Here is a 144,179-nt window from a genome sequence, read left to right as displayed (position 1 = left end):
TCAATGCCCTGTTTTCATATTTAAAGCAGGACTGCACAGAAAAGGGTTGGCTGTGCATATGTTTTTGTAGTGTAATGTCTTGATTATTTTCTGCCATTACATATTCTAGGAGTGTCTTCAATATCTACACAGTATATGAGCAGCATGCAGGAATTGCAGTGCAAGTCCTCCAGCAGAGGTGGCCTGTGGTAAGGATTCTCTTGGCTGTCCATTGTCACAGACGGTTTTGAGTTAGAAAGTGGAGCGGCGGTGCTGAACACTTAGAAATGGATTTTGTTCAGCAGCATTGCTCATCCCGTTTGTTGTCACAGAAACGTTCTTAACTGTAGTTGACGGCTTTTGCTTTAATAGCACGTTGCCTGCATTTATATCCATTGTCTGTGCTGTATTTTAAATATTCTGTGTCTGGGCAAGTTGCACAAGTTTTCCTCATGCAAAGTTGATCAGTTTTGAGAGATTGTCAGTGTGATAGTGTGAGTGTGTGTGTGTGTGTGTGTGTGTAAAACAAATAGTGATAATTTGATTTTTTTCTGTTGAAGCATTGAACTTATTTATTGAGTCTTGTTCATGCACCGATCTTACATAGTTGCATTTGTCAGCTAATGTTGTGATGCTTGAAATCCAGAGCCTGTCTGTCCTGAGGAAATCAACTGAGGTGATAGACAAGGAAGCACTAAGTTGGAGAGCCCCACTTACTAATGAGGCACATAGGTTCACTACAAATTCCCCAGATGTGCATAATGGAACTTGGCAGGCATTTTCAGGAATAATTTAATAGGAGGTATTTTTTTCAAAGGGAATGAAATCCTAAGTGATACCGAGATGCTAATTATGGAGAAAGTAGATAAAAAAAATCCTTGAGGAACATGATTAAGGAGATTTGGAAAAGGGAGCGGCCAGGAGATGAGCACCCTTTTCCCAACCCCTGCCATTATTAGTGGTACTGTGTTATGCTTGCACACAGGATGCTATCATAACTGTCCCTTGAGAGGCTCTACCCAGCAGCTGACTCAGACAGATGAAGAGACCCACAGCCAAACAGTGTATGGAGCTTGGGGACTCTTATAGAAGAATAGGGGAAAGGATTGTGGGCCCCAAAGAGGATAGGAACCGTACAGGAACAGAGTCAATGAACCTGGACCCCTGGGAGCTCTCAGAGACTAAGCCACCAAGGAGCACACATGGGCTGGGATGAGGCCCTGGCAATATGTAGCAGATGTGTAACTCAGTTCTCATGACTGCCTTGTCTGGTCTCAGTGGGAGAGGATGCACCTTATCTGGCAGAGACTTGATGTACCAGGGTTGGGAGGATACCCAAGGCAGGCACCCTCTCAGAGGTGAAGTGGAGAGGAGATAAGGGGTACTTTGGGAGGGGCGGGGTGGGAGACTGAGCATTGTTTGGGATATAAATAATTAAATAAAAAGCACAGGAAGAAAAGTCCCTTTCATCTCAACATTTTTGATCATTCTCAGTGCACTTTGCAGATAGGATTTATTCATGTGGAAAACTTACAGAAACTCTACACTAAGTCCAGTAACATCACATTTTCTGAGCGTTTTTTTTCTTTTTCTTTTTTTCGGAGCTGGGGAAGCGCTCTACCACTGAGCCAAATCCCCAACCCCTCTGAGTGTTTTTTTTTTAAAGATTTATTTATTATTATTTTATGTATATGCATACACCGTCGCTGTCTTCAGACACACCAGAAGAGGGCATCAGATCCCATTACAGATGGTTGTGAGCCACCATGTGGGTACTGGGAATTGAACTCAGGACCTCTGGAAGAGCAGTCAGTGCTCTTAACCACTCAGCCATCTCTCCAGCCCCTTCTGAGCGGTTTTAATGCATCTTACCAAACAAGATACAGAGCTAAGAAAATTATTAAAAGTGATCCTGCTTTCATAAGAGCCCTTAGAGTACAAAAATAACAAAAAATCAACCGTCCAAGTTTATGAATTGGTTTATTCTATAATTATGCCTTGGAAGATAAAAGTACTTCAAATTTCAGTGTCCTATATCAAGTTACTATAGATTTTTTATTTAATAATTTAATTTCAAGAACTTCATACATGAGCACCACGTCCACACGTCTCTTGTTCCTCCTCCCTTCAACCCTTCCCAGCCTCTCCTAAACTCACAGTGTCCTCTTTATTGTCATTAAATGTATAAACATGCACAGAGTCCATTTATCTTTGTCTGTATGGACACGTGTCTAGGGCTTAACAAGCTCTGTGAAGTTCTGCTATCTTTTGTCTCCAGACTGGAGCTAAAGTGTTCCAAATGTTCCTCCCTCCGAGTCTTTCCATCATTCTTCCTGGGCCGAGGAATGTTCCTGTTCTGTTTTCATGGTAAATGAGAAGACTGTGTACACTGAGGAATAATGACAATTTAGTCCACAGCATGGGTTGATACTTCTGCCCGTGTGACATTGATCGACAAAGGGTTGTGTCCCCCTGATTAAGAGAGGTGAATGAGCCAATACCTTATGCGCAGTCTGTTGGAGGGTGTCAGTTTCACGGTAGACACTAAAGAGATATTTAAACTAGGACATTTTGTTTTGACTACATGGCCGACTGTCCTTTTGTATTTTGGAAAATACAGCTCTGTCTTTTAGTAGAGAACTTGAAGACAATAGAAGCAGACACATGATGAAAGTGTACAGAGCTATGTGCCTACGCCACAGTCAATACTGAAAGGACTGAGCAGCTTGGACTTATATATTTAAGTATATCAAAAATAATGAAGGAAAAGTGGCTATGAATTTGAGCGAAAGAGGGAGTAAAGGGAGATAGATGGGAGAGGTGAGAGGGAGGGAAGGTAGGAGGAAAAGAGGTAATAATTTGATAAAATAAAATAATTCAGACAAAGGAAAATTTGAAGAAATTGGGTATTATCATACCTAACATCCAGTTTAAAAGAGATTAATTTCTTTCTGTGATTTGTATCACATTTAGTTTGTGTGCCTGTGTGTGCGTGGGTGCGCGTGTGTGTGTGTATTCACATGTGGCACATATATGGAGGCCAGAGGAATCTTTTTTCTCTTTCCAGAATGTGAGTCTTAGGGACCAAATTCAGGTTATCAGGCTTGGTAGAAAATGCAGTTAACCACTGAGCCTTGCTCCCTCCATTTTTGTCATATATATATATTCTACTCATGAAATGAATCAAATTAATCCCACTACCTTGGAAAAATTAAGCATTTTAGAGAACCATGATTTGAAAGGCTTGTCTTTAAGTCATGAGTTTACTATGCGCCCAGATGACTTTCCCTGCGTGAGTCACTGTCGTTCACTAATAGCCCACTCGTTAATGTTTTATTCACTACTTCCTGAAAAAGAGAAAACCTTTATCCAATTAATTTAATTTGTTATATTTAGTTCATATTTTTGTTAATTAGATATGCCATCTTCAAATTGTCCTGATTTCCAAGGGCAACTACGAAAGCTCTCATTTGTTTTGTCCCTCTCAGAGATGGCTGCTTCTGCCAGAGTCTCTCTACCCATGGGGGAGATCAGGGCATCCAACACCTTCACACGGCGCTGTACTTCATGTTTTTGTGCCTTCTCTGCAGATGAGACCACTTCATTCAGAAGACTAATGAAATGATCAAAGGAGATTCCATATATAATGGCACACTGAAGACTAAACCCTAAATGCATATACAGCTTCTTTTTTAAAAATTAAGTGGTTCATCCTTTGTGTGTTCCTTAGACTCTCCACTGTCTCCCTTGAAAGCAATCACTAAACAACAGCAGCCAAAGTACCAAGCACTGTGCATTATGTATTACATAGCTTAAACTTTTCCTGAGTCCATCAGCTCTCCCAGTAGTAACTCCATTTACTCATTCTCCTCTCTTTATTTTAGGAGAAAATGGAGATTATAAATGGTTTTATGCCTTTTTAGTTTTTAAAAAAATTTATTTATTTTTATATAACTACACGGTAGCTGTCTTCAGACACACCAGAAGAAGGCATCAGCTCTCATTACAGCCACCGTGTGGTTGCTAGGATTTGAACTCAGGACCTCTGGAAGAGCAGTCAGTGCTCTTAACCACTGAGCCATCTCTTTAGCCCAAATACAGCTTCTAAAGCACAGACTTGTTTAATATTATTTAGGTACAGTTAGTCTCTTGGGGTGTCTATTGCTGCGAAGAGACATCATGACTGCAGCAACTCTTACAGAGGAAAAGTGTTTAATTGGTGCTGGATTACCGTTTCCGGAGGTTCAGTCCATTCTTGTCCTGGTGGAAGCATAGTGGCCTGCATGTAGACATGGTGCCGGAGAAGGTGCTGAGAGCTCTACATCTGGATCCAAAGGCAGCCGAAGGAGACTGTGTGACACACTGAGTGTAGTTTGAGCATAGGAGACCTCAAAGCCCATCTCAGAGAGATACTTCCTCCAACAAGGCCACACCCACTCCAACAAGTCCACACCCACCCCAACAAGGCCACACCCACCCCAACAAGGCCACACGTCCTAGCAGTGCTACTTTCTGTAAGCCTATGCTGGCCTTTTTTTTTTTTTTTTAATTCCAACTACCACAGTTAGGCTAAGAGATCAAGAGACTCACTGTTGCTGAAAAGACAGCTTGTCACAGTAACAGATCTTATATTTTTGGTTGTGAGCCTAACCTTTAACGGCTGAGCCATCTCTCCAGCCCACAGTATCAGATCTAAAGAGAACATGAGTGCTCATTGTGGCTTGAGGAGGCATGCAGGAGATTATCGGGGCAGTCACAAAATGAAGTGAAAGGGTGACCTGTGAAAAATGCATTTATTGTGCTTTCCATAATAAGTAACAAATAAAGCAGATTAAATGACTTAACAGTACTTAGTTTGAGCAGCCTGGGAAACCTCCGGGTCATTGAGAATGTCACTAGCCTTTTTAATATTCGGACCAGGCATATGTAGGGCAGGTGTATAGTGTTCTGAATTGTGAAACATTATGCATGTGGTGGTTAGAACTCTGGATTGGTGGTCTGTACTCGAAAGTGCGTTCTTGGGAAAAGAACAAAAAGGATGAAGAGGTAAGGGGAAAGGCAAGATCAGATGACTCACGGATGACATTGGGTTACAAGGGACATGGCACACCTGGAATACTGCATTCGCAGTAGACTTTATAACCGTGGCTCTCAACCTTCCTAAACCTGTGACCCTTTAATACGGTTCCTCATGTTGTGGTGACCCCCCCCCCCCAACTATAAAATTATTTCATTGCTACTCTAGGACTGTAATTTTGCTACTGTTGAGGATCACGATGTACAGATCTGGTAAGCAGGATATCTGATATGTGACCCACCCCACCCCCAAAGAGGTTTCGATCTACATGTTGAGAACCATTGGTCTAGAGCATCAAGCTAGCAGAAACCAGAAATGTAGCTGATGTCAAGTTTCCGTGCTATCATTGTTGAATCTTGCTGTCAAGTGTGTCTTCTCTGGAGACCCATAAGCATCTGTACACCTCAGAGGGTGGCAGTGAAAAATCAAAGAAAGGATTCCACTGAAATCTAGTGTGGTGAAATAATTGTTTAAACTGCTTAATTGTTTACCTCTTTTCTTGAGTCTTAAAGACGTTGTGCATTTCTTGAGTTTCATACCTTTGATTAAATTCATATATATTATGAACCTTCCCCTTCTAGGAAGGAACGTTTCAACCCCAAGAAATAGTTACTGCAGGCTCTGACTTTCCACCAACTCTTACATTTTACCTGCTCTTGAACAATGTTTTTTGAGCACCGGAGGGAGTTGTTAGGGATTGGTTCTATGCTTTGTCCTAATTTGGCTCTCAAAAATCACACTGGAATCTGTGCGTCTAGACGCTGAAGGTCCCTGTCCCCAGTTGGTTTTTGATTGATCAATAAAGTTACTAACAACTAGTGGCTGGGCAGAGGCATGGAGGTGGGACCTTTAGATTTCCTGGACAACGGACAAAGGGAAAAGAGCAGAATCACCATGATCTGGAAGCAGAGAGATCAGATGTAGAGCAGCAGGAGAAAAATCATCCAGCAATGCAGGGGCAAAGGAAAATCGGCCCCATGGGAGGGCTGCGCAGAAGGAAACAGCACAGCAAAGATGTAATATAGACTTAGAACTCGCGAGCAAATACAGACCCAGAGTTCAGTTGGCACAGAAACACAAAGACATAGACAATATCTCACCTCCAAGTAGATCTCCAGAGAGGAGGGTGGTTGCTGATCCTGGGCAAGCCCCCAAATGAAAGACCCCCGGAGCGGGGAGACGCTCACTCAAGTCTTGGGATGACTCGACCCCCCAAGAACTCACGAGAGACCGATCTTGATGCAATCAACTAGAGGTTTATTGATAGGGACGACAGAAACCAGTGCACTGGGGTCGAGACTCATATCTCACGCAGGGGTAGAGGAGTTTGACCTCGAATGGTTGGAAGAAGGTGTATTTAAAGGAAAAACCATACCGAATCATAAGGAAGAACCTTCTGTTTCTCATAATTGTTAACGAATCACAAGGAAGAACCTCCTGTTTCTCATGATTGTTCTTTAAGATTTTAATCTAACTTTATGGTTAACCAGTTCCTGCTATTATGATCAGCTGCTGTTATGGTTATCTAGTTTCTGGAACAAAGTAGCTGAACCAGCTGGTGCAATTACTCTTTCTGTGATCAGCTAGTTTCTGGAACAGGCAGTTCCAGGGCCCACTTTTGGCTTCAACTTTTGTCTAGGGGGCAATTTTAAACTTTTTCCTTTCAGTCTATGTGCATAAACACCAATGCTTGGGAGGTAGGTACACCCCACTTACTTAATAAAAGCACAAGCTGTGGCCTCTCTATCCAGCCCTCTTACCTCCTAGCTATGCACTTTTGAACATTCTTACATATTCAGGTGTGAGTTCCGTTCTGTGGGGCAGCCCTGAATGCAGTAGGAAAGCATTTGGCTGCATCGCTCTCAGTCGTACTGTTTTTGCATGAACAAGTATTCATGTTGGTAGTATGGCATTCAGAGTTAATAAATGAGCAGGGATGTTAGCAAGAGTTCTTCCACAGCACACAGCACATTCCAGCACTGGGAAGTGCACCCTGTGGGGTGGGAACTCCTATCTCAGTCCTAGTTTGGTTTCTCCACATCCAACAACAAAAGCCTTCAATGTCTTCAGCAGGAAGAAATACCACACAAATACCAATAGTTGGTAGAGCTTCTCGAGCGTCACAGCTAGCTCTGTATTGGGATTTCCATGTAAATATTTTGTTTTCTAGGAAGACTTTTTGTTCTCCTATTAGGGCAGGGTGACTTCTGTGATTTAACTGATCAAGCACCATTTTAATCTTATTTTTGACTTCAGTTAACCCAGCACCTGTAAGATCCTAAGATAGGTGGAGGTACCGTTTGAGTTGGTTGCCTAGAGTCTATTTCTGAAAACCAGACAAGTGTTTGTGAAATGAGTGCCCTATTGGTGTCGATTCTCTGGGTGAACCAAACACAACACAGACAGTTAAGCAGGCCCTGGGTGGCTTTATATGTTGATTGCTTGCCTGGGAATGTTGCAGGAGGTCCGTGGCAATGTCCAAACAGGTGAAGGGATGTTTGTATCCTTCACTGTCACTGTGGGCCGTGGATCGCCTGCCTACCAATCCCATTTGGAACAGGTTGGCTTATTTACTTTCTTCATTAGAAGATCCATCTGCCAAGGCCACGGTCTGGAGAGCATTAGATTTTAGAGGATTTTCTGATAGTCTTGTCAGATATGGTAGGTTTTTTTTTTTTCCCTTCCGGAGCTGGGGACCGAACCCAGGACCTTCGCTTGCTAGGCAAACGCTCTACCACTGAGCTAAATCCCCAACCCCTTATATGGTAGGTTTCTTACGTGGCCATAATACTCCAAGAGTTTCACTACTATCCTGACCTGTCACAGGCTTCACATACTTGAACAATGATATTTGAACAATGATGTTTCACAGAAACGTCAGCAGCTTTAACTGTTTTTTCCAGGCCGGGACGACTCCCCTGTATCCAGACTGTCTGTAGTCCCAGTAAGCAGCCCCAGAGGGTGGATGGCCTGTGTTTTGGGAGCGGAATCTGCATCCCGACTTCTTTGATGATTCAACGACCATATAAATCCAAAGGCACCGTTTCCTTCCACATCTGTTGTACCGACAGCGGCTGATGTAGCCCTCTCCAGTTTTTCTTTTCCCCTGAGCTAGTCATAAAGTCAGATCTCCGAATGCAGCGCCAACTGCAAGGATCTTAGCCTGACTGGAAGTCTCCTGAAGATTCTTTTTTCTTTTCCTGTTCTCAAATAGCACCCCGTTTTAAAAGTTATCTAAAAGATAAGCAGCTCGGGGACGATTGGGCTTGAATCAGAGACCCTCAGAGCGTTTGCTACTGTTTCACATGTATAAAAGTACAGGATATCGTAGGGTTTTCTCAGTAAACTTATCAGGTATCACGTGTCTTGCTTAACTATTTCACTGCCAAGAATTTTGCAGTTGCCCCTTGCTGTTGCACGTTTTGTGGCTTATTCTTGTCTTGTTCCTTTAGGGGCACCTATGCTTTCCACATAGTTTTCTAACTCTGTTCAAGCTCTCAGTGACTTGCATGATATCGTCTACATAGTGAAACCTTTCCACAAGAGTGGGAAGAATGGCCAAGCAAGATCCAGGGCTACCTTTTATGACAAATAGTGGGACTGTGAAGATAAGCTTGAGGAAGTACCCTGACAGCCCACTGCGAATTGGCTTTGAGATTTGGCAGCTAAAAGCATACTTTAGAAACATTATATTTTGGTCAGATTGGATACACAGTTTTTTTTCAGCTTTGAATTTGTAAAGATTTGTGTCTCAGGATGTAGTCTATTTTAATGAAACTTCTATGTGTGCTGAGAAGAATGTGTATTTTTTGTTACATGGGTAAAATAGTCTGTAGATATCTGCTGAACCTTTTTGATGTCTGATGTCATTTGGTTTTAATGTTTCTCTGTTCATTTTTTGTTTAGAAAAACCTGTCTTTTGGAGAAAGCAGGGCACTGTCATTACCTGCTATTTATGATCAACATTAACCTGTGTCTTTAAATCAAGAAGAACATTTTAAAAATTAAATTGTTTGGGATATTGGTGCATCTATGCTTAGGATAACAAGGGCTTCTTAGTTAATTATTCCCCAGAATAGAATTGATTAGTTTAAGTCTGAGGCCTACGTTGCCAGATATTATGATTGTGTCTCCTGCTTAATTCCTTGTCCACTTAATTGAGCATATTTTCCCATTTTCCCCTCCCAGGCAGCACCATCTTTAAAACTAAGATACTTCTTGTAGACAAGAGATGGATGGATTTTGTTTCTTGATCCAGTCAGTCAGCTTGCATCTTTTGATTGGAGAGCTGAGGTCATTGATATTTAAAGCCATTACTGGAATGTGTGTGTTCATTGTGTCCATCTTGTTGATTTCTCATGTTGTGGTTTGTGTTCTCAGTGGTACTTTGTACTTTAGTGATCATGACTTCTTGTCTTTCTACAGTCATCTGGCTATTCTCGTTCCTCTCTTCCCTCAGAAATACTAGCTCCTGCAGTTTCTTTAGACTTGGTTTGTTGGGTATGATTTTTTAGACAGTTTTTATTATGACAAGTTTCTCTTTTAACTGTGGCGGATAGCTTTGTTTGGTATATTAGTTTGGTTGGCTTTCCTGGTATTTCACAAGTTAAAATGCATTGCTGCAGGCTCTTCTGGATTTCAAACTTCCCATTGAGAAGTCAGATGTTATTCCGATGGGTTTTCTTCATATATATTTATCTTGCAGCTTTTTAAAAAAAGTCTGAACACTTTGTTGTTCTGTATGCTTAGTGCTGTGGGAATTTACCGGTCTCATCTATTTGGTATTCTTTGTGTATTTTTGTATTTGTATAGATAAATCTTTCTTTAACTTGTAGAAGATTCCTTCTATGATCTTGTTGAAGATCTGATCTATGCCACTGACTTGGGTTTCTTGGCCCTCATCTACTCTGTTACTTAGAATGTTTAGTTTTTTTTCATGCTATGCTACATTTCTGTATGTTCATTTTTTGTGTATAAAACTATTGTATTCCTGGCTCATTTGATCTAGGACCTCTACTTTATCTTCAAGACCCTATATTCTACCTTCCGCTTGATTCATTCTTCCTTTGAGTTTTGCAGTTGGGCTACTGGGTTGGGCTTTCAATTCTGTCTTCATTTCATCCTAAGACCTTTTCAGGGTTTTTCCTTAATAAATTGTGCTTTCATATACAACATTGCATTTGTCCTATTCATCAACTTATGTTTATGTTTATTTAGGCATTTGCTCTAATGTTCTTTCTCCTCAACTTGGTTGAGCTATTTCCTTTGTGGTCTTGAATTATCTGATGAAATGTATGATTATTCTTCTAAATTCTATGTCTTGTAGTTCATCTAGGTAATTATTGTTGAAAACTATTTTGTCAAGGTGTAAGTTTTGGAGGGAGGACACTGGCTTGATCTTTCATAGTGCTTGCAATTTTGTGATGAGCTATGGGCATATGGGCATCTTTCCTCAGTTCTGTGTCTGAAAGAAAGGATGGGTTGGGGAGGAAGAGAATGTCTGGGGAGGTTGGAACCAGAGGTGGGAGATGAGTTATGTGGAATAAAGTTAGCATGAAGATAGGGGACTGGGATGGTGTGCACGATGTGCATCCTAGGCCAAGCCTGGAGTGTGGTGGTAGATTTGGTTGTGTGTGCAGAGGTTGAATACGCTATAAGAGATGCCTCCAAGTTTGGGGGCAGGTAGGGTGGGTCTAGAGGTTGGTTGTGGTGCAGGCAGAGGTGGCCAGACTAAGCTAGGGAACTGGATGTGGAACCTTGGCTAGATTAGGCAGGTTGGGAAAGACACATACAGAGAATTCTGGCAGACTCATCAGCGTAGACCCTGGGAGAAGGTTGTGCAGAATATGGGTATGTGGAAGTCACTCATATTGGAGCAGAACTTAGAATCACTATTTTAATATCCAAATAGAATTCCTAGCTACATTCTAAATGTTTGTCTTTATACAATAGATAAGCATAACCCTCATCCCTCATCAAGGAAGCCTCTCTTTGTAACAGACAAAGACCATTACGGAAACCACTACCATTCAAAATGTAGAGTTGTGGTTCCCATTCTCTAAGAATATATCTGCAATAGAACTCCTGCACCCAAGGCTTAGGAAATATTCTGGTAGGGGTGGAAAGGATGTTAAGAGCTGGGGTATCAGGGAGTTTACTGTGAGACTGGGTCTCTTGGCAATGTCAGAAGCTATAGCCATAAAAATCTCACTATCAGGATTGTCTAAACATCAACTCAATAAGGACAACAACAGTAGAAATGCTAATGTGGAAAAGGGAAAGCCTACGAGGCTGCAACTCCACACAGAGAGAATTCCAGGCAGTTAAAGCTTGCTGAGAGTGGGAGAAATAGTCTTCCTTAAGTAAGAGCACACCAAGTTGCCATTGAGCACCAAATGATCAGCACTTCAAAATACAGACAAGTAACATAATACAGACTGAGCAGGCTGTATTTATGTATTTAGGAATATATTTATACACACACATACACATATAAAACAACAAGTAATAAAAAGGTTATGAATATGAAAGGAAAAGAAGGGGAAGGAAATGTAATTATATTATAATCTTAAAAAATAAAATACATGATTTTCAAAAAGCGATGGCAAAATCAAATACAGAAGAGAAAGATTCCATAACTTGTATTAGCTGGCCTTGGCTTCTTTGCACATGTGCACAGGCACCATGGTACACATATGCATACACACACACACACACACACACACACACACACACACACGAGCAGTGTCTGACACACTGGTATATATATGTATATGTATATGCATATGTATATGCATATGTATATGTGAACATTGCCTTATTTAGATCTTCGCAATCCACAATCAATCTCCAGGACCCATCTGATTTCCTTATAGGCCAAACCAAGCTGTTGAAAGTGTTATGGAGTTTAGAAAATAACCTCTACGATCTGTAATTTCATATGATTTCTATAGACTTGTTATGGCACCAAACAATTTATATTGTGTGATAATATTGGAAGAAGATGTGAGAGCTACAACCTTAATCTGTGTACACAACTTCATAGTTTCTCATTTGTCCAAATGATTACCTTTCCAGATTGTATTCCAGATCCAAGCTGAAAACCAAAATTAACCATCACAAGCTACAATCCAGAGGGCACTATGACGGAATGGTTTTAAGAAGGAGTTGCCTGAATTATTCTGATTCAACCCAGACAACACACAAAGAGTAATAAGAGAATCTAGTCAGACTTAAAAAATAGAAAAAAAAAGAAAAAAAGAGAATCTAGTCAGTTAACCTAGTTTCAATATTCTAGAAGCTTAGTAAGATAATTTCAATTCAATTTAAGATACTAATATTAACGACAAACCTTGCATAAAGGTGGCTTATGCATGGGCAATTCTTTCAGTACGGAAAACCATCAATGTAATCCACTATATAAACAAACTCAAAGATAAAAACCACATGATCATTTCATTAGATGCTGAGAAAGCATTTGACAAAACTCAACACCCCTTCATGATAAAAGTCCTGGAAAGAACGGGAATTCAAGGTCCATACTTAAACATAGTAAAAGCCATATACAGCAAACCTGTAGCTTACATTAAACTAAATGGAGAGAAACTTGAAGCAATTCCACTAAAATCAGGGACTAGACAAGGCTGCCTACTCTCTTCCTACTTATTCAATATAGTTCTTGAAGTTCTAGCCAGAGCAATCAGACAACAAAAGGAGATCAAAGGGATACAGATTGGAAAAGAAGAGGTCAAAATATAACTATTTTCAGATGATATAATAGTATATTTAAGTGATCCCAAAAGTTCCTCCAGAGAACTACTAAACCCGATAAACACCTTCAGCAAGGTGGCTGGGTATAAAATTAACTCAAATAAATCAATAGCCTTCCTCTACACAAAAGAGAAACAAACTGAGAGAGAAATTAGGGAAATGACACCCTTCATAATAGTACCAAATAATATAAAATACATCGGTGTGACTTTAATCAAGCAAGTGAAAGATCTGTATGATAAGAACTTCAAGCCTCTGAAGAAAGAAATTGAAGAAGATCTCAGAAGATGGAAAGATCTCCCATGCTCATGGGTTGGCAGGATTAATATAGTAAAAATGGCCATTTTACCAAAAGTGATCTACAGATTCAATGCAATCCCCATCAAAATTCCAACCTAATTCTTCATAGAGTTAGACAGAACAATTTGCAAATTTATCTGGAATAACAAAAAACCCAGGATAGCTAAAATTATCCTCAAGAATGAAAGGACTCCTGGGGGAACCACTATCTGAACTCAAGCAGTATTACAGAGCAATAGTGATAAAAATTGTATGGTATTGGTACAGAGACAGGCAGATAGACCAATGGAATAGAATTGAAGACCCAAAAATGAACCCACACACCTATGGGCACTTGATTTTTGACAAAGGAGCCAGAACCATCCAATGGAAAAAAGCATTTTTACCAAATGGTGCTGGTTCAATTGGAGGTCAACATGTAGAAGAATGCAAATCAATCCATTCTTATTACCCTGTACAAAGCTTGAGTCCAAGTGGATCAAGGACCTCCACATCAAACCAGACACACTCAACCTAATAGAAAAATGTGGGGAAGAGTCTTGAACACACGGGTACTGGAAAAAATTTCCTGAACAGAACACCAATGGCTTATGCTCTAAGATCAAGAATTGACAAATGGGATCTCATAAAGCTGGAAAGCTTCTGTAAGGCAAAGGACACTGTTGTTAGGACAAAATGGCAACCAACATATTGGGAAAAGATCTTTAACAACCCTACATCTGATAGAGGGCTTATATCCAAAATATACAAAGAACTCAAGAAGTTAGACTCCAGAGAGCCAAATAACCCTATGGGCTAGGGGGTTGGGGGTTTAGCTCAGTGGTAGAGCGCTTGCCTAGCAAGCACAAGGCCCTGGGTTCGGTTCCCAGCCCCGAAAAGAAAGAAAAAACAAACAAACAAACAAACAAACAAAAAAACATGGGCTACAGAGCTAAGCAAAGAATTCACAGCTGCGGAATATTAAATGGCTGAGAAACACCTAAAGAAATGTGCAACATCCTTAGTCATCAGGGAAATGCAAATCAAAACAACCATGAGATTCCACCTCACACCAGTCAGAATGACTAAGATCAAAAACTCAGGTGACCTCAGATGCTGTCAAGGATGTGGAGAAAGAGGAACACTCCTCCATTGTTGGTGGAATTGCAGACTGGTACAACCATTCTGGAAATCACTCTGGAGGTTCCTCAGAAAATTGGACATTGAACTACCTGAGGACCCAGCTATACCTCTCTTGGGCATATACCCAAAAGATGCCCCAACATATAAAAAAGACACATGCTCCACTATGTTCATAGCAGCCTTATTTATAATAGCCAGAAGCTAGAAATAACCCAGATGCCCTTCAACAGAAGAATGGATACAGAAAATGTGGTACCTCTACACAATGGAATATTACTCAGCTATCAAAAGCAATGACTTTATGAAATTCATAGGCAAATGGATGGACCTAGAAAATATCATCCTGAGTGAGGTAACCCAATCACAGAAAGACACACATGGTATGCACTCATTGATAAGTGGCTATTAGCCCAAATGCTTGAATTACCCTAGATGCATAGAACACATGAAACTCATGACGGATGATCAAAATGTGAATGCTTCACTCCTTCTTTAAAAGGGGAACAAGAATACTCTTGGCAGGGAATAGAAAGGCAAAGATTAAAACAGAGACAGAAGGAACACCCGTTCAGAGCCTGCCCCACATGTGGCCCATACATATACAGCCACCCAATTAGACAAGATGGATGAAGCAACGAAGTGCAGGCAGACAGGAGCCGGATGTAGATCTTTCCTGAGAGACACAGTCAGAATACAGCAAATACAGAGGCGAATGCCAGCAGCAAACCACTGAACTGAGAACAGGACCCCCGTTGAAGGAATCAGAGAAAGAAGTGGAAGAGCTTGAAGGGGCTTGAGACCCCATATGAACAACAGTGCCAACCAACCAGAGCTTCAAGGGACTAAGCCACTACCCAAAGACTATACATGGACTGACCATGGGCTCCAACCTCATAGGTAGCAATGAATATCCTAGTAAGAGCACCAGTGGAAGGGGAAGCCCTGGGTCCTGCTAAGACTGAACCCCCAGTGAACGTGATTGTTGGAGGGAGGTTGGCAATGGGGGGAGGATGGGGAGGGGAACACCTATAAAGAAGGGGAGTGGGAAGGGTTAGGGGGATGTTTGCCCGGAAACCGGGAAAGGGAATAACACTCGAAATGTAAATAAGAAATACTCAAGTTAATAAAAAAAAGAAAAAGAAAAAAAAACTTGTACAAAGAGGCAAACTTTTCTGTTCACTGCTTTTGCCTGAATAGCAAGATATGTACGTATGGCTTAACGAAACTTCTACACACTTTTAAAAACATTAATGGACTTTTCACAATAGCAAGAAGATATATTACAGGGTTCTCAAACTGTGGGATATCAGGATGCTTCAAGTTTTCCTGCTCAGGGACAGATAATGAGTATTTTCAGGCTTTGAGGACCAGAGACACTCTGGTCTGTTACAGACATCCAAGTTTGTGCCAGTTCTGAAAGTGTAACTCAAACGCAATAGAAGGAGTGTGTCAGCGTACAAATGTAAGGCATTAATAAAAATGTTTACAGTTATAGGCAGCAGGTAGATTAGGTCCAAACATGGAGGACCAACCATAGCCACAGAGCACTGGGGACATTGATGTTACACTCTCTGGAGTCAAGGCACTTGGCTGGAGTCAACGTATGTCCTGATGACTCAACAAATGTCTTCAAGTCTCACATTCCCCTTCTGTGAAATGGCCTTAATAATAGACTGTATCCCATTTTAGAATTAAGTGAGATAGCATGAGAAGTGCTTCCACACAGCGAAATGCTTAATAAATTATTTTGAACAAGAAAAATTTCAAAGTTGGGTTTTTTTGTTGTGTGTTTTGTTTCCCCTTTTGCTTTTGTTCTTGTTTTAACACAGGGCCTCATTTTATAGCCAAACCAGCTGACAACTTCTCATCTTTCTGCCCCTACTTCCTGAGTGCTGGAGTTATAAGCTTATATTACTACCAAGTCTAGCTAAGAATAAATTCTTAGGAGTAAGCAATTACAATTGATTTATGTAGCAAACAGTGATGCAATGAAAATAAGACCGAGGAAACAAATATGATTAAGTGCTTTGGCAGGAGAAATCGACAGTTACTGGTCTCCAAAGCATGCTAATGTTAATGGTTTCCTAACATCTTGGTATCATTAGTTTCTATTTGGAATACCTTCCCACTTCACTGCTTGTAAAAATTCTAATTATTCTCAGAGAAGAAGTTCTGATTCTATGTTTTGAGCAACGTTGCGAATTCTCAAACAGTAACACATATTAAATGCATCAGAGTCTCTTAAATATTCTGATCTTTTTCCATTTAACAATAAATTGAGTATTGGCATTGCTGGATCATATGGTATTCTGGCTAGGTTTATATCAACTTGACTCAAACTAGAGTCATTTGGGAAGAGGGCATCTCAATAGAGAAAATGACCCACCAGATTGTTGTGTGGGTAAGCTTGCAGTGAATTTTCTTAATTGATGGTTGACGTGAGAGGGATAAGCTCACTGTGGGTGGCATAAGCTTATGTGGATAAGTGGTCCTGGGTGCTAAATTCAAATGGTACTGAGCAATCCATGAAGAGACAGCCAGCAAGCAACATTTGCCCATGGCCCCTGCTTCAGTTCCTGACTCCAGGTTGCCCTGATTTCATGGACTACAGTCTGTAAGACAAAACAAACTTTTCCCTCCCTGTCTTAGTCATTGCTCTATTGCTGCGAACAATGACCAAGGCAATTTTTATAAAATAAAGCGTTTAACAGAGGGTGCTTACAGTTTCAGAGATTACAGATTAGTCCATAATCATCATGGGAGGGAGCATGGTGACTCAAAGGACACCGGAACAGTAGTTGAGCTACATTCTGATCTGCAGGCTGGGTGAGGAAGAAAAGAAAACCACTTAACCTGCTTTGTGCTCTTGAAATTTCAAAGCCAAGGATTTACTTCTTCCAACAGGGCCACAGCTACTCCAACAAGGCCACCTCTCCTAATCCTTCTAAATCCTCCTAAATAGTGCCTCTCCCTGGTGACTAAACATTTAAATGATTAATAGCCAACCATGCAACCGCATCTTCCCTCTACAGTCAATGCCCATCAAATAGTCTTTGCTCAAATAAAAATGGCATCCCTTTGCTATGAGCTGAATTTTTCTCAGAAGTATCATTAACTTTTCCATTGTATCCTTTTGCCATTATCTTCTCTTAATAGATTTTAAAATAAAACCAGGAGATGTAGTGTGCTGACTTTAGATCGAGGAAATACCATTTCATTTTGGTTCTGACACTTCTCATGCATAGCAACTTTGAGCAAAGCTCACTTACTTTATGGTGTGATTGATTCAACCATCAAAGTTACTGATGGCTGTTTAAATGTTTGTGTTCATGGGTGTTCAAAAGTATCTATTGAGTGTGAATTATGGGGTGGGTCTTGTTCTGCACAGCAGGGATAATGGATCATTCAATATCACGGAATGTGTATATGATAAGCCTTGATTGTTATAGGTACCAATGTCATTTGTGATGATCAGCTATGGGCGAAACTGGCTTGTCACCATAACCTCTTAAGCACAACACGTATATATCTCATATAGTTATAGACCAATGACTGTATGGTGGCCACCAGCAATGTGTGTCTTTTTTTTTTTTTTTTTTTGTCTTCTTATTGGCAGTGACGTGCTTTGTTGAAACCTTTACATGCTTCCTCTCTGTATGATTTCAGTTTATGACACGATTGGCCTAAGATTCCATAGAACTAATTGACTCTGAGAAAGATCCAACTTCTGACCTTGACTTCATTAGCATTCTGTGGTGACTGGTCAGAAACTGTCCACTCAGCTGATCTATTTCCAGGCACCCTGATATCTGCTTCCCAGAACCTCCCCACCTCTGGGGAGAATGATTAGGAAATCTCAGTCAGGCTTAATGCACTTCTATTTAGGGAATCTAATGTCTGGCAGGAAATATCTTTATCATTTATTTAATACACAAATGGTCCTTTTTCTTGTCCGATTCCCCCAAAGCTTGGCAAACTAAATACTGTCCATTAATCATGCCCGTGAGGTGCAGCCATCCAGTCTGTGAGAACTGCACCATGCTTACCTAGGCAAGGGGCATAACTCAATAAAAACTTGGACACAGAATCCTTTTAAGGACATTGATTGTGATTGGTCTTTATTGAGATGACGGCGGACGGAAGCAGAAAGAGACCATTTTCCAGAAGGTGAGCAACCCATGGGGATAGGAAGGGGCTTTGAAAGGGACACAGAGATGAAGAAATCCCAGGGGACAGCTGCTTGAGGTTCTTTCCTCAGTGCCAACACGTCAGATCGAAGCATTAGAATTCATTGCTACCTCATTTTTAGCACTGTTAAAACCGAATTCACTATCACTAGTAATCTGTTTTTCTCACTTTTAGTGCTCACCTACAGTGATGTTCTACAGGCCGTATACTCTGACCTACATTTCCCTACGTGAGCTGTGAGCCTACCTTTCTCTCTGCGTCCTTTTCTGTCTCCATCCTATATGTAATCAATTCAATTTGTGGTAAGGGTTATTTCTAGATGCTCCCCCCCCAACCAGTCCTTCAAGACATAACCACACATACATTTTCCTTTAAAATAATCCTAAAAGGCTCTTGTCTTACTATCAGACTTTTAGTAATAAATGCACATTTTAACACTTGTAGAATTATTTTTATTTTATTCTTGATGGTAAATACTGCGCCAGCTTTCAGACCCCACTTATTTCTCGGTATCTTTATTCTCTTTATATTTGTCTATGGTCTTCATGATAGACACTCAGGTAGAGATTTCCACGGATTTCTGTTTTCATGCTGTCATTCTTTCTTATACAGCTGTTCGGCTTGACCAGGACAATTGCTACATATCCTGTCTTTTCCTACTCAGTTATCCTGAACTGTGTAGTTGTGAGTTCTTTGTAAAAAAATTGGTGGGTGTAGAGGAATTGACTTATACTTGGTTCAAAATTAATTCCACATCTTTGACTAACATTCTTGTGCTTATGCTGCTACCACGTTTTTTTTTATATTACTTATTTTTTTATTAACTTGAGTATTTCTTATTTACATTTTGAATGTTATTCCCTTTCCCGGTTTCTGGGCCAACATCCCCCTAACACCTCCCTCTCCCCTTCTATATGGGTGTTCCCCTCCCCATCCTCCCCCCATTACCGCCCTTCAACCAACAATCATGTTCACTGGATACCATGGTTTTTATTACTATAGTTCTGTATCATAGCTTGAAATCTGAGATGGTGATATCTGTTGCAGGCTAAATATGCATGTATGTATGTATGTATGTATGTGTGTGTGTGTGTGTATGTATGTATGTATGTATGTATGTATGGGTGTATGGGTGTATGTATGTATGTATGTACAGAATCTTTTGGGCTACCCTGGCTCTTTTGTGTTTCCAACTGACATTTAAGATTATTTTTTTCCCAATTTCTGAGAAGAATTGTGTTGGAACTTTGATGGAAATTTGAGTCTGTAGACTGCTTTTGGTAGGATGGCCATTTTCATGATATTTGCACGTATTACCTCACTAATCCTCATGCACGAGTGCTCTTTTTCAATGTCTTAAAGTTTTTATTATATAAGCCCTTTAAATGCTAAGTTTTATTCCAAGATTTTTGAGGCTATTCTGAATAGGATTTCCCCCAATTTCTTTCTGGTTAATTTTGTCATCAGTGTGTAGGAAGGCTACTCATTTTTGATGTCTTAAATTTTATTGTGCTATTTCTGAACATGTTTATCAGATGTAGGAGGATTTTTTGGTAGAGTCTTTAGGGTCTATTTTGTATAGGATCATGTAATCCGTGAACAATGATACATTGACATCTCGTTTTTCTTTTTTTTTTCTTTTCCTCCGGAGCTGGGGACTGAACCCAGGGCCTTGTGCTTGCTAGGCAAGCGCTCTACTACTGAGCTAAATCCCCAACCCTGACATCTCGTTTTTCTATCTATACCCGCTTTATCACATCTTCTTTTCTTGTCTCATTGCTCTAGCTAAGACTTTAAGCACTATATTGAACAGGAATGGAAAGGGTGGCCATCATTGTCTTATTCCTGATTTTAGAGGAAATGCTTTGAATCATTTTTTTCCACTTAGCATGATATTCAATGTGGATTTGTATATTTTCCTTTTTAAGTTGAAATGTGCTCAAATGTCCATGGCTTCTCCAGGACTTTTATTATGAAAGAATGTTGAATTTTTTTCAAAGTCCTTTTCTGTGTCTAATCAGATGACCCTGCAGTTTTTGTCTTCAAGTCTGTTTATGTTGTAAAATACGTCTATTGACTTCCATACGTTGGATCATACTTGTTTCTCTTGGATGAAACAAAGTTTATTGAGGTAAATGATTTTTTGGATAGGGTTCTTGAATTCACTTTGCAACTATTTTATTGAGAAATTTTAGATTTCTATGTTCATCAGGGATATTGGCCTATAATTTTCTTTTTGTTTTGTCATTTATTTATTGGTTGTGTATGTTTGGGTACCATGTTCACACCGGGTGTCTTTGGAGGCCAGAAAATGGCACTAGATCCTCTCAGCTTGGACTTACATTCAGTTGTTATCCATCATGTAGGTACTGGAAACGAAAGCCAGATCCTCTGGAATCAGAACCCATAACACACACACACACACACACACACACACACACACACACACACACACACTGCTTGTAAGATAGAAATATAAAAAGCCCAGACAAAAGCATTGTGAGACAAACATCCGAAAATATCATCGAGTTCATTGGCCATCAATCGCTGGGCATGGGCCTGCTCTTTTTTTTTTTTTTTTGGAGCTGGGGACCGAACCCAGGGCCTTGTGCTTGCTAGGCAAGCGCTCTACCACTGAGCTAAATCCCCAACCTGGGGCCTGCCCTTAAATGTGGTTTGTATACCCAGTTAGACTCCCTTGGAGGAAACTAGGTTTTCACTTGGGAGTAGTTACCAGTTGTTGATAATTGCGTTAGGGACAGGGGCTTGTGTCTACTTTCCCTTTCAGTGCCGAGACCCCATCTGGCTTAGATCTGTGCAGTCCCTGTGCATGCAGCCCTGGTCTCTGTGAGTTCATATGTAAGTTGGCCCTGCTGCGTTTAGAAGGCTTTGTCTTCTTCAGTGTTTCACTCCCACTGACTCTAACAGTATTCCCGCCTTCTCTTCTGCAGAGTTCTCTGAGTGCTGATGGGAGGGATTTGATAGAGACGTACCATTTATGACTGAATGTTCCAATGTCTCTCCTCTGAACATTGTCAGGCTGGGTCTCTGTATTTGTTCTCTTCTACTGCAGGAGAAAGCTTCTCTGATGGTGGCTGAGCAAGGCACTGCTCTGTGAGTATAACTGAATGTCATTAGGGTATCATGTTATTGCTTTTTAAAAGCTGTGATATTTAGTTTTTACTGTAGGTCATGGTTCTATCTATTCTTAGGTTCTTGGTCATCTGAGAAGCGTCAGATATGAGGTCAGCCTTGTGGAATGGGTCTTGAGTCAAACCACGTGCTGGTTAACTACAGACTTTGCGCCTCCATTCCCACAGCATGTCTTGTAGGCAGGACATCAGTGTAGATAAAGGGTTTGTGGCTGGGGTGGTGTTTACCTTTCTTCCGGTAGTGAGCATAACACCTTCCTGTACTGTGGACACTGGTGTCATCTAAGTTCTCATCCTTGGGGAGCATTACTACGGGAGGATTAATTTTGGGAAGAGACTCTGTGTGTGTGTGTGTGTGTGTGTGTGTGTGTGTGTGTGTGTGTTGTTGTTGTCATCGTTGTTGTTGTTGCTGTTTGTTTTTCTGAGATGGGACTTAAGCATGTGGAATCAGGACATTGGTAGCGTCTTTTTGTGTGGCTGTCTGTGCCACCTTTGTTGAGTTGGACTTTGGTCTTCTTCCTCTGCTTTAAGGAACTCATGTTGCTGTCTGCATGTGTTTCTGTGGTCCTCATGGCTGGGCTTTGGTGGAGGGTGGGCAATATTACCTATAGCAGAGCTCTGAATATGTGGCCTTCGGCTGGGCAGGGTTTGGATTCCAAGTTTCATGTTTCTTAATTGCCTGAAACTATTCTCAAAAGTTGCAAACCATTATGAAGAGTCACGTTATACACTTAACCTGTAGTTCCCCAATCATTACTATTTTACCGTACTCATTGTAGCTTCCTTTTTCTGTTTTTAAAAAACATATACTTACCCTTCCTTAAGGTTTTATGATTGCATAAAAGGAAAATGTTCTTTGACATCAAATACAGAGTGTTGCATTGAGTTTGCACAGCTGCCGGAGACTGCGTCATCTCAGCATACAATATCCGAATGTGGAGCAGCAATGCGGGACATATGGGGCCATCTTTAAATTTCCCTCCCTATCTGACTATCAGGACTGGGGGCCATCTTTAAATGTTCCACCCCATCTGACTATCAGGACTGGAATTGGATTAGAAGTATAGCTATTCAGGACTTCAAAGACTTACCTGGGTTGACTTTGTGCGATAATGAGTTTAATTTGAAAATGAATTGCTGATGCAAAGAAGTGCTTGCAGACAGGAGCCCATTAAGGCTGCCCTGTGAGAGGCTTTGCCAGCACCTGACTAATACAGAGGCCAATGATCACAGCCAACCATAGGACTGAGCTCAGGGACCCCAAAGGGGGAATTAGGGGAAGGACTAAAGGAGCTAAAGGGGATTGCAACCCTACAGGAAGAACAACAATATCAACTAGCTGGCCCCTCAGAGCTCCCAGGCACTAAACTACCAACCAAAGAGTACATATGGTGGTGGTGGTGAACCCATGGCTCCAGCTGGATAAGCGGCAGAGGATTGCCTGATTTGGCATTAATGGGAGGGGAGGCCCTTGGTCCTGTGGAGGCTTGATGCCTCAGTGTAGGGGATGCTAGAGCAGTGAGACAAGAGTGGATGGGTGGGAGAGCGCCCTCTTAGAAGCAAAGGGTAGAGGGGATGGACTGGGGGATTTGCAGAGGGGAGTCCAGGAAAGGTACTAACAGCTGATATGTAAATAAATAAAACTGTAAAATAAAAAAGAAGAAAGAAGTGAAAAAAAAAGAAAGGGAAGGTGTGATAGCCTTCCTAAATCTGAGCTATTCTACCCTTTAATTAAACCTGACCCCCATACTCACTTTGGAGAGCAGAATATATAGAGAGGACTTACATTGAATGAAAATGAATTCTAAGAGTCTAACAAGGCAGGCAAGTAAACAAAACTTAAATTAAAAAAATCAACTTACCATGAAATTCTATGCACATAATAGCCAGTTTTATGGTTCGGAACTACCACTTCACAAGCAGGAGAGCCATAGGTCATGTGTTTGCTGGAGGGATTTCTCCTTACTCTGCTCTCTTGGAATAATTACTATATGATTCTCTGTTTCATGTTTTTCCTTTTTGAAAAAGATGCTAAGTCATAACTTACTGGTAGTGAATACAGTTTTAGTTTTTAATCTGTTTTTAAATGCTATTGCATATTTGTTTAACACAAAAATGTCTTTGATTGACAGGCAGTTTTATGTCATCCTATCCAGTGGAGTTTCCCATTACATTAAATAAAGTAAATTAGATTGTGATTGGGACATTGAGTCATAGCTGTTCCGAGTGGTAGAATGATGTGTTCAATAGAATTCTGCCAAGTGCGTATGGTGTCCTCAATGGATGGGAGATTGAGTTACTCAGAATTTGGGAAGTCTATTATAGCACTTGAAGCTTTAGAAAAGCAGAAATATAGGGATATAATCAAGATGTATTATATGAGAAAAACTACTTTCAATAAAATGAAAAAGTAGTCTATGTATAACATGAATAAGTGCATATATGACAAGAAAGCAAATGAATACTTACTTGATTTTTAAAATATTGGGTCTTTAACATCTGTTTTCAAAGCACCTGTATAAAAGTTCATTGTTTGCTGTTGTTTAATTAGACATTTAAAAACATTGAGCTCTGAATTGTTTTGCTTGTATGTACACACATGTAATATTAGTCTATTGATTTGCCTTTGAATACTGGCATTGACAAAGCAACCATATGCTAGTGATCTCTGATGTGCTACACACACACACACACACACACACACACACACACACACACACACAACCAGAAAAACAACAACCAAAACAAACAAACGAAAATCCCCTGACAACATCAAAAAGAAAGAGCAGAACCTAGAGAACACAAGAAATGTCTTCGCTTCTTGTACTTCAGACAAGTTAATATTTAGACTGTATAGAGAACTTTAAAATTGAACGCTGAACAAAAAAGCTGTCAGTCAATAAACGGGCCACTTACCTGAACACACAACTCTCAAAAGAAGAAACCTGAGTGACTTATAAATATTTTTTAAAAAGCCTTTGATATCTTTAACCATTATGGATATGCAGTTTCCAATTACTTTGAGACTTCTTCTCACCCCAGTGAATATCATGAAGAACAGACAGCAACAGAAGCTGGCGAGGATGTGGGGAGAGAGAAACCTTTATCCACTGCTGGCGGCAGAGTCAAGTAGTACAGCCATTATGGAAATCAGTGTGGAGGGTTCTCAAAAACTAAAAATAAAACTGTCATATGAGCCAACCATATCTTTCCTGGGCATACACCCAAAGGACTTCTGCATGCTACTCCAGAGATGACTGCCATTCACATTCAGTACCACTGTAGCCACACTAGGAAGGGAATGGAATCAACCCAGATATTCATTAATAGATAAATGGATGAGAATATAGTCCACACACACAATGGGATTTTACTCAGTCATAAAAAAGAAATTACAAAAAAATTTCAGGAAAAGAGAAATAGAAAGCATTATATTTATATGTGGTTTATGTCACTGCTGGGGGACTGTGTGTCGCATGACTTAGAAAATAGTGACAGGACAGCCATCTGGAGTTTGTTCTCTTCCATCAACCCTATGTGTGTTTTGGGATTGAACTCAGGCCATTGAGCCTGTGCAGCAAAAGCCTTTACCTGTGGAGCCAACTCATGGCCTCGAAACCATTATACAAAGGGAGGTAACATGGGCTCAGAAAGACAAATACCATAGGTTCTGTTTCATATTTAACTCTTAAATATGTATGTTCAGGTGGTAGTAAATACAGGTACAGGCCAGGAAAATAGGAAGATGTACATGTGACTGGAAAAAAATAAGAAGGTCTCAGGCTTAGGGGAGAGGAAGACACTGAGGTGGAAGGGGGAAACGCTAGGGAGAGAAAATGCAGCAGGGAAGAAGTTACCAAGAGATGAGGGGGAGCAGGAATGGGGAGAATTAGCCAACATGAAATATGTATGAAAACCCCATATGGAAACTCACGACTTTAAAATCTCATTTAAAAAAATTGGACAGAAAAATCCCAAAGGAAAACTCAGAATAGTTACATATTAAAAGTAGTTTGACTTTGTTGAGATGAGTCTGTGGTGTTTCACACAGGATGGCAGAAAACTTAGCAATGGGCCTCATCTAATGTCTCTTGGAACACCCTCTACATCATATCCGTTGCAAAGTATTTTATTCAGAATTTTGTCTTCTCTCACGTTTTACCTTCTTGGTCTTCTGGCAATTCTACTAGTAAAGGAATATCACTCTGTTTGTTTTCCAAGCACTAAGAGAATCTTGCTCTCATGATAGATCCCCAACAAATATGAATTTACTAGTAGATGGGCTCAATGATATTAAAATCACTAGGGTTGGAAATTTGGCTTTTATAGAAGTTAATTTTTAATTTCTTGGCATGTGTTAGGACACATGTTACTAATATATACATTTCTAATCTTAATGGGTCAATCACATGACTGACTCAAGAGCATGGCCTCGTGAAATCTTTGCCAATTGAAAAGATATCTGGAAGATTGACAGCTGTCTAACAACTTGAAGTACAGAAACTTGTTTCATCTCTGCCCACAATGTTCTCTGATCCTTTATGGTTTAGCTGTCACTAATATTTTTGGTGTGACATTTGTGAATATTCAATTCTCATGAGTCAATTACTTAGTAGTTTTCCTTATGCCCCGCTTCCCCCCAAATTTCCACTGTTCATAAATGGCCTCTAAGGATTTGGGAAAACATTAGTTTAGTGTCTGAAACAAAAAGAAATAAAATCCATTTCCAAATGTAGAATAATTACAGTACAGATGGGCAGATAGAAACTCGTGGCCTAGCAGATTGCAGAGAGAAAATAATTTGTTTTCAACTCTGAAGGGGAAACACATTAAAGAAAGTGTTTATCTTTGTGGAACATAATTCCCAGGGTCACATACATTCCCTAATACTCACCAATCTTATAACTGACCCATAATTTGCCTTAAAGTATATGTAAGTAAGATTATACTGTGTTCAATGTCATGAATAGAAACTGTGCATGATATAAGGTTGATGCAGCTAGTTTGCCTACCAAAAATATTCTTTACACGAGGGCTTTACATGTTTGCCTGATATGCAAAGATCATTAAAGGAATCACAATACTAGAATCTAAAGTAAGATTTTTTTATTTGGAAATAAAATTGTGTCACAAGTGTTTTGCAGTAACAAGATCATGGGTATAATTTAGCTTTACTGCACACGTAGCTGATTTCTGTATAGTAATACAGAAGAGGAATGAGTAAGAAGATGGTTTAAAGGCAAACGACTTAAGTGTGGAAGCAGGGCTAATTTTTGATAAAGCCAAAACAAAATTTGAAGGTGACCAAAATGTGAAAACAAGAACATGATTAGGGTCATTAACAGTTATTGTGAAAAGATCCGTATGTGAATTTTTTCATGTGGCATTAAAACTAAATGGAAAAACTAAATAAGGGAATCTATTAATGTGCCTTAAAGAACCATAAAGGGTACTGTTATTACATCAAAAGCAACACGATTTGCCTATATAAAGGCACTCATGCCAAGGGAATACGAGAGGATAATGCAATGGACAGTGTCAACACCACCAGTTCATATCTTCATCTTTTTTTGCTATTGAATCAAGTCCGTTCAGTCTTTTGTAAATAATTCTTCATAAAAATTTCCCTGGCTAAGGATTTAGGATGTGATATCAAAATTATAAAAGTATCTGTGCTGAAAATCTATTTTAAGGAATGTTTTTATTTTATGATTTTTAGCTGTTATTACTAGATACAAATTTAATTGTCACTATTGTCATTGACAATTACTAAAGCCATTTTCTTCCACTTGGCCTCAAATGTTAAATATGATTTAATTCCTTCACTAAATTTATTACTTAATAAACATTTCAAAATATACACAAAACGAGAAGTCATCATCAAAGACACTGAGGTAGAGATTTTGAAATGACAGTTACAGTTGTCTGAGACTTGTGAATAAAGGCATGTTTACTCTATTAAAGTGAGGCAGTTTCAGTTTTCATGACTGGCACACAAATGTTTGTGCTTTTTAATCTTTAAAAACTCTAGAAGATGCTCTACCCTAGGAGTTGATATTTGGATATCATTCAAATATACTTATTTTTGTTTTGATCATTTTTTCTTAAAATAATCTTTATTTTTAAGAATTATCATACATGTACTCAATAAAATATTATCACATTCTGGCTCCCATCTCCCTGTACCAATTCCTCCCACAACCCTTCAGGATGTTACCTCTCAATATCTTCTTCTCATCCTCCTCTTCCTCCTCCTCCTTCCTCTTCTCTTTTATTTTTTGATTACACACTAGGTTCAGTTAGTGATGCCCATACAGAACGGGTGTGGTTCCATCCATTGGAGCTGGAGAAACCTACACATGGGAGCGCCCTCAAGAAGAGAATGATTCTCCTTCTTTCGCAAGCTGTCAGTTGCCTGGTTATCTTGGGCATTGGCAAAGCTAGAACTTCACTTCTTGTATTTCACAGCATTCTTCCATCTTCCTCTAGTGACTGCTGAGCCTGGTGAGGGCAAGTTTGATAAAAACATCCCATTTAGGGCTGAGTACACAGGCCTTTCTCACCGTCTTGAACATTTAATTGTTCTGCATTGACTGTTCTCCAGGCCATAAAGACACTTCTTTGACCAATGTTGAGAACAGCCCATGTCTATAAGAATAAAAATAAATATTTAAAAACAATTTGTTAGCATGAACAGTCAGCAAACAACAATAGTAGGTATTACATGAGGGTCTACCGTACCCCGCAACCACGGGGATGATTACATGACCAGGCATGGCATTCTTTCCATGGAGTAGGACTCATATCCAATCAGAGAGCAATTTAAATTCCCTATAACAACAATGCTGCTATTGCACTGGGCACATCTTTCTTTCTTTTTTTCCAGATTAGCACTGCACTATGCATGGTCAAGTGCCAGATAAACCCATTGCTAATTTTTCACATTCAATGGTCTTCATAGCACGTTCAAGTGGTATGAATGGTACCTAATTGGGAGGGAAATTTCTGGTAGGTTTGATATTGATTTCTTTGTGTCAGTGATGTCAACCTTCCTAGTGCTGCAGTCCTTTAATACAGTCCCTCAAGTTGTGGTGACCTCTAATTATAAAATGGTGGCTAACTCATATAGAAAAGGTCATTACCCCACTCCTCCAGGAGTCATGAGGTTGCAAATTGCAGGTTGAGAACCACTGCTCTATGTCCTGCACCCAAAGTGTATGATATCTTTAGCAATAGGGTCCCACCATGTAGTTATGTAGGGTAAACAAGGACAATGGCAATAGGTAGTGCTTTTCTTTTTTGGAGACCTCAGGAACCACCTTGGTCAACAATTCATAGGGAGGTATCCCATGCTCTAAAATGTAGTTTTCATTTAATAATCCATATCTTCTAGGAGTGACAACATTCACCCATGCAGGGTAATGGCCTTTGACCTTTTTTCCCTTTTAGTAAAGGGTATATTCTCAAATTGTCTTATTGACTTATGGGTTTCCATAAGACTTTTCCAAACTACATTCTACTGACAAAAAATGGAAATTACTTGGGGAAGTTGAATTTGTACTAAACCCAGACACAGAATTTTAATCATAGCTAACTAATAATTTGCAACAATGATTCACCTAGCATTTCCATTACGTTGGGTACAGAGAGTGGCCTCCAACCGAACTGACTTTACAGAAGGTGCACACCGTGATGTGCTAGTGCAGCCCCATTTCATATACAAGACTTTACAGTTTGTATGGTTTGTTAATGAGGGGACTCCTAGAGCCAACCACCCACAATAGAGTTATGTGTCAAAGCTCGTGACTTAGTATCGAGAATGATTGTTGAACCAGACTTTGGAGGGTTCTGATAATCTATCGTTAGGTACAAGTAGCCCAGAGTTGAATGTGAACCATCAATGGTCGATGACCCTCCACATTTTTGTAAAAGTATGTATTTTTTTCACCCGAAAGTAGAGATACCATAGTTAATACCCAATAACTCAGCAGCGAGAATACACATTAAACATTTTTCTATAATTTATACAGTTAATTGAATCTCAGTGAAAATTTTGGCATACCATGTTAACTCCTAATCCGCTGGTCTATTTGATAGGCAGGACACATCTCCCCTCTGATAGCATGTCATATTTGCTAGTCTGAAATTAATTATTTTATTTGGCTTTATTGATCGAGATTGTATCTTTTAATGTTAAAACTAAACTTCTAGTTTTGTAGATAAATGCATATTTATTGTATTCTCAGCACAGGAAATGACATTCTTATAAGCTCAAGCGAATCAAACCATCTGATAAGTAAGGAAAATCATGAAGTTGAGCATAGTAACATCTCACTGTGTACACACCTACATGTAAAGACTTGTATTAACCTATACAAGTTGTCTATGATACCGAGGAGTATTTGAGGGCTTCTCAGTGTACCTGGCTTGATTGTTCAGGAATGATAAATGCCACAGCACTGTGAAGAAGGGACTGTAGAAACCATCTGAGGTCTGTGGTTTCTAGAAGAGCAAAGGGCATATATTGGAGTTATATCTCGACTAGCATTAAATGTACATCAGTGCTTTTCTTGGCACTGCATTATGATACAGAAGAAAGGCTACTACCTATTTTGTGTGGTTTTTCATATAACTACATGGAACACTGTGTTATGGTGTTAGAACATGGTGAAATTATCACAAGGATTAATTTAGAATGAAAGCTTTGAATTGTTTTCTTAATCTTTTCTTAACTTGGGAAATTATACTTTCATCATAATATTTCTTTCTTCCTGATCTCTTTCAATTTCTCATATTTCTTCTTTCTCTACTTTCCTTCAAACTCAATGACTTTAAATCTTTTATCTGCTCATGGTATATTATTAAAACTTCATCAAAATAAAACTGTAGAGAAAATGATTCTTTGACTTTAGCCAATTGTTTTTTCCCACTGTAAAAATGGAGAACACAAACACACACACACAGATACACACACACACCACACACACACCACATACACACATACACACACACACTCTCACACTCACACACACACACACACTCTCACACTCACACACATTTTGAGCTAGAATTATCAACACCCAGTGATACTTCACACAATACAATGTTGAAAACACCAATTGAAGGTCTTTAGTAGTTGAGGGTTGTTGACACAAGGACACCAGGAGTTATTAGTGCCAGCCTGTTCACACTGTTGACTATTCTGTGCATCAACTTTCCATCTGAAAGAATCATTATGAAACTCATACTAATAGCTGTTCTTTCTCACCTCCTCGGTCTTTCTTTGCTATACAAAGAAAGAAAGTAAACCCTCCAGTATATTACTGTGTGGAAGAAAATTAATGTTTTCTCTTCTTTGTAATTCTCAGGTTCTTACAAAACACATCTATTATTATACAAATATTGCTACTCATGTTCTATTCTTTTTAATTTTTTTAGGTGCCCTTGCTTGGCAATAAATATTTTAATTTTTTTGCTTTATTTTTATTCTTAAGCAAAATATCTATTCCCTTAATATTTATTTCTATTTACTTCTTTGTTTTTTATTATATTACACTATTTATTAACATTCCAAGTGCTGCCCCCTTCTCCATCCCCCCTCCTAGAATTCTTTACTCTGTACCCCCTCTCCTTTGCCTCTGAGAGGGTGCTCCCCACCCCACCCTACCCCTTTGCATCCCCACCTTACCTGCCCCTCTGTATCCTCTTTCCCTGGCACATCAAGACTCTACAGGATTAACATCCTCTCCCACTGAGGGCAGCAAGGCAGTCCTCTGCTACATATATGCCAGGGTCCACCGACCGGGGTTTGGTGCATATTCGTGAGATGGATCCCATGTTAGGCTGGTCACTGGATGGTCTTTCCTTCAGTCTCTGCTTCATGTTTGCTCCTGTATTTCCTGTAGACAAACAATCTGGGTCAAAAATTTTGACATGGGTGGGTGGCCCCATCCCTCCACTGGGGGCCATGTCTATATACTGGAGGTGGTCTCTTCAGGGTCCTTCTCCCCACTGTTGGGCATTTCAGCTAAGGTCACTCCCTTTGAGCTCAGGATCCTCTCACATTCCAGATCTCTGGTGCTTTCTAGAGACTCCCCGACCCCTCCCCCCCAGTTGCTTATTTCCATTCATTCTCCTGGCCCTCTGGGCTTCTCTCCTGCCTCCCCCATACCTGATCCTCAATTGTAGTTCTTTTTAACTGTATACAGTGCAGTATTAAAAAGGAGACCAGAAAAAAAGGTTCAGCAAGTGAAGGGGCTTAGCTAGCAAGATGGCTCCTACCTCCGTATTTTACAAGAGGAGATCGGACAAATCGTCCTCTGACTTTCAAATGCATGTCATGGTGCAAGTCTATACGTCATTAAATAAATAAATAAACAAACAAACAAATAAATAGGATTATAAGATACGAAGCACTTGTTTCCTTAATGTGTCTACTATTGTTTTAAATTGAAATAGCTTCTACCTGGAGAGAGAAAAAGTATGCTTAAACATTAGTAATAAAAACAAGTGGGCAGTTGGCTGCTAAATAATAACTGTACATATACACCTTACCATAAAGCACAACAAAGCATCTATAACCCTTAACAGCCCTCCATGCTTAAATCATCACCGCTTTAGGTTGTAGAAACAAAGTGACTAGAAATGAAGTGTAGGTTGTATATTTTGTTTCATAAACATGTAGTCTTTCCTAACTATACATAATAGTCTCCCACTTTATAACCATTAACAAAAATATAATTAAGAAACTCAGCACCATCAAATATTAAGCCTTTCCCCTTTTAGGTTGATGTGTCTATTCAGATTGTGTGTTGTGCTCTATGTGTTCATGAATATGTTTATGTATGTGTAAGTGGATATATATTAATGATAAGTTCTAAAGAACAGGATTGAAGAGAAGTAGAAGTGAGAAAAGTTTAGGGAATATCACCACTGACCACCATTAGGCAAGAGAAAAGAACTGAACTCTGGATTTTGAGTTTATTATTATTATTATTATTATTATTATTATTATTAACAACAAAGGCAATTCAGGCAACCTTATATTTATAATAAAATTCATTAAAATACTTGCTTCTAAATGGAATTACTATTAACATTAAAGAATAGTTTTTCTAACAGTTAAGATATGATTCAGACAAGTAGGTACTTGGATGTTAATAATTTTATTTAGCTCATTATTTTAACGAGAAAAATCAATAAATAGCTGGCCTATTTGAAAAAAACATGTATTGATAATCAGTAAAAATGAAATGAATTTGTTAACAGAAGCAAACTAATTAATACCCTGCAGAGAAAGAAAATACAATGTTCTGTGCAATTATTTTTACATTAAAAATCAGTTATATTACTACAAGAAAATTAAATTTCATTATTGAGAACAGTAATTTTGGACTTCAGCTATGTAAAACTTAGCTTCTTAAGAATTGTCACATATTTAATTATCTTAACACTTGACACTTTCTAGCTATGAAATGATATACTTCTAACCCATGATTATTGAATGCTCTGGAAAACAGTAACGTGATGAATGTTCTTTGAAAAGATAATAAAATGACAGGTGGAAGATTAGATCTGAAATTTAAGAAAACTTGCAGAAAAACTTAAAAGATACCTGTTATCAAACTGTAAATGATGTATTAAAAGGTAAGCTTATTCTTCCGGTCTCCATATGCACCCAGAGCTAAGGCTGTCCCACAGTCCTTCGAACACAAAATCTGCCAGGAGAGAGCTGGTCTCCCAGGACTACTCTCACTCCTCAGCCCACAGCCCATAGATGAGACCCCACTTTCACTCCATTAACTGTCTGAAGAGTGACATGCCAGGAGTGCAGAGGGCACAGGAACCCCAGAGCAGTCTGGGACAGGGCCCTTCAGGTCTCCATCTGTGCCAGGACCTAAGGATGTCCAACAGTCCTCTGGACCCAAAACCTGCCTGGAGAGAGTTAGTCTCCCAGGACTGCTCTCACTTCTAAGATCACAGGCTCACAGGCCCACAGGAGGGGCAAGCTCCAGTCAGAGCCTGGAAGACCAACTAACATCAGAGATAAACAGGTAGTGAGAACCTAAGCAACAGAAACCAAGGCTACTTGGCATCATCAGAACTCAGTTCTACCACAGCAAGTACTGGATACCCCAACACACCAGAAAAGCAAGATTTGGATTTAAAATCACATCTCAGGATGATGATAGAGGACTTCAAGAAGGACATAAATAATTCCTTTAAAGAAATACAGGAAAGCACTGGTAAACTGGTAGAGCCCTTAAAGAAGAAACACAAAAGTCCCTTAAAGAGTTACAGGAAAACACAGCCAAACAGGTGAAGGAATTGAACAAAACCATCCAGGATCTAAACATGGAAATAGAAACAATAAAGAAATAACAAAGAGAGACAACCCTGGAGATAGGAAACCTAGGAAAGAGATCAGGAGTCATAGATGTAAGCATCACCAACAGCATACTAGAGATTGAAGAGAGAATCCCAGGGGCAGAAGAAGCCATAGAAAACATTGGCACAATGATCAAAGAAAATGTAAAGTGCAGAAAGCTCCTAACTCAAAACATCCAGGAAATCCAGGACACAATGAGAAGACCAAACCTAAGGATAATAGGTATAGAAGAGAGCGAAGACTCCTAACTTAAGGGACCAGTAAATATCTTCAACAAAATTATAGAAGAAAACTTCCCCAACCTAAAGAAAGAGATGCCCATAAACATACAAGAAGCCTACAGAACTCCAAATAGATTGGACCAGAAAAGAAATTCCTCCTGTCACATAATAGTCAAAACACCAAATGCACAAAACAAAGAAAGAATATTAAAAGCAATAAAGGAAAAAGGTCAAGTAATATGTAAAGGCAGACCTATCAGAATTACACCAGGCTTCTCACTAGAGACTATGAAAGCTAGAAGATCCTGGGCAGATGTCATACAGACCCTAAGAGAACAAAGATACCACCCCAGGCTACCATATTTAGCAAAACTTTCAACTAACGTAGATGGAGAAACCAAGATATTCCATGACAAAAACAAATTTACACAATATCTTTCCACAAATCCAGCCCTACAAAGGATAATAGATGGAGGGGACCTACACCCTAGAACACAAGGAGGGGACCTACACCCTAGAAAAAGCAAGAAAGTAATTTTTCAACAAACTCATAAAAAGATGCCTACACAAACATAATTCCACCTCTAACAACAAAAATAACATGAAACAACAATTGCGGTTCCTTAATATCTCTTATTTAAGCTTTTTGGTTGATATCCACTTATCAATGAGTGCATACCATGTGTGTTCCTTTGTGACTGTGTTACCTCATTCAGGATGATATTTTCTAGTTCCATCCATTTGCCTGTGAATTTTATAAAGTCATTGTTTTTGATAGCTGAGTAATATTCCATTGAGTAGATGTACCACATTTTCTGTATCCATTCCTCTGTTGAGGGACATCTGGGTTCTTTTCAGCTTCTGGCTATTATAAATAAGGCTGCTATTAACATAGTGGAGCATGTGTCTTTGTTATATGTTGGGGCATCTTTTGGGTATATGCCCAGGAGTAGAATAGCTGGGTCCTCAGGTAGTGCAATGTCCAATTTTCTGAGGAACCTCCAGAGTGATTTCCAGAATGGTTGTACCAGTCTTCAATCCCACCAACAATGGAGGAGTGTTCCTCTTTCTCCACATCCTTGCCAGTATCTACTGTCACCTGAGATTTTGATCTTAGCCCTTCTGACTGGTGTGAGGTGGAATCTCATGGTTGTTTTGATTTTCATTTTCCTGATGACTAAGAATGTTGAACATTTCCTTAGCCATTCCATATTTCTCAGCTGAGAATTCTTTGTTAAGTTCTGTATCCCTATTTTAAATAGAATTATTTGTTTCTCTGGAGCCTAACTTCTTGAGTTCTTTGTATATATTAGATATTAACCCTCTAGCAGATATAGGAAAGGTAAAGATCTCTTCCCAATTTTTTTTTCTAGGGTGTAGTTTCCCTCCTTGCATTGGAGTTTTCCATCTATTATCCTTTGTAGGGCTGGATTTGTGTGAAGATATTGTGTAAATTTGTTTTCTTCATGGAATATTTTGGTTTCGCCATCTATGGTAATGGAAAGTTTTGCTGGATATAGTAGCCCGGGCTGGCATTTGTGTTCTCTTAGGGTCTGTATGACATCTGCCCAGGATCTAGCTTTTACAGTCTCTGTTGGGAAGTCTGGTGTAATTCTGTTAAGTCTGCTTTTACATGTTACTTGACCTTTCCCCCTTATTGCTTTTAATATTCTTTCTTTGTTTTGTGCATTTGGTGTTTTGACTAATATGTGATAGGAGAAATTTCTTTTCTGGTCCAATCTATTTGGAGTTCTGTAGGCTTCTTGTATGTTTATGTGCATATCTTTCTTTAGGTTAGGGAAGTTTTCTTCTATGATTTTGTTGAAGATATTTACTGGCCCTTTAAGTTAGGAGTCTTTGCTCTCTTCTATACCTATTATCCTTAGGTTTGGTCTTCTCATTGTGTCCTGGATTTCCTGGATATTTTGGGTTAGGATCTTTTTGTGTTTTGCATTTTCTTTGACTGTTGTATCAATGTTTTCTATGGTATCTTCTGCCCCTGAGATTCTCTCTTCAATCTCTTGTATTCTGTTGGTGATGCTTATATCTATGTCTCCTGATCTCTTTCCTAGGTTTTCTATCTCCAGGGTTGTCTCCCTTTGTGATTTCTTTATTGTTTCTCTTTCCATGTTTAGATCCTGGATGGTTTTGTTCAGTACCTTCACTCGTTTCATTTTGTTTTCCTGTAATTCTTCAAGGGGTTTCGGTGTTCCCTCTTGACGGGCTTCTGTCTGTTTATTCATGTTGTCGAATATTTCTTTAAGGGAATTATTTATGTCCTTCTTAACGTCCCCTAACATCATCATGAAATGTGATTTTAAATCCAAATCTTGCTTTTCCAGTGTGTTGTTATATCCAGGACTTGCTTTGGTGGTAGAAGTGGGTTCTGGAGGTGCCAAGTATCCTTGGTTTTTGTTGTTTGGTTTCTTGCACTTGCCTCTTTCCATCTGGTTATCTCTGGTATTAGTTGTTCTTGCTGTCTCTGACAGTGGCTTGACCCTCCTTTAAATCTGTGTGTCAGCACTCCTGTGAGAGAGACCAGCTTTCCGCCAGTTGGATCAGGGCATAGAGATCTGTTGCGCTGTTGACCACAGTGTCAGCTCTGGGTGCAGACGGAAACTGGAAGTATCCTGTCACAGAGTGCTCCAAGGCTCCTGTGTCTTAAGGGCTCCTGGTAGGTCCCTTGGAGCAGAATTGGTATTCCTACCTGTGCTGTCATGAGTGTTAGCATTCCTGGAGAGCCATCTCTTTCCTGGTGGGATCTGGGCATAGAGGACTGTGGTACCAGGTCAGCTGTGGGTGCAGACCGAGGACAGTTTTTTTTTTTTTTTATTGTGTCCTCCTGATTCTCTGGATTTCCTCAGTGTCTGTTGTGGTGTTCCTCTTTTTTTTTTTTTTTTTTTTTTTGGTTCTTTTTTTCGGAGCTGGGGACCGAACCCAGGGCCTTGTGCTTCCTAGGCAAGCGCTCTACTACTGAGCTAAATCCCCAACCCTGTGATGTTCCTCTTTTAATCTCTAATTTTATTTATTTGGATCTTCTTTCTTGGATCTTGGTTTATCAGTCTTAATTGTTTTTCTCAAAGAACCAACTCTTTGTTCCATTGAGCTTTTGTTTTTTGTTTGTTTCTATTTCATTGGCTTCAGCAATATGTTTCATTTTTTTCCTGCCTAATACTTTTTTATTGGGTATCGTGTCTTCCTTTTGTTGTTTAGCTTTTAGGAGTGAGGTTACATTGATAGTATAAAAGTTCTCCTGTATTATTTCTTCCTTCTCCTCCTCCTCTTCCTATTATTTAATCTTTATTATTATTATTTTTTTACAATTCAGTCATTTTTCCCCTTCTTGTTGTGCCCTCTGACTGTTCCTAATCCTATTCCTCCTCCCCTGTCTCCAAGAGGATGTCCCCACTCCCACCCAACCAGACCTCCCCATTCCCTGGGGCCTTAAGTCTGAATCTTCTCTTACTGAGGCCACACCAGGCAGTCCTCTGCTGTGATATGTGTCCGGGGCCTCATCTCAGCTGGTGTATGCTGCCTGGCTGATTGCTTTGTCTCTGAGAGGTCTCGTGGGTCCAGGTTAGTTGAGGCTGCTGTTCTTCCTATGGGGTTGCCCTTCTCTTCAGTTTCTTTCAGCCTTTCCCTAATTCAATCACAGGTGTCCCTGGGTTCTGCTCATTGGTTGTGTGTCAGTATCTGCATCTGACTTTCAGCTGATTAATGGGCCTCTAGGATGGCAGCCATGCTAGGCTCCTGGCTCAGCCACTAAGGACTAGGCTCAATAGGTATCCATTCTTCTGAACCAAATATTATATTATTATTATTATTATTATTATTATTATTATTATTATTTATGTAGGCATTTGGAGTTATGATCTTGCCTTTTAGGCAATGCCATTTTCATTATTTCCTGTAGGTTAGAGTATGTTTTAATTACATTTTCATTCAATTCTAGAAAGTCTTTATATCCCTTCTCTCTTTTTTTTTTGTTATCTTTATTAACTTGAGTATTTCTTATATACATTTCGAGTGTTATTCCCTTTTCTGGTTTCCGGGCCAACATCCCCCTAAGCCCTCCCCCTCCCTTTCTATATTGGTGTTCCCCTCCCCATCCTCCCCCCATTACCGCCCTACCCCCAACAATCACGTTCACTGGGGGCTCATTCTTGGCAGGACCAAGGGCTTCCCCTTCCACTGGTGCTCTTACTAGGATATTCATTGCTACCTGTGAGGTCAGAGTCCAGGGTCAGTCCATGTATAGTCTTTGGGTAGTGACTTAGTCCCTGGAAGCTCTGGTTGCTTGGCATTGTTGTACATATGGGGTCTCAAGCCCCTTCAAGATCTTCCCGTTCTTTCTCTGATTCCTTCAGCGGGGGTCCCATTCTCAGTTCAGTGGTTTGCTTCTAGAATTCGCCTCTGTATTTAAATCCCTTCTTAATTTCTGTCTTGACCTACTGTTCATGAGTTTGTATGGTTTCTATTGTTATATCCAGCATTAATCATGATGATCAAGTAGAATGCAAGGTGTTATTTCTGTTTTCTTATATTGGTTGCAATTTTCTTTGTATTGTAGTATGTGGTCAGTTTTGGAGAAAATTTCATGAGCTTGCGTTTAAGAAAGTGTGGTGGCTCTGGACTTTCTGGGAGGTAATCTTTCTGCATGTCACTGGGAATAGAGGAGGGCTAGGAGAAAATGCTGAGGACGGCTTCAGGAAATGGCCAAAGAAGATCCTATCTACATCAGGAAGTAGAGTCCCCCAGGGATTTGGAGATGTGTGGTGAGAGAATCCTGCAAGTGGGCTGCAAAAATAGTTAAGAATAACCTGGAGAGAAAGAGGAGGTATCCATTCTTCTTCTTTTATTTATTTTTTTTTGGTTCTTTTTTTTTCGGAGCTGGGGACTGAACCCAGGGCCTTGCGCTTCCTAGGTAAGTGCTCTACCACTGAGCTAAATCCCCAGCCCGGTATCCATTCTTCTGAACCAACAGTCAGATTCTCCATTTAATGGGGTTGTGGCTGGAGGAGAGGCAATTGCAAGCACATTGTTATTGGGACATAGGTTGAGAATAGCAAGACTGTAATGGAGGACAGGAAGGAAGTGTGAAGGAATTACCCGAGTCCCTGTCAGATGTAGCAACTGGGTGTGCAGGCTTATAGATTAAAATTTGTTTCTAGATATTGGGGTTTGACACAAAAGAATGGGAGTAGGCTTGGAGAGTTCACAGGGAGGGAGAAACCTGGATCTGGTACAAGGTTCAACAGCGTCTCTGGGGAATGGGGGTAGTGTGAGAAGACAGATACCTGCAAAGCAGTCTATATTACAGGGCTGGTAATAAAACACATTTTTTTACTTCTCTTTGCCCTACTTGGTCTTTTCACCAGCTATTTGCCCAAGGATGATTACTAACAACCATGCAACAGAACCAATTTTGGACTGTCTTGAAAGCTCTGGAAAGAAAATTAATCCAATGCTTTTCAATTTAGATCCAGTCAGATTTTTAGGAAAATGGCAGAAGCAGCCACATTCTTTGTCAAAATATTACATGAATGGTGAATATTGTAGTTGATGCTGTTGTTCCTTTCTGAAAGCTCTTGAGCTTGCCTTCATATTCTATGCTGCTCTCATCAGTATTGTCTTCCAAAGCTCCTAGAAGGATTTCCAATTAAGCCCTACTTTCCTAGTTAAACATACGTCCTCCAACAAGGTCATACCTTTTTTTTTTTTACATGCTATGAAATTTATTGGAGTGTGAACACTTGATTCTCAAATTACTTAAGAGGAATGATTTGAGGTTAACATTTGAACTTTCCTATCATAAGTAGGTACGTATTTTTCTCCCTTAAAAATTTAGTATATTATTGATGATGCAAGGTCAGATCTACAGGTGAAATCCTACACATGAACAGATTTTGTGTCCACTCAGAAGTGAGGGCTTCAAAATGTATATCTCAAGGAAATGTTTTAAAGAGGGCATATTACCACGAACCTGTTATACTTTTCAGTCACATATAGTTCTGTTCCCACTTACGTCATTCTAATTGAAACCAAACACCACATATAATAAGAAAACACTACAGCTTGGAAAAGCTAAACAGAACCCAATTTAATACAATATACCAATGGAGGAAAATGGATAGGAAATATCGTTACATTCTACATTAATCTAATAGACTATCTTGTAAACAAAATAGTAAGGTAACACCTCAAAAACAGAATTTATCCACCAAGAGTGTACAGTAAGCCTACAGTACACTGTGGATTTTCAGTTAGCATAAATCGTTACTGAAAAAAGTCACAACATTTTATGGTTATATTCAATGTGGCAATTTCTATCAGTGGGAAAATTAATGTAACATGGATCTGGTAATTCATATACATGACAAAGATGTATGGTTGTATTCTGTACCCTAATTCATGTACAATTAATCCAATAAGGTAACACAGAGTGGTTAGTTTTCTATTTGCTTCAACATCTCCACAGATTTTTTAAAACTTGAACTTGTCAACAGGTGTTTGCGCTTTAATATATTGACTGCTCCATGCTTATTGTTGTGTTGGACATACGAGAACATATGTAGAAAGGCCACATGGAGTTTCTTGTTGAGAGATTCTGATACTCTGTAACTCTGCTGCTCAGTATTTCAACTGATTGCCTGTAGTTGCTGGAACGTAGGGAACGTCGCTGGCAGGTGGTGTTGTTGCAGACATGGTGGAAGGCGTAGCACCGTGCATCATGGGTACTGTCGGGATAAAAGCCGGCTGCGGAATCTGCATGTTAGCCAGAGCCTGTTGGCAGTGGAAAACACTGGGGTTATAGACTGGAGTGGCACCATTGACCTCGTCAAGCTGACCTCTTTGGTATCAGCCGAAGTGCACCAGGCGGCAGGGCCATTGTATTGGCAGCCGAATGGTTCATCTGGTGATAAGCTGCCCTGAGTTTGGCCTGCAAGTGGGGTGGGTGAAAGTACTTGCATTTCTCCCGGGAGCATTGGCCTTTAATGTAATCCATACAGATTGTCACAGTATTATCAGTGACTTCAATCATGGAAACATCCGTGGGGTGAGCACAGCGGCACTCGCTCTCCCCATGGGTACAGTTTCCATGCTGAAATTCACGGCAAACCTCCAGTCTATCCGTACGAGGTGGTTTTGGACCAGGAACTCCTGACAGTGCAAGAGGTGGGTTTCCAGAAATCAGTACCGGACCATTTGGAAAAAGATCAGCAGGAACCAGGCCCATCCCAGGATGAGGTATGTAGGTTGGAAAGCCATGGTAGGATTAGCTGCAAGTGATGGATTCATAGGAAAAGATACAAGAGATGACATCTGAGCATTCTGAAGCAAAAGCTGCATCTGCTGGGCGAACATGGCTGCGGCAGTCTTCTGTTGAATCAGATTGTTTCTCCCATTAATTTCTAGCTGCGACTTTAAGTGGGGTGGAGGGTGGAGGTACTGGCAGTTCTCACGAGTGCACCGACCCTGACCGGCTGCAAGAAGGGACTGACAAGGTCATACCTTTTAATCCTTCCCCCAAAGTTCTACCACCTGGGGTCAATGGCTCAAATATATGATCCTATGGGGGACATTCTCCCTCAAACCACCACAGGGTAGTGAATAGTTTCTTACTATCTATTTCTTGTGGGACACCAAGAGCAATGACAGTAGTTTATCTAGTTTTGGGTGTTCTGGGTGGTAGGGCTAAAATATTTTTTGTATGTGCATGTAAGGGAGTATATTTCTATCATATTTCCTTCATTTTGGTTGATTCCTCCTCATATACCTTTATCCTGCTAATCCCTGCCCCTTCTTGCTTAACTATTCTCTTGCACAGTATTCCCTGTCTTTATTTTTATTATGCTTACATTCTACTGTCCCCTTTCCCTTAAAGCATCCCCCATCAATGGCTCTTTCTAATTTCCTGGATTCCAAACTTGCTCCAATTAAAACACACAAAAGTGAACATTTGAGGCTATAATGTGCACATCTGAGAGAATGTGTAGCTTGTTTTTCTGGGCGTGGGTTACCTCAGGAAGAATAATTTTATACCTGTAAAATTTATAATTTAATTCTTCTTTGTAGCTGAATTCTATTGTGTGTATGTAGCACAATTCATTGTCTGTTCATCATTTGATATGTATCTAGACAGGTTCCATTTTCTAGCCATTGCCAGTAGAACAGTACCGAACACAGATATGTATCTATCTTTGTAGTAGGATATAGTCCTTCGGGTATATGCCCAGGAGTGGTGTAGTTGAGACATATGGTAGTTTAATTTCTGTTTTTTTTTTTTTTTTTGGTGAAACTTTCCAAAGTGGAAGTTTCCCCTTCCACCGACAGTGTATAAGCATCCCTCCTTCCCACACCCATGCCAGGATTTGTGGTCATTTGTATTCTTGGTGTTAATCATTCTGATTGGGGTAAGATGAAATCTGAAAGTATTTTCATCATATTTCCTTGATGACTAAAGATGAAGACACCACTTAAACTTTTCTCTATCCATTCATAATTCTTCATTTAAGACTCTGTTCAGTTCTGTTCTACTGGGTTGCCCTTCCTTCCTTCCTTCCTTCCTTCCTTCCTTCCTTCCTTCCTTCCTTCCTTCCTTCCTCCCTCCCTCCCTCCCTCCCTCCCTCCCTTCCCCCCTTCTCTCTTTCTTTTGGTGTTTAGTTTAGTCTCCATTTTCCTTAGCTTTCTGTATATTCTAGACATTAGTCCTCTGTCAGATATATACTTGGCAAAGATTTTCTCCCATTCTGTGGGCTGCCTTTTCTCTTGATCAACAGTTTCCTTGTTGGCATTCCACTCTTGGTTGTTGGATCTGTTGTTGGACTCACTGTTGGCACTAGAATCCTATTTAGAAATCTGTACCTGCACCTGTACGTTTACGTGCACACTCTTATTTTTCTTCAGCAGTTCCACAGTTTTAGGTCTTACGCTGACATCTTTGATCTGTCTAACTCAAGTTAATCAATAGCAGACACTTATGGATCAGTTTAATGATCTTATGTCAACTATTAGTACATTTCTTAGAGCACATTTGGTTTTATTCTTCAAATCTATCTGTAACTAAACTTCAGATTTTGGAATGTCTTAAGCCTACCTTTCCATGAAATAAATGATAGGAAACTACATTAAGTGCTTAGTATAACCAAAAAGCTGAATGTTGATAGAAAAAAGGATACACTTTTTTGTTTATTAATAATAAAATGGCAAATTTGATGTGTGGAAAAGTTAGTTATAAATGACAACTTTATCTGATATGGATACAATGAGGTCATCAGAAGTAAAATAAAATGTTCATTTTTGAGTTTTACCTTAATGCCAATTATTGGATCTATTTTCTTAACTTGTCATTATTTCTTTCAGTTACATAAAAGGAAGTTTTAACTAATAATTGACATTAATTGTATTAGCTTCTAACTTAGTAATCTTCAAAAACCTTATACCACAATTAACTTTAGAGTATTTAAAGATGCTCTCTTCAGTTTTCCTGTGGGAATGCATGAAGGCAAAGGATGAAAATAAATTTACTTGGAAGAGCATTTCTATATTTAGTGATTTATTTGTAGATGCAGTTAGCTCTTCATATAACGGTCCATATGCTAACATTTCACGTGAAAATGTAATCCTAAAGCAATGAGATTGGCACAAGCCTGTAGTCTCAGCACTTGGCTGGTGGCACTCAGAGAATCACAACTTTGAGGTGAGTTTGGGCTACACAGCGAGACCTCATCTCAAAAGGCAAAACAATAACATTAAAACCCAATGAAATATCTTTATTGATCCCAATACATTTCTTTCAGGAAAAGACTGAAAAGAGGTGATATTTTCATGAACACAATGAATAGGCTAAGGATGAAATAGTCTTGCTTTGTTCATAGAATTTCAGGTAAATATTTTAGTTTTTTTACAATTGTTCCTCCTCTAATACCACACACACACACACACACACACACACACACACACACACACACACACACACATGCACACTGAATTTAAATGATTTAACCCTGGCTTATAAATTGTGAGAACATCTGGCCAACTTTCCTTATTCATTTGCTTCCAAATTAGCAGATTAACAGGAGAAATAGAGCATTATTTTCATCTCAGGAGAAGTGTGTGCACTTCCAAGCATATTTGGATCTGAGTTGCTGTACTTACAGTGATCACTTCCAGCCTCATTCATTTTCATACACACATTCTAAACAGCTGATAATTTTTCATTGGCAAATATCCTATATTTTATCATCTATTTATCATCTGATAGGGATGTAGGCTGTTTCCACTCACTGAGTATTTTGAATAGAACACCAACAAACACGGAAGATCAGATATCCTCCACACGAGGATATGGAGTCTTTTGGGTGTATATCCAAGATTTTTAGAGCTGGACTATGTGGCAGATGTATTTTATCTTTTTGAGGATTCTCCACACTGATTTCTAGATTGTAGTTACCAGTTTATAGTCCACTAGCAGAGAAAAGGGGGCAGAATAACTGTAAGAACCAGAGGTGGTAGATGAATACAAGGAAAGAGAGTTTTTCTGTCACAACAGGACAATTGCACATATGGATTTACAGTGGTCGTGACAGCTCACACAGCTCAATCCAGACCAAAACCTCAGTATGAACAGGGCATGTGCTTGAGGTCTTATCTAGCGGTGGAACTGCTGTTAATGGTTAGTTGGCAGGAGCAAGAGAGCTTGCTTTCTTTAGAAGTGTGACTCGTGCTAGAACCTACATGTTCTAGTCACAAAGCTATGAGTAAATAGACAGCACTTAGGGGAATTGATGAAATGAAAAAATGAAGGCATAAAACTTGGGCCAGTGTGGAATAAGTGATGGATCTGGGAAGAGGAAGAGGAGGGATGAACATAATCAAGCAGTAACATTTTAGCAGGGTTTTCAAATCTTGTGTAGACAAGTTGATAATGGGGCGTTGGGGGAAAAGGAAATCATCCATGACTTTGAAAATCTCTACATGGGAAATGCTACTCTTGCCATTTCTAGGAATGGCGGGAGCCTCTTGAATTCCATCTCCTCAGATAATATACAAGAAAAAAATCTGACAAAGGCTTCTGTAGATAATAATACATTACTTTAATTCTTTTATTAAAACATATATAAAAGCAATATAGACATTTCTTATATGCATGTATTCATATTTAATTTATTTTAGATAATTTCATACTTTACACTGTATTTACATCATTTCTACCTCTGCCACTCCCCACTTGAAACTTTCTTGTGTCTTTCCAATCCTTCTTAAGTTCTTCTATAATTGTTATTGTTAATTATATAAACATACATATATGTATATATGTAAATATATACACATATATACACACATTATCTATATCTATATCTATATCTATATCTATCTATCTATCTATCTATCTATCTATCTATCTATTTATCTATCTATCTATCTATCTATCTATCTATCTATCTATCTATCTATCTATCTATCTATCTATCTATCTATCTATAATCTAGAGTCCAGTTAGTGTTGCCCATATATACAGGTGTTTAGGGATGATTAATTATAATTTGAAAAGCTATTAAGGGGCTTGCCCCTGAAAGAAAGTGTTTCCCTTGCTCAGCTGCCATTGAATGACTGCAGCTTTTCATTTAGGGGTGGATTCTTGTGAAAATTTCTCAAGCATGTTGGCATGACAACTGGTATGGCCCTTGTACAGGTCTTATAAAAGCAACTATACTGATGCTATTTCATGGGTGAAGAATCCCCGTCATGTCTAGAAGATAATGTGTGTCAGCACTTACACTTGTCCTCTGGCTTACAATCTTCATACCCCCTCTTCCGTGATGTCCCGTGAGACTTAGGTGCAGTGGTTATGTTGTCGATGTTCCAACTGAGGTTGGGCACCTCATGGTGACTTGTTCTTTGCATCTTGACTAATTCTAGATCCATGTAGAAGCCTCCGTTTTCAGCAAAAAAGTTTATTTGATAGGGATGAGGGCTACATTCTACTATGGGTATAGGATAACTATTTAGAAAATAATTTGAAGGTATACTGGTTTAGAAAAAAAATGGCAATGGTAGATTTTCTTCTAGAGTCTGATGTCCAGCCACAATTGCCTACTATAGAGTGGGCTTGAAGTCCAATTATGTATGCTGATTGCCTCTAAGATATAAATACTATTATTGCACAATATCTTACCAGGGCGGTCATTGTTATGTGAAGCCGGCAGGACCTTTGCATCATCATTTAACAGTTTGAATAGTATCTTCTGATAGTATGAAAGCTGCTTCTTGGGGAGGAAGATTATAGATCAAACCATCATTTTTATTTATTTTTTTTCAGTTTTCATTCACTTTATTTATTGAAGATATTTTGATTCCTTTTAGTTTTGGGTAATTGTATGTTAATCGTCTATGAATACTCATGCATATAAGTAATTTTAACTCAATCATTTAAAGAGATTTTGTAGAGATATAAGTTATGTATCTATGATCTCGCCCTTATAGATGTATATTTCAATGTTAAGCACATTTATAATATTGTGGTCTTAGCTTCTCACTGAATTGCTCTGTGTGACCTCAAACTAACTCTAGCATCTGTTCTAATTTTCTGGCTCCTTCTTATTCTCTGGCTTGTTCTGTCTTAACCTGTGTCTAGATTGTTCTCTTTGCAACCTGTCTCTGTAAAACCGTCCTGTTAAAACTGCCTTTGAACTTCGTGAATTGAACTGCCATCCACTGAACGGCTGTGAATCCCAACAAACTGAACTGCCATCCACTGAACGGCTGTGAACCCCAACAAACTGAACTGCCTTAAGTAGCCCCTCTTTCCTGTCTGTTCTCAGAAGAGTTGGGTGTATCCTGTTTAAACTCATTCTGTCAAATCTTTCTCTGATTTGTCACTTTGTTTGCTCCTCAAACAAATCCTTTCTTCTTGGTGCCTTGAGAATTACTAAAGACATGTGTTAGTTCCTGTCATCTTGTTCATTTTGTGTTATTTTTATAAACCTCTTTTGATTTACTCTCCTGGAATTATTTATTTCCTGTCACATCTTTGGTGTATTTAGCCTTCTCTTCAGCATAAAGTCTTGCTTTCAGTGTCTTCTGTACAGCAAGTTCAGTAGTGGTAAGTTCCTTTATTTTGTCATGAAAAGTCTTTATTACTCCTTCAAGTTTTAACAGTTTTGCTGGGTATGATAGTCTGGGTTGAAATGTGTTCATTGTGAACATGGAATTTATCTTTCCAGCTCTCTCTGGCTTTAAATATTTCTATAAAAAAGTTTTATTCTGATAGACTTGGCTTTTTAAGTGACTTCATCCTTCTCTTTTGAGGTTTTCACCAGCTTTCCCCTTTAAATCATTGGCTGTTAGTAGTTTATAACATGTTATGGGGAGTTTCTTTATCTTGCATATTTGCTGTTATGATGCTTCATGTTCCCGACTGAGCATTTCTTTCTCCTGGTTTAAAAAAATTAATTTTATTTATTGAAAGTATTTTCTAAGTTTTAATAGGGGCACTATTTTACTTCTTCTATGACAGTAATGTGAAGGTTTGGTCCAAGAGCTCCCCGCACCCCTGTTCCATTTTTGCATATTTATTATTGGTCTTTGCCATGTGATCAAATTCCTCCATCTTGTCTTCTAGCCCTAACACTTTGTTTTCCTCACAATCCATTCTGTTAGCGAGGATTTCCCTTGTGCTTTCCATGCGGTTTATTGAACTTTTAATTTCCAGCTTCAGTTTTTTTCTTCAGCAATTTCCTGTATTGAATTAGTTTTTTTGTAACTTAGTTTGAGTATTTTATATAACTCGGTTCTTTTTGTTTTGCTAATGTGCACTCACTAATTGTTTGTTTTTAAAGACACAGAATCATTATTTAAATTCTTAGGCCAAAAGTTCTTTTAGTTTATTCTTATTGGGGGCAATTACTATTAGATTTGTAATTTTTGGAGAAGACATAACATCTTGGTTTTTCGTATTTTTACTTCTGCTTAGACTTGTGCATCTGGACTTGATTTGTTGGTAGACTTTTCCCCTTCTCTTTGATATATTTGATTTAAAATTAAACTTTCCTTTTAGTGGAGGCATTTCCAATAACCAGGAGATATTTAAATCTTGGTGGACTGGTATTAAGGGGCAGAGGCTTCATCTCTAGTCTTTCTCCAAGGGTCAGGTATTATCTTGGGTCATCTGGAGTCATTTCTGTGTCTGCAATATTCCCTGCAGCTGTGGAACTCTTGGCTTAAGTGGGAGCTTTATCTTGGTTTAGATTCAAGATCCACTCATTACTTCTACTGGGAGCATGAAAGCACTGGGGAATTTGGGATTCTCCATGCAGCTGTAAGTCTTTCCATTGGTTCAGGTCTGTTCCCCCACCTGGGTCCACAGCTACCTCAGAGCTGCTGTAAGAGCTACAATTCACCGTGAGCCTGCAGATCTAACTCTTGCCCTATTTTAATGATATTTGCTGTCTACTGATTTGGGTTTGGATTTTTAAAAAAAATTTTCCCAGGGCTCTAAGTCGTACCATTGAGTTATTTACCTGAAAATTCTCTGATTTCTTATGTTTATATGCTGTGATCATCCATCTTAAGACTACAGCAGGTTTTGGTGTGTTGCATTTTCATTTAATTATAGTGAATGAGAGAAATTTCCTTCTTGATTTCTTTGAAGACCCATTGGTTATTCAATAATGTGTTGTTTAATCTCTACAACGTTGTCTGTGCTCTAGCATTTCTCTTGTTATTAATATGCATTATTATTACACTGTGATAGGATATATAGGATTATTTCTTTTTTTTTTTTTTGTACTTGCTTTGTGTCTTACAAGGTGACCTATTTGTGAGAAAGTTTTATGGTTTGCTAAGAAGAACAGCATTTGGATAAAATACTGTGTTGGGGTGTGTAAGTCCATTTGATGAATTATGCCATTTTCTGTTTAATTTTGTTGGAAAGTCTGGTAAATTCATGAGATTATGTTATTAAAGATAACTGCTACTATTGTGCTAGTTATATGATTTTACAATGATTAATTTGTCTTATGAAACTTAGAGCACTTGTGTTTGAACATGTACTTAAAATCATAATGACTCTTAACACACTGTTCCCTTTACTGTCATGAAACAGCTCTTTTTATTTTCTCACTGCTTCTGATTTTTTAATCTATTGTGTCAGATATTAAAAGACTGACAACTGCCCACTTCCTAGGTCCATTTTTAAGGGCCTCTTTTGTTTTTTAAATAAAGGGTAATAAAATGGTTCTAATTTCATTCTTCTACATGTAGACATAGAGTTTTCTTGGCACTCTATGCTGGAGATGCTGTCTTTTCTCCAGTGTGTGTGTTCATCTTCTTTGTCAAATGATAGATGTTTGCAGTTGTGTATACTTATGTTTGGGCCTTCAGTTTTGTTCCATTATTGCACAAGTTTATTTTTATGCCAGAACCATGTTGTTTTTATTACTATGGCTCTATAATATATTCTAAGATTTGGATTGATAATTTCTCCAGTACTACTCTTTTTGCTTAGGATTGTTTTGGCTAACCCAGGGTCTTTAGTGTTTCCATATGAATTTTAGAATAGTTTTTTTTATATCTTTGTGAACAGTAAGATATTGGTTTTGGTTGAAATTGCAATGAATATGGATTTTGGTAGAATGGTCATTTTCACAATCCTTTTATGTTCTTTTATTATTAATTAATTTGTTGATTCACTTTACATCCAAATTGCTGCCTTCTCCCAGTTCCCTCTTTGATAATCCCTCTCCATCCTTCTCTACTTCTCCTATGAACAGGTAGAGACCTGGCTTGGATGTCCTCCACCCTTGCATAGCAAGTCTCTGCCAGGCTAGGCCCTTCCTCTCCCACTGAGGCCTAACAAGGCAATCCAGCCAGGGGAACACATTCCACAAACAGGAAACAGCTTTAGGGATAACCTCCATTCCAGGTGTTCAGGACCCACGGGAAGACTGAGCTGCACATCTGCTATGTATATATGTGGGGCCTTCAGTCCAGCCTGTGTTTGCTCTCATTTTCTGAGAGCTCTCAGGTGTCCAGGTTTTCTGTCTCTGTTGGGCTTCCTGTGGGGTTCCTATCTCCTTTGGGGCTTTTAATCCTACTGCCAGCTCTTCCATAAGAATGCCCAAGCTCGATCCAATGTTTGGCTGTGGGTCTCTGCGTTCAACCTAGTCAGCTGCTGGGTGGAACCTCTCAGAGGACAGTTATGCTGGGGTCCTGTCTGCAAGCATAACAGAGTTATTAAAATTGCACATGGGATGGGTCTCATGTTGGGTCGGTTTTTGCTCAGCCATTCCCTCAGTCTCTGCTCCATTTCCTGTCCCTCCATTTCTTGTAGACTGGATAAATTTTGGGTCAAAAGTTTTGGGGATGGGTTGGTGTCCTTATTACTCCACTGGGGTACTTGTCTGGCTACAAAATGTGGCCTCTTCAGGTTCTAAACACCCACTCTACTGTGACTCTCAACTAAGCTTACCTCCATTGATTCTTGGGAGTTTCCTCTATCCCAGGTCTCTAGGACACCCTAGAGGTTCTCCCCTCTCCCCCAGGGCAGGTACAGATTTTCATTCATTCTTCTGGCCATCTAGCTACCTCTCCTGTCTTTCTCCACACCTGATCCTGAAACTCTCCCCATTCCCCTCCCAATCCTCCATCTCCTCTCTCACCCATTTCTCTCCCTCCATCTACCTCCTACAACTACTTTATTTCCCCTTCTGAGAGAGATTCAAGCATCCTCCCTTGTGCTTTCTTTCTTGTTTAGCTTCTTTGGATCTGTGGAGTGTAGCATGGGTTTTATGGCTAATATCCACCTATAAGCGAGTACATAGACTACATGGGTTTTTGAGTCTGGGTTACCTCACTCAGGATATTTTCTAGTTCCATATATTTGCCTACCAAACTTATAATGTCTTTATTATTTCTTTATTATTTCTTTATTCATTTTATTCATTTCTTCGAAGGGACAGCTAGGCTGCTTCCAGCTTCTGGCTATTACAAATAAAGCTGCTAAGAATGTAGTTGAAGGAGTGCCCCATTGGTACAGCAGGGCTGTTTTTGGGTATTTGCTTGCTAGTGATATAGATAGGTCTTGATGTAGAACTATTACTGGTTTCCTGAGAAACTGCTAAATTGATTTCCAAAGTGGTTGTAGTAGTTTGCTCTCCCACCATCAGTGAAGGAGTGTTCCCTGTGCTCCACATCCTTACCAGCATGCGCTATCACTTGAGTTTTTGATCTTAGCCATTCTGATGGGTGTAAGATAGAATATGAGTTGTTTTGGTTTGCATTAACCTGGTTGAGCATTTAAGTGCTTCTTGGGGATTTGAGATTACTCTGTTGAGAATTCTATGTTTAGCCCTGTACCCCATTTTTAAATTGGGTTGCTGGAGTCTAACTTCTTAAGTACTTTGTGAAATTAGGATATTAGAAACCCGCGGATCCCGGCCCGCAGCAGCTCTCTGCTCCCAGACCCGGTGAGAGAGAGACCCAACCGCCTGGTCAGGTGGGCACTCCTGAGGCTGCAGAGCGGAAGAGACCACCAACACTGCTCACCCCTGCCCACATCCCTGGCCCAAGAGGAAACTGTATAAGGCCTCTGGGCTCCCGTGGGGGAGGGCCCAGGAGCGGCAGGACTTCTGCGCCTGAGACACCGCCGGAACCTGAAGGAAACAGACCGGATAAACAGTTCTCTGCACCCAAATCCCGTGGGAGGGAGAGCTAAACCTTCAGAGAGGCAGACAAGCCTGGGAAACCAGAAGAGACTGCTCCCTGCACACACATCTCGGACGCCAGAGGAAAAAGCCAAAGACCATCTGGAACCCTGGTGCACTGAAGCTCCCGGAAGGGGCGGCACAGGTCTTCCTGGTTGCTGCCGCTGCAGAGAGCCCCTGGGCAGCACCCCACGAGCGAACCTGAGCCTCGGGACCACAGGTAAGACCAAATTTTCTGCTGCAAGAAAGCTGCCTGGTGAACTCAAGACACAGGCCCACAAGAACAGCTGAAGACCTGTAGAGAGGAAAAACTACACGCCGGAAAGCAGAACACACTGTCCCCATAACTGACTGAAAGAGAGGAAAACAGGTCTACAGCACTCCTGACACACAGGCTTATAGGTCAGTCTAGCCACTGTCAGAAATAGCAGAACAAAGTAACACTAGAGATAATCTGATGGCGAGAGGCAAGCGCAGGAACCCAAGCAACAGAAACCAAGACTGCATGCCATCATCGGAGCCCAATTCTCCCGCCAAAACAAACATGGAATATCCAAACACACCAGAAAAGCAAGATCTAGTTTCAAAATCATATTTGATCATGATGCTGGAGGACTTCAAGAAAGACATGAACACACTTAGGGAAACACAGGAAATCATTAATAAACAAGTAGAGGCCTACAGAGAGGAATGGCAAAAATCCCTGAAAGAATTCCAGGAAAACACAATCAAACAGATGAAGGAATTAAAAATGGAAATAGAAGCCATCAAGAAAGAACACATGGAAAAAACCCTGGATATAGAAAACCAAAAGAAGAGACAAGGAGCTGTAGATACAAGCTTCACCAACAGAATACAAGAGATGGAAGAGAGAATCTCAGGAGCAGAAGATTCCATAGAAATCATTGACTCAACTGTCAAAGATAATGTAAAGCGGAAAAAGCTACTGGTCCAAAACATACAGGAAATCCAGGACTCAATGAGAAGATCAAACCTAAGGATAATAGGTATAGAAGAGAGTGAAGACTCCCAGCTCAAAGGACCAGTAAATATCTTCAACAAAATCATAGAAGAAAACTTCCCTAACCTAAAAAAAGAGATACCCATAGGCATACAAGAAGCCTACAGAACTCCAAATAGATTGGACCAGAAAAGAAACACCTCCCGTCACATAATTGTCAAAACACCAAACGCACAAAATAAAGAAAGAATATTAAAAGCAGTAAGGGAAAAAGGTCAAGTAACATATAAAGGGAGACCTATCAGAATCACACCAGACTTCTCGCCAGAAACTATGAAGGCCAGAAGATCCTGGACTGATGTCATACAGACCCTAAGAGAACACAAATGCCAGCCCAGGTTACTGTATCCAGCAAAACTCTCAATTAACATTGATGGAGAAACCAAGATATTCCATGACAAAACCAAATTTACACAATATCTTTCTACAAATCCAGCACTACAAAGGATAATAAATGGTAAAGCCCAACATAAGGAGGCAAGCTATACCCTAGAAGAAGCAAGAAACTAATCGTCTTGGCAACAAAACAAAGAGAATGAAAGCACACAAACATAACCTCACATCCAAATATGAATATAAAGGGAAACAATAATCACTATTCCTTAATATCTCTCAATATCAATGGCCTCAACTCCCCAATAAAAAGACATAGATTAACAAACTGGATACGCAACGAGGACCCTGCATTCTGCTGCCTACAGGAAACACACCTCACAGACAAAGACAGACACTACCTCAGAGTGAAAGGCTGGAAAACAACTTTCCAAGCAAATGGTCAGAAGAAGCAAGCTGGAGTAGCCATTCTAATATCAAATAAAATCAATTTCCAACTAAAAGTCATCAAAAAAGATAAGGAAGGACACTTCATATTCATCAAAGGAAAAATCCACCAAGATGAACTCTCAATCCTAAATATCTATGCCCCAAATACAAGGGCACCTACATACGTAAAAGAAACCTTACTAAAGCTCAAAACACACATTGCACCTCACACAATAATAGTGGGAGATTTCAACACCCCACTCTCATCAATGGACAGATCATGGAAACAGAAATTAAACAGTGATGTCGACAGACTAAGAGAAGTCATGAGCCAAATGGACTTAACGGATATTTATAGAACATTCTATCCTAAAGCAAAAGGATATACCTTCTTCTCAGCTCCTCATGGTACTTTCTCCAAAATTGACCATATAATTGGTCAAAAAACGGGCCTCAACAGGTACAGAAAGATAGAAATAATCCCATGCGTGCTATCGGACCACCACGGCCTAAAACTGGTCTTCAATAACAATAAGGGAAGAATGCCCACATATACGTGGAAATTGAACAATGCTCTACTCAATGATAACCTGGTCAAGGAAGAAATAAAGAAAGAAATTAAAAACTTTTTAGAATTTAATGAAAATGAAGATACAACATACTCAAACTTATGGGACACAATGAAAGCTGTGCTAAGAGGAAAACTCATAGCGCTGAGTGCCTGCAGAAAGAAACAGGAAAGAGCATATGTCAGCAGCTTGACAGCACACCTAAAAGCTCTAGAACAAAAAGAAGCAAATACACCCAGGAGGAGTAGAAGGCAGGAAATAATCAAACTCAGAGCTGAAATCAACCAAGTAGAAACAAAAAGGACCATAGAAAGAATCAACAGGACCAAAAGTTGGTTCTTTGAGAAAATCAACAAGATAGATAAACCCTTAGCCAGACTAACGAGAGGACACAGAGAGTGCGTCCAAATTAACAAAATCAGAAATGAAAAGGGAGACATAACTACAGATTCGGAGGAAATTCAAAAAATCATCAGATCTTACTATAAAAACCTATATTCAACAAAATTTGAAAATCTTCAGGAAATGGACTATTTCCTAGACAGATACCAGGTATCAAAGTTAAATCAGGAACAGATAAACCAGTTAAACAACCCCATAACTCCTAAGGAAATAGAAGCAGTCATTAAAGGTCTCCCAACCAAAAAGAGCCCAGGTCCAGATGGGTTTAGTGCAGAATTCTATCAAACCTTCATAGAAGACCTCATACCAATATTATCCAAACTATTCCACAAAATTGAAACAGATGGAGCCCTACCGAATTCCTTCTACGAATCTACAATTACTCTTATACCTAAACCACACAAAGACACAACAAAGAAAGAGAACTTCAGACCAATTTCCCTTATGAATATCGACGCAAAAATACTCAATAAAATTCTGGCAAACCGAATTCAAGAGCACATCAAAACAATCATCCACCATGATCAAGTAGGCTTCATCCCAGGCATGCAGGGATGGTTTAATATACGGAAAACCATCAACGTGATCCATTATATAAACAAACTGAAAGAACAGAACCACATGATCATTTCATTAGATGCTGAGAAAGCATTTGACAAAATTCAACACCCCTTCATGATAAAAGTCCTGGAAAGAATAGGAATTCAAGGCCCATACCTAAACATAGTAAAAGCCATATACAGCAAACCAGTTGCTAACATTAAACTAAATGGAGAGAAACTTGAAGCAATCCCACTAAAATCAGGGACTAGACAAGGCTGCCCACTCTCTCCCTACTTATTCAATATAGTTCTTGAAGTTCTAGCCAGAGCAATCAGACAACAAAAGGAGATCAAAGGGATACAGATCAGAAAAGAAGAGGTCAAAATATCACTATTTGCAGATGATATGATAGTATATTTAAGTGATCCCAAAAGTTCCACCAGAGAACTACTAAAGCTGATAAACAACTTCAGCAAAGTGGCTGGGTTTAAAATTAACTCAAATAAATCAGTTGCCTTCCTCTATACAAAAGAGAAACAAGCCGAGAAAGAAATTAGGGAAACGACACCCTTCATAATAGACCCAAATAATATAAAGTACCTCGGTGTGACTTTAACCAAGCAAGTAAAAGATCTGTACAATAAGAACTTCAAGACACTGAAGAAAGAAATTGAAGAAGACCTCAGAAGATGGAAAGATCTCCCATGCTCATGGATTGGCAGGATTAATATAGTAAAAATGGCCATTTTACCAAAAGCAATCTACAGATTCAATGCAATCCCCATCAAAATACCAATCCAATTCTTCAAAGAGTTAGACAGAACAATTTGCAAATTCATCTGGAATAACAAAAAACCCAGGATAGCTAAAGCTATCCTCAACAATAAAAGGACTTCAGGGGGAATCACTATCCCTGAACTCAAGCAGTATTACAGAGCAATAGTGATAAAAACTGCATGGTATTGGTACAGAGACAGACAGATAGACCAATGGAATAGAATTGAAGACCCAGAAATGAACCCACACACCTATGGACACTTGATTTTTGACAAAGGAGCCAAAACCATCCAATGGAAAAAAGATAGCATTTTCAGCAAATGGTGCTGGTTCAACTGGAGGGCAACATGTAGAAGAATGCAGATCGATCCATGCTTATCACCCTGTACAAAGCTTAAGTCGAAGTGGATCAAGGACCTCCACATCAAACCAGACACACTCAAACTAATAGAAGAAAAACTAGGGAAGCATCTGGAACACATGGGCACTGGAAAAAATTTCCTGAACAAAACACCAATGGCTTATGCTCTAAGATCAAGAATTGACAAATGGGATCTCATAAAACTGCAAAGCTTCTGTAAGGCAAAGGACACTGTGGTTAGGACAAAACGGCAACCAACAGATTGGGAAAAGATCTTTACCAACCCTACAACAGATAGAGGCCTTATATCCAAAATATACAAAGAACTCAAGAAGTTAGACCGCAGGGAAACAAATAACCCTATTAAAAAATGTGGTTCAGAGCTAAACAAAGAATTCACAGCTGAGGAATGCCGAATGGCTGAGAAACACCTAAAGAAATGTTCAACATCTTTAGTCATAAGGGAAATGCAAATCAAAACAACCCTGAGATTTCACCTCACACCAGTGCGATTGGCTAAGATCAAAAACTCAGGTGACAGCAGATGCTGGCGAGGTTGTGGAGAAAGAGGAACACTCCTCCATTGTTGGTGGGATTGCAGACTGGTAAAACCATTCTGGAAATCAGTCTGGAGGTTCCTCAGAAAATTGGACATTGAACTGCCTGAGGATCCAGCTATACCTCTCTTGGGCATATACCCAAAAGATGCCTCAACATATAAAAGAGACACGTGCTCCACTATGTTCATCGCAGCCTTATTTATAATAGCCAGAAAATGGAAAGAACCCAGATGCCCTTCAACAGAGGAATGGATACAGAAAATGTGGTACATCTACACAATGGAATACTACTCAGCTATCAAAAACAACGAGTTTATGAAATTCGTAGGCAAATGGTTGGAACTGGAAAATATCATCCTGAGTGAACTAACCCAATCACAGAAAGACATACATGGTATGCACTCATTGATAAGTGGCTATTAGCCCAAATGCTTGAATTACCCTAGATCCCTAGAACAAACGAAACTCAAGACGGATGATCAAAATGTGAATGCTTCACTCCTTCTTTAAATGAGGAAAAAGAATACCCTTGGCAGGGAAGGGAGAGGCAAAGATTAAAACAGAGACTGAAGGAACACCCATTCAGAGCCTGTCCCACATTTGGCCCATACATATACAGCCACCCAATTGGACTAGATGGATGAAGCAAAGAAGTGCAGACCGACAGGAGCCGGATGTAGATCGCTCCTGAGAGACACAGCCAGAATACAGCAAATACAGAGGCGAATGCCAGCAGCAAACCACTGAACTGAGAATAGGTCCCCTATTGAAGGAATCAGAGAAAGAACTGGAAGAGCTTGAAGGGGCTCGAGACCCCAAAAGTACAACAATGCCAAGCAACCAGAGCTTCCAGGGACTAAGCCACTACCTAAAGACTATACATGGACTGACCCTGGACTCTGACCCCATAGGTAGCAATGAATATCCTAGTAAGAGCACCAGTGGAAGGGGAAGCCCTGGGTCCTGCTAAGACTGAACCCCCAGTGAACTAGTCTATGGGGGGAGGGCGGCAATGGTGGGAGGGTTGGGAGGGGAACACCCATAAGGAAGGGGAGGGGGGAGGGGGATGTTTGCCCGGAAACCGGGAAAGGGAATAACACTCGAAATGTATATAAGAAATACTCAAGTTAATAAAAAAAAAAAAAAGAAATTAGGATATTAGTCCTCTATCAGATGTAGGGTTGGTGAAGACCTTTTCCCAATCTGTTGATTGCCGTTTTGTCCTAATGACAGAGTCTTTTGTCTTACAGAAACTTTTCAGTTTCTTGAGGTCCCATTTATCAATCACTGATCGTAGAGCCAGAAGCCATTGAGTTGTCTCCTGTACCAATGAGTTCTAGAATACTCTCCACTTAGTGTTCTATTAGATTTAGTGTATCCAGTTTTATGATTAGTCCACTTGGACTCAAGTTTTGTGTGATAGATATAGACCAATTTGCATTTTCCTATATGCAGACATCCAGTTAACTATCACCATTTGTTGAACATGCTTTCTGAATCCTATTATATGGTTTTGCCTTCTTTGTCAAAAATCAAGTGAGGGTTTATTTCAGGGTCTTTCATTTGATTCCATTGATCAACTTGTTTGTTTCTATCACTATTACCACGCAGTTTCTATCACTATTGCTCTATATTACTACTGTAGTATAGCTTGAGGTCAGGATGGTGATACCTCTAGAATTCTTCTATTGTTCAGGGTTGTTTTAGCTATCATGGGTTTTTTGTTTTTCCCCATGAAGTTGAGAATTGCTCTTTTAAGATCTACAAATAATTGTGTTGGAATTTTAATGGGGATTGCATTGAGTCTGTAAATTGCTTTTGGTAAGATGGCCAGTTTTATCATGTTAATTCTACCTATGAGCATGGGAGAGATTTCCATCTTCCGATATCTTCCTCCATTTCTTTCTTTAGAAACTTGAAGTTTTTGTCATATAGGTCTCTTGCTTGTTAGAGTTATACTTTATATTATTCATGGCTATCATAAAGGGTGCTGTTTCCCTGATTTCTTTCTCTGCCTGTTTATCATTTGTATAAAAGAGGGCTATTGATTTCTTTGAGTTAATTTTATATCCAGTCACTCTGCTGAAGGAGTTTACCAGCTGTGGGAATTCTCTGGTAGAATTTTTGGGGTCACTTATGTATACTATCATACCATCTGGGAATAGTGACACTTTGACTCTTCCTTTTCCAAATTATATCCCCTTGATAGCCTTATTGCTCTAGCTATAACTTCAAGTATTATATTGAATAGATAGGGAGAGAGTGGGCAGCCTTGTTTTGTCCCTGATTTTAGAGGAATTGCTTTAAGTTTCTTCTGTTGAGGTCTCCCCACACCCTCAGCACATCTGTAGCCATTCTGTTCCATGATGGCCAGCTATTTCATATTGTTGCTGTAATAGGCCTACCAGTCATTGACACAGAGAAATAACTTGACTGAGAGCAAGGTCATGCTGACCATATCCCCTGTTATATGTTTTGTATGGAGTTGGTTGATTTTTAAGAAATTCCACAGAGCCCTTATTTAGGACCCATCAGGTTAAAGTTCAATATGAACAGCAGCTCATATGTCTAAGATGACTTGAGTCGGGACTGACTACTGAGCAGTACTTCCTGCTATGAGGTTCCTGGGTTTTTTATTTTTATCTTCTTTCTTAGCCTGACAAAGGAAGATGTTTGTTGCCATAGCTTCAGCTCCCAAAGTCTGAACTATGTCCCTGATCTGATCAGCATCCGATCATTCTCTTTTCTGACTGAGATCGGTGTTCACGTATTTTCTGGAACAACTCTCAGACCCCAGCATTCTCCATTACTTTGATGTTTGTTATTGGTATAATGCTTTTAATATGTCTAGGTATGTGCTGTGTGTCCTGATCTCTCTAAGACCTTTTAAACATGAAATGATGTTGGATTTTGTCAAAGCGTTTTCAGCGTCTCATGAGATGATCATGTGATTTTCGTTTTTCAGCTTTTCTATATGGGTTTTAGTTTGCTGGATTTTAGTATATCGATCGATCCCTGCATTCCTGGGGAGAAAACTACTTGATCACAGTGTATGATGTTTTTGATGTGCTCCTGGATTTCGTTTGTATTTTACTGAGTATTTTTGCATCGATGTTCAGAAGAGAAATTGGTCTGAAATTCTCTTTGTTGAGTCATTTTGTGGTTTAGCTATCAGGGTGACTGTGGCCTCATAGAATGATTTTGTCAGTGTTCTTTCTGATTCTGTTTTTTGGAACAGTTTGAGGAATATTGTCATTGGGTCTTCTTTGAAAGTCTGGTGGAATTCTGCACTAAAACCATCTGCCCTGGCCTTATTTTGGTTGGGACGTTTAATGACTCCTTTTATTTCTTAGGGGTTACAAGACTTAGGGTTTACTGTGTATTGATTTAACTTTAGTAAGTGGTATCTGTCTAGAAAAATCATCTATTTCATTAATTTTTTTTCCAATTTTTGGAGTACAGGCTTTTGAAGTAAGATCTAGTGATTCTTTGAATTTCCTCATCATCTGTTGTTCTCTCTCCCTTTTCATTTCTGATTTTATTTATTTGGATATTATCTCTCTGCCTTTTGGTTAGTTTGGCTAAGGGTTTGTCTACCTTGTTGATTTTCTCAAAGAACCAGCTTTTGGTTTCATTATTTCTTTATATTATTTTCTTTGTTTCTAATTGATTGATGTCAGACCTGATTTTGATTATTTCCTACCTTCTACTCCTCTCTGGTGTGTTTGCTTCTTTTATTTTTTCTAGAACTTTTCAGGTGTCCTTTTAAATTGCTGGTATGAGAACTTTCAAATTTCTTTATGGAGGCACTTCTTTTTATTTTATTTTATTTTATTTTTTTGGTTCTTTTTTTCAGAGCTGGGGACTGAACCCGGGGCCTTGCGCTTCCTAGGCAAGCGCTCTACCACTGAGCTAAGTCCCCAACCCCTTTATTTTATTTTTTAATTAAAAATTTTCATCTTTTTTTTAATATCCAAATTTTATTCCTCTCCCGGTCCACCCTCTGACTGTTCCACATCCCATACCTCCTCTCTGCACCCCTGTCTTCATGAGAATGTCCCTACCACCCCTCTTATTGTATCTTGTTATGCTGTGTTTGGTTGATATCTCTGGAAGACTGATCTTTTCTGATGGGAAATAGAGGAACAGTGGATCTGGGGTAGTAGGGAGGTGGAGAGGGTGTGGGAGGAGGGGAAGGAAGGAAAGGCTGTGGTCAGGATGTATTGTATGAGAGAAGAATACATTTTAAAAAACAAGTAAAATGAAAAAAAAGTTGGCTTAGATTTTTATTATATTTTGCCATCTGGTTTGAGTTCTTGTTTTCCCAATTTTTAAAAATTACAGTATTAAGTCATTTATTTGTACTCTTTCTGATTTTTAAATAATAGGACCTTAAAGCTGTAAACTTACCTCATTGGACTGCTTTTAACGTGTCCTAGAGATTCTGTTTTGCTCTTATTTTTATTTAGTTCTAGAATTCTTTTTCTTTTTCATTTTCTCTTGACTCGTCAATCATTCAGCAATGATTGTTACATCTCCATGAATTTGTGTACTTGCTATAGATTAGTTTGTCCATTATGTGGTGTTTTATTGAATTATTGTTAGATAGGATATGTGAAATTATTTCAATCTTTCTGAATTTGTTAGGTGTTTTTTCCAAGATGTGGTCTTTTTTTTTTTTTTTTTTTTTTTTTTTTTTTTTTTTTTTTTTTTTTTTTTAGAGAAAAAGACCTTTGTGTACTCTTTAGTGTTTTGGTGAACTATTCTGTAGCTGTCATCTAAGTCCATTTAATGTATTATACCATTTAATTCTGATGTTTTTCTGGTACCATTGTGTCCAAATGACTCAGATACTGGAGAAAATGGGATATTTATTTACCTCTAACTAATGGGTTGATATCAATTTGTGTTTTTAAATCAATAGTATACTTTTATGATATTGGTGTGGTGGATTTTGGTGCCCAAACATTTAGAATAGTAATATTTTTTTGGTTAATTATTTTCTTGAGAAGAATAAAGCATCGTTCTTTGCCTTTTCCAGTTAAGTTTTATTTTTAAAGTCCATTTTGTCAGCTATTAAGAGAGTAATACCTTCTTACCACATGGTCTTGTTTGATTGGAGTCTTTTGTCCATCCTTGCACTCTAAGGTGACTTTCTTGTAAGCAACAGATAGATGGATTTTATTTTGCAATCTATTCAGCCAACCTGTGTCTTTTAGTTGAATAATTGGGGCTATTAATATTTAAACTTATAAAAAGTTATGTGTTGATTGAAGTTATTGTGTTGTTAACTTTTGGTGTTGCTTATGTTCTCAATTGTAGTTTGTGTTTCAGTAATTATAACTGCCTTAGTTTTCTTTCTACAGATTCTTGGCTATATTTATTCCTCTCTTCATCCTGAAATATTGCTTCCTTATCTATCATCTACCTATCTGTCCATCTGTCTATCTGTCTGTCGGTCTGTCTGTCTGTTTCAATAAATTGTTTTCTGTTGGAAAATTAAATTCTGTTGGAAAAATAAATATTTTCTTTTAAAAATATTGATTTATTCAATTTATATCCAAATATTAGCCCCATCTCTTCCCACTACCCCCTCACATATACTATCATCCCATTTCCCCCTTCCCTTCTCTGAGAAGGGGAATTCCAGCCATTCCCCTGACATCTCCCCTGGCATATCAAGTCACTGTCAGTACTAGGTATATCCTCTCCCACGAGCTAATTTAGATTTCAGTCATGGAATATCTTGTTTTCTCTATCTATGGTGATTGAAAATTTTGCTGGGTAGAATAGTCTGGGCTAGACATCTGTAGTCTCATAGAGTTTGCAAAACATCTGCCCAAGCCCTTCTAGATTTTAAAATGTCTGTTGAGAATTCAGGTGTAATTCTGGTAGGTCTGCCTTTATATGTTACTTGCAGCTTTTTAATATTTTTCTTTGCTTTGTATATTTATTGTTCTGACTATTATGTGGTTAGAGGATCATCTTTTCTGGTCCAATCTATTTGGTGTTCTGTAAGCTTCTAGTATGTTTCTAGGCATCTCTTACTTTAGGTCAGGGCATTTTTCTTCTATGATTTTGTTGAAGATGTTTTTTAGGCCTTTGAGCTGGCAATCTTCTCCTTCTTTAGGCTTGGTCTTTTCATAGTATATCCCCAATTCTCTGGATGTTTTGTGTCGTGAACTTTTTAGATTTAGCATATTTTTTTTGGCTGACATATTGATTTCTTCCAGCATACCTTGTATGACTGAAAGTCTCTTTTCCATTTTTTTTTGTGTTCTGTTGGTAATGCTTGTGTCTGCATAGTTCCTGTTTTCCTCCCTAGGTTTTCCAACCCCAGGATTGCCTCAGTTTGTTTTCTTTATTGCTTCCATTTCCATTTTCAATTCTTGGACAACTCTATTTACATCCTCACCCGTTTGACTGTTATTTTCCTATTTACATTTATTTATATTTATTTGATTCCTCCTTAAAGGTCTCTACATGTTTGAATGTAGTGTCCTGTATATCTTTAAGGGATTTATTCCTTTCCTCTTTAAAGGCCTCTATCATCTTTATAAGATTTGATTCAAGATCATCTTCGTGTGCTTCTGTTCTGTTAAAATATTCAGGGCTTGTCATTGGACAGCTGGATTTTGGTAGTGCCATATGGCCTTGGCTCTTGATGATTGTGTTCTCATGCTGTCCTTTAGCCAGCAGCATGATGGTCCTGATAAGAGCAAAACTCCTTGGGAAGGCAGAGGATGGGAGTCTGCTGGCTGTGCCTCAGGCAGACCCTACTGGCAAGGTATTGATGGGACTGAAGTCCAAGCTGGTTCTTCTTAGGGCCCCATCAGGCCTCCATGGGGAAGCAGGATGCTCTTGGTTTCTGCAAGGCTCCTGGGGAAGGCAGGTAAAACCAGGAGCCAGAAAATGGAGGTCATGGACCTGTGCACAACTCCAGATATTAATTCTTGTTAGGCTGTTTATTACATGAATAAAAATTTTTCTCCTTCAAATCTGGCAGAGCATTCTATTGTGTACATTAATCTATGTTGGCCTTCATGGTCTTTTATTACTTGAAGTACATTACTCTCCAGATCGTCTGGGTTTTATCGTTTCCATTGAGAAATCAGCTGCTATTCTGACAGGTTTTCTTTTTGTACGTGACTCTTAGTTTTTCTCTTGAAGCTTCCAATACTCTTACTTTGCTTTGGACACTCAGTTTTGTTTTGTTTTGTTTTGTTTTGTTTTGTTTTTGTACATATGGGCTTCTTGCTGATGAGAATACTTGAACGTAGCTAGAATTTGTAGTTGAGCTCTTTTTTTAAAATTTTATTTTTCTTAGATATTTTATGTATTTACATTTCAAGTGTTATCCCCTTCCCCCCCTCTCCCATACCCTTCCCCTCTCCCCTGTTTCTATGAGGATGCTCCCACTCCCACCCACCTACTCCCACCTCAATGCCCTGGCATTCCCCTTAACTATGTTATGCTATGGGAAGTTTCTCTTCTGGTCTTGTCAGTATGGTTCTCTGTAGACTTCTTTTTTTTCTTTTTCTTTCCTTTTCTTTTTCTTTTTTCCGGGGCTGGGGACCGAACCCAGGACCTTCCTAGGTAAGCGCTCTACCACTGAGCCAAATCCCCAGCCCCCCTCTGTAGACTTCTTATATCTATATGGGTATGTTTTTCCTTAGTATGGGAAGGTTTTTTTTTTATGATCTTGTTGAAGAGCTAGTCTATGCCATTGTTCTGGGGTTGTTCTCTCTTTTTTTTTTCTTTTCTTTTTTTCAGAGCTGGGGACTGAACCCAGGGCCTTGCACTTTGGGGTTGTTCTCTTAATCATATACTTACAATTAAAGATTTTGTCTTTTCACAGTGTCTTATGTTTTCTGCACATTCTTTCCCCTTGTTTTTTACTTTATTTTATGTTTTTCTTTTATTTAATCCAGACACTGTATCTTGGAGTCCTGATAGTATATCTTCAGTTTGAGTCACTGTATATGTAAGGCTTTCCCTTGAGTTTATCAGCTGAGATACTAAGTTTTAAATTCCTTCTTAATTTCATTTTGAATTCTCTTTGATACTTCTATCTCTTTATTAAATAGCCTTTAAGACACAACATTGTCTTTATTTCTATCAGCTTTATGTTTGTGTTTTCTTGGGCATCACTCAGACACTTATTTTTCTAAAGTTATTTATGTTTATCGAACTGTTTCTTTGCATCTTTTTAATATTATTGAGTTTTTTTGATGAAATTTATGATTCTTTTTTTTAATTTCTGTCTCATGTGGTTCATATAGGTAATTATTTGGTGATAATTTCTATAGGATCAGTGGACTTGTGAGGCAATGATATTGGATCAATGTTTCATATTGTTTGCATTTTTGTGATGAGATCTGGGCACATGGAATTCTTTTGTCAGTTCTGTGTCTGATGTGGAAAGAGCAAGGGGCAGAATACAGGATACGTGGGTTGAGTTGGGCCTAAACCCTGGATATGGCTTAGGTGGACTGAAGTCAGGTGGACGCAGAGTGCTAGATTTATATGCAGGTTGCATATCTTGGTTAATGCTTCAAGTGTGTGTGTGTGTGTGTGTGTGTGTGTGTGTGTGTGTGTGTGTGTGTGTAGTTTGAACACAGGTACCCTTCATGGGTGGATATTGCTTTTCTTAGAAAACATAGGTTATGAAATAAAAATCCCAGTGCTAGGACACCTCCCTGTAAGTTGGTTAGGGAGGCTCCAGAGATCCCCCCAAACAACATAGGTTCTTGCTATTGGCCTTAGTTGTTCACTAGAACTAAATGGTAAAACACAGTTGCTAAAGACACAACATACCATGGTTGCAAGGCATAGAAAAAATAAACTAGATCTGACCTACAAACTTCCTCTTTGCTGATTATGTTGAACATGCCGTTGAGGGAATAAAGTCATCCATGCTATCGCCTGGCTGTGACCCCTGAACACTTCTCAGACTAATGTACTCATTGATGCAGCAGTGGCATGAAGGTTATAGAGAAACCAACTGCATTCTAGTTGGATGTGAGGCCTGCACTGCAAGATGAAACCCATGCCCAATGTTGTAAATCTGGTCATGGCTCTGGGTATCTTAGGCCCTAGGGACTGAGTCTGTTACTGTTGTTTTACTAAATGGATATGTTGTCAATCTGTAGTCTAAACACTTAATATTTATATCTATAGATTAGTGCTACTCTCACCTTGGGCTAGGGAAGCTTATTGTGCAGTGGGAAACAGCTAATACAATGACTCATAATAGCCAAAGTGTTGAGCTAAAGTGTCTGAGTTTCTAGTCCTAAATGGGACCTGAGCTCAGCTCAAGGAGCATTGCAAAAGGCCAGAAAGAGTGTGAGATGGTGCTTTTGGCTTTCAACTTGATTACATATGTTTTCAATGAAACCCCAATCATCGAATATGCTTATGAAGAATTTTCTTGCCTGGGTCATTTAAGATGAGAAGACTCACTTTAATCCTGGTCCACACCTTATGGTGGGTAGCTTACAGAAGAGGACATGAAAGAAGGAAGTTTATGCTTTTGCCTGGTTGGCCTCACTTTTTATGGCAAACTCATCTATTATGTTCCTGAGACAGGCCATTGCTGGTGTTAGAACTTGCTCCTTTGGGATTGCAATTTAGACCAAAGGCTAGCAACTTTCTAGAACTTCCTTGGGACACCAGAAATGGCTCCCAAAGGCTCATATATTTGAAAACTTTATCCCCAGTTGGTGGAATTGTTTGGGAAGGATTAGGGGATATGGTCTTGCTGGAGGAGCTGTGTGACTAGGGGTTTGCTGTCAGTTTCAAAAGACTTGAGCTATTTATTCCCATTTTCACTCTCTCTCCACCTTATGATCCTGTGTCAAGATATGAGCTCTAAGCTATTTCTTCAGAGCTATGCCTGTCCACCTGCTGCCAAGCTACAATTTCCCCAAACTGTAAGGCCCCAATAAACTCTTACATAAGTTGCACTGGTCACAGTATCTTATCAGAGTATCTGGAGGAGTTGGAGGACAGAAGTTTGGAGTGGATAGGATTAAGATTGTCAAAGAAAAAATAAAGTATACTGAAAAAATTATAAGGAAAATGTTTCATTTTACATTCAAATCAACAATATATGAATGTTTCTGTCAACACTGAATTCATCTTTAAAAAGTCATCCTAAAGGGCATGCTTCATTCATATTTGTCTCTATTTTTCAACAACTTGAAAACCTCCCATAAGCATGATATGAAGTGGAAATGAATCAATGAATAAGGTATCTGCCATTCATAATAAACTTCCAATTAAATTTTTTTGTTTGAAATCATTTTATTTAAATTATTTTGCCTCTGAGTTTTGGCATTGTTATCTATCAATATCTTTCTTTCAAATACCAGAATTAAATTTAAAAACTTTTATTAATTTTTGCAGACATATTTTATTGTGCATCATGAGTTACACAGAGTTACATATATTAACTCTTAATAAGAATTATTTTAATGTGCTTTGATTTAATCTGCATATTTTTTCTAATTTCTCCCATTTGTTTCTAATTTCAGGCATAATTTTCTTCTTTCTCTCAAATCACAGGCTTTTCAAATAGACATGAAAAGCAAAATCAGACAAAAACAAGTTTTTCTTTTCTTAGAACCCAGTGAAACACATTAATGTAAGAACATTCTGGAAACTCAAGTGGTTTCCTCCATAAATTCCCCCTGCACAAATCAAAAATGTAAATTCTCTATGATGAAATATAAAGGCAGATTCTCTAATTTATGTGCCTCCTACTAAATGGAATGTGCTATTAATTAGGTATATGTTATTTCTAAGTCTTCTAATGTTTATGAAGAGAAATTTTTCATTGTGCAATGGAGTAAATTCAGGGAACTTGATTAATACTTTTAAAGTCAAACACTGAGAGCTAGAGAGATGGTCAGTCGTTAAGAGTGATCACTCTTCCAGAGCACTAGAACTTGCTTCCCAATGCTCACGGTGTGGCTCTTAACACCTTAACTCCAGCTAGAAGAAATCCAATAGCTTCTTCTGGCCTCTTCAGGCACAAACATCGTGGTGCATGCACACATGTGTGCACACACATCTGCACATTAATAAAATAACAATAAATCTATAAAGTCATCTGGAAAATAACAGAGCAATGATACAATTTCACATGCATTTGATTACAGAGACTGTGCTTTTAATTTCTTCATCTTAATATTCAGATAATGTTCAGATCACATCGCCCCTCTGCTTTCTATCAACTATACTATGAAAATATGTATAGAAATGCTTTCATTCAAAAGTATTTTACTGCAGCAAGCCCACGGCAGTCTGGCAAAGAACAATACCTGATAGTACGAGGGTTGAGAGGGACAGCCACATCTTCCCACAATGCCAAATGATTGGAAAGATCAAACGGTTCAAAGTAAAAAAAAAAAAACTGATCGAAGACTTGTAGGTGCACTTAACACTCAGTATTTATTTTATAGCCAAGGAAATTGTGCAATGGGTTTTATTGTCAGAGAATAGAGTATCAAAGAGAATAAAAACATGTTTATGTATTTTGGTAGTCCCAAAACCAACTGAGGCCAATCCAGATTAACACTTAGACAGAACAAGTACTGTGTGTGTGTGTGTGTGTGTGTGTGTGTGTGTGTGTGTGTGTGTGTGTGTGTGTTTAGTTCATGTGGTTCAAACCAGGGATCGATGTTAGATAGTTTGATCTCGGATTAAACAGATGTGACTTCAGTTTCTGCTTGTGAAAGCGGTACCTTGAACATGAAGCATTTCTACTGAGACCAGTACTCCATAGTCTATAACGGACAGAGCTGTTTAGCTGTAGAGACAGTGTAATATAAATGACCTTACTACTCGTGCATCCCCAACGTATTAGCTGACATTACAGCGAAAGTAGAACATCTGTTTATGATTCTTATCCAGAGGGTCATATTTGATTAATGTTCTTGAGTAAGGCCAGATACTTTCAGACTTTTTAGTTCGCTCTGCCAGATCTATCTAAATACAGCAACTTATCTAATTGTAGCAAGGTTTAGATGACTTGTAAAAACTTTATTATTATTTACGCAAGCCAAGGAATTTCTGTACTTGTTATGCAAAAAAAAAATCATTAAAACAATTGCATCATTTCTAGAATATTCCAAGCCAAGCCACACTGAAAATCCTTACCATATGCCCATTTTCACATGGCAAGGCTTTTAGTAAGCTTACCGAAAAAAAATCTGACAAAACCCCACATCTGTGTTTGTTTATTGTAAGTATAAATATTTGAAGAGAGGGGAAGGAGTCTCGACGATAAGTGAAATTGGCTTTCTCAGCACCCTGTTGCTTGAGATAAACTTTATGGAACTCCAGTGTGAACACGTAAGAACAACGAAGGAATGAATAATTTTTTAAGATGTTGTTTATTTTAAAAGTTAATGAGGAAGGTTCTCTTCAGGAAGAAATTATATGTGGGTTTTATTGAATAACTAATGTTCTAAGCTGTACTCCAGAAGTTGAACTCTTTGCCACCACATCTTTAATCAGAGTCTGCAGAAACAAGTTTAACAGATTTTTGAAAATTATGAAAATGCAAGAAAACAAAAGATCTGAAAGAAGAAACTTTCAGTTGATTTTTTTTACAAGGGTGATTTTATATAATTATTTGTCACTACCCCATCAGGTTTTCTTTACGTCTTTATTACATTTCTTTGCCAATCATCATTATTATTATTTTAAAAGCTGTCATTTTTTTATTTTTTAAATTTACATTTCAAATGTTATCCCCTTTCCGGTTTCCTGTCTGTAAACTTCCTATCACATCCCCCTCCCCCTTCTTGTCTGAGGGTGTTTCCCTCACCCAATCACCCACTGCTTCCCGCCTCTCTGCCCTAACATCTCCGTACACTTGGGCGTGGTGGTGGTGGTCCAGCCTTGGCAGAACCAAGGGCTTCTCCTCCCATTGGTGCCCAACAAGGCCATCCTCTGCTACATATGCAGCTGGAAACATGGGAGCCAATCACTGTTGTTTAACCATGATTAAATACCAGAAAAATATAGATGAGATTATGACAAAGTTTGCTTGAAAGCCTAATAGCTAACCTATAACGATTTTGTCTTAGCAAGTTCTCGGGTGGGAGATAAGGCAGGGGCTCAGGCTTCCTCTGTGATAAGCCCAGGTAGAGTGGTGTGTGTGTGTGTGTGTGTGTGTGTGTGTGTGTGTGTGTGTGTGTGTATTGTGTCACACAAAGGTCCACTGGAATTTCTGAAAGTGGAAATCAGACTTTGGTTTTAAATATCAGGCTCAGCTCAAATTAGAATCCTTACAAGTAAAATAGTAGAATCCAGAGTTTATTTTTTATAGTATATTTAATCTTGTTAATGAATGCCATAGGCGTTTCTATTCTGCAAAGCAAGACCAACTGTAATTAACACGGGGCAATGCTTGGTTTAGTCAGGAGTGTCTAAAATAAAGCTTACCCCCTTCATTTTTGCTGAAGACTTGGCTCCGGTGTCCCGGGCCTGTAGCATGGTCATTGTATTGCTTATGAAACTGTGTCTGGCGTTGCGTCAGGACACCTTCATAAGGTAACTGAGCCTTCTTAGTCTACTTTTGATGAACATGATGCCTAAACTTTTCAGTATTTGTGCGAAGTCATGAAGAGTGCCACTGGCTAAGCTCTGCGTCTACGCTGTGCATATGCTTCTATTTGTCTGTTCTTTTGATCATCAAGAAGATGGTTGTGATGTGAACAGATACATGGAAAACACACAGACATCTGGGATGTTAATAGATACATGGAGGAGAGTTTCTCCAAATTAATGCCGAGTCTAAGCCTGTTTGTTGCTTACACGTGTTTATTTCCATATACGAAATAATAAATTAAAACTTCCTTAAGTAGTCCCACATGGTTAGCATTAGAAGACAAACTTGAATTCCATTTCTTTCTCTCCAGAGCTTGTTGGCCTGACGTCAGCCAATTCTGCCTTCTGTGCTTCGGTTACTACTTCCATGAAGGTGGAAAGTATCTGAGAATTAATGTCTAACTTTCTCTGCGGATGAACACTTCATGATTTCTCTTTTAAGTTTGCACTTTGTAGAGTCATACTTTAGTTCACATAAAACACGTTTCAGCCAGAATCAAGGATCAGTCTCATCATAAACTGTAGTATATCCCTGACAAGATATTCAAATTTTACTGAATTCTAAATTAATAGAAGCTGGACTTTTTTTTTTTGTCAATAAAGAGCTCTAAACAAAAGTCCCAACTCTCTTCATGAAGGGTTCTTAGCTGGATTACTGCACAACCCCAGGACCATGGGATGTGTTCCCTTCAGAGTTCCAGTTAGTAGTGGGGTCCATATTTTAAAGAGTGAAACAACTATGTTAGCTGAATTTTTCTTAATTTACATTATCCAAATGGATGTTAGACTAGAAGTCTGAATGCGTAAATTGAGATCTACACTCTGATAGTAAGTAATTATTTAAACTTCGCCAAGGTGCGCATCACCCCGGTGCTCTAGAAAATCCTGTATACTAAATGAGCCTGAAACATTGAAACTTTTCGGTGGCTCATGACATCCCATTGTAGTAACCTTTCAAACTCTTTCTATGCGTAGAGAATTAAAGTATTTGCTCCCCCAACAATTTCCATAACTCCTTAAGGCAAAAACTGTACAGACAGGGACTTGACACCTCACTGCAATGACATTAAGAATGACTGTGTGTCTGTTAGTACATACATGGATTGACACCCCCCCCCAAAGTGATTATCATCAAGAGCAAATGCAAGCTAAAATGTCACAACTGAAAATTTTTGTAATAATTACAAAAAGCTGAATCCACATTGCTCCTACATTATTAAGCTAAATATAACCATCTTGGCATTTTTTAAAAAATTGAACCAAAGCTTTCATTTACAAAAATGGAAAGAGGGATCCTTTCTTTTTACAATAAGTTTGCTCTGTTATGGAACATTTATTCTTCTCTATCCACAGTTCTCACTACGACCTGAACTTGTGTGCTAATGATTTGAGCTACAGGCTCAGATTCGTTTAATTCTCCATTTTCCAAATCATTACAATTAGGTCCCTTTCCTGAAGGTTTTCTGACAAAGAGAAACCGAGTGCTCTTTAATTAAATCCAGTGGCCTGAAACACCAAAGAGATGTAAACTCAGGGGACTCCAACAGGAAGAGGCTGATAGATCAAAGGAAATGCTCACATGGCAACAAGATCAGAACATGACTCAAATAATCCCCGGAGAAAGCACATGAAGAAATGCAAGGTTCTGCGACCTTCCCTGCGAAGTGAGACTGTACCTGTTACTGTACAAAGGACGCGGGGAAAGGTGTGCCTCACCTTTCTCAGCCCAATGTTCTCACCTACCCTGTGGGATGATGCTATACAGATCTTGGGTTGTTCTTTTAGTTGTTCCTGCAATAGTGGGAAAAGGAAGAACCCAAGTGAATTTTTGGTCAGTCTCTAGTGTTCAATACCCCCTTGACTCATCTATCCGTTCATATGGATCTAAGATCCTGAACTAAACAGCACTAGATCCGTATCGTGAATAAGGAAAGTAAGATGAAGGAGGTTTAATAAATAATCATTGTGTGCTCATGATTGCACGGGCAACCAACACAAGCGAAACCACTCTTGGGATGTACTGAGTGTCTGCGATGCTCCAAGAAAGCAGAGTATTCAAGCGAACGTGTGGTGTCGGCTATAGGACTCCCAAGTGGTATCACCTGAATTTCATAAAAAAATTATCGAGACAAGCTAGAGAAAAACCTTCACAAAGCCCCAGCTTACCATCACGTGTAGGCCCAGAACTGAAGCATCAATATCAGATATCTACTTAACGATACAGTACGCGGGTGAAGGAAAAAAATAAAAATTGAGGCTAACAGTCACAACTTCATACATTGGTTTAACACCACTTCAATGGGTCCCTTTGCACATAGTCTATTGGTTTAATCTCTGTTTTTCTTGTATTTTCAAATTCTCATTTCTAAAAGCTTCATCACAGATTTGCTGTGACATTCGAGCAAGAGTATGTGAGTCAGGCTAAGAATACTTGTTATTGAATTCCCCAGTTAATTAAACTGGTAGAATTAAATTTCTTCAACTGGTGGAATCAATGCATTTATATTGTTTGACAGTTTCATACATGCATATGTGTTTTGATCATACTCACCCTCCCTACTTTCTCCAACTCCTCTCCAGCCCCCTTCCACCACTTTTCCTTTCTAACTTAATACTCAAGCTCTTGCTGTCTCTGTCTCTAAAGTATTCACCTCTTAGTGCTCCTCGCGTGTGCACGATATAGGAACGCCTACTGAAGCCCGGGTACCCAATCGTTCCCTCATTCTCAAAGAACTCTGATTTTCTGATTCCAAGCTGCCATCAGTTGCCAATAGCTTCTCATGTAGGGCTTGAACTTCAAAAATAAATGCATTTTAAAGAAAACAATGGCAGGAGAAATAAAAATGAATGTCACATTGAAAACATGATGAGGATTTCCTAAAATAAGGCAAAGACATTATTGACTGCACACAGTAATAAGACCAGAAATGATGGCGCCTCACAGACTGTCCTCTGGGAGGCTCCACTCAGCAGTCAACGGAAACATATTGAGTGACCTGCAGTCAAACATTAGATAGAGCTGGGGGAGTCTTGTGGAAGAGTTGGGTGAGGGACTAAGGGACGTGAAGAGGACAGGTACTCTGCAGGAAGACCAACAGAGTCAACTAACCTGAATCCTTGGGGGCTCCCAGAGACTGAATCACCAGCCAAAGAGTGAACATGGGCTGGGTCTAGACCCCTGCACATTTGTAGCAGATGTGCAGCTTAGTTTTCATGTGGGTCCCGCAAGAACGGAAGCAGTGGCTGGCCCCGTTGCCTGCTGTGGAACCCATTCCCCCTAGCTGAGCTGCCTTGTCTGGCCTCACTGAGAAAAGACGAGAGCCTCGACCTTCAGTGACCTGATGTGCTGGGAGTGGAGTCGGGGGATGGGAGGTGTGGAGGAGGTGGTGGTTGTGGTGGTGGTGGTGGTGGAGGGATAGTGACAATGATCAGATTGGGGGGAGTTGAGGTTGGTGGCTCCCATTTCCTAGAGGAAAAGGCAAGGGGAGAATGGGAGAATGGGAAAAGATCTGTGTGAGGGGATACTGGGAGGAGAGAGGAACTAATATTGGGATGTAAAGTGAATAAATAAATTGATTAATTAATTAAAGAGTTATTAAAAAGAATAGAAATGATCACTCTTCCAATGCCAGTCAGAGACTACTGGGAGTAAGAAATAGAGTCAACAGGGTTGGGGATTTAGCTCAGTGGTAGAGCGCTTGCCTAGGAAGCGCAAGGCCCTGGGTTCGGTCCCCAGCTCCGAAAAAAAGAAAAAAAAAAAAAAGAAATAGAGTCCACTTGGAGAAGTCAGATGGATGTAATTACTGTTTGGACAAAGTAAATATATTTCTGAAAAAGCTTCTTATAAGAGTCTAATAAACTAAAAACCCAAAGAATCTGAAGGTCAAATAACACCAAAATATTATTGCATACATCCCACGATAAAATCCATAAATAAAAGTGAACAAAATAAAAAAGATAATGTGGTGGTGAATAAGAGCAATGTATTAATATACATTATTTTATACTTGTATAAAATATAATAAATTTATCATTTCATAATGAATATGTACTAATAAGCAGAGAGACTTAATAATAGAAAAAGCATATTTTTGGAGTTTTCTGTGGGAAGTATTTAAGAAGTCTGCTGTCTAATTCATTATTATTTTTAGGCAACCTCCTACTGCTGTTCCCCAGAGTGGACACAATGCCAAGCTCCCTTCTAGACATTTATGCTTACACCTGTAGGTCAGCATTGTTTCAAGCTTTGTCGAGGAGTAGAGAGCATTTTTGCAGTAGAGAGCGTTCCCGACAATCATAACTCGTCAAAGTGCTCAGAATAAGTGACTCTTCGAGGGCTCAGTTCTCAGGGAACATTGTTGAAAGAGGCCTGGGGAAAATGCGACAAGTAGAGGATAGGAAGGAATAATGTGATGTGCTCTCAGACATCACACAGTCATTGCACACATGAACTCAAGGCATCTGTGGTTACCTGGATGAGCCCATACATGATAAAGACCCTCAGCTTTATAGTATGGTTGGAAGGGAAGCACAGGAAGTCCGACCTTTAGCTAAGGAGTTATTGGATATTAACAGGAATTGGGCGTCATTTCTTTCAGTAGCGAGGTGCATGTGATCCAGAAGATAACCATGCTCCCGTGTACATGCAAGCAGCCCATGAACTCACTGAGTTATATTTTAAAGATATGATGTAATAGTGGGAGAGCTGGCCCTGCCCTTAGGTGCAGCACTCAGGAGGGTGAGCCCCACACATCGTGGGGGTTGCAGGTGAGCCCGCCTCCAAGGATATGAGTATGAGAAACTTGGTCCTATCACTGGTCTCCTTGGCTGGCGGTGACATGGTTTAGGAAGAGACACCCTCCTCACCTCGCCCCTCACCACCTGCAGCAGGTGGGAGATGTGGTCTTGGGCCATGAGCAGGAGAAGTGGCCCTGTCCCTAATGGGCTATAGCATTTGGATAGCTGGCCGTGCCCAGCACCTGAACATCACAGTAGCGCTGGCCCTGGATGTGGGGGTTGTGGTTGAGCTGGCCCCGAAGGCTTGAGTATGAGAGAGCTGGCTCTGACTCTCGTCTGCTGGGTGGTGGTGGGTGTGAGGGAGAGACACCCTCCTCCCTTCCTTGTCCTTTGTTATTTATGGTAGACAGAAGAGCTGGCGCCAGGATCATGAGAGTGGGAGAACTGGTCATGTCCTTCAGTGGCTGCAACACTTGGGAAAGCAGGCCCAGCACCTCACCTGGGCATCAGGGCAAAGGTGAGGTGGCCCTGGTAGTAGGCGTTGTTGGTGAGCTAGCACCGAGGGCATGAGACCAGGATAGCTGGCAGGCTGGCCAGTTCAGATACCTCTCAGGCTGATCCAGGACTTTGAATTGGCCCATCCCAACATTTATTCCATTGATAAACTTCTGGAATTCATGAACTGGCTGGCCCTACAGATTCAAAACAACAGGATCTCCATGATGTAGTGAAACAACAGGATATCCAAGAGGAGTTCCAGTGAGGTTCCAATATTGATAGAGTAGCAGAAACTAGCGATCTCATAACAGGCCAATGAATCATTGCAATGATCATTTGCAAACAGAGAAATGTCGACAAAGGTGTATACTGTAGGACACACTGTAACACACTATAGCTTCCACAATGTACTGGCTGGTTTTGTGTGTCAACTCAACACAAGCTGAAGTTATCACAAAAAGGAGCTTCAGTTGAGGAAATGCCTCCATGAGACCCAGCTGTAAGGCATTTTCTCAACTAATGATCAAGGTGGGGGGAGGGCCCAGCCCATTGTGGTATTCCTGGGTTCTATAAGAGAGCAAGCTGAGCAAGCCAGGGGAAGCAAGCCAGTAAGTATCATCCCTCCATGGCCTCTGCATCAGCTCCTGCTTCCTGCCCTGCTTGAGTTCCAGTCCTGACTTCCTTTGGTGATGAACAGCAATGTGGAAGTGTAAGCTGAATAAACCCTTTCCTCCCCTACTTGCTTCTTGGTCCTGATGTTTGTGCAGTAATAGGGACCCTGACTAAGACATACAACAAGATTTTAGTTTTCTCTGTTGGCAGGGGAGGTTGCAAGGGTGGAAGGCAGGTCTGAGGGAATGGGGAGATGAATGGAATTGGTGGGCATAATGAGAGATTCACAAATAACCAATGAAAAGTTAAAGATACACTAAAAATATATGATGTAATTATATTAAAATCTCAAAAATTGGAAAAATATTTAAAAGACAGGAAAGTAGAAGGAGATTTTGTTGACAAGTTTCCAGAGGCAGCAAGAGAGGTAGCTAAAGGAAGGAAAATAGTCACAAGTAAAAAGGAAAAATTCTCACCCCTTAACAATAGATTGAATGAATATCAGTATCTTGTTCTTGCTGAAACTGAAAGTGGTTTACAAATGTCAAGTGGCTTTTTTTGGCAGTTGTATACCTAAAGGAGTTAAGAAGTAATTTCCACAATGCATGTTTTGTTTTTTAAAGTACATATCTATATAATACATACTTGTATATACGCCAAGGCATATATACATGCATAAAATTTGCATGTGGTATGTCTGTGTGTTATCTTCTCCAGATACTCTTCCTAAAATAGTGTACAAATCATCAAGAATATTGGCTTTACACAACTCATAAGTCCATCATATCACCAATATTATTATTTTAAGTCTGTTTATTACAGTCTACATCCTTAGGCATCTGTCAATTTATGCCTTCAGATGGTCTTTTTATATCCATCCATGTGATCAATCTTTATTTGCCATAATTTACTCATGATATAAGCCTGTTATTTTAGAAGACATATGCTAAAAGAAGACATTTATACTTAGAAAAAAATACAATTTGAACTGATTAAAAAGTACGTATTTTGAGCCTTACTGATACAGATGTGGCTGCTTGCACCAACCATTGGACTGAGAACGGGGTCCCCAATGGAGGAGTTAGGGAAAAGACTGAAGGAGCTGAGGGGGTTTGCAACCCCATAGGAAGAACAACAATATCAACCAACCAGAACCCCCAGAGCTCCCAGGGACTAAACCACCAACCAAAGAATACACATGGATGGACCTATGGCTCCAGCTGCATGTGTAGCAGAGAATGGCCTTGTTGGGCACCAATGGGAGCAGAGGTTCTTGGTCGGACGCCCCAGAGTATTGGAATGCCAGGGCAGGGAGGCAGGAGTGGGTGGGTGAGGGAGCACCCTCATAGAAGCAAGGGGGAAGGTGGGGTGGGGTGGGGTAAGGGTTTTCGGAGGGGAAACTGGGAAAAGGTATAACATGTTGAAATACAAATAAATAAAATAACCAATAAAAGTTATGCATTTTGGGCTGAAGAGATAGATCTCTCAGTTGTTCAAAGCACTTGTTCTTGAAGAGGGATGAGAATCTACCCCCAGAACTCACATGGTAGCCTACAACCATCCATAATCCAGATCAGAAGCATCTAATATTCTTTTTCAGTTTTTAGTTCCTTTTATTGATTCTCTGGAGTTTTGCACCATGCACTCTGATTCCAATCCTTTCTTAGTCCTTCCACACATATCTCCTCCACATTGTGACCTCCACACCAAAGAAACAGAAGAAGAAGAAGAAGAAGAAGAAGAAGAAGAAGAAGAAGAAGAAGAAGAAGAAGAAGAAGAAGAGAAGACGAAGCAGAAGCAAAAGCAGAAGAAGAAGAAGCAGAAGAAAAGAGGAAAAGAAGAAAGGAAGAAGCAGAAGAAAAGAAGCAGAAGAAGCAGAAGAAGAAGCAGCAGAAGCAGCAGCAGCAGCAGCAGCAGCAGCAGAAGAAGAAGAAGAAGAAGAAGAAGAAGAAGAAGAAGAAGAAGAAGAAGAAACAGCAGCAGCAGCAGCAGCAGCAGCAGCAGAAGAAGAAGAAGAAGAAGAAGAAGAAGAAGAAGAAGAAGAAGAAGAAGAAGAAGAAGAAGAAGAAGAAGAAACAGCAGCAGCAGCAGAAGAAGAAGAAGGAGGAGGAGGAGCAGGAGGAGGAGGAGGAGAAGGAGGAGGAGAAGGAGGAGGAGGAGAAGGAGGAGGAGAAGGAGGAGGAGAAGGAGGAGGAGGAAGAGGAGGAGAAGAAGAAGAAGAAGAAGAAGAAGAAGAAGAAGAAGAAGAAGAAGAAGAAGAAGAAGAAGAAGGAGAGGAGGAGGAGGAAGAAGAGGAGGAGGAGGAGGAGGAGGAAGAAGAAGAAGAAGAAGAAGAAGAAGAAGAAGAAGGAGAGGAGGAGGAGGAGGAAGAGGAGGAGGAGGAGGAGGAGGAGGAGGAAGAAGAAGAAGAAGAAGAAGAAGAAGAAGAAGAAGAAGAAGAAGAAGAAGAAGAAGAAGAAGAACCCCTACTGTAAAAAAAAAAAACCCCACATCTTCTTTATATACTTACTGGGGTATCATCAAACTTTCTTTGGTCTGCCCCTTAAGTAGAACTGATTCCTTCTCCTCCTGGACACCAACTAGAAGCCATCAGCTGTGGAGAGCTACTCTGAAAGCATCCTCACCATGCTTTTCAAGAGCTCTCTTCAGTGGGCTTCCTGTCTAAGCTGTTACTTTTAGAGCCGTGTTAGGGGTGTTGGGTAGGGTTTACCACAGATGCCTTCCATGTGGCCTGTGTGTCTGCAGTCACCTATATCAGAGCAAAAGTAGCTTCCTTGCTCATCACAGTCGTGGGGAGCATGGATCATGGGCCTCCACATGGTATCTGTTGACACAGTCTCCTGCTGGGGTAGGGCCCTGGACCCAGACAAGGCCCTTCAAGGCTGCCCAGGCCCTGGACACCAACATGGTCTCAGTGTGGGCCACTCACAGCCATATGGTCCCTTAAAGGCAGCATGAAGGTCAGTGGCAGGACAGACCATGGATCTCAGCATGACGTTTGGTGGTGGTAACATAGAACACAGACATCAACACAAACCCTGCCTATAGTACAGACTCAGACCCAGAGGTGGCTCTAGGTAGCAGCAAGGAGCCAGACATCACCATGGCCCCAGGTCTCAGGGCAGGCCACTGATATCAATATGGCCTCTCCTACTGCTCATACTCTCCGCCACCCTATTCTCCCTCCAACACATCTGGAAGTAGTTTTTCTGTCTACCCCTCCTCACAACTGCATCGACAACATTGTGCTTGGCGCGTTTCTTTGTCAAGAGTAGTTGGTTTTTTTTTTAATCTTTTCTCATAGTGTATGATCACTAATTCATGGGTTTCTAAAGCCTTCCTTTTCCTTTTTTTCTCTATTTAGAACAATGTACATTTCTTTTTCTTACTATGACTATCTCCTTCACTATCTCATGTGGGAGCAGCTTTAAGTTTGCCATCTTACCTGGAAATCTGGAGCATGCAGATTTTATCAGAAAACTAAATAGACTGTGTCTTACTCAGGGTTTCTATTCCTGCACAAAACATCATGACCGAGAAGCAAGTTGAGGAGGAAAGGGTTTATCCAGCTTTCACTTCCACATTGCTGTTCATCACCCAAGGAAGTCAGGACAGGAACTCAAGCAGGGCAGGAAGCAGGAGCTGATGCAGAGGCCATGGAGGGATGCTGCTTACTGGCTTGCTTCCCCTGGCTTGCTCATCTTGCTTTCTTATAGAACCCAGGACTACCAGCCCAGAGATGGCACCACCCACAATGGGCTGGGTCCACCCCCCTTGATCACTAGTTGAGAAAATGCCTTACAGCTGGGTCTCATGGAGGCCTTTCCTCAAGCGAGGCTCCTTTCTCTGTGACAACTCCAGCTTGTGTCAAGTGATCTGATGAACACCCTATTTGTAATGAAAATAGTAGATACAAGGGTAAGAAAACAATTCCAAACATTTCTAAGAAGTCTATTAGCTATCTATGTACAAAATTATTTTGGTAAAAATTCATTATAGTCAAAAATATTATCCAAAGTATTGCTGCTACTGTTAGGACATATTCTTTTGATTTTTTAATGAAAATGCTTTCATACAGTATATTTTGATCATATTTTCCCCTCTCCCAATGCCTCCTAGGTCTTCCCTTCCTCCCTACTCATCCAAGAACACACACACACACACACACACACACACACACACACACACACATATGAATAAGGATAGTTGTTTGTGTCCTTATTCAAATTTACTGAGAAGGAAACATGAATATTTTGGCCATCAGTAAAGCTTGGACCTCAGACAGTCTACATGTCAATACTGTGTACTTAACCATGCTCAGTTTCCTTGATATATAAGATACAACAAAATAAACAATATAGTCGTACCATGATCTAATCATAATAGCAAAATAAATCATTAAATATTGATAAGTAAACCTCTGAAGAAAATTATTTGCATCCTGAAAAAGTGCAGAAATAGATAGAAGAACATAGGCTATGGCAGAAGGAAAATCTTGACTGGTGTGTTGTCATTCCAGGCAAGAAAATTTCGTGAATAAAGCTCTACTAATTCAATCCAGAAACCAGTATGCAACTGAAGTCAGAATAAATATGTACATCAAAGGAACAACGGGATATTCAGAAACATAATTACACATGTGCTAAATTTTAGATAAAAATAACATTTTCTATCAAAGGGAAAGCATAATGTTTCTGGAGTAATGTGAAGATAAACATTTATACTCATAATTTCACAATTTACACATATAAATAAGCTGTAGATAGATTAGCTGGCTAAAATAAGAGTAAATGAATTAGAAGAAAACATGGAACAATTTAATCAAGTTCTACAAAGAAGTCTCTCTTGACTAAAACATGAAATCAAGAAGACGTGAAACTAAGCTGTGCTGATTAATTTTTTTGTCAGTGTCATCTGCAGTGGAAAACTTCAAATAAAAAAAAACCCTCCATTATGTTGGCCTGTAAGTAATCACAATCTGTGGGGCATTTTCTTAGGTAGGGATTGATGTGGGAGGGCTGGCCATCTGGGAAGGGTACACTTTGAAGGCAGGTGGTCCAGGTTGCTGTAAGAAAGCACGCTGAGCAAATCATGAAGAACAGTGAGAGCGCAGTAAATGGAAAAGACCTTTGTTTCGGGATAGATAATTGAAATTAGGTATTTTATGTGAAAGTATAAAAAAGTACTATGTAAAAATAGAAAACTTTCAATGAATGGTAACTGTTACTTTATAATTTAAAAATATATATTAATTTTTGTATACAGAAAATAGTCCTATTTTCTGGGAGTTGACTGGTACACTAATCAAGAGATATAAGGATCAGATATTGCAGTCAGTTTAACACCACGTCTGTTGAGCGGGGGTCATAGCAGTGGTTTCTCCCTTAGGGCTTATGACCTATGTGATAACAAGTTCTTGACCTTAAAAAACAATACAAGATAAGGGTTTCAACCCCAAGAGAGGGCCTTAAATCTAATGAGGAAGTAGTTGGTTACCCCCATGATATTCATGCCACTAATGCAGTAGATCTTGATTATTATAGTAACGCACAACACATCAAGGTACAGAAAATAAGAGATCTTAGAAAGCTCAGTCCTAAGTGACACACACACACACACACACACACACACACACACACACACACACTCTTTAGAGAGCATTACTTCCCCCAACATATTGAGGATTCTTGTAAAAGTGGAGGCAGAAAGATTTTAAGAGCCATAGGAGGTAGACAACTATAAGGAAAGAGTGTTTTCTGAAAACAACATGGGGGTTGTACATGTCTCGTCATAGGAGTTAGGGCAGCATACATGGGACTTGTGGAAGCTCAGACCAGAGAAACCTCTAACCTGAAAAGGAGAGGTAGAGACAAGAGCCACTCCTAGTTAAGGAGCTACTGGCAATTGATAGGTCCTAGAAGAGAAAGCAGGGGAGAGGGGAAGGAGGACGGAGAGGGGAGAGGAGGGGAAGGAGGATGGGGAGGAGAGAAGGAGAGTCAATTTTCTTTAAGGGTACTTTACGTGGTGGGTTAAGTACCCTCCAGGTGCGTATATGGATAGCATAGGCTGTTTGATGGACTAATGAAAACACACTCCCGCTTCCTGGTTGCTGCCGCCGCAGAGAGCTCGTGGGCAGCACCCCGCGAGCAAACTTGAGCCTCGGGACTACAGGAAAGACCAACTTTTCTGCTGCAAGTGACCTGCCTGGTGAACTCAAGACACAGGCCCACAGGAACAGCTGAAGACCTGTAGAGAGGAAAAACTACACACCCGAAAGCAGAACACTCTGTCCCCATAACTGGCTGAAAGAAAACAGGAAAACAGGTCTACAACACTCCTGACACACAGGCTTATAGGACAGTCTAGCCACTGTCAGAAATAGCAGAACAAAGTAACACTAGAGATAATCTGATGGTCAGAGGCAAGCGCAGGAACCCAAGCAACAGAAACCAAGACTACATGGCATCATCGGAGCCCAATTCTCCCATCAAAACAAACATGGAATATCCAAACACACCAGAAAAGCAAGATCTAGTTTCAAAATCATATTTGATCCTGATGCTGGAGGACTTCAAGAAAGACGTGAAGAACTCCCTTAGAGAAACACAGGAAAACATTAATAAACAAGTAGAAGCCTACAGAGAGGAATCGCAAAAATCCCTGAAAGAATTCCAGAAAAACACAAACAGTTGAAGGAATTAAAAATGGAAATAGAAGCCATCAAGAAAGAACACATGGAAAAAACCCTGGATATAGAAAACCAAAAGAAGAGACAAGGAGCTGTAGATACAAGCTTCACCAACAGAATACAAGAGATGGAAGAGAGAATCTCAGGAGCAGAAGATTCCATAGAAATCATTGACTCAACTGTCAAAGATAATGTAAAGCAGAAAAAGCTACTTGTCCAAAACATACAGGAAATCCAGGACTCAATGAGAAGATCAAACCTAAGGATAATAGGTATAAAAGAGAGTGAAGACTCCCAGCTCAAAGGACCAGTAAATATCTTCAACAAAATCATAGAAGAAAACTTCCCTAACCTAAAAAAAGAGATACCCATAGGCATACAAGAAGCCTACAGAACTCCAAATAGGTTGGTCCAGAAAAAAAACACCTCCTGTCACACAATAGTCAAAACACCAAACACACAAAATAAAGAAAGAATATTAAAAGCAGTAAGGGAAAAATGTCAAGTAACATATAAAGGCAGACCTATCAGAATCACACCAGACTTTTCGCCAGAAACTATGAAGGCCAGAAGATCCTGGACAGATGTCATACAGACCCTAAGAGAACACAAATGCCAGCCCAGGTTACTGTATCCTGCAAAACTCTCAATTAACATAGATGGAGAAACCAAGATATTCCATGACAAAACCAAATTTACACAATATCTTTCTACAAATCCAGCACTACATAGGATAATAAATGGTAAAGCCCAACATAAGGAGGCAAGCTATACCCTAGAAGAAACAAGAAACTAATCATCGTGGCAACAAAACAAAGAGAAGAAAAGCACACAAACATAACCTCACATCCAAATATGAATATAACAGGAAGCAATAATCACTATTCCTTAATATCTCTCAACATCAATGGCCTCAACTCCCCAATAAAAAGACATAGATTAACAAACTGGATACGCAACGAGGACCCTGCATTCTGCTGCCTACAGGAAACACACCTCAGAGACAAAGACAGACACTACCTCAGAGTGAAAGGCTACCCTAGGCCTTGGTGGCTTTAAAGGACTATGCCCCAAACCAAGAGTCAAATAAATTAAAAAAAAAACAAAAAAAAACAGGGGTTGGGGATTTAGCTCAGTGGTAGAGCGCTTGCCTAGGAAGCGCAAGGCTCTGGGTTCGGTCCCCAGCTCCGGAAAAAAAAGAAAAAAAAAAAAAAGAAGAAGAAAGGCTAGAAAACAACTTTCCAAGCAAATGGTCGGAAGAAGCAAGCTGGAGTAGCCATTCTAATATCAAATAAAATCAATTTCCAACTAAAATTCATCAAAAAAGATAAGGAAGGACACTTCATATTCATCAAAGGAAAAATCCACCAAGATGAACTCTCAATCCTAAATATCTATGCCCCAAATACAAGGGCACCTACATACGTAAAAGAAACCTTACTAAAGCTCAAAACACACATTGCACCTCACACAATAATAGTAGGAGACTTCAACACCCCACTCTCATCAATGGACAGATCATGGAAACAGAAATTAAACAGAGACGTAGACAGACTAAGAGAAGTCATGAGCGAAATGGACTTAACAGATATTTATAGAACATTCTACCCTAAAGCAAAAGGATATACCTTCTTCTCAGCCCCTCATGGTACTTTCTCCAAAATTGAACATATAATTGGTAAAAAAACAGGCCTCAACAGGTACAGAAAGATAGAAATAATCCCATGCGTGCTATCGGACCACCATGGCCTAAAACTGGTCTTCAATAACAATAAGGGAAGAATGCCCACATATACATGGAAATTGAACAATGCTCTACTCAATGATAACCTAGTCAAGGAAGAAATAAAGAAAGAAATTAAAGACTTTTTAGAATCTAATGAAAATGAATGTACAACATACCCAAACTTATGGGACACAATGAAAGCTGTGCTAAGAGGAAAACTCATAGCGCTGAGTGCCTGCAGAAAGAAACAGGAAAGAGCATATGTCAGCAGCTTGACAGCACACCTAAAATCTCTAGAACAAAAAGAAGCAAATACACCCAGGAGGAGTAGAAGGCAGGAAATAATCAAACTCAGAGCTGAAATCAACCAAATAGAAACAAAAAGGACCATAGAAAGAATCAACAGAACCAAAAGTTGGTTCTTTGAGAAAATCAACAAGATAGATAAACCCTCAGCCGGACTAAGGAGAGGACACAGAGAGTGTGTCCAAATTAACAAAATCATAAATGAAAAGGGAGACATAACTACAGATTCAGAGGAAATTCAAAAAATCATCAGATCTTACTATAAAAGCCTTTATTCAACAAAACTTGAAAATCTTCAGGAAATGGACAATTTCCTAGACAGATACCAGGTATCGAAGTTAAATCAGGAACAGATAAACCAGTTAAACAACCCCATAACTCCTAAGGAAATAGAAGCAGTCATTAAAGTTCTCCCAACCAAAAAGAGCCCAGGTCCAGACGGGTTTAGTGTAGAATTCTATCAGACCTTCATAGAAGACCTCATACCAATATTATCCAAACTATTCCACAAAATTGAAACAGATGGAGCCCTACCGAATTCCTTCTATGAAGCCACAATTACTCTTATACCTAAACCACACAAAGACCCAACAAAGAAAGAGAACTTCAGACCAATTTCCCTTATGAATATCGACGCAAAAATACTCAATAAAATTCTGGCAAACCGAATCCAAGAGCACATCAAAACAATCATCCACCATGATCAAGTAGGCTTCATCCCAGGCATGCAGGGATGGTTTAATATACGGAAAACCATCAACGTGATCCATTATATAAACAAACTGAAAGAACAGAACCACATGATCATTTCATTAGATGCTGAGAAAGCATTTGACAAAATTCAACACCCCTTCATGATAAAAGTCCTGGAAAGAATAGGAATTCAAGGCCCATACCTAAACATAGTAAAAGCCATATACAGCAAACCAGTTGCTAACATTAAACTAAATGGAGAGAAACTTGAAGCAATCCCACTAAAATCAGGGACTAGACAAGGCTGCCCACTCTCTCCCTACTTATTCAATATAGTTCTTGAAGTTCTAGCCAGAGCAATCAGACAACAAAAGGAGGTCAAGGGGATACAGATCGGAAAAGAAGAAGTCAAAATATCACTATTTGCAGATGATATGATAGTATATTTAAGTGATCCCAAAAGTTCCACCAGAGAACTACTAAAGCTGATAGACAACTTCAGCAAAGTGGCTGGGTATAAAATTAACTCAAATAAATCAGTAGCCTTCCTCTGTACAAAAGAGAAACAAGCCGAGAAAGAAATTAGGGAAGCGACACCCTTCATAATAGACCCAAATAATATAAAGTACCTCGGTGTGACTTTAACCAAGCAAGTAAAAGATTTGTACAATAAGAACTTCAAGACTCTGAAGAAAGAAATTGAAGAAGTCCTCAGAAGATGGAAAGATCTCCCATGCTCATGGATTGGCAGGATTAATATAGTAAAAATGGCCATTTTACCAAAAGCGATCTACAGATTCAATGCAATCCCCATCAAAATACCAATCCAATTCTTCAAAGAGTTAGACAGAACAATTTGCAAATTCATCTGGAATAACAAAAAACCCAGGATAGCTAAAACTATCCTCAACAATAAAAGGACTTCAGGGGGAATCACTATCCCTGAACTCAAGCAGTATTACAGAGCAATAGTGATAAAAACTGCATGGTATTGGTACAGAGACAGACAGATAGACCAATGGAACAGAATTGAAGACCCAGAAATGAACCCACACACCTATGGGCACTTGATTTTTGACAAAGGAGCCAAAACCATCCAATGGAAAAAAGATAGCATTTTCAGCAAATGGTGCTGGTTCAACTGGAGGTCAACATGTAGAAGAATGCAGATCAATCCATGCTTATCACCCCGTACAAAGCTTAAGTCCAAGTGGATCAAGGACCTCCACATCAAACCAGATACACTCAAACTAATAGAAGAAAAACTAGGGAAGCACCTGGAACACATGGGCACTGGAAAAAAAAATTCCTGAACAAAACACCAATGGCTTATGCTCTAAGATCAAGAATCGACAAATGGGATCTCATAAAACTGCAAAGCTTCTGTAAGGCAAAGGACACTGTGGTTAGAACAAAACAGCAACCAACAGATTGGGAAAAGACCTTTACCAATCCTACAACAGATAGAGGCCTTATATCTGAAATATACAAAGAACTCAAGAAATTAGACCGCAGGGAAACAAATAACACTATTAAAAAATGGGGTTCAGAGCTAAACAAAGAATTCACAGCTGAGGAATGCCGAATGGCTGAGAAACACCTAAGACATGTTCAACATCTTTAGTCATAAGGGAAATGCAAATCAAAACAACCCTGAGATTTCACCTCACACCAGTGAGAATGGCTAAGATCAAAAACTCAGGTGACAGCAGATGCTGGCGAGGATGCGGAGAAAGAGGAACACTCCTCCATTGTTGGTGGGATTGTAGACTGGTACAACCATTCTGGAAATCAGTGTGGAGGTTCCTCAGAAAATTGGACATTGAACTGCCTGAGGATCCAGCTATACCTCTCTTGGGCATATACCCAAATGATGCCCCAACATATAAAAAAGTCACATGCTCCACTATGTTCATCGCAGCCTTATTTATAATAGCCAGAAGCTGGAAAGAACCCAGATGCCCTTCAACAGAGGAATGGATACAGAAAATGTGGTACATCTACACAATGGAATATTACTCAGCTATCAAAAACAATGACATTATGAAATTCGTAGGCAAATGGTTGGAACTGGAAAATATCATCCTGAGTGAGGTAACCCAATCACAGAAAAACACACATGGTATGCACTCATTGATAAGTGGCTATTAGCCCAAATACTTGAATTACCCTAGATGCCTAGAACAAATGAAACTCAAGACGGATGATCAAAATGTGAATGCTTCACTCCTTCTTTAAAAGGGGAACAAGAATACCCTTGGCAGGGAATAGAGAGGCAAAGATTAAAACAGACACAGAAGGAACACCCATTCAGAGCCTGCCCCACATGTGGCCCATACATATACAGCCACCCAATTAGACAAGATGGATGAAGCAAAGAAGTGCAGACTGACAGGAGCCGGATGTAGATCGCTCCTGAGAGACACAGCCAGAATACAGCAAACACAGAGGCTAATGCCAGCAGCAAACCACTGAACTGAGAACGGGACCCCCGTTGAAGGAATCAGAGAAAGAACTGGAAGAGCTTGAAGGGGCTCGAGACCCCTTATGAACAACAATGCCAAGCAAGCAGAGCTTCCAGGGACTAAGCCACTACCTAAAGACTATACATGGACTGACCCTGGACTCTGACCTCATAGGTAGCAATGAATATCCTAGTAAGAGCACCAGTGGAAGGGGAAGCCCTGGGTCCTGCTAAGACTGAACCCCCAGTGAACTAGTCTATGGGGGGAGGGCGGCAATGGGGGGAGGGTTGGGAGGGGAACACCCATAAGGAAGGGGAGGGGGGAAGGGGGATGTTTGCCCGGAAACCGGGAAAGGGAATAACACTCGAAATATATATAAGAAATACTCAAGTTAATAAAAATAAATAAATAAATAAAAAATCCAAGTTAGTGATCAATTTCCCAGAATAAATTCTGTAGTGTTTACTCAGCATAACAAGGCAGGAAGTTAAGATGGATTTCCAGTGCGCACTTGGTATTTGAGTCCTCATTTATCCAAGACCAGCATTATCAGTAGGAAACCTGAAAAAAAAATACCAAATTAACGTAGCTTATTTGGGAAGTTTGTCATGGTGTCGATTTGAGAATATAGAATATTATTGCATGTACAAAATTTTATCTCTTTTTGCTAAGATGGTCCAAGTGAAGAACATACCAAGGAGAAGCACTCCTAAATCATGGGAATAATTAGGAAATTATGCAGCAGACAGAAGGCCGTAGACGTGAACAGGCTGCTAAGATAAACTATGCCGAGAAGTTGTCTAAGGTGCTCAGAGAATCACACTTTAGGATGACGAAATACTTCTGGGGCTATAACCCCGCGGCAGAGGCTCAGTACACTCCAGTACAGCGTTCCATCGCGGCACTAAAAAGGAAAACGATTAAAAAGCGAATGGAAAATACAGGAGCAGCTGAGTCACCATTAGAGAACTTATTTCAAATAAAGAATTTATTTTGTATTTTATTGCATTTATATTCTTATTTTTTAAATTTAATTTTAATTTTTTGAGAATTTTATACATGAATACTGTTATTACATAATTTATAGCTTTCTTCTCCTCCCAGGTCCCCATAATCCCTTTCAAATTCACGACTTCTTTAATTATTTAAATATTGTTGTACACATGCACACACACATGCACACGCACACACATGCGTGTACACACACACACACACACATGCACACACATTCTCACATATCCCTCTGAGTTTATTTAGAGTTACTTGTAGATGTTTAGAGCTGAACAGTTTGCACAGAGTAAGTTATAGAGGGCTTGTCTCTTGAGAAGACCGACTCTCCCCTTTGCATCCATTGGTTGTGTGTCGCTCTTCATCTGGGGTTAGCTTCATGAGATTTTCCCTATCCATGTTGGCACGCCTACTGGCATTGACGTTCTGCTGGTCTTGTTTTAGTGGTCGCATTGTGGAGATCACATGGGTTTTCATCCATTGTAAAAGGACCTAAGCAGACATAATGGAAGAGAGATAGGGTAGTGATTGTGCGTTGAATTGGGTATAAGTTAACTGGATTATGGGTAGTATTAAGGGATTAGTGAGTAAGAAGGGTTAAGTAGGGTTAAGGATAGGAAGGGCAGGGTAAGGAGGAAGTAAAAGATGGATAGACAACACTAAAGTTTTTTTGGAAGAATTACTACTATGGAATTTTCTTAAAATATATGGACACACAAGAAGAGTTTAAATGGAATTATCTTATAATGAGTGTATAAGACCTCTCTCAGACACCATAGGCTATCAACCAAAACTCCTGAGCCAGAAATAGATCATCTCCTTTTGGAGTTGTTGGTCAGAGGTGTCCCACTCACCCTAAGTATTACAGCTACTGCCATCACTCTTGGTTACCCTCTAGAACTTGATGGGAATACACTATTACTGAAAACACCGCATACTTAGATCACAGAAAGGGGGAGATCAAGCTGATACTGACATGGAAGCTTCATCCTCACTGACTAGCTTTCACAGTGCTGGAAGGTGCTGTGCACATGACCAGAGGAGAAAAGTAAATATTACCCAGCTACGAATCTTGGGCGCTGTAATAACAGCTGACCTAGCAGACTTGCCCTCTGACGCAATAGTGCCATAAACGTTATGGGAGCAACCAACTGTTTTCTGATTGAATTTAAGGCAAAACGAATAGAACTTAAGCATGACCCTCTTAACAGGGTCAAGAAGCTGAGGCCATATGTGCCATAGACTTAGGGGAGAACCTTCAAGAATAAATATTCTTTATTTTCAAGAATAATTGCTGAAAGTGTGGGTTATTATGTAAATAGTATTTTTACTATTAAATAGTAAAAAAAATATGCTCTGAGAAAATTGCAGTGAAAAGTCAGCCTGAGCGCTGCATAACTTAGCATTTGATGCCTCAGATGCCATAGCTCACTGGAAGTGAGGAGGGAGAAGCCTTTCCTCCACCAGTCCTATTCCCATCACATCACATTATACCATACATCACATCATAGCACATATCAAAGCACATCATGTCACATCAATCACCTTTCAATCAATTATCTGTTTATCACCTGTCATCTATCATCTATCTGTCATGTACATATCGTTGAGAAGTATGTTACATCGGAATTACTGTTATTCAAAAGTGGAGTCAACTCAATTATAAAGGAAGAGAAGTCCATAGTTGTGGGCATGCTCTGCATCTTCTAGAAAGCTGATCTGTCACCGAACTGTTACTTTATTTAAATCGTTGGATTATAAGAGAATGTTAGCAACTGACCTGGGCCAGTGCCTCCAAGTGTGTGCTATGTCTTTTCGCTCTTTCCCACTAAGCGTTGGATCAAAGAGTAGAACATTCCAAAACTCGTTCATCTGATATTGCATGGGGGAAAAGCAGAAAACACCTGCATGTAGTCTATTTCTGGAGAAGCACATGTCCATCCGGGAAGAGAAAGACAAATGGAGGAGCAGAAAGACATGAATGCAAGCTATCATCCTTTAAAGGACAACCACACTAATGAATAGAGCTTGGCCTCCTATAGACCTTATAGATTAAACACACACATTATGTATATAGATATATGGTGAGAGGGAAGGAGAGAGAACTGGCATAGATACTTCTTATGGCCTATGTGATAAGCCAATAGGGAGGTAGAAATGAAGTATACTTCTCTTGCTGCGTTGTCTTTCATAGTCCCTTTTGGTTTATTTGATTTTCTTATCGATGTGCATTCCTTTTGCACAGTGATGGGTTATGCAAACATGTTTTCATCCAAATATTATATGCTTTGTTCATATTTATCCACATATATCCTCCCCTTTCTTCATGGTTCCCCCTTTCATTAGTAACTTATCTTTCTCCAAAGAGATATAATTTATTATTTTGTATATATCCATAGATATCTATGTTTATAGATGTGTATGTATGTCTATGTGTACTTTTGTGCATTTATGTGTGCACAGATAATGGGATATTCATCCTTTTGAGATTGGTTTGATTTAGTCCAATAAAACAATGTTTTATTCATTTTCCTGCAATGACATTTTCCATCAATTTTCATGGCTAAATAAAACTGCATTGTCCATAAGCAGTATATTTCCTTTACCCGCAAATTTTAAACAGGCATTTGGGTTGGGTCTAGAATTTGACTTTCCTGGCTAGTTTTATGTTGACCGAATACAAGCTAAAGTCATCTGAGAGGAGGTAATCTCAATCGACAAAATGTCTCCGTAAGATTAAGCTGTAGGCAGAGAAGTCTGTATGATATTGTCTCAATTAGAGATTGATGGGGGAGGGCCCTGCCTGTTGTGTGTGGTCCCATCCCTGGGTTGGTGGCCCTTCGTTCTGTAATAAAGCAGGTTGAACACCTCATGTGGAGTAAACCAGTAAGCAGCACTCCTCCATGGCTTCTGCTTCAGCTTCCTGCATCCAGGCTCCTGCCTCAATCGACTGTGATTCAGGAAATGTAAGCCTTTCATCTCCAGGTTACCTTCGGTCATTGCGTTGTATCACAACAATAGAAACTCTGAGAGACGGGCTACTGTGAATAGTGTAGCAGCAGACGTGAATGTACCAGAAACTTCATAGATGTTTCACTTAGGAGCCTTTGAGTGTATTTTCGAACCAGAACAGCTCGATGACGTGATAGTTTTATTTTCCAGATTCTTTTCTGAAGCTTCATATTGATTTCTACACTGGCTAGGCTAATTTCCATTCACACCAGCGGCACATAAGGCAGGGGGTTCCTTCCCCTCCACCCCAGCACTACCTTTGGTATTTGTTTTTGAATGTTAGACACTCTGACGCGGGTAAGACGCAACATCATTGTAGTTTGATTTCCATTTCCCTTATTTCTAAGCACGTTAAACACTTTGTCATGTTTATTGGCCATTTGCTTGCCGTATTTTGAGAACTGTCAGTTTATTTCATTTTTCCATTTGGTTGGCTTGTTTGCCAGTGTTTTGAGTTCTTTATCTGGGATAGATGTAAATCATCTGTCAGATGTATAGCTAGTAAATATTTTTTTTCCCCTGTGCTGTAGGCTGTCTTTTCACATGATTCATTGTTTCTTTGCTGGGCAGAAGCTTTTTAATCCTATGAAATCCCATTTGTCAATTCTTGGAGTTTTTTTTTCTCACCCCCCCCCAAGTTAATTGAGTAATTTTTAGGAAGTCCTTGCTTCTTTATGGAACTCACGTGACCTGAAAGCTGAGGGAAGCATTTTCTGTGGTATGGGAAAGAATAGCCAAAGTGGATTGGGGAGACAGGCAATGGTAGTGGGGGTAGGTGAACAAATCGGGACAACGTTTAGTAACGCTCGTATACTTAGAGGACAAGAAAATCCATTATGCTTTATGTTAAACTAAAAGTTAATGTAAAAATAAAGACTATTAAATAGGCAATGAGGGAAACAAGTAGAAAGTCCTTACCTATCTCCATATCTTAAAATGCGTTCCCTATATAGAAAGTTCTGATTTTAAAATCACACAATTATGTTTTTAATTTACATTTTTTTTGGTACAAGATAGGGATTATCGCCCACTCTCATTCACTTAGCAGTAGATATCCAGTTTTTCCAGCATCATTTGGTAAAAGTATTGTTTTCTCCATTAGTTTCCGCACCTGTGTCAATAAATCAGGTGGCTCTAGGATTGGCTTGATTTTTGGGTCCTCTATTATATCCCATCGGTCCCTGAGACTGTTTTTGCGACAGTATCATGATGATTTTGTCACTATGGGTCTGTAGTATAATTTGATATTACATACTATTATAAGTTTCTCCTCCTCCATCATCATCGTCGTCGCCGCAGCCGCCACCACCACCTCCACCATTATCATCTCTGTATCTGTTTCAGTCAGCTGCTGGGTGGAGCCTCTCAGAGAACAGTTATGCTAGGCTCCTGTTTGCAAGGAAAACAGTATCATTAATAGTGTCAGGGGCTAGTGCTTACCCATGGGATGGGTTTCAAGTTAGGTCAGTTATTGCTTGGCCGTTCCCTCGGTCTCTGCTCTACCTTTGTCTCTGCACTTCTTGTAGGCAGGACAAATTTTTGGTGGAAGGCTTTGTGGGTGAGTGTGCTGGTGTTCTTATCGCCCTACAGGAAGTCCTGCGTGGCTACCGAGGTGACCACTTCAGGATCCATATCTGCTAAGAGCCTTAGCTGGCGTTCACCCTTACAGACTCCCTGGAGCCTCCCGCATGTCCGGTTTCTGGCGTGTCCTGGAGATGCCTGCTTCTCCCTGTAAGTTGGGTGGAGTGGTGGGGACGTCTCTAGGATGCACCAGAGAATTGGGACAAGGGCGGCTGCAGATAGTCTATGAGTGATGTGTTACTTTAATGGGGTCCTACCAATCTCATATTTTTCTGTATGTGAATTCGTTGTTACTGCAACTTTAGTGTTATCTACTGTTTTCAATTCCTGATGCATTTTTCACTGGGTCCATTCTGTTGCATAGACTTTCTACAGTAAAGTTTTAGAGAAATTTTCATTTAAAAGAAATCTCAATTTAACTATTTTTTCAAGCAGTTCTGCGTATTGGACTGGCCGTGTGCACTATATTGTCCTTACTTCATTTGCCTGGTTCTTTGTATCCATTTTCAATCCTTTGTATCCCCTTTTATTTTGTTTAGCATCTTAGAAACCATACTTTAAAATTCTTTGTGTGAGATTTCATCTACTTTACTCTAATCAGAGCTCATATCTGTGGAAATGGTAATGCTGGCACAAGTCACGATGCTTTAGTATTGTGCTTCTTTTTCTGAATTGAATTATGAGATTTCATTTGTAAGTGGAATTATACCATTGGCTTGACTTTTAAAATAATTTATTCATATTATTTCAGTTGAAGTTTTTGCTATATTCAAGCATGGCTGGGTTAAAGAGGGGTTGAGAAAGATTATCCTTACTGAAGTGGAGGTGTAATTTGTTAGCTAAACTTTTATCTCTTCTTCCCACATGCTTGATGCACTGGACAGGATTCCCAGCACCATTCCAAGTACATAATAGTAACTGTAGAAGCAAGCACAACTGATCTATCTGTCTGTCTGTCTATCTATCTATCTATCTATCTATCTATCTATCTATCTATCTATCTATCTTCTATCTACATATCTATCTATCTATCTACTATTTATCTATCTACTATCTATCTATCTATATCTATATCTATCTATCTATATATCTATATCTATATATATATCTACTCACTATGAAAATACAGTAACAATCAATTATAAACAACCAATACCTCAATCCAATTATCTTTCGGGGAGAACGGTAACAAACGTACTACTATGTACCCAGTATATTAGCTACTGAAGACAAGAATATAAAGAAACTAAGCATAGTAAGGTGAACGATTACTATTGGAATAATAGAGTAAATAAAAGAAACAATAACATGAAGAAAATGGTGAGGAGGAAGAGGAGGAAGAGGAGGAAGAGGAGGAAGAGGAGGGGAGGATGAGGAGGAGAAGAGGAGGAAGAAGAAGCAGAAGGAGAAGGAGAAGGATAAGCAGAGGCAGACACAGAAGAAAAAGAATGGCAACTCCAAATAAAAGTGGAGATGGAGTAGAGAAAGGAGGAAGAAAGCTCTCTGCAACCCGAAACAATCAGAGCCAACAAAAGCAAGGCAGGGTGACCTTCAACCCCAACTCCAACCGTAGGCAAACTACCCTAGAGTCTCCTCTCCCTCCAACCACCTCTGGTCTATTCTTTGGACAATTTATCAATTAATATCATTTGCTCTCTTCTACTCCTTTTTTTTTTGTTTCTATATTGACAGAGACCTAGAGAAACAATTTTAGGCGTAGTGCATTTAGGAAGATACGAAGACTATCAAAGTAGGAATGAATTCTAATGTATTGTTGAACTGCTTTCAGAAATGACATTAGCATAGTGTATAAATCTCTCATTTCGCCTTGAAGGGAATTCATTTTCATGGATGTGAGGACTCCACACGTATATGTGGAATGGTCTTTAGAAAAGTGAGAGCCTGGGTTTAGAGATCTTTCTTAAAGTATTATTTTTCAGTGATCCATTGCTATAGATGTGTTTTCTAGAAAAAGCTGTCTTCTAGTCATTTTAAAGCAGAACCTAAATATATTTCAGCAAAGCTATAAGGTATTGCCAAAACAACTTGTCGTGGGTGTGTTCCCCAGGAGTCTTCAAACAGACCTTTCCAAAGTGGCCTAAGGTTATGATAGAAGTGGGGGCCTTTTACATTCAGTAATGTGATTATTTTATCTTTTGTGACTGAATGAGATATTTATTGTATTCTCAATAAGATAGTCTAGTAATCAAGACCTGTGTCAAAATTATGTATTTGAGGAAGAAGCAGAAGGGTAAGAGTCCGTGTGAAGAACACCGCACAGCAGGGTGGAGATTTTCATGTATGATTTGAGTGACGATGGAGCTCTCACTCTGAAAAGCAAATTGTACTACCTATCCTTGGCAGTCCTTTCTGGTTTACTCAGATATGGAAGGTAACAACAGGCACACATAATAATCTCTATAGAAACCTGGGATGCTGAAAGGAAGCGAGACCCATCTTAAAGTTTACTCAAGAACTGTTGCCAACTTTTAAACTACATCACTTGGTCACTTGAATTCCCTGAATGGTCTGTAGACAGCTACACCGCAGAAGTGCGTCCTCTCTCCTAGCAATGGTTTATTGCTTGTAAGACCTCATATGCTCTGTGCCCCTTAACTTTCCTGAGCCTTATACATCGAATGTCTTGTAATTTTCAAACGCTTCGTGAGCTACTGCCTTCCCTCTTCAAAAAATGTAAACCATGGCAGGAGCATATACAGTAGGAGATGATGTTGACAGCAAAACAGATACAGAGGGATTAGGAGACAATTATGAATAATGTCTTCATAGTCTGCCATAACTAATGACACTAATTTTGCATCCATTCCGATGTGTGCACTGACCTTCGTGCTCTTTAGGAACCACATGTACAAGCAGTTTTATAATCAGTATAATATTGCACTGTTTTCACATTTGTAGACTTAAGCTTATTACAGACAAGTTGTTCACCTTTTCCAATATTTTGTGTTGAGAATGGCATCTATGTTATTAATAAAAACTTTTTTAAGTGGAAAATGGATTAATGATACAATTAATGAAGGAGTATAACAGTTTTTAGCAATGTTTTCTGGCCTAGATGTAGGTGAAATAGTTTTCTTAATTATTATTTCTTTTCTTTTCTTTTCTTTTCTTTTTTCTTTTCTTTTCTTTTCTTTTCTTTTCTTTCCTTTCCTTTCCTTTTCTTTTCCTTCCTTCCTTCCTTCCTTCCTTCCTTCCTTCCTCCTTCCTTCCTTCCTTCCTTTCTTTCTTTTGTTCTCTCTCTCTCTCTTTCTTTCTTTTTTTACACTCCAGATTTTATTCCCCTCCCGGTCCACCCTCCAACTGTTCCTCATCCCATACCTCCTTCTAGATGCTCCCCTCCCCCGATATTTGCACCCAATCAATGAACAGAAGCTGCTGATCCCTGTGGTGATTGAATTAGGGGAAATCTGGAGGAAGCTGAGGAGAAGAGTGACTCTGTAAGAGGACTAGCAGTCTCAATTAACCTGGACCCCCTAAGATCTCTCAGTGACTGGATCACCAACTAGGTGGCATATACCAGGTGAGATGAGGCCTCCAACACATAACAGCAGACAGATACCTGGGGTTCAGTCAGAGAAGATGCACCTAACCCTCAAGAGACTGGAGGCCCCAGGGAGTTTAGAGATCTGGTAGAATGGGAGGGGTGGGTGGGGACATCCTCATGAAATAGTGTTTTAAACAAACCTTTCATTCAAGCAAGATGGTATGCTGTCTATTTGTGACCTATATATGTTATTCTATTATTCTTTGTATTATAGTTTGTATATGTAATATATAATCTGGTTATACTATCTATCTTTTACATTGTAATTATACACATATAATAACATGGTAAAGGCACTTGTACCTTCTTCCCATGTCAAAATGTTCCAAGTTCATTCATTCTACCTATGCAACAGCTTTGGGATCTGCTTCCCTATCTCTTACCCAAACTGTTTCATTACTCCTGATTCTCATAACGTCTCCTAATTGCTTAAATTATCCCCATGTTGGTCCCTAGTTAATCACTTTATCTAAGTTATCTTTTGCAGATTTTCCACATGAAACTCTCAAAAATTTACTAAACCATTTCTTTGTTAAATATCCACAGTGAGTTTCCATAGTTCTAACAGAATTCCGAAATTATTTCACATAGAAAACACAAAGCCTGCTGTTCAACAAATCTGTCCTGTTCTCTCAACACTCTGAATATAGTTTTTAGGACTATACGAGCTCTCCTCTCAACAACTGTTGTGGATGCTGTTGCTTCTACCTAAAATTTAAAAAGTAAAATAGCTGTGTGTGGTGCTGCGTGCTTTTCATGTTTGGGAAGCAAAGAGAAGTAGATCTCTGAGTTGGAGAGCACCCTGATTCATGCAGTGAGTTCTAATCCAGTCAGGACTACGTAATGAGGGTCTATCTCTAAACTATGATTTCTCACTTTTTGTCATATGAGTTAGATAATGTGTGTGATTTAGATTCCCAGCAGACCTAGAGATCTCTGTTAGCCTCTGGGAGAGAGGGGAACAGCTTCAGATTGAGCCAGGACACCTCTGCCAGCCTCTACCAAGCCATCCTCCTTCAATGACTCAGGATTAATATATATATATATATATATATATATATATATATATATATATATATGTTAATATTAATATATTGCCTTTTGTGGTATTTGTAGGATTTCACTTAAGTGTTCTATAGACTAAAGTAAGAAAGTTTAATCTAACGGAGCTGACTTGACAGCTCCCACTCCAGACTTCTGGTTTTCTCTTTGGTCACTACATAAAGGAAATCCACGCCACTTTTTTGTTGAGAATTCCTGATTCATATGCTTTTGAACACTGACTACTCAGGAAGAAATTAGTAACTGCGTCATCCATGGAATCCTGGTTTACTGACATCATGTTTTCAGTTGTTATTGAAAACACCTCTGTAGGTAGAGAGTAGACGCCGAGCTCTGGGAGATCCGTGGAAGAGCTTCAGAGGGTCAGTTTAAGCTACTGGAATGAAGTAGAGATTTGAAAATCTGAACATTCATCTTAGATAAGAACCTACACGTTTATTAGGATCTCAAAATTCTAAGATTACTCAGATGTTTAAAATATTCAGCAGAGAAAAGTAAAACACAGATGTTAAGAGTTTTTGTTTCCTTTTAAAAATTTGTAAATTCTAAGTAAAAATGATAGTACGATGCTCCCCTTTATAAATTTTTTTCTTTTTCTTTTTTTTTGGAGCTGGGGACTGAACCCAGGGCTTTGCATTTGCTAGGCAAGCGCTCTACCACTGAGCTAAATCCCCAACCCCAAATTTTTGAATTCTAATTGATTTCACCCAATAGCATATAATTTCTCTGATCTCAGTTTACCCAGAATTGGTTTAAATAAAAAGAATTTTCTTTTTTGCTTGAAAGATTTTAACCTGTATTTATTTTATTTTTTTAAACTTATTTTTCTTAGATATTTTATGTATCTTAGATATTTTCTTAGATATTTATGTATTTCAAATGTTATGCCCTCCCCCCTCTTCATATCCCCTTTCCCTCTCCCTGCTTCTATGAAGATGTTCCCACTCCCACCCACTCCCACCCATCCACTCTCACCTCAATGCCCTGGCATTCTCCTACATTGGGGAAACAAGCCTTCATAGGACCAAGGGCTTTTACTCCTGTTGATGCTAGCAATTCCATTCTCTGCTACATATGTGGCTGGAGTCATGGGTCCCTCCCTGTGTACTCTTTGGTTGGTGGTTTAGTCCCTGGAAGCTTTGGTGGAGTCTGGTTGGTTGATATTGTTGTTTTTCCTATGGGGTTGCAAACCACTTCCGTTCCTTCAGTCTTTTCTCTAATTCCTCCATTGGCTGCATATGGGATGGATCCCCAGGTGGGGCAGTCTCTGGATGGCCTTTCCTTCAGTCCCTGCTGTACTCTTTGTTCCTGTATTTCCTCCTGTGAGCATTTTGTTCTCCCTTCTAAGAGGGAGTGAAGCCTCCACATTTTGGTCTTCCTTATTCTTGAGCTTCACTGTATTTTATATCTTCACTTCTCTGTATCCTGGGATGGTGAATCCTAGGAACCTGTGTACAAAGAAAAATACCCAGAAAAAAGGCACAGACCTCCTGGCCCTCAAATAGAATGAAGTAATGTTTATCGATAAAATACACAACATTTTGCTTGCTTGTTTTTAAGTCATGTCTAGGTTACTTATAATGGCTACTATAAAGCTCTCTGTAACAACTGTTATACTACATTATGGTGGGAACAACAACAAAAAATGTCTGTTCTTATTCAGGAGAGATGTAAATAAAAACATAATTTTGAACTGTAGCTGTTCATATCCATGGCTGTACCATCCTTGGGTGTGGGGATTTAATTCACTTGTACAAGTTACTCCGGTCGATGGCTGTGAACGTGTTGAAGAAGATGGAGTTGAGGTCTTGCTTGAACACCAACAAAATGGGCAAATGCAAACTCGCCTGTGTACTCATGAGGAGTAAGATGTGCATCTTCTCCCACCCCGAATCTCTATTTAAACCTTTAGGTTGCAGAACTGAGGACAAGCGGCAAATTAAGATGGGTATAAAGAGCCTATAATAAAAGGTGTATAATGAAATACAACGTGAAATATACTAATGGTATATTTTTTTGGGAGAGTGAATTTACCAATTAAATATTGAGAATTGCTCACTAAATTGGAATCATAGTATTTTAGAAAAATCATACTAAAAGTTGAGTAGACTATGATTGGGGAAAGCAATATTAACAAAAGCGATTGCTAATTAAGAAGACGCAAAAGAAAATGAATTAATTAGGCCACATGACTCATTATACCCAAGTTCCATGATTTTCATGCAAAATGTTATCTAATAATAAATAATATCATTTTAATTGAATTTTGGGAGGCTTTGCCATTGATTTTTTACCATTTCCAAAGGTAAAAGCTGGGGCCACAGCCAGTAAGATGGCCCTGCAGGGGAAGGCACTTGCTGTGTAAGCTGGACAAGCTGAGTTCAGCTCCTGGAATCGGTAAAGATGGATGGAGAAAAAAACCTCCACAAGGCTGTCCTCTGAACCTCACACACACATCGTATGTGCATGTGAAAACCCGCATGGGCATGAAGACGACGACGACAATGATGGTGACAATGATGATAATGATAATAATAATAAAATGATAAATGGAAAAAATGTAAATTCCTGAAGCTGGACATTCTAGTTTATCTACGCATATTTAGTTTATCAGCCTTCTGGGGATCATAAGTTATTTGTGGTTATTTTGCTCTAGTCAATCTTTCTTTTACAAGTATTTATTGATATGCATACACCAGACATTATTACCAAATGTCAGACGCTATATTGGAGAGTAGGGGCATTGTCATCGCAGCCTGCTTTAGCCAATCTAGCAAATCATTTCACGGATCCAGTCATAATTATAACAGAGATGACACTACTCACTCTTTAAAGTATTTAGCTGACTGAGACATCACTCCTTCTGTAACAGAAAGGTACAATACGAAGTCGGCACATACTGCCTTCCTTGGCATTGTAACGCCTCACGCCAGTAACAATTTCATTAGGAACCGAGCACTATATTTAGAATACCTGACTTCAAATAGAAGATTATGGAGATTGGGAATATAAGCAGTAAGTACCACAGCACCCGAGTCTTTCGCTCACTCTCAGTAGGGAGCTGAGGGCTTCCCAAATAGAGCTTAAGATGCCATGGCGGTTCGGAAGCTAACCCAATAAGAAGCTTTCCGGCGCTTCAATGCAGTAAGCTTAAGGTTAATGTGACATTCTCATCTGTCACTGTTTCCCTAAGTGTTACATAGCCCTACTCTAACTGCTGCCTGAGGCATACTAAGGAATAGACAACTCATTAGGCTAAAACCTTGCTATTGAGGTCACCACGTAAACAGCTAATGATGCAGAAACTCTCCGGGGATTCATTGACTGAACACATTTAGATGAGTTCTATAGAACTGTTCGATCGGTGGTAGGGGAGTTACATCAATGATGCTTTAAGGGGACTGGGAACTGGATGTTGAAGCCGCCTTTTACTCAGAGGTGATCGTAATGTCTAATTTTTTTGAGTTAAAATAGAGCTCACAAAACATGTAACTGTCACAGTCCTACAGAAAGAAGCGTGAACTCGTTTGGGGTTCAGGGAGCGGCCTTTATTCTTGTCATGAACGGGAGGTAAGCACTCACTGAAGTTTCATTTCTGCTGCAGTCATGAATATCTTTCCAATGAACATGTGTCACAAATATGAGTCATTAGGAATATTTACTCTATTTTTGTTATATTTATATTTAACACACCCTTACTTAGCATACTCTACAAATATTAATGCAAATTACTTAAATCTCCTTATTATATCTTTCTAAGTCTTTGCTCTCAGGATACATTTTTTTGTTTGAGTTCAGAAACTAGTAATTTTCTCCCTTATTCTATCCACTTCATAATTCTTTTTTTTACACTACCAGATGTATTGATGACCCCCTAATAAACTGAGACAGCTTTTTTAAAATTAGCTCAAATGATACTACCTTCAACTCCGATTCAACATTTTATAAGTCATTGCTTATAAAATTGTTTGACAATATCTTAGCCGTGTCTTTAAAGTCACATGAGTTTTGAAATAGTATTACATGCTCACTAGGCCACATAGATAACACGATCTCAGAGCTTTCAAAACATAGGTAACAAGATTATTAACAATGGATGATTTCTTTTATAGTTCTTCCATTTATATTATTCATTTTGTTCTTATTGTGTATTAGTTTCTTCATTAATAGTTTTATATCTTATTGTAACCATCATCTTAAGTTGATAGTATCATAGTATCCATTCGGGAGATGAGAAAATGGAGGCTGAAATGCTTAAAATGTTTGAAGTTCTTTTCCTGTATAGAAGCATATGTTTCAGTTTTAGGTTTGGCTACACTGTACTACACCACAGAATGGCCCAGAGACCCAGGAGGTGATGCCTTATGAATATAGAACATGTATTTAGTTACTTTTTGTTGCTATGACCATATATATTAAAATAAGCAATTTAGAGCTGGAGAGAAGACTCAGTGGTTAAGAGCACTGACTGCCCTTCCAGAGGTCCTGAGTTCAATTCCCAGCAACCACATGGTGGCTCACAGCCATTTGTAATGGGATCCGATGCACCTTTCTGGTATGTCTGAAGACAGCTACCGTGTACTCACTCTACAGTGTACTCACTGTAATAAAATAAAAATAAATAAAATAAAGTAAATAAAAATAAATCTTTAAAAAATTAGCAATTTAGTAGAAGTAATATGGATAAGAGTTAGAGAAGGACACTTCACCATGGTAATGAAGATTCAGTAGCAGTGAAGGAGACATAAAGACAGGGACACTCCAGAGGCAGAGAATGAACAGGAGAGGAGTCTGGGCCATAAACCTCAGGGCCAACTCCAGGGATCCAGTTCCTTCAGCAAAGTTTCAACTCCTATAGGTTCCATTGTCTTTCAGAACACACGACCAGCTAGAGGCAGAGGATTCAAACACGTAAGGGACATTTTGTCTTTAAACTACACCATTCTATTTTTGACTCATGGCTGTCTCATGATGCAAAACACTTGTTCTAAAGTCTCCATCATCTTTAATAGCCTCAGTATCGTTTTAAAGAAAGACACTGTAGCTGTTTCTATGTAAAGAAATAAGAAATAAAAAAGAGAGACTAATCAATGAATCCAAAGGATATACATGTAGAAATGCTCGAGAAAACACTTAGGAATTAAATATAGGCAAATATCAAAATGATTGTCCATCAAAATTAAGTTGGCTTTATCCTAGATATGTTGGATTCAACAAAATAAAGTCAAAAATGTAATAAATTATACAAGTGGACTTAAATCATACAATCATCTCAATAGATGTAGAAAAAGCTTTTGAAAAAAAAATACATGTCTTCATGCAAAAGTCCTAGAGAGGTTAGGAGTGTTAGGAACATATATAAGTAAAATTATGCAAGGCTAAGTGACAAGCTCACAGTCAATACTATTCTAAATGAGGAAAAGTCTAATCTTCTCTTTTTGTTTTCTGATTTTAATGGGACTGCAAAAATCACATGATCATTGCAATAAATGCAGAAAAAGCCTTTGCTAGAAAAAAAATCATGACTTTATGACACAAATTCCCTCCTGCTGTTTGTCTCTGATAAGAGTAAACAACATCTGACTGCTTCCAATGAACTTGCCTCAGTCTTTCTGTAACTCCTCTGATCCAGCCTGATTGACAGTCTCTCTAATCATAATCAGGTAATCCTGGCTCAGTAGGTAAGTGCTGGCTATTACAAACCTCCAATGCTCATGGATTAAAAGATTTAATATTGTGAAAATAATATTAAAAAAGCAAGTGACTACTTTAATATAATCCAAATTAAAATCTCACAGCACTCTCTATAGAAATATATTAAAGAAATATCAAATGTTAATATAGAACAAAAAACAACTCGATTGCCAAGGCAATTATAAACAAAATAATGCAGGAGAGATTACCACACCAGGTTTCAAGATATATTAAAGAGCTGTCACAACAAAAATAGTATGATACTGTTATAAAAGAGACATTTGGATGAACAGAAAGAACAGATCAAAACATGAATGCATCTAACTATAAGTGCTTGATATTTGGAATGATGCAAAAAACCAAACCAAACCAACAAGGAGCTAAAGGGGTTTTCAATCCCGTCAGAGGAACAATAATATCAACCAATCAGACACCCCAGAGCTCCCAGGATCTAAACCGCCAACCAGAGTACACATGGAGGGGCCCATGGCTCTAGTTGTATATGTGGCAGAGGGTGGCCTTGTCTGGCATCAGTGGGAGGGGAAGCCCTAGGTCTTGTGAAGGCTTGATGCAGTGTAGGTGAATGATGGGGTGGTAGGGTGGGAATGGGAGGATGATTAGGGGAGCACCCTCGTGGAGGCAGTGGGGAGAGGGATTGGATGAGAGATTTTGGGGGAAACTGGGAAGGGGAATAACATTTGAAATGTAAATAAACAAAATAACCATTAAATGAAACAAAAACCCCATTGGAGGAAAGATAAAATTTTTAATCAATGATGCTCAGTAAACTGAATGTCCACTTGTAAATGAACAAAATTAGACCCATATCTTCTGCCCTATTCAAAAGCAATTCTTTTTTTTTTTTCTGTTATTTTGTCTTTTTTTTTTCCCGGAGCTGAGGACTGAACCCAGGGACTTGCACTTGCTAGGTAAGCGCACTACCACTGAGCTAAATCCCCAACCCCTCAAAAGCAGTTCTAAAATAGACTGAAGACCTCATTATAAACCCGGAAGTGCTGAAACTTCTAGAGGACAACATAGGCAGTACCCTGCAAGATACAGGTATAGGAAAAGACTAGGATCTCATTCACTCAGATATTAGGCCTTAACTGACAACTGGGGTATCATAAAGCACAAAAGCTTCTATAGAGCAAAGTAAACTGTTAATAGAGTGAAGAGGAAGCCCATACTGTGCCAGCGCCAGCTACATGTCTTCCACAGGATTCATTTCCAGACTATACAAAGAACTAAAAGCACACAAAACAAAGAATCAAGAAAGAAGAAAACCAAATTAAAATTGACTATGGGTCTGAACAGAGAGTTCTCAAAATAAGAAATAACAAAGGAAATGCTTTCTTTTTTTTCCACTGTATGGTTTTGGCTTCTTTGTCAAGTGTCCATAAGTGTGTGGGTTTATTTCTGGGTCTTCATTTCTATTCCACTGATCAACCTGTCTGTCTCCATTTCAATACCGTGTGGTTTTTTTTTTTTATCACTATTGCTCTGTAGTACAGCTTGAGGTCAGGGACAGTGATTTACCCAGATGTTCCTTTATTATTAAGAATAGTTTTTACGGGTTGGGGATTTAGCTCAGTGGTAGAGTGCTTGCCTAGCAAGCACAAGGCCCTGGGTTCAGTCCTCAGCTCCGAAAAACAAACAAACAAACCCCAGAAACAACAACAACAAAAAAGAATAGTTTTTGCTATGGGTTTTTGGTTTTTCCATATGAAGTTGAGAATTGCTTTTTTCATGGCTGTGAAGAATTGAGTTGGGACTTTGATGCAGGGTTGCATTAAATCAATAGATTGCTTTTGGTGAAACGGCCATTTTTACTATGTGAATTCTACTGATCCATGAGTGTGGGAGATCTTTCCATTTTTTGGGGTCTTGTTCATTCTTCAGGGACTTGAAGTTCTTGTCATACAAATCTTTTACTAACTTGGTTAGAGTTACATTAAGATATTTAATATCATGTGTGACTGTTGTGAAGGGTGTTGTGTGCCTAATTCCTTTCTCAGCCTGTTTATCCTTTGAGTAGAGGAAGGCTACTGATTTGTTTGAATTAATTTTATACCCAGCCACTTTGGTGAAGTTGTTTATCAGCTGTCGGAGTTCTCTGGTAGAATTTTTGGAGTTGCTTATGTTTACTATCATATCATCCTCTAATAGTGATACTTTGACTTCTTTCTTTCCAATTTATATCCCTTTGACCTGGTTTTGCTGTCTAATTGCTCTGACTAGAACTTCAAGTACATATTGAATAGGGAGAATGAGTGCAGCCTTGTCTAGTCCCTGGTTTTACTGGGATTGCTTTAAGTTTCTTTCCATCTATTTTGATGTTGGCTGTTGGTTTTCTGTATATTGCTTTTATTATGTTTAGGCAGGTGCCTTGAATTCCTGATCTCTCCACAGATGGTGCTCTTCTTACTGGCAGTCTGATCCATATTTATCACCTTGTACAAAGCTCAAGTCCAAGTGGATCATGGACCTTGGCATAAAACCACATACACTGACTCTAATAGAGGACAAAGTGGGAGGTAGCCTTGAACACTTTGGCGCAGGGGAAAACTTCCTGAGCAGATCACCAACGCCTCAGGCTCTAAGATCAACAATTGACAAATGAAACTGAAAAGCTTCTGTAAGGCAAAGGGCACTGCCAATAAGACAAAATGGCAGCCTACAGATTGGGAAAAGATCTTCACTAAACCTACACTCAGTAGAGGGCTAATATCCAAAATATACAAAGAACTCAAGAAGTTAGCCTCTAGAAAACTAAATAACTCAATTAAAAATGGGGTGCAGATCTAAACAAAGAATTCTTAATAGAGGACTCTCCAATGGCTGAGAGACACTTAAAGAAATGTTCAACATTCTTAGTTATCAAGGAAACGCAAATCAAAATAACCCTGAGATTCCACCTTATACCAATCATAATGACTAAGATAAAAAAAAAAAAACTCAAGTGACACCACATGCTGACAAGGATGTGGAGAAAGAGGAACACATCCTCTTTGTGGGATTGCAAACTGTTACAACTACTCTGGAAATCAATATGGTGGTTCCTCAAAAAATTGGAAATAGTTCTGCCTCAAGAACCAGCTATACCACTCCTGGGCATATTCCAAAAAGATGCTCCAACATATAACAAGGACACGTGCTCCACTATGTTTATAGCAGTCTTATTTGTTATAGCCAGAAGCTGGAAACAGCCCAGATGTCCCTCAACCAAAGAATGGATAGAGAAAATGTGGTTCATTTACAGAATGGAATACTACTCAACTGTTAAAAACAAGGACATCATGAATTTTGCATGCAAATGGTTGGGACTAGAAGATATTAATCCTGAATGAAGTAACCCAGACCTAAAATTTCATGTATGGTATGTACTCATTGATATGTGGGTATTAGCCAAAACTTTCAGAATATTTATCATATAGTCCTTAAATTGTAGGAAGCTTAACAAATAGGAGGGTCCAAGCGTGGATAATTCAAACTCACTTAGAAGGGGACACAAAATAATCATGAGAGGCAGAGGGAGGGTTCTGGGTGGGAAATGGGAAGGGAAAAGGGGGCAGGGTCAGTTATGGGGGAGAGAGGAGAGAAACCAAGAGGGCCAGGAGAATGGATGGAAATATGCAACTGTGGGGGTTGGGGGCCGGGAAACCACTAGAAAATCCCAGATGACAGGGACGTGAGAGGCTCCCAGGGCCCAGTAGGGATGACCTTAGCCAAAATGCCCAACAGTGGGGAAATGAAACCTGAAGAGACTACCTCCAGTAGTTAGACATGGTCCCCAGTGCAGGGGTGGGGTCACCAACCCGCCTTCAAAACGTTTGACCCAGAATTGTTCCTCTCTAAAAGAGGTATAGGTACAAAAATGGAGCATTCGACCTCCTTAGTAATTCAAAAGTGCAAAACAGCTTTGAGATATCATACCCCACTCAGAATGGCTGATATCAAGAAAAGAACTGACCAAAGATTCTGGTCTGGGACACAAGCAACGGCAAACACTCGTCCACCGTTGGAATTGCAAACTGGTGGCCACTCTGGAAATCAGTGTGGAGAATTCTCAGAAAATAAAGTTAGATCTACAAGAGGGTTCAGCCATACACACCTTGGATATGCCCCAAAGACTCAACAGCCTTCTCTACATGTGCGTGTTTAGCCGTGTTCACTGTTTCTCTGTTCACAATAGTTAGGAAATGAGAAACAATCAAAATGTTCTTCAACCTATAAATGAATAATTAAACTGTGATAAACACGCGTTATGGAACAGTGTTAAGCTACAAAGAAAAGGGAAGTCATTAACTTTAAAGGTAAATGGATGGACCTAGAAAATAATGTATGAGTAGTGTAAACCAGACAGGAAAGGCAAACATAACAGGTTCTCTCTTATATGAGGATCCTAGCTCTGAATCTTAAATATGACTATAGAACCCAGAGTTACCCAGGAACCAGGATAGTATAAAGGACCATGACAGGGAAGGAACGTCACTCTGGAGAAGGGATAGTAGGAAACAGGTGCTATGAAGGGGAAAATAGGAAAATGGGTCAGGGCTTTAATTAGAGATGGGAGAGAGATTGCAATACAGTGTGGGTAGGTAGCTTCCCACAAGAGCTATAGACTATCCAAAACAAAGCCCAGTGCCATGCATGAAAAAGTATCCTTTGGGTTTTTGGTCGGTAGCATCTAAAAGACTTCCAAAATAATATAGTTTATCTGCCACTGTAATTGGTTGCCTCTCATAACTTGAAGGTAAGTGCCTATTGCCAGAGGCAACACATACCATGGACAAAGAACTTGGAGGAATCAGGCTAGAACTATCCTGGAAGCCTCCTTTCTGAGGACCTGCTCTTAGAGTACTCAATGATGCTTGGCATCTGCTAAGGGAACAAAAAGCAACCAATGGTCCCACCCAGCCATAAAGCCTAAGAACACAATGACTAGCTTGCAATGTATCCTCAATGGTGCAATAGTGACTCTTATGTCCTACGCATAAACGAACAGCTATCTAATCGAAGGCCCATTAAACCACAGAAGATAAATGACTGGAAATGCAAATTCAGCTGACTACCTGCAGCTGGTGAGGTCATGAACCCCAAAGGAAAACCTACTACTGCCACTTTCCTAAGTGAGTATAATTTCTAACTACAGTTTAAATACTCTTCATTACACTCAGTTAATAAGTATGGCTCTCTTCACAAGAAGCTCCTTTATTTCTTTCAGCTGATAGAGACAATCACAGAAGCTACAACTAGTAAGTGTGAAACAAACAACTGGTCATGGGTGTCCCAGCCCAATTGAATCCATCGGCAACGTAATACGCAAACCTGTTTAAATGAACGAAAGGAAAAGGCGGTGGGAAGATTGGAAAAGGAGGTAAGACTGAGCTAAAACCTGTATCAATTTTGTTAAAATTAAGCAGAAATTCAAAAGGTTAGATAGAGGTATGAAAATTCAGTGAGTAAATCATGCAAATATAAATAAAACGATGTATATGTGGTCATATTAAATTATTTGACATTGTAATTTTTAATGAGACTATTTTTGATTAATTTTTTCTGATTTATGTGTCATCAGAAATTCTGTAAGAATTGATGAGTAAAATAAATGAAGACTAAGGATAGGAAACAACTTAAAATGAATAGTCTGTTAATCATGCTTTTTCTTTGTTCTTCTTTTATTGAAAGTAAATTTTTTCTCATATTATACCTGATTACAGTTTTCCCTCTCTCTATTTTTCCCAGTTCTTTCCCCAACTCACTTCCAATCTGGATCTATTTGCTTTTTATCTCTCATTAGGAAACGAAGTTGCTTCTAAGTGATAATAAAATAAAATATAATAATATAAAACAAAAACTAACATTGGAATGGGACAAAACAAACAGAAGGAAAAGAGCCCGGGAGAAAAACCAAAGAAACAGAGACACACTCATTCGCACAAATAGGAATCCCATAAAAGCACTAAAATCACAATATATAGAAATCACAATATATAGATAAATAACCATATTTGTCCTTCTGGGTTTGGGGTATTTCTCTCAGGGTGATTTTTTTTTCTATTTCTATCTATTTACTTGTGAATTTTATGATAGTCCTTCTTCGAAATGGCTGAGTAACACTCCATCGTGTAGATAGATGTACCATGTTTTCTTTATCAGTTCTTCTGGTGAGGAACATCTAGGTTGTTTCTAATTTCTGGCTATTATGAAGTGGGCAGCAATGAATATGTTTGAGCAAGTGCCCTTGTGGTAGGATGAAACATCCTTTGCGTATATGCCCAAGAGTGGAATGCCTGACCCTTAAGGTAGGTTGATTCCGGTCTTCCTGAGGAATGACCATACTAGTTTACATAGCCAATGTACAAGTTTGCCCTCTCGTCAGCGATGGATGAGGGCTTCCTCTGATCCACATCCTCACCACCATGAACTTGCTTGTATTATGCTCTTTGCCCTTCTGATGAGTAAGATGACATCTCAAAGTAGTTTTGATCTGAATATCCCGATGACTAAGGATTTTGAACATGTCTTTAAGAGTTCCTCAGGCTTTGAGATCTCTCTCCTAAGAATGCTGTTTATATATTTGTACCCAAGTTTTAATGGCTTATTTGTCTTCTTGATATCTAGTTTCTTGAGTTCTGCATGTATTTTATGTGTCAGTTCCTAATACCTAAAAGAACGTTGTATACAAATGACGGAGATGGGCTGCAGGAGGATAAGAGGTCACAGGAAGGAGAAATATAAAGTTTTCTACCAGAATCTGCTTAGTCTTCTGTGAATGGAGTAGAAAATGAAGTGGCCACCAATAGGTAGTCTGTTAGAGAGCTACAGACTAAAAATATGGAGAAAAAGAGGGAGAATAAAGCTCTTTAACGTGTCTACCTGCTTCTCGGGCTGCAGGGCTCCTTAGAGAAAGAGTGCTAGAGTTGGGGTCTAAGATAACTGGATGAGTAGGCAAAGGCTGGAGGGGAAGATCTGTGATCACTGGAGATCAGGGCAGAGAGGGAGGGAGGCAGCAGCAGATGTCTGCTACAGAGATGGGGGATGAGAATGGCGAATGGGTTTGGAGGAAGAGATGAAGATCTGCAGTTAGCCTGCCTGCTTAATTAGCGAGAGGTGTATATTAATTCTCGAAAGTCTGTACTCTTGACATGTCTTTATGTGTATGACATACAAGCACACATGTGCATTCTCACATATTATGAAGACACCCAGGAAGTAGTTCAAAGGTTGAGCAACTAAGATAGCAAAGCAACTGGAACAAAAGGCAGGTGCTTAACCTTGGAAAATGTAATTTCTCCAACTTTTAAAAATCCTACTCTCTCGTAAATTAACATCAAGCACACGTGTACACACACACACACACACACACACACACTTCCTGAAATTCCATGATATTTTAATATGTTCCAGGCTATGCACTTTGTTTTTTGCCTACTGTGAAACTTCAGAGGGCCCCAAAGCCTTTCTCACTCCCTAAGGCAGCAACACTCTTTTGAAAGCATATACTTTCCTCGTAAAAGATGTGTTTATGTTTAATGTTATCATTTTCTCACATTCTGTCTAATAACCATATAATACTATATTATCATTCATTAGAAAGTTTGGCATATGTAAATTTTTGGTGCATTTGACTAAGTTCACATGCTTCATTTTTACATAAAAATAGACCCAATCCATAACAATGTATCCCACCCAATAAGTGCATTAAAAACTTCAATTTGCTGGGAGCATAGCAGTGACGTGGTAACCCATTTCTAAAACATTGTAAATTATTCTTGTTTCCCACAGGAAGTTACAGTTTGAAGGCTGAAGTGCTGATTGCCAATACCTGACTATAATTTGTATCAACTGTGAGATAAAATAAACATCAAAATAACCACAACACAATGTCAGAAACATGGAGAAAATTCAAACTGTGTCTTCTGTAAAAGGATGTGTGCAGGAACCGGTAGAATTGACCCAGGCGTGTAACAGCGTTAGAGCTGGGAATGGCATGAAAACATTCCCCTTCAATCACCTGTAATTGGTATTTGTGGAACGAAGAGAAGAAAATAAAGGGGATGGGATCTTTTGACTCACTCCCTTTGTGTGGAATTGCCCCACATCACAAGTAACTGCAGGACAAATTGACATCTTCTTGGCTCAGTTGTAACCTTTCCCTCCTCCATTCTTTCCAAAGCTTGTAAACAAACATATTTGAGTCAGGACATCCAGGAGGGGGTCTTGTATCAAGTTCCCATCCTGACAATTGAGAAGACGCACAATCTGGCTCCGGTTTCACATTTTTCAACATTGTTTTTCTTTCTTCTATCATACGTGTGTAATTCTAGAGGTATCTTTCCTGTTATGTACCATGCCCATTACTACTAGGTAATCTGAGATTTTTGGCTTTATGTCTCCTCTCCTCTCCTCTCCTCTCCTCTCCTCTCCTCTCCTCTCCTCTCCTCTCCTCTCCTCTCCTCTCCTCTCCTCTCCTCTCCTCTCCTCCCTCCATTCCTCCCTTCCCCCTCTCTCTTAATGCTCCCCCCACTTCAGCTGCCCCATATGGTATGCCAGTGATGTGTCAGAGAAACACAGAAGAAGCAATAGGTCACTGAGCTTTTACTGTGTTTTATACATTGTTTATCAGCATCAGAGATAGACTGAAGAACCAAGCAGACAAAAGCTCCCGTTAGGCAACATTTTTTACGCAGAAGGAACAAACAGTAAAAGCATATGACTTACAATGACAAAATACCTGTTGAAGAGAGGAGTCAGTGAAATTTTCTCTAAAGAATCATATAGGAAAAAGTACTAAACTTTGATTTTGTACTGTCAAGACAGCCATTAGCAGTCAATACACTGAAGTTTAAAACTTAATTTGCAGAACCTGGATCTGCACTTAATACGATTTTTCCACAAATAAAATATTCTTATTTTAAATTGGATATATATTTTAAAATCCACAAGTTCATATCGTGGACCACATAAAAAATGATTACAGTTTTAGAGATACCAAAACAAAGGAAACAGTGAAAGTTAGCATTCAAATAAACTATAAAATCAGATGTGTGCAGTTTTCTTATGATAATTTGAGAAACAGAGTGAGCCGTTATTTATACTTTATCCTAGTTGTCTTTATGTCAAGCATAATTTTCACAGATACTTTCACGAGAATTTATGAGAGTAAAAGTACCTCATGATTCTTTTTGTGAATCACACAAAACATTTTTACTTTTTATTATGTGTGTTTTGTGTGTATGAAAAGTTATTCAAAGAAACCTCCACCTATACCTGAGTAGAAAAAGAATCAGTGGCTTAATGTTCTTGAAAGTTTTTTAAGGTTGAAGCTGGAGCATGCTGAGCACCATGACCTGGAAGCACACACGTTTTGTCATATTAAGACCTCAGCATTATCTTCTCATCAGCCACTGGTGGCCCTGGGGCACAGCTTCACCAGAGTTCCCCCACACATACCAACCATACCGCCATTTCACCTCCTTGCTTTTAGATGAATAGAGAAGTTTACTCCTTTTCGACTCCAACCTGCAGACCTCCACTGAGGTCCACTTCTCCAGTTCTCTGACTAGTTTAGACATAACTTTGTGGTATTTCATAACTCATTTTCATAATTACTCCACAACTCCTCATCCTCTTTCCTAGTTGACCATCTGCTTCATAGCCACACAAGATACTTTATACTTCTGGTTTAGCAGTGATCATTTACCAGGCCCTGTATTATACTTACAATTTATCACCTAATTTTATTCTACTGACTGCTCAGGAAACAAATAGGGTGTTTTCTCTTACTGATATTGTGCCCTTCAATATACTGAGTATAGAAAGCTTTAATAACTTAACCATGTTTGTGGTTTCAGAAAACATATTCTCTTGATCAATGCTCATGATCATATCCAGTTTTCAAAGAAATATCATTTGCTAAATCCAAGTAACAATATATTGAAGGAAAATACATCACAAGTAGAGCTTATAATCTAAATATTATATTACTCTAACCTTTGAAATCCAATCAAGACAGCTCAAATACTAGTGTAATAAAAGTGGGGAGGGAAACCAATGATTATCTCATTGATATAGTAAAGGCACTTGATGAATTCTTGTGTCTGGTCCTGATGAGAATTTTCAACACTTTTGTAACAAAAAAGAACTTCTTCAACCTTGTAAGGAACCCATGAACTCCTATAGTTGATATCATATCGGTGTTGAATTCTAAATACCTTGCAATAAGATCAGAAATAAGATAGGGTTGTCTGTTCTAAAGCAGCTCCATTTCACATTATATTGGAAAATCTAGCCAGTGTAATGGATGATGCTATGTTGTGCTTGCAGACAGGTGCCTTGTGTAACAGCTTTCTGAGGCTCTACCCAGCAGCTGATTGAGACAGATGCAGATATCCAGAGACAAATATTGGATAGAGGTTAGGATTCCTTTGTGGAAGAGTTAGGGGAAGGATGAAAAGACTCTCAAGGAGATGACAACCTCACCGGAAGACCAACAGTGTCAACTCACCTAGACTTCTCATAGCTCCCAGAGCCTGATCTACCAACCAAAGAGAATACATAGGCTAGTTCGATGTCTCCAGCACATATGTAGCAGAGGGCTGCCACATCTGGCCTCAGTGGGACAGAGGATGCATCTAATTCTGCAGAGACTTGATGCACCAGGGTGGGGGAGATAGATGGGGTGAGCCTGCCCTATTCTTATAGAGCCAAAGAGGAGGAAAGATAGTGGGTTGGGGGAGGAACTCTACAAGGGGGACTGGGAGAAGGACCAACATTTGTGATGTAAATAAATAAATAAATAAATAAATAAATAAATAAAAATTTAAAAAGAAGCGAAATGCTTCCAGACTGGGAAAAAAGAAGTGAATTTATCTTTATATTTAGGTGATACATAATTTATATAGAAGTCAAATGAATTTTACATTAATAGCCACTTGGAACATTAGCTGTAAAATTTGGCATTTATAATTACATACTCAATCAAGAGAAAAGATGTGATATGTATAACAAGTATTCACACATATATGTGAAATACTGGTCCAAGTACTCATAGCACACCAATTTGTCATAGTCCCAAACAGAAACAGCCCAACAATCTAAATACTCATCAAAAGAATGAACAAATAAATTGCAACAATTTTTTAATAGAATACTGTTCAACAGTGAAAAACGGAATTATTTCTACTCACAATAACATGGATCTATCTTGAGATGCTAAGTGGAATATAAAAATTTATACTATCATAAATAAATTTTTAGAAGAGTCTAGAAAACACCATTCTCAAGTGCCATTTGGAGAGATGACTTGACATGGAGAGAAGAAAAGATTTACCAAGGGTTACAGAGACCTTGAGAACAGATTGTGGCCATGGTATGGTTTTTAACCTGGTGGGATGAGGATTTAACAGGTCTGGGCACACATAGAAATTAATTACACACTCCTAATATGTAAAGTCTAGGAGACTACCACTTATACACCTCAGTACAATTGTTTAATGTGTCTTCAGGGGTGGGGTGATGGTTCAGAGTGCTAAGTGCCTGACAGGCAAGCATGAGGACCTGAGTTTGGATTCTCAGAACCCATGTAAAAAGCAGACATGGTTACACATGCCTGCAATTCCTTTATTAGAAGGAGGAGATGGAGGGATGATAAAGCTTACTGGTCAGTCTGACCATTCAGTGAGATTTAAGTTTGGTGACAGATCCTGTTTCAAAAGAAAATCGGAAGAATGAAAAGGGGATTTGTGTCTACTTCTGGCCTCCACACAGACAAGGGTATCTTTGCAACCCTTGCCCTTCATGTGCCCAGAAAATGTTATATCTATTGAATTCTTCTTGGTATAAATTAACAGTGAACACAGCTAGCATTAGAGCCGGTGACTTGCCACACCCTGTACAGTGTGACACTCTGCTACACCTACTTATGTCAATGTCATTGCAATCACTAGAATCTGGCAAATGCAAAAATTACACAAAAATACTTTTCTATCATATTCATATTTGCTTATACCGTATCTCCCCCCATTGTGTGCTAACATTTACAGAGTAATAATGAGAGATAAGCAAATGTGCAATCAAGGTTCCGTTCTCCAAGGGAGCATTGACTTCAGTTTCAATGAGCATTGCCTATAAAGTAAGCCACTCAATTAACACCAGAATTTAAAAAAAATTTCCACAAGGCACTTTTAACAAGCTAGATACTCCAGAGCCGGCCAGGAGATACTTAGTTTGACACATTAGGGAGGCACAATGATCAGGAAACTAAAAGTCCCCACGTTCGAGTGTTAAAAAGCTATCCCGTTGCAAAATAGCTTCTAGGGGTTCATTTTTGTGTACGACACATCCCTCTAATACAAGAAATTTGTTTTCAGACATCTCAAGAGGCAGGGATTATCTAGCTTGAAAAGTTGTAGAATTTAATTCTCCCTGTATATGTTCATAATAAAATAAAATTTAGAATCTCCCACTGTAATTTATTGTGTAGAAAAACAAGTTTATATATTACGAAAGTTGCAAAGCCCCACAATCATCAGGAGAACGAGTCTCTGTTTTAAAATTGGAAATTCATTCAATCACTTCTCCATTCTGTGCATGAAGAACTGATGCCTTCGTGGTGTACCATATATGAGTCCAGGTTTCTATTCCTGCACAAACATCAGGACCAAGAAGCAAGTTGGGGAGGAAAGGGTTTACTCAGCTTACACTTCCACACTGCTGTTCATCACCAAAGGAAGTCAGGACTGGAACTCAAGCAGGGCAGGAAGCAGGAGCTGATGCAGAAGCCATGGAGGGATGTTACTTACTGGCTTGCTTCCCCTGGCTTGCTCAGCTTGCTCTCTTATAGAACCCAAGACCACCAGCCCAGGGATGGCACCACCCACAACGGGCTGGACCCTCCCACATTGATCACTAATTGGGAAAATGCCTTACAGCTGGATCTCATGGAGGCATTTCCTCAGAAGAGGTTCTTTTCTGTGTGATAAAATTCAAGAAAGCAAGATCATTTTATGTCTCTAGATGATTGGAGAAAAAAAAACAGATTCCAAAATGTAAAAAAAAAAATCCTATGACCAGGAATTCCTCAAATTATTATTCAAAGAACTAGGCAGTTTCATAAATGCACTGGCTTTACTACTCTTCAATACACACGCTCTTCACTTCTTATAAAATGTCATGAATATTAAATAATTGGCAGCTGCATGCTTTGACCCATGCCTGAAGCAAGCACCAGGTATATTGGGAGCAGCATAATTCTATGAAGAATAAAAGGAGAGAGCTAATTAAATCCTGAAGAATTCATCGCAGAGACTGTGATGCCCCTGGCATTTGTTAACACCAGGCAAAAGCCTCTAATTACAGCCATGCTGTTCACAATGCCAGAGTGCTCAGGACCAGGTTGTTATGCTTTCTGAGGGTAGCAATTTTAACAGGGAATGTGAAACCATCAAGGACCTTGGCAGGTGTCATTTCACTCTGAAAGAATTGCTTTCAACAAATCTAAAAGGAAAACACTCCTCACCCCTTTAAATCAAATGAGGCAGTGGAAACACTTTCCTCTGCCTCTTCTTATTAGGTGGCAAGGAAGGTCTCCTGAGGGCTGACTCCTATTGTGAAGAACTGATGGTTCAGCAGGAGGGGTTATGCTACTGCAGATGAAGCAATAGGTTTCAAGTCCATGGACGCTGCAGAATAGATGTGATAACAGTTTGTTCAACTCAGAGCCCACTTATTGAGTCCATGCTGTGGATGTAGATTATTCTAAGGTCAAAAGTTTATAATCTTGTGATTTCCGCTCATCCATGGCACACCGTCTTCCCAGAGCTGATTCCATGTCTGTGTTTAGAATCTGGCTAATCAGCACTTATTGCCTGAGAAGTGCTTGGAAAGATGTGTTTGTCCCTCCCATGTCCAAGTGATCTGTCTATAATAAAGCCAAGGTGAGACCCCAAAATATTTTCTAGACTATTAATCTGGGTTCCTAACAGGAGGCCAAACGTTACTAATTTTATATTCATGCTTTCTAAAATGTAGAACTTGAACATAAACTCATACAAGTTTGTTTATCAATCATGAGGTTAGAGCAGAATTGTTCTAATTTCTATTTATGTATTCATTCATTCAATTTATGTTCTTATCGCTACACACTCTCCAAACCCCCCTTTCACACTCCCTCTCTCACTCCCCTTTCAGTTCTTTTCTGAGAAGGTGGAGATCCCTCCCCACCCCCCACAATATCCACCTGCCCCCATGCTGGCACATGAAGTCTTTGCAGGCCTAGACACATCCTTGCCCACTGAGGTCAGTCAAGGCAGCCCAGCTAGAACAACATATTCCACAGTCAGGCAACAGCTTTAGGGATAGCCTCTGCTCTAGTTGTTCAAGATCCACAGGAAGACTAGGTGCAGCCCATTTATGCTTTTTGGTTGGGGTACAGTCTCTAAGAGATATCAAGGCTGCAAGGTGGCTGACTATGTTGGTCTTCCTATGGAGTTTCTATTCCATGAACAAGAACAATCTCTGATACTATTAATGATACTCTGCTATGATTGTATATAGGAGCCTAGCATGGCTGTCCTCTGAGAGCTCTACCTGGCAGCTGACCCAGACAGATGCACAGACACACAGCCAAGCATTGGATGAAGCTTGGGGACTCTTATGGAAGAGCTGAAAGAAGGATTGAGAGCCCTGAAGGGGACAGAAACTCCATAGGAAGGTCTAATTTCTTTTATCCTTCCATTTTTCCAAACCTGTTTAGCTTTATTTCTAGTTTGATACACTTTTTTAACTTTGGGGAAATAGGTGAGTACATGAGTCAAATTCTTGGTCAAAATTAATAATTTTCTAAAGTACAATACATAACATCCAAGTTACATAACTGCATACAGACATTAATTACATGCAGCATGTTTGTGAGAAAGAATGGGTAGCATTCGAGAGTCCAAAGCCTAAGGCATAAACAGGATAAATTTTGGCCCTCATTAAAATGTTTAATTGGTTGCTTAATAGCTCTGGACAAGGCATTTAATATTTCTCACTTCAGCATTAAGTGTGGGTAAGTTAATTGAAACATGAGGAAGTAACTATCCAGATATATTATGAAGCACACAAAACACAACAGGTGTTTTTGGACATCCTGAGGAAGACTGAACCTTTAGATTCTAGTCTTGACTTAAATAGAACTCAAGGGTTCTATTTAAGAATGGGATCAATGCCATGATAAATTATTGGCATCAATTTTATTTCAAGCATATTAGCAAAATTGTAATCTTCTCATACAATTTTCTAAAGCACAAACTGTGGGAGTCCTGGAAAAACTCAGGTGACAACAGATGCTGGTGAAGATGTGGAGAAAGAAAAACACTCCTCCATTGTTGGTGGGATTGCAAACTGGTACAACCACTCTGGAAATCAGTCTGGAGGTTCCTCAGAAAATTGGACATTGCACTACTCGAGGACCCAGTTATACCTCTCCTGGACATATACCCAAAAGGTGCTTTAACATACAACAAAGGTACATGCTCCACTATGTTCATAGTAGCCTTATTTCTAATAGCCAGAAGGTAGAAAGGACCCAGGTGCCCTTCAACAGAGGAATGGATACAGAAAATGTGGTACATCTGCAAAATGGAGTATTACTCAGCTATCAAAAACAATGACATAGGCAAATGGATTGAACTAGAAAATATCATTCTGAGTGAGGTAACCCAATCATGGAAAAACATACAAGGTATGCACTGACTGATAAGTGGATATTAGCCCAAAAGCTCAAATTACCCAAGATACAATCCACAGACTACATGAAGCTCAAGAAGAGGGACGACCAAAGTGCAGATGCCTTATTCCTTCTTAAAAGGGGGAGAAAATATTGATAGGAGAGGATATGAAGGCAATGTTTGGAGCAGAGACTGAAGGAATGGCCATTCAGAGTCTGCCCCGCAGGTGGCCCATATATATGCAGCCACCAAAAGTGGATAAGATGGATGAAGCTAAGAAGTGCATGCTGACAGGAACTGGATATAGATGTCTCCCAAGAGACATAGCCAGAACATGTCAAATACAGAGCAAACCACTGAACTGAGAACGGGACCCCCTGTTGGAAGAATTAGAGAAAGGATTGAAAGAGCTGAAGGAGCTTGCAACCCCTTAAGAGCAACAATGCCAACCAATCAGAGCTCTCAGGGATTAAACCACTACCCAAAGACTACACATGGACAGACCCAGGGCTCCAACTGCATATGTAGCAAAGGATGGCCTTGTTGGGCACCAATGGAAGGAGAAGCCCTTGGTCCTGCCAAGCTTGGACCTCCAGTGTAGGGGAATGTTGGGCGGGAGGGGGTGAGTGGGGAGGGACTCACCTTGTAGAAGAAGGGGAGGTGGATGGGATAGGCAGCTTATGTCTGGGAAACCAGGAAAGGGAATAACATTTCAAATATAAATAAAATATCCAATAAAAAATCTAACCTAAGAGCAGTAGGAAGAGAAGAAGTGAAGTCTCAGCTCCAAGGAGCAGAAAATATTTAAAAAAAATCCTAGAACTAAATGTCCAATAAGAAGAACTAAATGTACACAACCTAAGGAAAGATGTACCTATAAACACACAAGAAGCTTACAGAACATCCATTGGAGTGGACCAGAAAAGAAAATTTTCTTGCCACATAATAATCAAATCACTTAATCTATAGAACTAAGAATGAATATTAAAAGCTACAAGGGGAAAAGGCCAGGTAGCATATAAAGGAGACCCATCAAAATTACACCTAACTTCTCAACAGGGACCAAAAAGCTAGAAGGTTCTGGATAGATGTCTTGTAGCCTCTACGAAACCACAGTAATGCCAACGTGCACTACTGTACCCAGTAAAACTCCCAGTCATCATCCATGGAGAAAACAAGATACTCTAAGACAAACCCAAATTTAAACGATATCTACTTACAAATCCAGCCCTACAGAAATATACAAGAAGGAAAACTCAAATCCAAGGACGTTAACTAAAACCAAGAAAATACAAGAAATAAATAATTCCACACCAGCAAAAGCAAACTAAGGGAAACACAGAAGCATGCATGTGTGAGCACCTATACAAACATTGTGCGTGCACACACACCACCACCAACAACAACAACATCAGAATAACAGGTATTAACAATCATTGGTCATCAATATTACTCGACACAGGTGGATTCAATTCCTTAATAAGAGACAGGTTAAGAAAATGGATGCTAAAACAGGATCCATCGTTCTGCTGCATAGAAGAAGCACACCTCAGCAACAGGGATTGACATTACCTCAGAGTAAATGGCTAGAAAAAAATTCCAAACAAAATAAATCCAAGAAGCAAGCTGCAGTAGTCATTCTCATAGCTAATAAAATAGACTTTCAACCAAAAATCATAAGACATGGTAAAGGATATTTCATATTCATAAAAAAAAGTCCAATAAGAAGACTTCTCAATTTTGAGCATCCATGCCCCAAATGCAAGGGCCCCCACATTTGTAAAAGAAACATTACTAAAACTGAAATTGGAAATCAAACCCCACACAATAATAATGGGAGACTTCAACACCACACTCTTACCAATAGACAGGTCATTGAGACAAACACTAAACATAGAAATAATGAAACCAACCAATGTTATGAATCATAAGGACCTAACAGGTATTTACAGAACATTTCAACCAAACGCACAACAAATATACCTTCTCGGCACCTTATGGAGCCTCCTCCAAAATCAACAATATAGTCACAAAGCAAGTCTTAGCAGACACAAGAAAATTGAAATAACTCCTTGTATCTTATCAGACCACCATGAATGAAAGATAGACTGCAACAACAACATTGAAATAACAGAAAGCTTACAAACTCATGGAAACTGAACAGTTCTCAACTCAGCAGTCACTGTGTCAGGGCAGAAACAAAAAAATTAGAGACATTCTAGAATTCAATGAAAATGATGGTACAACATACCCAAATTTATGTAACACAATGAAGCAGTGCTACTAGCAAAGTTCATAGCATTAAATGCCCTCATAAAGAAGTTGGAGAAATCTCATACTGGCAATTTAAAAGTACACCTAGAAGCTCTAGAACAAAAAGAACTAAACACACACAAGAGGAACCCACAGAATGAAATAATCAACCTCAGGGCCAAAATCCACCAGTTAGAAGGAAAAAAAATACAAGAATCAACGAAACCAATGTGTGGTTTGTTGTGAAAATCAACAAGACAAACCCTAAGTCAAAGTAACCAGACAGAGAGACAGTATCCAAATTAACAAAATCAGAAATGAAAAGGGAGACATAACGACAAAAACTGAGGATATTCAAAGAATCATTAGGCCTTACTTCAAAAGCCTGTACTCCACAACGTTGGAAAATCTAAATGAAGTGGATGATTTTCTAGATAGATAACACTAACCAAAGTGAATCAGCGAAACAATCTAAATAGTCCTATAATTCCTAAGGAAGTAGAAGCAGTCATTAAAAGCCTTCCAACCAAAAAGAGCTCAGGGTCAGATGATTGCAGCACAGAATTCTACCAGACTTTCAAAGAAGAACTAATACCAACACTCGTCAAGCTATTATTAAAAAATAGAAGCAGAAAGAACATTGCCAAATGCATTCTATGAGGCCGCAGTCACCCTGATACCTAAACCACACAAAGACCCAACAAAGAAAGAATTTCAGACCAATTTATCTTATGAACGTATATAGGGGGACAGGCTGTGAAAGGTTCCCTGATTTCTGGTCAAGATAAGTGGAGTGCCCAGGGACCCTAAAGGGGATGGCAGGAGCACTCCCAGTTTCCCAGGAAATCAGGCACCTCACATAGCTACAGCCCCCACAACCCCTTATAGAGAGATTTGAGATAGATCAGTCATATAGGGCATCGTCCTAAGCCCCTACTCCACAGGTGACGACATGTTCGCAGGTTACATAGGCTCAAGACAGATTAGTCACATAGAAGTAGGACCACACCCCCAAATATGTAGATGAGGTTTTCCCAAGCTCTCAGGCCAAATGGATAGAAAGCATCTACTGCCAGAACCTGACCTGTCCCAAAACTATATTTAAGAATAGTATCCAGAAGGATTAAGTGAGTGCAGGAATTATTCCATCACCTGAGAGCTTCTGCCATAAGAGCTGTAACGCTACCGGGAGAAGAGATCTGCTCTCCTGAAATCGCCACCAGAAGCTCCCCTGCACCCCTGGCTTGCTAGTCAGTCTCCTGCAGGCTCAGCTCAGCCCAGCCCAAGCAACCAAAGTGGCAGTGGCAGAAAGGAGCAGCACCAGCAGTGGAGACCCTGAATGTAGTCCTCCTTCCCTGCCCTAGTTCTCTCCCCTTTGCCTGAACTCATGCACTTAGCCAGAGATCTCTGTGGAAAGACTCCAGCCTGAAGCCCCACAAATATAGATGCAAAAATACTCAATAAAATACTCACAAATCAAATCCAAGAATATATCAAAGACATCATCCATCATGATCAAGTAGGCTTCATCCCAAGGATGCAGGGATGGTTCAATATATGAAAAATCTAACAATGTAATCCACTATAAAAACAAACAAACAAACAACCCCACATGATCATCTCATTAGATTCTAAAAAATGCCTGTGACAAATCCAACACTTTTTCATGTTAAAAGTCTTGAAGAATTCAGAAATACAAGGTGCATACCATACTTAAACATAATGAAAGCAAAATATGGCAAGCCCATAGCCAATATCAAATTAAATGGAGAGAAACTTTAAGCCATTTCATTAAATTCAGGGACATGACAAGGTTGCCCACTCTCTCCCTATCTATTCAATATAGCACTTGAAGTTCTAGTTAGAGCAGTAAGACAACTAAAGGAGATCAAGGGGATACAATATGAAAAAGAAGAAGTTAAAGTATTTGCTCTTCGCAGATGATATAATAGTATGCATAAGTAATCCACAAAATCCTACCAGAGAATTGCTGTAGTTGATAAATATCTTTAACAAAGTGGCTGGATACAAAATCAACTTTAAAAAAATCAGTAGTGCTTTATACAAATGATAAATGGGCCAAGAAAGAAATTAGGGAAACAATGTCCTTCACAATAGCTACAAATAAAAAAAGAAAACAAACAAAAAACAAACGAACTTGGTGCAACTCTATTAAAGCAAGTGAAATACTTGTATGACAAGAACGTCAAGTTTCTGAAGAAAGAAATTGACAAAGGTATCAGAAGATGGAAAAATCTTCCATGGGCATGGGCCAGTAGGATTAACATAGTGAAAATGGCCATCTTAGCAAAAGCAACCTGCCGATTCAGTGCAGTTCCCATCTACATTTCAACACAATTCTTTTACAGACCTGAAAGAGGAATTCTCAACTTCGTATGGAAAAACAAAAACCCCAGCATAGCTAAAATAGTTCTGTACAATAAAAGCACTTCTAGGGGTATCCCCATCTCTGATTTCAAACTACAGTACAGAATAATAGTAATAAAAACTGCATGGTATTGGCATAAAAACTGACAGGTTGGTCAGTGGAATAGAATCAACAATGCAGAAATAAACACACATATGGACACTTGATATTTGACAAATAAGCCAAAACCATACAATGGAAAAATGAAAGCATCTTCAACAAAGGGTGCTGGTCTAACTGGATGTCTACATGTAGAAGGATGAGAATAGATACTTATAACCATGTGCCAACCTCAAGTTCAAGTGGATCAAAGATCTCAACATAAAACTGAACACACTAAATATAATAGAAAAGAAAATGGGAAACTGCCTTTAACTCATTGGCATAGGGGTCAAATTCCTGAGCAGAACACCAACAGCTCAGGCACGAAGATCAACAATTAATTAACCAGACCTCATGAAACTAAAAAGCTTTTGCAAGGTTAAGAACATCATCAATAGGTCAAAACAGCAGCCTGTTTAATGAGAAAAGATCTTCACAAACCCTTCATCTGACAGAGGACTAGAATTCAAAATATATAAAGAACTCAAGAAATTAGATACCAGTAAACAAAATAACCCAATTAAAAATGTGGCACAGAGATAAACGGAGTATTCTCAGCAGAGGAATCTCCAGTGGCTGAGAAACACTTAAAGAAATGTTCAATGTTCTTAGTCATCAGGGAAATGCAAATCAAAACAACTCTGAGATTCCATTTACACCCAGTAGAATGGCTAAGATATAATCTTCAATTTGAAAGCACCCACACCTTCCCGCCTCCCCGCCCTGGCATTCCCTTACACTGGGGCATCGAGCCTTCACAGGACTAAGGGCCTCTCTTCCCACTGATGACCAACAAGTCCCATTCTCTGCCACACATGCGGCTGGAGCCATGGGTCAGTCAACGTGTACTCTTTGGTTGGTAGTTTAGTCCCTGGGATCTCTGGGATGTCTGGTTGGTTGATATTGTTGTTCTTTCAATGGAGTTACCTCAGTCCTTTCTGAACTTCTCCATTGGGGACCCTGTTCTCAGTCCAATGGTTGGCTGCAAGCATTCACCACTGTATTTGTCAGGCTCTGGCAGAGCCTCTCAGGAGACAGCTATATCAGGCTCCTGTCAGGTAGCCATGATGGAACCTCCACAGTTCTCATGCCTTTGATTTACAATGCTTAGATATTTTAACACATATCTTTGATCCTTTATAGAAAAGTGGTATCTCTGGTCTGTACTCTGTCCATCTTTACACCGATACTAGAATGTCTTGATAATTGGAGAAAATCAAGTAGGTAGTATAGAGAGCTACCTAAAGAAAATGATAACTCTTATCAAGTTTAGAGAAACAATTAAATCAGCTGGATTTCCTTTTAAAAATGTATGTGCTTGTTTTCTTTCATACATACGAATAAGAATTCTATCCCTTTCACTTCTGTTATCCTCTCCCACCGCCTCCTTCTCCATTGAAAGCTTACACCACACCACCATTTTCACTTCCAAATGTCAATCTTCTCTGCTCTGGTTTGGAAATGGAAATATCATATAAATGATAGAAACAGTTTGGCAGGTTCTTCAATATTTAAACACCCCTTTCCCTGTGAATCAGCAAGCTCACCCTAGATATTTTCCCCAAAGGAATAAAGACTTTGCTTGAATTTTCCTACAGTTTTACTTTTAGAAATGTCAAAAAAAAATCTCAAGAACCCAGTTTTCTATTAGCTGACGAGTGAAGCATATTACTGTGGCTTATCACCCAGCATCAATTTGCAGCAATATTGGCAATTTAAAACAATTCAGAAGACGGAGAGTAAGTTTCATATGCTGTAGTCTGACCGATTCCATTCAAGAATCAAATTTCAGAACAGGCAATATTATAGTTACAAAAGAATAGCAGATCATAATTAATGATTGGATTAATTTTCTAGAGATATGACAGAATTTATGGAGATTTATGAACACATTTATCAAAACTAAACAGATTGTGCTTTCAAAAATGGTGAATTTTATTTTGTGTAAATTGTCTTATCCAAAACTAAACTATTTGTACACAGAAGGACTTTTATTATATTTTATTATTATATTCTCGTATCTATCACCTACATAATCAAGTATAACCAAAGCCAATGGTACTACTCCACATGGCTAGTTCACTTTTTATCACTTTTTAGACTTTGCAGAGACTGTTTATACGGCTTTGATTTCACTGTATAACTTACCTTTTAATAAAGTTTTTTTTTCAGATGTGGAAAATGATTTGGACAAGTTAAAAATCAAGGGCCAATGTGGAATAGGAGAATACACACACACACACACACACACACACACACACACACACACGGTTGTAAGAGATAGAGGAAGAGGAAGTTGGCTGTGAAATTGTGTCTCCTAAAATGTCAGAGAAGCGACATCAACATGGCTGCCTAAACAAACCCCGAATAGGACCTCCAACGGACATACGAACCATGAGGGGAAAAAACAATCACAGGGCCTCAACTTTAGGCAAAGAACGTGGTAAAATGGGGAAAGCTGAAGGTAGGGGTAATAGTCTCCCATGCCTGGATTAAGCTTTTCAAGATTATATTCCTTGGCTGAATGAAGATCAGGCAAAGCATGGGCTGCCAGTCTTTTCACGACTGCCAACTTGGTATGTTAATCTCTAGAACTTTCTTTATTAATTTCTATTATTGAGCCTCAACATTAATTTCCAAGTGGCCAAGACTCACCAGGTTTCTGTATGAATTCACCTTGAAATGATTGCAGACATCTTGAGTTGCAGCTATCATGACTGCTCTGGAGTAATTAAGTCATGTTTCCTTGCAGAATTTCACTGTATACTATAAATAGACAAAACCATTATTTTGGTATAGGAATTTAACATCACTCTGTTGTGTCAGAATGTGCCTTATTCTTTGGTATCAGTTTGAGATGTATTCTGGCTTGACGTCTACTCTGACTCAGACCCCTGATAATTTCATGACAATCCCAGGCTCTGCAGAAAATTCTTGTCAAGGAAGCTTATCCTGCTTCCCTCAAGTATGTTCTCTTCCTCTTCAAATATGGACTGAAGTAAGAGAGATGGGGCATAAATACATTTGGAATAGGTAAGTGGGAAATTAATTTTAGAATTCGTTCAAGACTAAATATTTTTTTAAAAAAGTAGGTTGTTCATACACAAAGTATTAAATCAATAATAACTCTTGGGTGACTGAAGTTTTCTCAATATCTTCTTGATTCTAAAACTGACCCTATGTGTGTTCAGAACCATGCACAGCTTGGAGTCATTTTGGAAAAGACTTCATAGTCATTATCCTGTGGGTAATAGGAGATAGCTGAGCAATTCAGCGGTTCCCTGCACTTTGTTATTTTAGAGACACCTGTATTAAATATAATGTCTTCAAATGACAAATAATGGAATTTCAGGAAATGACTTGGAGACAGCAGGCGACATTTTGGCCCAGTTTTTGTTTGTTTGTTTGCTTTTTTATATCTGAAAATTATTCTACTTTCTGTTTACTGAGAATCTTAGAGATCAACTCATAGAGATTGATAAGTCGATTCTAAGAAAAGTTAAGTGACATCTTATAAACAGAAGAACTTTTGGCTGGGAAATATCCTTAGTGTAAAAAAAAGAAAAGACATTAGATTTATGGAGAAATGCATTTTTCTCAAACAGTTGAGATATAGTGATATAGTGTTCTAATCTATAAATACATATTTATCATTAAACATGATTAGTAGGTTTTGAGTAAACAACTGTCCATAATTTCATTTATTGCAAAGAGGAAATTTTCAAATGATTGGATGCTTCCTAGGTATTACTTTAGTACTAAAAATATCAGATAAAATAAACACACAGGCAATATTAAAAATTACACAGAGGTATATATATAGCACTTTATATTACTTTTTATGTTAATTTCTCTCATCCATTACTCATTTCATTACTTCAACTCTGTCCGTTTGTCTGTCTCTACACACACACACACACACACACACACACACACACACACATGCTTACAGGAACATAAATCACTATTAGCACCATTTACTCCTTTCAAGTATGTAGTTTAAATAAAGATGGAATATGAAGGATTATATATGAGATTAAATATAAAAACACTCACAAACATACACACACACACACACACACATATGTTCTAATTCTATCCATAATATAACTCTAGTTATTTTTAGCCTAAGTTTCAAACTTTATTTTCCTTAACTGTCATTTAAAATACAATAAGTGATGAGAGTTAAATGAAGATTAATACATATTCTTAAATTTTTGGTTGTGAGCCTAGCCTTTAACTGTTGATTAATCTCCCCAGCCCTTAATATATATTCTTTATCACAATTTGGCATTAAATCCATCCTGCAAAAAGATTTACCATTTAGGCAATAAATGTGATGGTCAAGACCTCAATCTAAGCAAAATGAGCCCTTGAGGATCACCATCAGTATCTTTGGCCTCTTAACCCCTCATCACTTAGCAACTGTCTGTTCATTAGCTCCAATTTCTACAAGGCCTAGAGATTAAAGTACCCAAGACAATAAAAGCTTTATTTTCTGAAATGCCTTTATCATTTGCTAGTTTGCAGATGAATCTCTTTGTGTCTTTTCTCAGTTTTATTACATTTGGTAACTCTTTGACAGCAAAGTGTTCCTTAGCATCATCAAGTGAACTGATCAAAACTCCACCATATTCATGGAATGGACAATAGACAGGAGCATCAAAAATATTAAAATAACATTCCATGGAGCAGTAGCACACAATGTCTTACTTATACAGTGATGGAGAACTAAATATCATTACTTTGTTCAAGGGTTAATTATGCAGAAGTAGGAAAAATGTTGAGAAGTTTTATCTCTCAAATTTCCTCTTCATCCAAAGGTGAAGGAGCGTATTGAAGGAGCGAATGATGTTAGTGATCTGGTAGGCGTCCACACATTTCTACTAATATAGCTCACTACATAATTTTCCCTTGTAATGGAAATCATAAATGGCAACTCATGAGTATATTTTCACTTTAGAACAGCAATAATATTGAAGAAAATAATATATATGTTAGAAAATTGATCCTTGTGTAGCCAGTCATGTATTCTAATCAGTGAATTCTGTCGTTGATTTGTTATATATTACTTAATCATGAATTCTGAAGAAAAAACACGACTCTTGAGTAATATGTTTTCTTCTCTGACAGGATAGCTAAATGCTTAGAAATAGAAACATTTTGTTTCCTTGACAGCACAGAAAAATACTATTGTTTAGAGTGATTAAAAACAACATTTATGACCTCAAGTTTGTGCACTGTGCTTTAAGAAGACTGTCAAGCTAGCTGTTTACTTTAAATTTACAGCTTAAAGCGACATTGCCAGGAAAAGACCCATGAGAATTTCAACAACAGAGTTGCTGATGGGAAACACAAATGTGCTACTATAGTTGTAGATATTGTGCCTCACAGTAGTGACCTGATGTACTGTATTTTCCTGTGAATGAATATACAGACAGCTAAACAGTAATGAAGAAATAGAAGGGTTGCATTGATATGATGCCAAGCACTCGATAGCATCTTCCCAAGTAGAACATAATATGGACAGATCAAATTTCAGTTTACTGTTTGCTTCTCTGAAGTATCTATGTCTCAGAGATCTTCTCATGAAAATCAGCCCCCTCTATGGTGACAGAAATGATCAGGGGACCTTGGCAAAAATTTTTCTTTATAGCTTCTCATGATAGATCCAAAAATACATGCAAAATATAAAAGGTTTATGGAGAGGATACTCTTGACACTTTCCTCCAATTACATAGTAATTTTTAATGGTGATATAAAAAGTAGTCATATTAGATACAAAGAATTGAGAAAAGTTAATAAGTTTTTTTTTTCAGTAGAGACCTAGCAATTAGTGGATTAGATGCTACATTGAAATACACAAATGGGTACCCCAATCCCATTGGAGAGTGAGCTGGACTCTCAGAAGTGAGGACAATCCCGAGAGCTTGAGGGAGACTGCCACTTCTGTACACATATCTGGCCCAAAAGGAACCTGTCTAGTGCCCTCTGGACACAGAGACCTAGGAGAAGTCAGGGGCAGGACCCTTCTGATTTCTGTCAGAGATAGAAAGACAAGCTAATACCAGAGGCAACCTGATGCCAAGAAGGAAGCGCAGGAACCCAAGCAACAGAAACCAAGACTACACGGCATCGTCAAAGCCCAGCTCTCCCTTCAGAGCAAATACTGGATATCCAAACAGATCAGAACAGCAAGATTGGATTTAAAATCAGATCTCAGGATGATGATATAGGACTTTAAGAAGGACATAAATAACTCCCTTAAAGAAATACCAGACAACACAGGCAAACAGGTAGAAGCCCTTAAAGAGGAAACACAAAAATCCCTTAAAGAATTACAGGAAAACACAACCAAACAGGTAAAGGAATTGAACAAAACCATCCAGGATCTAAAAATGGAAATAGAAACAATAAAGAAATCACAAAGGGAGACGACCCTGGAGATAGAAAACCTAGGGAGTAGATCAGGAGTCATAGACGTGAGCATCACCAACAGAATACAAGAAATAGGAGAGAGACTCTCAAGGGCAAAAGATACCATAGAAAGCAACGACACAACCGTCAAAGAAAGTGTAAAATGCAAAAAGCTCCTAACCCAAAACATCCAGGAAATCCAGGACACAATGAAAAGATCAAACCTAAGGATAATAGGTATAGAAGAGAGCAAAGACTCTCAACTTAAAGGATCAGTAAATATCTTCAGCAAAATTATAGAAGAAAACTTCCCTAACCTGAAAAAAGAGATGCCCATACAAGAATCCTACAGAACTCCAAATAGATGGCAGCAGAAAAGAAATTCCTCCAATCACATAATAGTCAAAATACCAAATGCACAAAGCAAAGGAAGAATATTAAAAGCAGTAAGGGGAAAAGGTCAAGTAACATATAAAGGCAGACCTTCAGAATTACACCAGACTTCTCACCAGAGGCTATAAAACCCAGAAGATCCTGGGCAGGTTCATACAGACAATAAGAGAACACAAATGCCAGCTCAGGCTACTATATCCAGTGAAACTCTCAATTAACAGAGATGGAGAAATTAAGATATTCCATGACAAAACCAAATTTACACAGTATTTTTCTAAAAATCCAGCCCTACAAAGGATAATAGATGGAAAACTCCAACACAAGTAGGGAAACTACACCCTAGAAAAAGAAAGAAAGTAATGAATCTCCTTGTAACAAACTAAAAAGAAGAGACCCACACAAACATAATTCTACCTCTAACAACAAAAATACAAGGAAACAACAATCACTATTCCTTATTATCTCTTAACAACAATGGACTCAATTGCCCAATAAAAAGACATAGAATAACACACTGGATAAGGAAAGAGGTTCCAGTATTTTGCTGCACACAGGAAATACACCTCAGTGATAAAGATAGACACTACTTCAGAGTAAAAGACTGGAAAACAATTTTCCAAACAAATGGTCTGAAGAAACAAACTGGAGTAGCTATTCTAATATCAAATAAAATCCACTTTCAACCAAAAGTTATCAAAAATGATAAGAAAGGATGCTTCATATTCATCAAAGGAAAAATCCAACAAGATGAACTCTCAATCCTAAATATCTGTGCTCCGAATGCAAGGGCACCTACATTCATAAAAGAAACCTTACTAAAGCTCAAAGAACACATTGTACCCCACACAACAATAGTGGGAGATTTCAATATACCACTCTCATTAATGGACAGAACATGGAAAGAGAAACAAAACAGAGACATAGAGAAACTAACAGAAGTTATGAACCAAATAAATTTAATATGTATTTATAGAACATTACACCCTAAAACAAAAGAATATACCTTCTTTTCAGCACATCATGGAACTTTCTTCATTCAAAGAATAAACAGGCTGAGAGAGAAATTAGGAAAACGACCCCCTTCACAATAGTCCCAAATAACATAAAATACCTCCGAGTGACTCTAACCAAGCAAGTAAAAGAACTGTTTGACAAGAACTTCAAGTTTTTGATGAAAAAAATTGAAGAAGCTCTCAGAAGATGGAAAGATCTTCCATGCTCATGGATTGGCAGGATTAATATAGTAAAGATGGCCATTTTGCCAAAAGCAATCTCCAAATTCAATGCAATCCCCATCAAAACTCCAACTCAATTATTCATAGAGTTAGAAAGAGCAATTTGCAAATTCATTTGGAATAACAAAAAACCCAGGAAAGCAAAAACTATCCTCAACAATAAAAGAACTTCTGGGGGAATCACCATCCCTAACTTCAAGCTGTATTACAGAGCAATAGTCATAAAAAGTGTATGGTATGGGTAAAGAGACAGGAAGATAGATCAATGGAATAGAATTGAAGACCCAGAAATGAACTCACACATCTATGGTCACTTGATCTTTGACAAAGGAGCTAAAACCATACAATTTTAAAAAGATAGCATTTTCAACAAATGGTGGTTGTTCAACTGGAGGTCAGCATGTAGAAGAATGCAAATCGATCCATTCTTATCACCCTGTACAAAGCTTAAGTCCAAGTGGATCAAGGACCTCCACACAAAACCAGATACAATCAAACTAATAGAAGAAAAAGTTGGAAAGAGCCTCCAATGCATGGGCACTGTGGAAATTTTTCTGAACAGAACACCAATGGCTTATGCTTTAAGATCAAGAATTGACAAATAGAATCTCATAAAGCTGCAAAGTTTCTGTAAGGCAAAAGACACTGTCATTAGGACAAAATGGCAACCAACAGATTGGGAAAAGATCTTTACCAATCCTACATCTGCTAGAGGGCTAATATCAATATATACAAAGAACTCATGAAGTTGGATTCCAGAGAGCCAAATAACCCTAGTAAAAATGGGGTACATAGCTAAACAAAGAAGTCTCAGTTGCAGAGTATCAAGCAGTTGAGAAGTACCTAAAGAAATGTTCACCATCCTTAGTTACCAGGGAAATGCAAATCAAAACAACCCTGAGATTCCACTTCTCACCAGTCAGAATGGCTAGGATAAAAATCTCAGGTGACAATAGATGCTGGCGAGAATGTGGAGAAAGAACACTCCTCCATTGTTGGTGGGATTGCAAACTGGTACAACCATTCTGGAAATCAGTCTGGAGTTTCCTCAGAAAATTAGACATAGACACCTGAGGACCCAGCTATACCACTCCTGGGCATATACACAAAAGATGTTCCAACATACAACAAGGACACATGCTCCACTATTTAGAATAGCCAGAACCTGGACAGAATCCAGGTGTCCTTCAACAGAGGAACGGATGCAGAAAATGTGGTACATCTACACAATGGAGTACTACTCAGCTATCAAAAGCAATGACTTCAAGAAATTCATAGGCAAATCAATGGAGCTAGAAAATATTATCTTGAGTGAGATGACCCAATCACAAAATATCTCACACAATGTACCCTCACTGATAAGTGGATATTAGCTGAAAAGTTTTATTACCCAAGATATAATCCACAGACTACTTGAAGCTCAAGAAGGATGACTAAAGTGTGGATACTTGAGTCCTTCTTAGAAACAGGAAGAAACATATTCATAGGAGGAAATATGGAGACAAAATTTGAAGCAGAAACTGAAGAAATGGCCATTCAGAGCCTGCTGCATCTGTGGATCCAGCCCATTTTCATACAGCCACCAAACCCAGACAATATTAATGATGGTAAGAAGTGCATGTTACAGGAGCCTGATATAGCTCCTTCCTGAGAGGCTTTGCGAGAGCATGACGAATACAGAGGTGAATGCTCACAGCCAACCACTGAACTGAGAGTGGGATCCCCATTGGAAGAGTTAGAGAAAGGGTTGAAGGAGCTGAAGGGGTTTGCAACTTCTTAAGAACAGTAATACCAACCAACCAGAGCTGCCAGGGACTAAACCTCCATCGAAAGAGCACACATGGACAGACCCATGGCTCCAGCTGCATATGTAGCAGAGGATGGCCTTGTTGGGCACCAGAGGGATGAGAAGCTCTTGGTTCTGCCAAGGCTTGACACCCCCAGTGTCAGGGCAGGGAGGTGTGAAGGGGTGGGTGGTTGGCTGGGGGAAAGGGGATAACATTTGAAATGTAAACAAAATATCCAATAAAAAAAGAAATACCCAAAGGACAAAACTTCCAATGAAATAAAAAAGATGGTTCAATAGTTAAAGATATTTGGCACCAAAGAGTGACAACCTGAGTTCAATCCCTAGAACCTACTTCATTGAAGAAGTGAAACAAATTCCTACACACACACACACACACACACACACACACACACACACCCTACCCGATTCCATACCATACCACTAAACAAATAAATGAACAATTATAAAAGAGAATAAACCTTTAAACCAAGAAACGTCTTCCCATATGAGCAAATGTTGAAAGTTCTGTAGGCATAAATTTTTTGCAACCTATTTTCTTTTTTTTTTTTTTTTATTAACTTGAGTATTTCTTATATACATTTCGAGTGTTATTCCCTTTCCCGGTTTCCGGGCAAACATCCCCCTCCTCCCTCCCCTTCCTTATGGGTGTTCCCCTCCCAACCCTCCCCCCATTGCCGCCCTCCCCCCACCAGTCTAGTTCACTGGGGGTTCAGTCTTAGCAGGACCCAGGGCTTCCCCTTCCACTGGTGCTCTTACTAGGATATTCATTGCTACCTATGGGGTCAGAGTCCAGGGTCAGTCCATGTATAGTCTTTAGGTAGTGGCTTAGTCCCTGGAAGCTCTGGTTGCTTGACATTGTTGTACATATGGGGTCTCGAGCCCCTTCAAGCTCTTCCAGTTCTTTCTCTGATTCCTTCAACGGGGGACCTATTCTCAGTTCAGTGGTTTGCTGCTGGCATTCGCCTCTGTATTAGCTGTATTCTGGCTGTGTCTCTCAGGAGCGATCTACATCCGGCTCCTGTCGGCCTGCACTTCTTAGCTTCATCCATCTTGTCTAATTGGGTGGCTGTATATGTATGGGCCACATGTGGGGCAGGCTCTGAATGGGTGTTCCTTCAGTCTCTGTTTTAATCTTTGCCTCTCCTTTCCCTGCCAAGGGTATTCTTTTTCCTCATTTAAAGGAGTGAAGCATTCACATTTTGATCATCCGTCTTGAGTTTCATTTGTTCTAGGGATCTAGGGTAATTCAAGCATTTGGGCTAATAGCCACTTATCAATGAGTGCATACCATGTATGTCTTTCTGTGATTGGGTTAGCTCACTCAGGATGATATTTTCCAGTTCCAACCATTTGCCTACGAATTTCATAAACTCGTTGTTTTTGATAGCTGAGTAATATTCCATTGTGTAGATGTACCACATTTTCTGTATCCATTCCTCTGTTGAAGGGCATCTGGGTTCTTTCCATTTTCTGGCTATTATAAATAAGGCTGCGATGAACATAGTGGAGCACGTGTCTCTTTTATATGTTGAGGCATCTTTTGGGTATATGCCCAAGAGAGGTATAGCTGGATCCTCAGGCAGTTCAATGTCCAATTTTCTGAGGAACCTCCAGACTGATTTCCAGAATGGTTGTACCAGTCTGCAATCCCACCAACAATGGAGGAGTGTTCCTCTTTCTCCACATCCTCGCCAGCATCTGCTGTCACCTGAGTTTTTGATCTTAGCCATTCTCACTGGTGTGAGGTGAAAGTTCAGGGTTGTTTTGATTTGCATTTCCCTTATGACTAAAGATGTTGAACATTTCTTTAGGTGTTTCTCAGCCATTCGGCATTCCTCAGCTGTGAATTCTTTGTTTAGCTCTGAACCCCATTTTTTAATAGTGTTATTTGTTTCCCTGCGGTCTAATTTCTTGAGTTCTTTGTATATTTTGGATATAAGGCCTCTATCTGTTGTAGGATTGGTAAAGATCTTTTCCCAATCTGTTGGTTGCCGTTTTGTCCTAACCACAGTGTCCTTTGCCTTACAGAAGCTTTGCAGTTTTATGAGATCCCATTTGTCGATTCTTGATCTTAGAGCGTAAGCCATTGGTGTTTTGTTCAGGAAATTTTTTCCAGTGCCCATGTGTTCCAGATGCTCCCCTAGTTTTTCTTCTATTAGTTTGAGTGTGTCTGGTTTGATGTGGAGGTCCTTGATCCACTTGGACTTAAGCTTTGTACAGGGTGATAAGCATGGATCGATCTGCATTCTTCTACATGTTGACCTCCAGTTGAACCAGCACCATTTGCTGAAAATGCTATCTTTTTTCCATTGGATGGTTTTGGCTCCTTTGTCAAAAATCAAGTGCCCATAGGTGTGTGGGTTCATTTCTGGGTCTTCAATTCTATTCCATTGGTCTATCTGTCTGTCTCTGTACCAATACCATGCAGTTTTTATCACTATTGCTCTGTAATACTGCTTGAGTTCAGGGATAGTGATTCCCCCTGAAGTCCTTTTATTGTTGAGGATAGCTTTAGCTATCCTGGGTTTTTTGTTATTCCAGATGAATTTGCAAATTGTTCTGTCTAACTCTTTGAAGAATTGGATTGGTATTTTGATGGGGATTGCATTGAATCTGTAGATTGCTTTTGGTAAAATGGCCATTTTTACTATATTAATCCTGTCAATCCATGAGCATGGGAGATCTTTCCATCTTCTGAGGTCTTCTTCAATTTCTTTCCTCAGTGTCTTGAAGTTCTTATTGTACAGATCTTTTACTTGCTTGGTTAAAGTCACACCGAGGTACTTTATATTATTTGGGTCTATTATGAAGGGTGTCGTTTCCCTAATTTCTTTCTCGGTTTGTATCTCTTTTGTATAGAGGAAGGCAAATGATTTATTTGAGTTAATTTTATACCCAGCCACTTTGCTGAAGTTGTTTATCAGCTTTAGTAGTTCTCTGGTGGAACTTTTGGGATCACTTAAATATACTATCATATCATCTGCAAATAGTGATATTTTGACCTCTTCTTTTCCGATCTGTATCCCCTTGATCTCCTTTTGTTGTCTGATAGCTCTGGCTAGAACTTCAAGAACTATATTGAATAAGTAGGGAGAGAGTGGGCAGCCTTGTCTAGTCCCTGATTTTAGTGGGATTGCTTCAAGTTTCTCTCCATTTAGTTTAATGTTAGCAACTGGTTTGCTGTATATGGCTTTTACTATGTTTAGGTATGGGCCTTGAATTCCTATTCTTTCCAGGACTTTTATCATGAAGGGGTGTTGAATTTTGTCAAATGCTTTCTCAGCATCTAATGAAATGATCATGTGGTTCTGTTCTTTCAGTTTGTTTATATAATGGATCACGTTGATGGTTTTCCGTATATTAAACCATCCCTGCATGCCTGGGATGAAGCCTACTTGATCATGGTGGATGATTGTTTTGATGTGCTCTTGAATTCGGTTTGCCAGAATTTTGTTGAGTATTTTTGCGTCGATATTCATAAGGGAAATTGGTCTGAAGTTCTCTTTCTTTGTTGTGTCTTTGTGTGGTTTAGGTATAAGAGTAATTGTGGCTTCGTAGAAGGTATTCGGTAGTGATCCATCTGTTTCAATTTTGTGGAATAGTTTGGATAATATTGGTATGAGGTCTTCTATGAAGGTCTGATAGAATTCTGCACTAAACCCGTCTTGACCTGGGCTCTTTTTGGTTGGGAGACTTTTAATGACTGCTTCTATTTCCTTAGGAGTTATGGGGTTGTTTAACTGGTTTATCTGTTCCTGATTTAACTTCGATACCTGGTATCTGTCTAGGAAATTGTCCATTTCCTGAAGATTTTCAAGTTTTGTTGAATATAGGTTTTTATAGTAAGATCTGATGATTTTTTGAATTTCCTCTGAATCTGTAGTTATGTCTCCCTTTTCATTTCTGATTTTGTTAATTTGGACGCACTCTCTGTGTCCTCTCGTTAGTCTGGCTAAGGGTTTATCTATCTTGTTGATTTTCTCAAAGAACCAACCTTTGGTTCTGTTGATTCTTTCTATGGTCCTTTTTGTTTCTACTTGGTTGATTTCAGCTCTGAGTTTGATTATTTCCTGCCTTCTACTCCTCCTGGGTGTATTTGCTTCTTTTTGTTCTAGAGCTTTTAGGTGTGCTGTCAAGCTGCTGACATATGCTCTTTCCTGCTTCTTTCTGCAGGCACTCAGCGCTATGAGTTTTCCTCTTAGCACAGCTTTCATTGTGTCCCATAAGTTTGGGTATGTTGTACCTTCATTTTCATTAAATTCTAAAAAGTTTTTAATTTCTTTCTTTATTTCTTCCTTGACCAGGTTATCATTGAGTAGAGCATTGTTCAATTTCCACGTATATGTGGGCATTCTTCCCTTATTGTTATTGAAGACCAGTTTTAGGCCGTGGTGGTCCGATAGCACGCATGGGATTATTTCTATCTTTCTGTACCTGTTGAGGCCCGTTTTTTGACCAATTATATGGTCAATTTTGGAGAAAGTACCATGAGGAGCTGAGAAGAAGGTATATCCTTTTGCTTTAGGATAGAATGTTCTATAAATATCCGTTAAGTCCATTTGGCTCATGACTTCTCTTAGTCTGTCGACATCACTGTTTAATTTCTGTTTCCATGATCTGTCCATTGATGAGAGTGGGTGTTGAAATCTCCCACTATTATTGTGTGAGGTGCAATGTGTGTTTTGAGCTTTAGTAAGGTTTCTTTTACGTATGTAGGTGCCCTTGTATTTGGGGCATAGATATTTAGGATTGAGAGTTCATCTTGGTGGATTTTTCCTTTGATGAATATGAAGTGTCCTTCCTTATCTTTTTCATGACTTTTAGTTGAAAATTGATTTTATTTGATATTAGAATGGCTACTCCAGCTTGCTTCTTCCTGCCATTTGCTTGGAAAGTTGTTTTCTAGCCTTTCACTCTGAGGTAGTGTCTGTCTTTGTCTCTGAGGTGTGTTTCCTGTAGGCAGCAGAATGCAGGGTCCTCGTTGCGTGTCCAGTTTGTTAATCTATTTCTTTTTATTGGGGAGTTGAGGCCATTGATGTTGAGAGATATTAAGGAATAGTGATTAATGCTTCCCGTTATATTCATATTTGGATGTGAGGTTATGTTTGTGTGCTTTCATTCTCTTTGTTTTGTTGCCAAGACGATTAGTTTCTTGCTTCTTCTAGGGTATAGCTTGCCTCCTTATGTTGGGCTTTACCATTTATTATCCTTTGTAGTGCTGGATTTGTGGAAAGATATTGTGTAAATTTGGTTCTGTCATGGAATATCTTGGTTTCTCCATCTATGTTAATTGAGAGTTTTGCAGGATACAGTAACCTGGGCTGGCATTTGTGTTCTCTTAGGGTCTGTATGACATCAGTCCAGGATCTTCTGGCCTTCATAGTTTCTGGCGAGAAGTCTGGTGTGATTCTGATAGGTCTGCCTTTATATGCAACCTATTTTCAATATGTTCAATCTATCCTCGATCTCACCACCCAGTAGAGATAATGAAAGAGATAAGTTATTAGGATATGGGGAAAGCTCAGCAGAAGTTCATTGGGGGCAAGGTCAATCGTTTCCTCAGCAGTTAAGTCCCATAGCAAACACCAAATATGACTCAGCAGCTGCGGATCAGTCTCTAGGCAGCCACAGTCCAGTCCTTTTGACAGGCAGACACCAGGCACAAACCAGAAGCTGTGGTTCAATCCTGAAGAAACTTCAAGGCTTTCCAACCGGCCTGAGGTACCTCATGAGCAGATTTTGGGTGAGTTTTTCTCAATGTCAGCATTGCCACAAGTTGAGATCAACAATTCTATGTAAGGCAAACCAATACTTGTGTGTTGTTAGGAATGAATAGCGAGGCAGAACAAACCAAACCACTCATCCCCCACTGTGTGTGTGTGGGGTCATATTTATACTCTGATGTCATAGGTCCTTGTTTGCTATATCAAAACATCCCTTCACCTGTGTCTGCTGCAAACAGACACAGAAAACATCATTTGACATGCCTAACTTTCCAAAGAAACTAGAAGTTTCCACTTTAGAGTTCATCATGGGTGAATAAAATATTAAAAATGAGTAAGATAATAGAAAAGCAAAGTGTTTCTTTTTGTGAAGCTGCTTCAAGCCTTGCAGGTAGAGGCGAGAGCTATAATCACACACTTTCTTAGTGAGTCCACCTGGTCCCTAACACCATGCAGCTTTTCCATATCCAGGCCCAATCAGAAGCCACACTCATGTGCCTTCTCAGTCAGGCTGTCTGTCTTCTCCGGCCTGTGCCTTTTTCCTCTCCTCAGGCACAGCAGTGAGCTGCATTCATGCACTTCTCAATTGCCATTGAACTGAAATCATCCTACTCTTGAGATCTGAGTACCAGGAAGGAATGATTTATAAACCCTTTCTAACTAATCTGAAATCAATCAAGCAGCAGAAACAGAACAATATTTCCACTCCATAGAGGCAAGCTGGAATCTCATATCAGGTCCAGAAACAACAGATCAATCCATATCACCCCCCCCAATACAACTGATAGGAAATTGCCAAGACAGCATGTCTTCCCCAAAGAGAACTAGAACTAGTCCTGTAAAAATCTTCTCTTGTGGGAATTACTCATAGGAATCCTGGCGCAGAATCTAAAAGGACAATTGAAAACATGATCGAATAATTTGAGAGGTTAAAGAGAACACAGGTACCTAAGTGAACTTGAATAGGAAATAAAAACCCTTCTGAATGAAATCCAGGAAAATGCAGTTACAGCTGAATAAAATAATGAATGTAAATCAGAATTTAATTAACATTAATTTAACAAGGAGATAAAAATATTGAAGAAATTTCAAGCTAAATGGAGACAATTTCTATAACCCCATTATATATTTTTTTTTTAACTCAAGGAAATCCTTACCTATAAAGTGGACCAAACAGAAGAAAGAATGTGAGGACTTTAATAACGTAGACAAATTGACCAAACCAACAAAACTACGAAGCAGGGCAACAATAATACAAAAGCATGAAAGGAGTGTGCAGGAACCGTGATATGACATGACACATCAAACCTAGAATTACAGACATAAAAGGAGAAGAATCCAAGGTCAGTAGAATAAAAGAGATCTTCAACAGGATAATTTCCTATATTAAGGGAAGACCTACTCATGCAAATACAAGAAGCACAAAGAACACCAAATGCACGGGACAAATAAATGAACCCAACTTAATGGTGATCTGTCATTTTTACAGTTAAAACACCCAATGTATACAAAGCAAAGAACGGGTTTTCGAAGCTGCAAAAGAAAAGGCGTGGGTAATGCATAAAGGCAAACCCAACAGAAGAACAGCTGACTTTGAATAGAAAATTAAAAACCCAGGAGTCTGGATCAAAGTACGGCAGTTATAAGAGACCAGAGACGCCAACGGAGATGCCTTTACCCATCAGCATAGAAATACTATATGCTGTGGTTCAAAGAGAAAGATAACCTTTCTGTGGTATAAACAGTCTAATGGAATTCTTGTACACAAAACTATCCCCACCTAGAAAGAAAGAAAATAAAGGAGGAAGTGGCCAAGAACAAGAAAGCTGTGTCATTAGCAGTGGCCCGGTGGTGGAAGGGCAGGCTCCTTAACCACGTCATAGGAGACTATGGCACAGCCTGCTTGTCAGGAGCCAGTGGAGCTGAGAGTTGAGCTTTGAGCTACAAACCAAGTACAGTCAGGATGTGACAGAGGGGAGACTAGAGTTGTGGATTTCCATAGGTAAGGGTTTCGAGTAATTCTGGGAGGAAATGAGTGAGGGCCATGGTTTGGGAAGGAATGTAGAGGGTCGAAAGGAAGTCAGGAAGCAGGTGGGGATGTCAGGATTTTCTTGGAAGGTGATATGAAAAAGCTGAAGCTCAGAAGGCGATAAAGTACAGGCCCTTGTTTAACGGGAGACATTTGGGCCAGTGTCATCAGAGGACACTGAACAACAAATGTGAGTTTAGAGGCCTTCTGGGTGAATACGCGGGCTGCCTTTAGACTGGTGGGCATGATTGCCATCCACTAACTGCTGTATCTAGCTTTTTGAAAGACAGAGAACAGGGGCAAGTGTGGTTCCTCATTTGTCCCAACCCCAAGCAGATCAACACTTGCAGAGAAATGCCCTGAGTCACAATGGAGAATCCCTTTCGACAGGAGCCATCAGTAGGATGACAGGAGCCTCCAGACACATCAGTGTGCCTTATGTTCCACAGGCTCCAGGAGCCCAGAGTGTCACAGAGATGGAGCAGACAGCTCAGAAGCAGAATTTACAGAGTAGTCGAGAAGAGATGAGTGGGTAGAAAAATCGGAGGAGAGAAATGGCTCTAAAATTTGAGTGGAGTGGGGTGGGGTGGCAGGGGACAGCAGGAGCAAATAATCTTCATGCAAGAGGGTCAAAAGAAGCAATTTAGTTCTATTGTGTGAGACAGAGCCCTTTGAAAGTGGGCCTAGCATTCTTCTTCTGGATTTTGTCACCAGACATGAGTCAAGGGACTGTTAAAGCATGGAATTGGGCCACCCGCTGATTGGGAATCAATCTGCTGAGGTTATCTTCGGTGGGTGTAAACCTATGTGTAGGCTGATCATTGAAGACAGAATCTATTATGTGCCCTGAGCTCAGACTAGAGACTAAAGTACCACGGCTTTACTACTCAGCGTCTTCGCTTGCACAATACTGTTTTCTCCAGCAGCTGTTTATCCAGTCAGATAGTTGGGGTAGCTTCCACAAAAGATTCCACCTCAGGAGGATCCACACCTCACTGCTCTTATCAATCCTATTATAGTATCAGCAATTTTATTCCATTCAAATCAAATGTTCTCATTTATGGACCTGACAAAGCCAACCTTCAAATTCTCAGTAAATGTATGTCTTTCTTCCTGTGACACTACGAAAGATCCTTCTGATTCATTTTTCGTTACCATGATAAACAAGCCACTAAAATGCTCCATTTTCTTTCATCAGTAGTTTGTGCTGTTCATAGCTGAGGAGTAGGCTCTGGAGAGTACGTCGAGACTCTGGGTGAAAGGTGTGCTCAGAGAGGAAGGACTCTTGAGTTTGGCAATAAAAACAAATATATTGCTTAAATGGGAATTCTTCACAAAGAAAAGAATATTTTAAAAACATGTTTTTTTTTCTAGGCCATGCAGAGCCCAGAAATCTGTCCAAACCTTCGTAACTAAGATCCCTGCAAGGCCACAATGTGAGAGACTGAGCAGTCTTTATACCCAAATTTGGGGTCAGTTTAAACTTTCCTCATTGAAGAACTTTCATGGAGAGATCAGCTGCAAACATATTTGTTCTTGATAAGCCTTAGGAAGGGTGATTCTGGGAGAGCAAGTACTAAGCTGCGTGTGAGGGGGGAGGAAAAATTCTTTGATTTTGAGGATATTTTTAAGGCCTATTAACTTTCTCTAGTTCAAGAGGATACACAGAAAATTGCTATACTTTGAAGAAGTTTTCTTTTTAAGTTTCAAGTCTTAACAGTGATAAAGTAACTAGATTATTTTTCATGCAATAGGGAGAAAAAAAGCCCTCACTTTATGAAGGATAATGGGTTGTGGATCTTCTTGGTTATAGCAACGCCTGGCCTACTGTTCTTATAGATAACACAATCATGGACAAAGCTTAGATATAATCACTCTTACATCTCAAGTCTAAGGATAGAGCCTG

At 39.3% G+C, this 144,179-nt stretch overlaps 1 pseudogene; it reads right to left on the bottom strand.

Annotated features, from left to right (window-relative positions):
- Positions 1–40,718: 40,718 nt before the first annotated feature.
- Positions 40,719–41,698, bottom strand: Mbnl3-ps1 (muscleblind-like splicing regulator 3, pseudogene 1; annotated as a pseudogene).
- Between the last annotated feature and the right edge of the window lie 102,481 nt (positions 41,699–144,179).

Source organism: Rattus norvegicus, chromosome 18 (genome assembly GCF_021556685.1).
Source record: "Rattus norvegicus strain SHRSP/BbbUtx chromosome 18, alternate assembly SHRSP_T2T, whole genome shotgun sequence".
NCBI lineage: Eukaryota > Metazoa > Chordata > Mammalia > Rodentia > Muridae > Rattus > Rattus norvegicus.
This window is presented reverse-complemented; position numbering and strand designations above follow the sequence as displayed.